The sequence below is a fragment of the Callospermophilus lateralis genome (genome assembly GCF_048772815.1).
Source record: "Callospermophilus lateralis isolate mCalLat2 chromosome 5 unlocalized genomic scaffold, mCalLat2.hap1 SUPER_5_unloc_2, whole genome shotgun sequence".
In the NCBI taxonomy this organism is placed as follows: domain Eukaryota; kingdom Metazoa; phylum Chordata; class Mammalia; order Rodentia; family Sciuridae; genus Callospermophilus; species Callospermophilus lateralis.
In genome coordinates, this window is record NW_027510148.1 from 572,965 (window position 1) to 696,258 (window position 123,294).

General features: G+C 41.4%; 2 protein-coding genes and 1 pseudogene across 2 annotated transcripts; all 3 read left to right on the forward strand.

Annotated features, from left to right (window-relative positions):
- The first annotated feature begins 4,848 nt into the window (after window positions 1-4,848).
- On the forward strand, window positions 4,849-22,619 carry LOC143399558 (uncharacterized). Its single transcript, XM_076856290.2, is given in 6 exon segments — window positions 4,849-5,000; window positions 10,630-10,682; window positions 18,363-18,489; window positions 18,765-18,825; window positions 19,381-22,508; window positions 22,511-22,619. Coding segments are annotated over 5 exon segments (3,396 nt in total). The 5' UTR covers window positions 4,849-5,000; window positions 10,630-10,634; the 3' UTR covers window positions 22,543-22,619.
- Window positions 22,620-55,323: 32,704 nt separating this feature from the next.
- Window positions 55,324-56,459, forward strand: LOC143400285 (poly(rC)-binding protein 2 pseudogene; annotated as a pseudogene).
- Window positions 56,460-71,792: 15,333 nt separating this feature from the next.
- On the forward strand, window positions 71,793-104,712 carry LOC143399557 (uncharacterized). Its single transcript, XM_076856289.2, has 6 exons — window positions 71,793-71,868; window positions 92,235-92,351; window positions 98,088-98,140; window positions 102,681-102,807; window positions 103,082-103,142; window positions 103,719-104,712. Exons 1-6 carry the CDS (start codon window positions 71,793-71,795, stop codon window positions 104,710-104,712), a joined length of 1,428 nt encoding a protein of 475 aa, XP_076712404.2.
- The last annotated feature ends 18,582 nt before the right edge of the window (window positions 104,713-123,294 follow it).

A 123,294-nucleotide genomic window follows, 5' to 3' on the forward strand; every position in this document is an offset into this window, starting at 1 on the left:
CTAGAGCCACATCCCCAGCCCCCAAGTATAGATTCTTAGTAGCTGCCAACCTCACAGCCCTCAATGACACATTTGTGGGATATATTTAACTCAGTTGCTTTTGGGGATGTGGCTATGAACTTCACCCAGGAGAAGTGGGTTTTGCTGGATCCATTGAACAAGAATCTCCAAAGAAATGTGGTGTAAGAAGTCTCCATGATATTTCTTTACTCAGTCCAATAGAGAACATGTGGGCCTTTGCTTTTAATTATTTTGATGTCTTCAATTTGAAATATGTAAAGCTAATAGTATAGTAAGCAAAGGAGTCATGATTCTGTGGGAGACCACTCAGAAAACACACAAAGTCTGAATTTGAAGCTAATTAAAGAATTTTTATTTTACCTATCTGATCCTGGCCAGGCACACTTTTTTTTAAAATATTTTATTTGTAGGTGGACACCATACCTTTATTTGTTTATTTATGTGGTGCTGAGAATCAAACCCAGGGTCTCACCTGTGCTAGGCAAGTGCTCTACCACTAAGCCACAACCCCAGTGCCCTAGGCACACTTCTGACAGAGCCCTAGTAGCTCTCTGAAAGAAGCATGCCAGGCTCTCTGTGGTTGCAATGTTTGAGAAAGAAAATCACATCCTATGGAATTTTGCAAATTGCAAGCAAGTAGAGTACAGGGGCTGAAAATGCAGTTAGCAGAACAAGTCCAGATAACCACATCCTGGGGACTTTACAGTTGCAGGCACAAAAAGTGCAGAGGGGTGCACAAAGTGCAGAAATACACATTTTTATCATCTTAAAAATATCTCATATAATAGTTTCACACAGGAACCATAAAGTTGGAGTACTTCTATCTTACTGTTACTTCTTCTATCTTATAACTAGGGCAAACCAAGGTAACTTAACATCCCTAATTTTATAACATTTCTCGTATAATCCTATTATCCATGCTATTTCATTAATCTATATTTCATAATCTATAATCTATAACCTATTACTTGTATTGATTTAACTCAGAGCATAACACAATACAGCAGAAGTACACTAAAATTTTTGTAGCTCATTGCAATTCAAATGATTTTACTGGATCTGCCTTTTAGGCTGCAAATGCAAATACCAGAACATTGATGAGGAGAACAAAAATTCTGGGAGAAATCAAAGGTAATTTGTAGTCATTCAGCATGGAGTGACCCTTCAGGGAATCATAGCATGATATGGAATTTCTTGGGGGTGTGAGCCATTTCAATTGAACCATGGTGGACCTTGAGCACAGTAGTCAAGCATTCTATCATTAACCTAGATACCCTTTTCATATAAATTATAAGAAACATAGAACAAATAATCAGAACTTTAAATAAATTTATTCTTTTTATTTTTTCACTATTGTTATATACATCAATACAACACAGATGTTCCAGAGTTTACATTATAATTGAATTGCAAACATTGCTATGTAACTACATTCACGAATATCACTGCTTTTAAAATATATTTTTATTTGTAGGTAGACACAATATATTTATTCATTTATATTTTTAATATTTTGTTTATATGCTGGTGGACCTTTATTTAAAAAATATTTATTTTTAGCTATTGGTGGGTACAATATTTTATTTTTACATGATGCTGAGGATCAAACCCATTGCTTCACACATGGTAGGGAGCATTCTACCTCTGAGCCACAACCTCAGCCTGGAGGACCTTTATTTTATTCATTTATTTATATGCATTGCTGAGAATCAAACCCAGTACCTCACACATGCTAGGCCTGTGTTCTACAACTGAGACACAACCCCAGCCTGCTTATTCATTTATTTTTATGTAGTGCTCAGTATTGAATCTAATGTCTTACATGTGAGGCAAGTGCTCTACCACAGAGCTACAGCCCCAGCCCAAATATCATTGTTTTGATAATAGCTATTGGGAAGCAATGTTACAAAGTAATAAATTCATTCACTCTTTATTAATGTATACATGATACAAAACCTAGGCTGGGCAGCCTGGCACATGTCTATAATCCCAGTGGCTCAGGGGCCTGAGGCAGGAGGATCTTAACCTCAGCAAAAGTGAGGTGCTAAGCAACCCAGTGAAACCCTGTCTCTAAATAGCATATAAAATAGGACTGGGGATATGGCTCAGTGGTCCAGTGCCCCTGAGTTTAATACCTGGTACCCCCTCCCCCAAAGAAGTGTGTCTGAGTTTGCTATTTGTATTTCACATTTGACTGTTTGAATATTGAACAACAAAGAGAAACTAATGAGAAGCTATATTGGAAGCATATGTGAAAATTTCTAAGGCATTCACATAAACTTGAGCACACACAACACAAACTCAGTTAGCTCAGCAATGTTGCAGATGACAAGAGGAATACACACAGAAACAGAAGATTTTTACACTGGAAATGAACAATCTCAAAATGAAAACAAGAAGCAGTTCTATTCAAAATTGTATGAAACAAAAAATACTTGGAAATTAAATCTTACAACAGAAGAAGGTTAAGACCCATTGACCAGAAAGGTAAGACAGAAAGTTGAAAGTAATCAAGAAAGAGCTAAATAAATGGGAAGTAGCTAATATTCCCGCACAACAAAACTCAACAGTGTTAAGATCATGTTATTCCTTATTTACTGCATCCAACAGAATAAAACAAATATGACAGTATATCATTGTGCATCTTGGATCCAAAGGTCTTGAGTGCTTCTTGTCTTCCTAGTAGAACCCTCTTTCTCCATGAGCGCTAAGACTATGTTGCTGATGGAGGAGGAGATACAATGGGGAGGAGAACCAAGGTGCCCCAGCCAACAGCCAGTTCTCCCCAGAAGCAGAGCTTCCTGGTCAACACGTAGAACACAGGCCGGGTGGGCCCCACTGTGCCCAGATTGCTGACCAGTCACCCTTGAGTTGGTACCTTATGGAGTGATTTGTTCTGCAGTCAGAGCTACATGACACATAGACTCAGTGCAGATGGGAGGCCAGGATTCAACAACACATTCACTGGGAGTTACTGGCCAACAACAGGAAGCCAACAGGAACTGAGTTATCTTCCCCTTGTTTAAGGTTGGGTTTCCTATTAGATGGTGTTGAGTTACACAGGTATGCATATGAACATCTGTACACTCTTCCTGTGAAGAGGAAACACACAACCACAGCCTGCAGATTAGAGCCAAGCTACTGACAGGGAAGGGATGTTCCCTCATTATCGCATAAAAGTAGGTGGATGTTATAGGTCCTTTTCTGCTGACAGATATTGGGGTCACAAACCTCACAGATTCACCTATGTGGCAGCCACAAAGATTAGGTTGGACTCCTGAGCACATGGAATGTGGCTGGTTTGCATTTGAGCTACTGAAAGAATACAGTATATTTTAAAGAAATAGTACCATAAAGACAATTAGTTAATTAATAGTAATTGAAGGGTTATGGAAATTAACATTCCTATGAGAGCTCACCAAGAAAAATGAAAAGAATGTGGTTTGGGAGGAGGGAGAGGAAATTATTAAACATTTACAATGGACACTGAGGGAAAAAACCAAAAATTCATCCCTTCTTGGGTTCTTCCCCAGCATTTCCACCAAAAGCAAACATTACCCCTGCTCAACCATAATTGGCCCTGAAGGAAGGAGGCAAATACTAAAATACTGGGGTCTGGACTTTTTATCCTTTCCCATTGCAGATGAGTCCTGGAAGGAGAAAAGCAAATAGTGAGGCTCTAGGTAACAATGGGTCCCAGAGATAAGCAGGGAACACCTAGTTGTGAGCTTTTCCCAGTGACAATAAGTTTTATACTTTTTACAACTGCATTCCTGAGTTAAAATTTTAGCTTGCACTACTAGGTCCCTGAGCAGCCAAACTGCATGTCTACAATCTCCAATGATTAATTCATCCTCATTGTAAACTATGAAACCCAAACTCCTGTAACCCTGGGGAGGCATTTCCATACCCAGAAAATGAGCCCTCCTATGCCTGATGGATTGACTTCCCTGCAGAATAAAGGAAAGTTGCTGACATTAAAGAGTTGCTGTCTCCTGCCTCAGTCATTTGTGGGCCATGCACTTACAGTAATACCTCATTGCATTGGTTGCATAGAAAAATAATTATATTTTACATATATTGCATTAAAGAAATCAACCATTTCACCTGTGACTCTCTCGAGTTTTGAATCTTTTTTTTTTTTTTTTTTGCTGGGGATGGAACACAGGGCTTTGCCTTTGCTACAAAAGCACTCTACCACTCAGTTATGCCTGAACTACTTTACATGTTTCTTTTTTGTTTTTATGTGGCTTTCAGAAAGTTTAAAAATACATAACACAGGGCTGGGGATGTGGCTCAAGCGGTAGCGCGCTTGCCTGGTGTGCGGGCGGCCCGGGTTCGATCCTCAGCACCACATACAAAGATGTTGTGTCCGCCGAGAACTAAAAAATAAATATTAAAAAAAAAAAATACATGACAATTAAACAGGGCCTGCCTTCCTTTCTATAGCTGGGGCTGAGCCGTCTAAAAGAACACAGGTGAGGAAGGTCATGCAATTTTAAATCGTAATATAAGTCTCAAGTTACTCTCAATCGTGAACAGCACAGTTATTTGTACATATCGCTGACATTCCTTAGTCCTCTTCCCCGGATGCCTTCTACACCAGGATGAATATAAACGTTTCCCGCCAGGCTCAGGTCCCAGCTCGCCAAGGAAGCCCTGCCTGAAAAGGGCTGGGCCAAGAGCCTGTCATCTGGACTGTATCAGCCAACGAGGGTTAGAATAGCTGTCACTCAAGGCTGCTACAGTACCTGGAGGCGGAGCAGGAGAGGAACTGTCCAATCAGGTGAGCAGAGGAAGGTGAAGGGCGGGCTCTCGCAATCTCACGGCTTTTCCTTTCGCTTGCTGAGCTCCTTCCTGCATTGCTCCTTTGTCCTCTTCTCCGGATCCCAGGGACTCTGTGTAACCTGGGGCCCCGAGGAGTTCGGAAACCAGACGTCCCTAGAAAGGACGGCCGGTCACCCTGGAGCTTCCAAACGGTGAGTGTGGCCAGGACTGGCGGGATCCGGTGAGCACTTGCTTTGGCGACCAGAGTGCCACTGGAGGATGACCCTGGGCCCTATCCCTAGTCCCGCGGGGTGGGAAGTGCTTGGTGGCAGGTCCCCGAGGTCACCCTGCTGGCGGGTGGCCCTGGACCTTGTCCCCGTGGTCCCGCGGAGTGGGTTGGGTGGCTGGTCCCCGAGTTCAGCTGCAGAGGGTGACCCAGTCCTCTCTGGCTAATCGTCCTGGGTCTCTCTCTCAGCGCTGGTCCCTGCCCTCTTCCGTTCCCTGTTGGTGACCTCCCTGGGTCATATCTAGGCAGCACGCAGCCTGAGGCTCCCAGAGTGTGAGGTGAGCAGGGGAGGGTAACAGGGAATCTGGACTCAGGTGTGTTCTGTCAGTGAGAAGTTGGCCTTTGGGTCTGTCCCACAGAATTAACCTGTGCACCCTTCAACACATACTCCTAAATGTGCAAGAAGCTGGGTATGAAATCCATTTTCCATTGGGACCTTTGCTCCTACTAGAGTTGGCAGCAGAACCCTACAATTCCAGTTCCCTGCCTGCATTCCCAGATGGCAGCTGCACTTTCCAGGGCGCACTTTATATCGATTTGCTCCACAGCCTACTGTTCAAGTAGACAGTGCTATCTTTTACCTTTTCTTTTTTCTTTTGGTTCCTGGGATTGAACTCTTGGGCACTTGGCCACTGAGCCCCATCCCCAGCTCTATTTTGTATTTTATTTAGATATAGGGTCGCATTGAGTTGCTTAGTGTCTTGTGGTTGCTGAGGCTGGCTTTGAATTCGGGATCCTGCCTCCATCTCCCCAGGCACTGGGATTGCAGGCTTGTGCCAGTAAACCTGACCAGATAGTGTTTTAATTGTGGTAGTTTCACCTTTTAATGAATAGCACTTTTAAAGATTTTCTTTTCTTTTCTTTTTTTTTTTTTTAATGTGGGCCAAGATTTCCCATGAGTGGAAAGCAAAGAGGAATTACCTGGAACTTGAGTTTTTGTGTTTATAAAGCACTTATGCATCTCTTCATCTTGCCCAGGTACAAACACCTGTGCAGAGTCTTTGAGCAGAGGTGTCCTTTGGATACCACACAGGGTCCTGTGTCTTCAGTCATTGTTCTGTCTTTTCCTGGGGCTGCTGCAATCCTATGTTTCAGTGTGCCTGCAGCACACAGGTGTCCTGTGTTCTGAAAGGTGCAGGCAATTTTAAGCTCTGCATCAGCTCCTCCTAGAGGACAGCCTGAGGTGTGGAGTGCAGCCTCTCAGGGGAGCAGCTGGAGACACCCAGGTCAGGCAGTGAGATGCTGGTGTTGAGGGAACATGACATATATGGTTCCTACCCTTTGGATGGGCTCAGAGCTGTGAAGGAAGAACAGTTATCCTAAAGAGCAGGGAAAACTGACCCCAGCAAGGTGGAGCAAAGCCCTACAAAGCTCTTCAGCAGCAGGAGGGAGGTGGGAGGATGTGCCTGGTGACAGAAGCCTGACCTGAAGCTGGTCAGTATCCAGTGGTGCTGCAGCTCCCCAGGTTTTTGCCTTGGAAAGACTGGCTCAGGTATTTTAGTGTCAGTTTTTCTATTAATTGTAAAATGTAATTTATTAGTAGGGTTGATTAGGAAATATTCCTAAAGGGTAAGAGAGAGAGAGATAATTCAAGGGGAAGGAAGAAGGCTAGAAACAGAAAACATTTTAGCAAACACTTGGTCCTATATTATTTTAGTTAAAAATTCTTAGGACTGTTTCTCTTCACTAGAGTGAGTTTACTTAGTTTCTCAGATGTCTTCTTTTATGTATTTATTTATTTATTTATGTGGGGGGGCGTGTTCTACCAATTTAAAATAGAATTCCAGGACTTTGCTTTTGGAATGTTATGTGGGAATAGAAAAAAGGGAAATCCTATGTTGCAGTGTGCCTGCAGTAGATATGAATGCATTCCCAGATGAAAGTGTGGTAGAGAACTTGGTTTCTTTCTTTCCTTTTTTTTTTTTTTTTTTTTTGTGGTGCTGGGGATTGAACCCATGTCTTTGTGCATTCGAGGCAGGCACTCTACCAAATGAGTTATATCCCTAGCCCAGAAGTTGGTTTCTTTTTTACAAAATTCAACCTCACAAGGGCTTGCTAACTTGCTGAGGTTGGATTTTAACTGGTGTTCCTTCTCTGTCATCCTCCAGAGTCACTGGGATTACAGGCCTGCACCACTGCACCTCTGTAGTTAAAATTTCTTATATATCTTTTTCTCTTTCCAGATGTGTTTTTTACTGGGGTTTTGGAGGTGGAAGAGTGGTTTAAAATAGAATTCCAGGACTTGGCTTTGGAAATGCTACCTGGAAAAAAAATAGGAAAGATCTTGTTTCAGTATGGTTGCAGAAAGTGAGTACATTTTCCCAGTACCTATGGTAGAAAAGTTGATTCATTCATTACAAAGATTCACCAAAACATCTGCTCTTGTATTTTGGAGGGGAGGGCAGCAAGGACAGGGCAAGATCAGATCCCAGGGCAGAGAATGTTTCACCACAAGTCAGCCTGATCTCAGGGGGGGTCAGGAAGAAGTGTATATACTGGCTCTAGCTGCCAGTGGGTCAGAGTTCAGGGTCCTGGATTAAGGAGAGAAACTTGAGTCAGTTTTGCTTAAAAAGTATTTTTCTGATCCCTGAAAACGAAATTCCTAATCACTTATGAGAAAAAAAGAAGAGGGGAGGGGTTTTCAGGATCAGTGTGTTTCTGCCATGGGCTAAAAAGGGAGCATCATTTGAGTCATAATGGGAAGGGAGTGTCTGTGCAGGAACTGCTCTAGCAGAATGCAGAGGAGGGGGATTTATTCAATCATAGATTTTTCACAGGAGTCCCTTTGGCACTTTCTTTTTCTTAAATATCTTTTCCATTTTGGCCAATCCTAAGTTCAGTCTTTTAAATTGAACATAAATGATGTGCTTTGTTAAAATCAAATCATTGAAGTTGAATAGGGGATGATAGGAGTCCCCAGTTTGTAGTTCTTTGCTCTCAGCAGGACTGTCCCTCCTGCCCTGCAGCTGACATCTACAATGGGGCAGTGTTGTGGAGCTGACCCTGAACTAGGGTTTGTGCTGACTGGTGGTGTCAGAATTGAACTTTTGAGTGACCAGTAGTTTTGGAGAATGGATTGGTGTTCATCAAACTCACATTGTAGGTGTCAGAAGTGGTTTCTTGGAAAAGGTCTCACAGGCCAGAACCTCCATGTACCTGCTGGTGGGTGCTTGGGTATCAGTGAGAACTGAGGTCCTGCAGGAGGGAACATTCCACTCTAGGGAAAAGAGAACACAGTGACCTTCCAGAACCGAATGTCCCAGCTGTTCATGTTTTCCTCATTTCCTAGGAACATCCACCTGAGCTGCATTTACTGTGAGAATGGTCCCCAAGCTTGGGGAAGAGTTAGTCACAAAGTGGAGATTCCTGGTGTACTGTGGGTGAGAGGGTGCTTCCCTGAGCTGGTTTCTGTTGTTTTCTTTATCAAATCTTGGTGCCATAAAATTCCACTTTGTTCCAAGAATGTAGGAAGTTCTTTTTTTTTTTTCCCCTCTTAGGTACTGGGGATTGAACTCAGGGACACTCAACCACTGAGATATCCATGGCCCTTTTTTTGTGTTATTGTTGTTGTTGTTATTATTTAAATGTATAGACAGGGTCTCACCGAGTTGCTTATGCCTCCCTGTTGCTGAGCCTGGCTTTGAACTCATGGTCCTTCAGTCTCAGCATCCTAAGCCAGTGGGATAAAAGTCATAGCCATGTCACCTGGTCAAGAATTTTATTCCTTCACTGAATGGAAGATTTTTATATTATGGATTAATATTTATTTGGGTGCAGAAATTTGATGTTGAAATATTATTTTAATGCTCAGTTTAGTAAGAATCTATACACCCATATATTCCTGTCCAAATAGGGATGGGTTGGCCCTGGGCAGGCTGCCCTCTCTCCCTGCTCTCTCCACCCTCTGCCTGGAGGTGAGTGCAGTGCCAATTCTGTCATTCCTTCCATTTTAACCAGCTGTGAGGAAGCAGAATTTTTCTTAGTTCTGTCTTATTGAGTTTTCAGTACCTTAATGTTACCATTAGTGCTCTATCACTGAAGTTCTATAATGTGCAATGTGTGGTTTCTCTGCCTCATTTGATTAGACTCCTGTGCTGTCTGAGTCTTTGGGTCTCCCAGTTTCCTTCCCTGTTCCTGCTTCAGGAACTTCACTTGTTTCCAGTTTCATTTTTACATTTTTGATAATTTCATTCTATTTTTAAATTTGGTCCCCAAGTATGTACCCTTTATAATTTTGTACACATAGGGAAATTCTCAGGTTATTGATTATGGATAAACTGCTGCAGTGTGAGGAGCAGCTGTCTCACCATTCATCCATTTACCCTCCTCCCTGTCTATCCTTTTTTACTTCCATGTGGCTATATATTGCTTTTCACTGACTACCATTAATATGAACATTTTTCTGTGTATTTCCATGGTCTTTGAAATGGTTTTCAGTCATTTTCTCATGGAATTTATTTTTAGGTTATATTTTTATCTTTTAATTTTCCCTTCAAATGAATTTATTTCTCTTTGTAAAGACTGCAGACATCTGCCCTGAGGTAGGGTAGCCTTCTTGCCCCCTATTGCAGTTTGGTGGAAGAGCCCCCTTTTTATACATGTATCATTCTTTTTTTCCTTTGAATTTATCTTATTAAGTATATCTATAGAACAGGAAGCATGGTGGATTTTGAGAGATAAATTCTTAGGTGTCCCCTCCTGGACCCAGGGAATGAGCCTTTCTGGGGCCACATTTCAGCAGTCAGAGTCTGGCTCCCAATATGGGAATGTGATTACCCCTTTGCAAGAGGGTATTTATTCTGAACTGTGAGTGAGGCAGGCTCTAACCTGACCTGGTTCAAATGTTTGCTTGTTCTTTCACTGAGTTATTTTGTAATTGTCATCTAATTCGTTTTTTATGCACTTAATACTTGTACTTCCTGATTTTCTTTTTATTATTATTATTATTATTATTATTGTCTGAAAATGAGTTGACAGAGTAAAAGTGTGAGGAGGCTTTGCCCAGGAAGCCCTGGCCTTTTCCCAAGTGATTTATGCCTGGCTCCCTTCTTCCCAGTTAGGCCTGACCAGGCACACACCTTTTCTGAGGTCATGGTAGGCTGCCTTGGAACCAAGGCTGTAATTCCTCACATATGCCTGGTACTCTGTGCCCAGAAGAGCTTCCTAGCCAACAGGACCTGCTGTGGAAAGCCAGGCTCAGCTCTGCATAAGTGGAAATGTTCCCCTCGTGGGGCAGGTCCCCTTGCAGGGAGGAAGTACTGCCTGAAAAGGGCTTTTGCCAATACCTTGTCTTCCTGGCCTATGTATCAGGAGTGTGATGCATCTCCTGTCAGTCAGGGCCCCAGAGTGTGCACATTTGTGTCGGGGAGAGACAGGGGTCTTGTGGAGCCTTGGCTAGTTAGCAGGCAGCTGGTGGGAGGGGGTGGCCTTCCACAGTCTCAGAAGCCTATATCTTTCACCCTGTGGAGCTCAGAATCCATCTCCAGTACTGTGTCTTCTCTGCTGTGTGAGGCCCAAGTGACTCTGGCTCACATTTGTCTCCCTGTGACCTGCAGGTGCTATGAGGTCCATAAGAAGGATGTCAGGTCTCCCCAGAAGGCGGAAAATGGTGAGTGTGGGGGGCAGGTCTGGTCAGGTGGGAGGTAGGCTTGTTACAAGTGGTGAACCAGCTGTGGCTGGCCTCTGGCCTCCCATTGTCATCTCTATAGTCAGCTAAGAGTACCTGACTCAGATGCTGCTTTAGCTCAGCCCTTGATGGCCATGGTGTGGGCTGGTGCAGGTGGGTTCCCAGTGTGCTGCCGGGTCTGTAGCTACTTTGGCAGAACCCTCTCTGCCCAGCTGGACCCCAGCCCTAGGTTCTCAGTGTGAAGTGAAGGGAGCGGGTCTCAGGGGATCCTGCCTTAGGTGTGGGGCTCCTGGGTAGAAGATGCTGGTCTGAGGGATCTGTGTTTCTTCTCTCAAGGAGTCACCCTCCTTTCCCCCTCCTATGCCCTACCAGGGCTTTTGGTACATTCTTAATATTCCTGTCCTTTTCTCATATTTACAGATCTGACTCTCCCTCCAAGTTCACAGCATTTTCATCTCTTTTTGTGAATTTCCCATATGATGAAAAAGAGAGAACAGTCACCTGGAACTTTACTGTTAAGAGAACTTGTGCCTCTCTCTCTCTCACTCTCTCTCTCTCTCTCTCTCTCTCTCTCTCTCTCTCTATCTCTCTATCTCTCTCTCTCTATCTCTCTCTATCTCTCTCTCTCTTTTCCTTCCCCAGGACTTGATACCTTATCAAATTGTGGAGAGGTTTCCTTTGGACCCCTCACAGGGTTCCATGTTTTCAGCCATTATATTGCCCCGCTTGGGGCTGTGTCAAGTCCTGTAGGCTGCACTGTGTCCTACAGGAAGCAGGCAATTTTAGGCCCTGGGTCAGCTCCTTCTAGAAGACATTGTGAAGTGTGTCATTCAGCTTGTGAGGGGAGCAGCTGGGGGCCCTTATGCTGAGGAATCTCTTAGAATAGGTCTCAACTAGACAGCTGCCTCCTAGGGACACTGTCTCCCCCAACCCCTGTTCCCATTCCTTGGAGACAGGTGGACAGTGAGCCTGTGGATGCTGGTGCTGAGGGGCCAGGTCAGCAGTGATTCCTGCCCTTGCATTCTCTCACAGTTGTGAAGGAGGAAAACTCTCCCAGAGCAAAAGGACCACCCACCCAGTGCAGTGCTGTGCAAACCTGAAAGCCTCGTAGACTAGAGTCATGGTCAGGTCTCCTGGGAGGGTGATCATGGAGTGTTTCAGTGAGCAGGACCAGGTGTGAGATGTCCAGCTGGCAAGGACCTTACCTGCCCCTTGAGCCTGACACATCTGTGTTCCCTCAGCACCAGCCTTTTCTGTCACTTCAAATTCATCTGCTTACTTATCAGAGACCTAGGTATTCGTTAAATGTCAAATGTATTTATTCAGGGGTGAGGTAAAAAAAAAAAAGAAAAAAGAAAAAAGAAAAAAAAGAAAGAAAGAAAAAGAAAAAAATACCTTCTATTTGATCATTGTTTTCATTGGACTTGTTTTAGGACTTTAAGAATAAAAGCTCCTAATAGGTTATGTTGTTATTCTCATTTCCTTTGTTGTGCTGAGTGTCTAACCCAGGGCAGTAGTTCTCATATATTCTCAAATTGTGCCCCCCCCCCCAATTTGTATTAGTATATTAGTTATACGTGATATTAGGGTTTGTTTTATTTATTTATCTTTTTGCTGTCAGGGATTGTACTCAGAGGAACTTTACCACTGAGCCACATCCTGGGCCCTTTTTATATTTTATTTTTAGACCATCTCCCTGACTTGTTTAGGGCCTCACTACATTGCTGAGGCTGGCCCTCAAACTTGCATCCTCTGCCTCAGACTCCTCGGTTGCTACTGTTACAGGTGTGTACTTCCTTGCCTGGCTAATGTTGGGTTTTATTTTTTACATAATGTGCAAGCATTAGGTTGGTGTAAGTTACTCCACTTCAGTCCCCAGTAATTTTCCTTTCTCTCCTACTTTCTTTCTGTTTCCTTACCTCTACTCACTAGACTTCCTACTATTATTTATCTATCTATCTATCTATCTATCTATCTATCTATCTCTATATATATATTTTAAATCTATGCTCTATTGATCAACATAATGGTGGAATTCATCATGATATGTCATCTATGTGCGTAGGATGATCTGTTCAACTCCACTCCAGTGTTCTCTCATTTCCTGTTTCCTCCCTTATCTCAGTCTCTGTCCTCTTTTTCACCTCCCTCTCTTCTATTTTCACAAGATCCTGCCTACCCCACTTTTGTCCTGATTTTGCTCTAGCTTCCACATATGGGAAAGAAAACATTCAGCATCTGAGTTTCTGGCTCTCACTTATTTTACTTAGTATGTTGTCTTCCAGTTCTACTCATTTTCATGCTAATGACATACTTTCATTTTTTATATCTGAGCAAAATCCCATTGTGTATGTGTACCTCAATTTCTTTATTCTTTTTTCTCTTGATGGCATCCTGGGCTGGCCTTGGATATGGGGAACTGTGGTGTGACTTTATCACTGTAGCATGTTGATGTTGCACAGTGTGCTCAGGGTGCTCCCTGCAGGATGGTACTGAGTCCCAGGGTTTGCAGTAAGGACTGAGGTGCATCATGAAGTTATGTGAAATTTGAGGCTGTTCCAGGGTCACATTTGTTCTGCTTCATTTTCCCTGTTTCCATGTGGAGCAGCTCCACTGCTGTTTGGCTTTCCTTCTGCTCCCTGAGGCTGCTGTCATTTCTCTTCTACATGGTGTTCCAGGTACCATTACTGCACCCTTGATTACTGCTGACTTGAAGTGAGCTTTGTACTCATGAAGTGCTAGTCAGACTGCTGTTCTCATTTTCAAAGTCCTGTGGTATTCTGGGTCCCTCGTAATGTTGAATGACATTTTCAATTTCTAAAAAGGAATCATCACCCGGGATTCTGATGGGTTTAAATATAATTGGTAGATTCTTTGGAGTATCACCACCTTAATAACATTAAACCTTTAGTCCATGAGCATAGAATGGTATTTATTTGGATGTTGAGCTACTTCCACCAAGCATTACAGTTTAGAAAATAAGTTTTATAATTTTCTATTTGCTATTTATTGTGTATGTATTATATATTATTATTATATTGTTTTTTCCTCTATATTTACTTTTTGAGTGTCATTGTAAATGAACTTTTTAAGTTCCATTTCAGAATTTTATGAGTAAAAAGTTGATTTTTTTGATTATTAAATTTATGAGTTTTGTTTACTAATTTTTTCACTCCTGACCTTGGGAACACATCTTCCTCTTGGGTGCTTCCAGGTTTTGAAAATCACGAGTGCTGGTGCGCTGAACTTTGTAGGGTAGGATGTCATGTGGACCTACCTTGTGAACTCATTTGGGTTTCCCCAACTTTGCGAAATGGCTTAGGGTCCAGGAGCCACCACTCTGACAAATGAGATAGGGTTGATCACTTCAGCCTGTGACAGTTGAGTGGCTGTGGGCCTGTGAGGAGGTTTGTGTGAAGCCTCTGTGTGTTAGAGCCCTAGGACTTCTCAGGTATCGATCTCCCCCATGTCGAAGGCTTTCTGGGAGGTAAAGCAGTGAAGAAACCCTATCAGATGTCCTTATCCACTTGTAGTAGAGACTGTAGGGAGCAGGAAGCCAGAAACACAAGGCAAATGGGCACTGTGTCAGGCAGTCACTGTTGATGGGGTGAGAGGTGGTGAAGGGTGCAGAGGTGTCCCTCTCTCCTCCTGTCTTGGTGTCTGTGGCAGCTGTCTCAGCCTGTGAGTGGGTCTGAGTTTTTACCTTTCCCACCTTTATATGGTGGAGTCCTTGGTTTTGCCTCAGTATCTGCTGCTGTGTGAGTCAGCCCTGAGGTCTGGAATGCTGTGATTTTGTTCCTGGCTTCCCTGGGAGCCCCCCTCTTGCTGTGTTGTCTAGAAGTAGTGAGAGCAGGAATCCTTGACTTTTTTTTCTGTCATGGAGACAGGGTTTTGTTCTTCAGTGTAGCCTTAGGTTTTATAGATCCCTGTGGCTTTTTAGGGTTTTTCATTCTTTTCCTGGTATGTGCATGTTGATGTCATGAAGATGGGTTTGATTTTTGTCAGCTGCTTTTTCTAGGTATCAAACCTTCTCCAGAATCATGATGCGCCGGTGTTTTCTACATTTCTTTGGGGGTGCCATTTCACTCTGTTGGTGGTATCTGATAAAGGATAAAATTTTCAGTTTAGTGTTGATTCGCTTTTAAATTGCACATGTGGATGAGGTGCAGTGAGCTAGTTGTACACCTGTTCCAGTGTGTCATGATAAGATTAGGGCTTTAGCCCTTCTGACCATTACATTTATCATTTCTGGGTGTCTGTGGACTACTCCCTCTGGTTTGTTATGAAATGCTTAGTAACATGTTGTGCACTACATGCTCTGGACCCTCTACTGTTCTGGAGAGCAGTCCTGCTGGCCCCTCCTGAGAGTATTTTAGTACCTGATACACAGTCTGCTCTTCCAGTCCTGCCCTGTCCCTTCTCCTCGCTCTTCCTTTCTTCTGGTGACTATTCTTGTACTTTCTGTGACTTCAACTTGCAACTTCTCTGAGTGAGTTTGTACACAACAGATGTCTCTCTCTGTGCCTGGCTTGTTCCACTCAGTGTGGTGTCCAAAGTTTCACTCTCATTGCTGCAAATGACACAACTAAAAGCCATTTGGTGAAATCAAGTTCATCTATTCTTTCATGAATGACATGGATGGAAAAATATCCCAGAAACCATTCCCAAATCCACTGTTGTGAGATTGTGCTCTGCATTGTCTTCTACGAATGGATGAGGTTCACATCTTCAGGGCTTTGGTCCATGTGGATTTCATGTAGGTACGTGCCGTGAGGCGAGGGTCTGACTTCACACGTTGACATGAACACACAGTTTCCCGGCCATTCATTTTCTTGAAGGTCCTGTTTGCTGTGCAACATTTTTTTCTTCTTTTTCTGCATGGGTCAGCAGTGCCCTGGTCCCCCATTTTATTGTTGTATATGTCTGCCTTTTAACCAGTGCTACTCTGTCTTTGTTAGTATAGTTGGAGGAGGTTTTGAAAGCTGGAAATGTGGTGCTCTGCAGTTTATTTATTATTTTTTTTCTGTTGTCAATTTTCTTGTATTTCCATGTGAACATTAGAACAATACTTCTTACTTTTATGTAAAAAATGTCATTGCTATTTAGAAAGTGATTGAACTGATTTCATGGTTAATTTTGTGTAGATTACAATTCCATTGGCTTGCAAATACCAAATATCTTTACATGTATCATTTCTCTGAAGTAGTTTGTAGTTTTAGTTGTGTCAGATTTTGTGGATAATTTCTAAACCTTTTTGTTTGTTTGTTTGTTTGTTAACGTGGTTTTCTGCTCCTGCTGCATGTCCTGTCTCTTTTCCATTTCAGTTGTGCATTTATTCATCTCACTATGCACCCACACCCTCTAATGTCCCATCTATTTGAGGCTACTTTTTAATTCATTTTCGTCTTTTAAATGCATTTGAATTTCTCATTCTTTGTTCTTGCTTACTCTTCTTATATAAAAATCTTTTTTTTCTATTTCTCTAGAAAAAAACTTTGAAACTGTTTTAGTTTTGTATATCACACCAGAATGTCTAATAAATTAACATGTGTCCAAGGAATAATGAAAATAATGCATTTTTTCTGTTTAATACCATTTTGTGTTGATTCATTTTTAAAATTGCATGTGAATGTTTCTGCTTCTCAACAATGCATTCTGTCATTAGTTAATTTTTTATATGAATTTCAAACCACTGAAAGCTTTCTTTTCTCTTCGTCCCTCTTATGGTTCATCTCTCTGCTAACTATAAAGAAAGGAACAAAGAAGGCTTGTGGGGAGCCATTCCAAACACACACACACACACACACCTTTGAATCCTGATGCACCACGAGGATCTGAAAGATCACTGTAGTCTGGTGTAATAGTGGCATGACTGGTGACTCGGTCTTTTCCCTCATTCAGATAATAACGTGTGGCACTGGGAGTGGCCCTAGGAATAGGGTGCACTGTTCCCTTGTAATCCTACTTCTTGCCTCATTTGAATCGCTTCTTCCCATTAAAAGGGTTTAGCACCTGCTTCTCTCTCTTTCCATGGACTTCTAAGGTCAGAGGAGCCATGACAGGACCCAAAGGAAAAGGTATTTCTGTCTCTGATTATTTTGTGGAGCCCAGTTCACTAGACTGGATGTTTTAGTCGTGGAATACAACAGAGACTTACCCATATAATGCAGAGGCAAGAAAGAAGTGGCTGCTCCTCCTAGCACCATGTTTATTTATCTCCCAAGTTACATAGCTTATTGTTACCATGACTACATTATGATTTAGTCTTCCTTTAATCCCAAATGCTAACTAACTGACATAAGGTCCAGGTTAATATAAACACAGAACCCCTCTATGCTATCTGTGTCCAATAATATTATTTAAAGTTCTTTATTTATACTCAGGTGTCACTTAAACATTCTGGTAGTTTTTATTTAGGCTGCCTCACCATTGCACATTCACCACAGTGTATTCACACGGTCCTAGAAGGAATGGCTGTTACATACTAGGCTGTCTCATGTAAGTGCTTCCTAGGGTTCAGCCCCACACAGCATTTCACTTAACAAGCTACCAAAATTGATCATGCATTAGGTTTGGTTGCACCACCGTCATTACAAACACTGCAATAATCCCTTTTCTATTGATAACTATTTATATGTAGCCCATTATTATCCATAAATATCATTGACCAAAACGTCATGTGGCACATGACTGTATATGATGTAAGACAACAATCTGCTCTCTAGAACATATTGACAGGTGTTACACCTTTCTTATTCTTATTGGGCTTGGACAAGTACCTTCCATTGATGACTAGGAGTTTGGCTTGTGAAATATCAGAAAAGTATTTGGCACTTTTCCCATTATATTTTGATATTAATTTGAAGATATTACAAGTTGTTTATTGATGATTGTTTTTGTAATTAGTAGGTTACATTTGATCTGGAATAAAGCACCAATATATTCTAATTGGTTGTCTTGGTTGTAATCGCACAGGTTGAGCTCAATCCCCAGTTGCCATGTTGTGACCACCTCAATGAAATGTTGCCTATCATGAAAGCTCTTAGACTTTGTTTTCAGAGGGTTCTTTTTCTTTTTTTTAATCGATTGGCGATCATTGATCGTGGAGGTTCTACATTGTATGAGTGGGACAAAATAATACAATTTCGAGAGTAAAGCAATCATTCAGCACCTACTATGTTGCTTACCTACACTGTCAAGCACTGTGACTCTGTATAAATGCTTAGTTTGGTGAGATCGTGTCCAAATCTTTACCTCCTTCTACCAGCTAAAGTACAACTTTGTCAGTAGGCCTTTCTCAGGATAGGTACTGACAGGAGAACTAAACTTAGGTCTCTTCTGCACATGATATAGTAAGGCTTCATTATTCTATGACATTCACCCTAAAAAGATCTTAAGAGTGACTCAGTAGCATGCCTGAACTAAAATTGAGAAGGAATTTTTTTTTTTTTTCTCCTCTGCTGATGCTTTCCTGATAGTTCAGTTCTTATATTGGAATGCCTGATTGGGGAATTGAGTGTAGACAGAGTACAAGTTTAACAACCAAATCATAGTCTGAGTATTTGGAGATCACAATTGTGAGAGTATCTCACATATTAAGAATAGAGGCCTCATGCTGACTTTCTTTCCTGGCCTGCACTACATTTTTGTGGGGTATTTTAGAATTCAGTGGTCTTCGAGGATGTGGCTGTGAAGTTCACCCAGGAGGAGTGGGCTTTGCTAGAACCTTCCCAGAAGAGTCTCCACAGAGATGTGATGCAGGAAGTCCTTAGAAACCTGGCTTCTATAGGTAAGAATGATGTTTCATTACATTATCAAGGATAGAGCACCTGGGAGGGTTTTTTTTTTTTTTCTTCATGAATTTGGAATGTGGGAAAGGGAGTACTTAGGGGAATAAATTGGGCCTAATGTCATTGCCCTCTACAGCATAAATACCATAATCCTTTTTTTCCCTCTTTTTAAATCTTTTTTAAATGGGTGCAGTATAGATGTCCAAATTGTAAATCCCGTAATGCATTCTGAAATCATGATGATTCTAATGACTTTTCTGGGACTACATTTCAGGAGACACATGGGAGGACCAGAACATGGAATATCAGAATACAAATACTGAGAGAGACGTAAGGTAATTTGTTCTCATATGAGGAAACCAAGTGCTTTGAGGGAATTCTAGCACATCCTACAATTCTACAAATAAGCAAGAAAAACAGGCATTAGATGAATTATTCTTTTTACACCAAAATGAACTTTAATGTAAGGTAATTGTTTACTGTTTTAAAAAATTATTGACTTGTTGACAATGTCAAAAAACTTCATTTATAATAGCACTGCTTTAGTAGCAGTTGTGGTGAAGCAGTCTTATAAAGTAATTGTTACATTGACTTTCAAAGAGCATACAGTATAGACATAACAGAAAACCCATACTTTCCCTGATATTGGTAATATAACTCCAAAGCCTATTAATAAATGTGAAAGTATTAATGACCCAACCATAAATTGTGCTTATATTTTTTTTTACAGAAGTCATATGGTAGGCTCTGGAAAACTTTGAAAAGGTACTCTGTGTAAAAACCTTCAGTGAGATTCCAAATCTTAGTCTTAAAGGAACATTTCTGCTAGTCAGTTCATGTGAAAGCAATATGTGTGGACAGGTCTTCACATGTCACGTTTTCCTTAATAGGCCCATCTTATCTCACTCTGCAAACAAACCATATGAGAATGAGGAGTGTGGAAGAAAGCTATATAAATGTAAAGAGAAGAGAAAGTCCTCCATTTCTCTCACAAGTGTTCCATGCCACGTGTCAGAGCACACTGTAAATGGACCTAATGGAGGTCTGGCATTTGGAAGAGAGTTCAGTTGTTCCAGGTGTTTTCAAAAATATCAACCATCTCATACTGGAGAGCAGCCACCTGGATGTAAGCAATGTGGAGGCACCATTACTATTTCAAGTAACCTTCAAATGCATGTACAAACTCCTACTGGAGAGATGACTTACAGATGTAAACAATGTGGGAAAGCCTTCACTCATTCATATTCTCTTCAAATACATAAACAAACTCATACAAGAGAGAAGCTCTATGAATGTAAAGAATGTGGTAAAGCCTTCAGTAAATTCTCCTACTTTCGAATACATAAACGAACTCACACTGGAGAGAAGCCCTATGAATGTAAACATTGTGGTAAAGTCTGCACATGTTCCTCTGAACTTCAAGTACATGAACGAATTCATACAGGAGACAAGCCGTATGAATGTAAGCAGTGTGGTAAAGCCTTCACTCGGGCTTTTCGCTTTCACTCACATAAAAGAACTCATACTGGAGAGAAGCCCTATGAATGTGAACACTGTGCAAAAGCCTTCTGTACGTCCTCTTCTCTTCATATACATATACGGATTCATACAAGAGAGAAGCCCTATGAATGTAAGCAGTGTGGGAAAGCCTTTCTTTCTTACAGTACACTTTGGAAGCATGAACAGATTCACACTGGGAAGAAGCCCCATGAATGTAAAGAATGTGATAAAGTTTTCGCTTCTTCTTATGAACTTCAAGTACATATAAGAACTCATACAGGAGAGAAGCCATATAAATGTAAGCAGTGTGGCAAAGCCTTCATTCGGTCATCTTGCCTTCATTCACATGAAAAAACTCATACTGGAGAGAAGCCCTATAAATGTAAACAATGTGCAAAAGCCTTCACTACATCCTCTAAACTTCAATTACATGAAAGAATTCATACTGGAGAGAGGCCCTATGAATGTGAACAATGTACAAAAGCCTTCATTTGTTCTTCTTCCCTTCGGATACATAAACGAACTCATACCGGAGAGAAGCCCTATGAATGTAAGCAGTGCGGCAAAGCCTTTAGCTCACCTGGTACCCTTCGCGTACATAAAAGAACACATACTGGAGAGAAGCCCTATGAATGTAAACAATGTGGGAAAGCCTTCACTCGGTTATCTTACTGTCACTCTCATGAACAAATTCATACTGGAGAGAAGCCCCATGAATGTAAAGAATGTGGTAAACTCTTCACTTTTTCCTATGAACTTCAAGTACATAAAAGAACTCATACAGGAGAGAAGCCATATAAATGTAAGCAGTGTGGCAAAGCCTTCATTCGGTCATCTTGCCTTCATTCACATGAAAAAACTCATACTGGAGAGAAGCCCTATGAATGTAAACAATGTGCAAAATCCTTCACTACACCCTCTAAACTTCAAATGCATGAAAGAACTCATACTGGAGAGAGGCCCTATGAATGTGAACAATGTACAAAAGCCTTCACTTGTTCTTCTTCCCTTCGAACACATAAACGAACTCATACCGGAGAGAAGCCCTATGAATGTAAGCAGTGCAGCAAAGCCTTTAGCTCATCTGGTACCCTTCGAATACATGAAAGAACTCATACTGGAGAGAAGCCCTATGAATGTAAACAATGTGGGAAAGCCTTCGCTCGGTTATTTAACTGTCACTCACATGAACGAACTCATACTGGAGAGAGGCCCTATGGATGTAAACAGTGTGGTAAAGCCTTTTCTTCATCTAGTAAACTTCACAAGCATGAGCAAATTCACACTGGGGAGAAATTCTATGAATGTAAACAATGTAGTAAAGTCTTCAATTGTTCCTCTGAACATCAAGTACATAAACAAACTCATATGGCAGAATGTAAACAGTGTGGAAAAGCCTTCACTACGTCCTCCAAACTTCAAATACATGAAAGAACTCATACTGGAGAGAAGCCCTATGAGTGTAAACAATGTACAAAAGCCTTCACTTCTTCCTCTTCTCTTCAGCAACATAAACGAATTTATACTGGAGAGAGGCCCTATGAATGTAAGCAGTGTGGTAAAGCCTTTACCCAGTCCTCCATCCTTCACTCACATAAGAGAACTCATACCGGAGAGAAGCCCTATGGATGTAAACAATGTGGGAAAGCCTTCTCTCAGTCCTCTACTCTTCACGCCCATGTACAAACTCATACTGGAGAGAAGCCGTATGAATGCAAAGAATGTGGTAAATCCTTCACTGCCTTCTCTTCCCTTCGAAAACATAAACAAATTCATACAGGAAGGAAGCCTTATGAATGTAAGCAATGTGGGAAAGCCTTTAGTTCAACTGGTACACTTCAAGCTCATGAAAGAAATCATAGTGGGGACAAGCCCTATGAATGCAAAGAATGTGGAAAAGCCTTCACTGCCTTATGTTACCTTCAAAAACATAAACAAATTCACACTGCAAATAAGCCCTATAAATGTAAGCAATGTGGCAAAGCCTTTATTTCATCTACTAAACTTCACAGACATGAAAGAACTCATACTAGGGAGAAGCCCTTTGAATGCAAAGAATGTGGAAAAGCCTTCTCTGCATTTTCTTACCTTCAAAAACACAAACAAACTCATACTGGAGAGAAACCCTATGAATGTAAGGAATGTGGCAAAGCCTTTAGTTTATCTAGTACCCTTCACAGACATGAAAGAACTCATACTGGGGAGAAGCCCTATGAATGTAAGCAGTGTGGCAAAGCCTTTAGTGCATCTGGTACCCTTCGCATACATGAAAGAACTCATACTGGGGAGAAGCCCTATGAGTGCCAAGAATGTGGAAAAGCCTTCACTGCCTTCTCTTACCTTCAAACACATAAACGCTCTCATACTGGAGAGAAGCCCTATGGATGTACAAAATGTGATAAAGTCTTCACTAGTTTGTTTAACCTTCAAATACATAAACGCTCTCATACTGGAGAGAAGCCCTATGAATGTAAGCAATGTGGCAAAGCCTTTAGCTCATCTGGTACCCTTCGCACACATGAAAGAACTCATACTGGGGAGAAGCCTTATGAGTGCAAAGAATGTGGAAAAGCCTTCACTGCCTTCTCTTACCTTCATAAACATAAGCAAACTCATACTGGAGAGAAACCCTATGGATGTACAAAATGTGGTAAAGCCTTCACTAGGTTGTTTAACCTTCAAATACATAAACGATCTCATACTGGAGAGAAGCCATATGAGTGTACGCAATGTGGTAAAGCCTTTACTACTTTGTCTAGCCTTCAAATACATAAACGATCTCATACTGGAGAGAAGCCCTATAAATGTAAGAAGTGTGGCAAAGCCTTCACTTGGTTATCTAACCTTCATTCACATGAAAGAACTCATGCTAGAGAGAAGCCCTATGAATGTAAGCAGTGTGGGAAAGCCTTCACTCAGTCCTCTATTCTTCAGGCACATGAACAAATTCATATGGGAGGGAAGCCCTATGTCTCTAAGCAGTGAAACAAAGCCTTCACTAAGTACATTGAGTTTTGTACACATGAAGGAATTCATGATAGAGAGAATCCGTATAAATGTAAACCCTCTTGAAAAGCCTTCACTACTTTAACTACCATTCAAATACTTAATCAAAATCATACTGGAGAAAATCATGATCCGTGTGAACACTGTGGGAAAGCCTTTTGTTCATCCAGTTAACTTTGCTCACATGAACCAACTCATAGGAAAGAACTCTTATGAATGTAAACACTGTGTGAAAGACTTTGCTTCACCCGTTGAACTTCACTTCCATGAAAAAACTCATACTGGAAAGAATGTTTACATGGGTATGTAAACATTGTGGTAAAAGCTTTAGATGTTCTGTTTATCTTCATGTGCCTGAGCAGACTCACACTGGAGAGTATCTATGAATGTAAATAATGTGTTAAAACCATCATGGTGGGGTTGTGGCTCGGTGGTAGAGCATTTGCCTGGCGTGTGTGAGGCACTGGGTTTGAGTCTCCTCACCACCTATAAATAAATGAATAAAATGAAGGTTCATCAACATCTAAAAAATTTTTAAAAATAAAAGAAAAATCTTCGTGTTTTTTTCCCCTTTTCCTTCAACTACATGAACAATCTCAATGGAGAAAGGCCCCATGAGAATAAATGGTGTTGTAAAGCCTTCAGTGGTTTGAATTATCTTCGAAAACATGACAAAACTCATGCTGGGGAAAAACCTTGTGAATGTAAACAATGTGGGAAAGCCTCCACTTATTACAGTGGGCTTTAGACACATAAAAATAAATTGGAGAAGAGCTCTGTGAATGTAATGATGTGGTAAAGCATTTACTAGTTGTGTATATCTTCATGTATATGAATGAACTTATTTGAGAGAGACCTCCAATAAGTACTTTTACCTCATGTAAACAATGTGGTACAACTTTTGCTCATTCTAATTCAGTTTGAAAACTCATAACAGAGAGAGACTGTATGAAAACAGTCTGGAAAAACTATCTGGATTGTCACTCTTTTTCAAGGGTATAAACACTCATACTGCAGAGAAAACATGTAAATGGAAGCAATGTAAAAAATGTTTCCTTATTCTTTTTTTTCTCTCTATATGTTTGTTTTAGTTGTAGGTGGACACAATGTTTTTATGTTATTTATTTATTTTTATGTGGTGCTAAGGTAGAACCCAGGGCTTCACATGTTCTAGGTGAGTGCTCTACTGTTGAGCCATAACTCCTGCCCTCCTTTATTATCAGCTTCAAATTATAAACAGATTCATACTGGATAGAAGCCTAATGAGAGTCAACAATGTGAAAAAGCCTTCAATTAATCTTGCTATTTTCAAATATAAGAATGAACATTGTATATAAAAAGCAAATTCTTTATTTGTTGCAGTGACATTCAAAAAACATGAAATAACTTGTATTGGAACAAAGCTATATTAATGTAAACAATCAGAACAAACATATATTAATGTAAACACCTTTGGTGCATTTCCTCTAATAATCGTTAAAGAAATGGTAATGTAGCAATGCTATTTGAATGCAAAAATTCTGGCAAATGATCCAATTTTCCTCGTCATCTTCAAGTGGAGGATTCACACTACAAAAACTCTGAACATTAACGACGTGGTAAATCATTTTTTCCTGTTGCTTTTAAAGCCATTTTACTCATAGTGGAAGAGAAACTCTCTAAATGTGTCATATTTACTTCTTATACATAGAAGGTAGTGGAACAAAGGAATGTGTGAAAATGTCCAATTTTATGGTTCCTTTGAAGAACATAAAACTGTTGCACAGGTTGAGAAACTCTGAACCAGAAATCTGATAGAGCCTTCACACATTCTAGTTTGATTTATGTTTCAGATTTCCATTTTACTCACAAAAATACCAGAGAAAATTCAACCTAATAGAGGGAAGATTTATTTTGGCTCATGGTCATATAATATTCAGTCTATCATCGACTGAACACCTTGCTTTAGGCCTGAGGTGAAACAGAACATAAAATGTGATGGTGTAGTAGAGAAGGACTTCTTACCTCACGGCAGCTGGGAAGGAGACAGAGAGAGAGAGAGAGAGAGAGAGAGAGAGAGAGAGAGAGAGAGAGAGAGAGAATATGAATGATGTACATCACTAGTTGCCTAACAAGTTTTTATTGTGCAGACTGTAGTTGTGGCCTTTTTATTTTCAGTGCTTCTGCTTCACTTGATAGTGTAGTGTGCACTTGTGATAGGGTTCACATTATTTGTGCCTAATGTTCCAGGTACTGATTTTGAAAGGAAGATGAAGCAATGGTGCTAGCTTCTTATAAAGCATGGGAGAGGCTCTTCTGAGGGCAATATCCCTAGTCAGTGTGTGGGCTTTTTTTTTTTTAGCAAACTGTTTAACAGCATTCCAAAGGTCTTATGAGAAGGATTGATGGCCTTAGACAAAAATCACTTTGCATTTTGTACAAAGCTTAATACCAATGAATCACATTTCCTGAAGATTGAGATGGTGACTTCCATTGTATGTTATTGGGCAGCAAAACTCTTTCACCTAGACACACAAAACATAAGCACTACTGGGGATAAGGGGAATATATTACCTGTTCAATCTGAAAGTTTGCATGAATACCCTAAAATTTTCAGAAGCAATTTTTGTAGAGAGAAGAGTAGTTATGTGTAGTGTGCAGTTTTAAAAACTTAATAATAACAAATGACTCGGCTTAACAAGACCCTTGAATGCTACTTGCTATGCCAGTATCTCAACAATTATGCTGATCCCTTGGTATCAAGGTACAGGATGGTTCTTCCCCACCCCTCTTTGTTGTTTGTAAGTATCAAGAAAAAATGTGAAGTGTGGACATAGAAGAATAAAGAGCAATCCTGTGCACCACTGGCCAAACTTTCTGTGTCAAGGAGAAGGTGAAGAGATGGAAGGCAAAAGGTAAGAGGGGACAGCCATGGAAAGTGGAAGGAGATGGGGAGAGAGCTAACAGACTATACCCTTCCCTGGTTCAGGGGTCAGAACAATGGACTGGAGTCTTTAAAGGTTTGGTCTTATGTGTCAGCATCAGATGTCTCTGTTCTTATTTTCAATGAATCCAGTTTCCTAGGGATAAGTGAGAACAATATTGGGATGGGTATTGGAGCAAAGTTATTGACATTCTCAAATCTGGATGGTAGGTGGAGTGATGATATGAATATTATTAATACATTTGATCTGGTGTTTCAGTTTCCTTTTGTGGCCACTGAGCCCAGGGTAATGGGGAACAGTGTCCCAGAAGGAAGGACCCACATCCAAATCCTGAATGCCACCTCCTTGTTCCATGGAATCTGCATCATATACTAACTTCATTCTGGTATATTCAGAGGCAAATTTTTAATCAGAAATTACATTAGTGGGTGAATAATTACAAATTAATTTTGACTAAATATGCTTTATGATCAGATGATTCATTGAATCCACATTTCAGTAATTTATTAATAGTAAAATGAATCATTAATTTGAAAGTGCTAACAAGTTAAGAAAAATTTGTAAAATTTTACAAATTTGTTAAACTAATTTAAATACTTAAATTAGTTTAACAAATTTGTAAAATAAGACTCAGAAATTTCAGGATAAAATGTTCTTAAAATCGAAATATGCTCAACCAGAGAAATGAGACAAATCAATGGAGCAGACTAGAATTCAAAGAGAAAAACCCACACAGATTTAGTCCTCGACAAGTATGACAAAACATTGGAGAAGAGATAACCTGCTTTCCAGCAGCATTTTTTACAAAGGCTATCTTGTAAAAGATTGAGACTAGATCTCTCTCACCTTGCATAACAGTCAATTCAATATGGATCAATGGGCTATGAATTAGAAGATAAGCTGCAATGCCTAGGAGAAAATAGTTAACACGCCAATGTAGCTGCAAGCAACAATTTTTTTCAGTAGAATCCATGAAGATCAAGAAATAATTTGAAGAAATAATATGAAGAGTTAATAAATGTGATTTTATCAAATTCTATGTCTTCTGCAAGGCAAATAAAATATAGAAAACCCATAGGAGGGGAGAAAGTCTTAGGTAAGTTCCTCTTTGAGAGAGGAGTAATAGAATGCATAAAGATCTCTAAAATTTTATAATTAAAAAAACCCCAGTTAATAAATGAACTAATTAATGACTTTTATAAGAAGGAAGAATTGTATATTTTATATACATTATATGTATATATTTATGAAAAATGTTTACCATCTTTAGGAATTAGGGAAATTAAAATTGACTTTTTATCTCACTCTGGTTAGAATGGCAGTCATCTGAATACAAAACATATTGGAGAAATTGTGGAAGAAAACTGATACTTTTAACTATTGGTGGGATTGTACATTAGTACACTCACTGTGATGTCATTAGGAAATTCCTCAAAACACTATGAATGGAAAACCCTATGACCCAGCTATACTGCTCTTTGATATTTATTGTAAAATAAGTTGTTAGGATATTATAGTGATACATTCATACCCAGGCTTATAGCAATGGGATTACAAATATGCAAGTGGCCTCAATGTGTACCAGTGGGTAAATGCACAGTAGAATCTTATTCAGTCACAAAGAAGAATGAAATTGTCATTTGCTGGACAGTGTATGGAAGATGGAAATATATGTTAAGTCGAAAAAGGTCAAACTCAGAAAGTCAAGGCTCATGTTTTCTCTCATGTGGGAGTTGGGAAAGAGAAGAGATATATACTGGCAGATATCACAACAATCATGGGGAGATTAGTAGAGAAAAAGAATCAGGCACAGGGAGGAGGGAAGGATAAGGAAAAAGAATAAATGCTGGGAAATAATCATGACAAAGTTATATTGTTGTATTTTGTGCATGTATGATAACCTAATAACATACCCCACCTGTATATATTAATTCTGATGCACTAATGAACATACGGGAAAAACGAAAAGGTCCATATCTAACCTGCAGTCTCAGTGTCTGAAGTTCTCTTCATCCCCATTCTTTTCTCCTGTTGTAGACACCCCTAAGGAGGAGTTTTTCCTCTCATGCCCAGTGCTATCTGGGATTCAAGGAGTGAATGGGAAGGCAGGTAGAGAATGAAGGTTGCACATTACCTCTGGGGTACCTTCATCCCCATATTTGCAAACACTAGCCAGTTCCAGGAGAATTACTCCCTACCTGCCTCTCCTGACCTATGCTGGGTTATGTTATCTATCTACTTCCTCTACTTGGCTCTGGCAACTCATGAATGTGCTATTAGCATCTAAGCAGGTACTCCAAGCCAGTCCTTCATATGTAGGGCACATGATATGATATTGATATGTATATGTAATTTCCGCCCCCCCTCAGGAAGTGGTGATGTAAAGTGAGAACTTACTTTATTCTGCTGAGGCATATGGGAATTACCATGGCCTTGGCACAGTTTCATGTTAACCTTCATGAGGTTTTTTTGTTTGTTTGTTTGTTTTGTTTTCTTTTTTTATTTTGTTGTGTTTTTTCCACCGTGGAAGAGTTTTGGGGAGCTTTTATACCTATGGAACAAAAAGTATGCATCAGTAGGTTTGTTAAATTCTTCCTTGGGGTCTTTATGTAGGCAAGCAAGGAGAAGTTCTTTATAGATTCAGAAATTATCTTGTAGAGTTTTTAGCTTTAAGATTGCTGTAGAGAAGAGGTTGGCTAAGTTTAATGATACATTTTTAATAGCACAAGGATGTCAGATCAGATATAAAATGTGAAAACATTTTAAAGGCACTCATATAGTACAAAATAATTGTGGTTCTTGACATGCAATATTCTTCCCTTCTCAGTCATGAGGGTCTGCTCAATGAAGGCCTTACACTGTGCAGGATCTCCAATACATATGCAGCTTTAGAGAAGTACAACTTCACAGTGGACCCTTTGGGCTAAGTACCACAGTCCGCATGCAGAGTTGAAAGTCTCCATCATAGCATTTGATAGAGAGTCTGAGAGAGAGGAACGTAGTCTTCAGGAAAAGGAAATAGTTTTAAAGCCATAAAGGAAGCAATCCCTGCATGATGTTAGTGGTACTAGCCATTGTGAGCTCGTTCTCAGCTTTAGTCATTTCCATCCTCTGCATCTGACAGCATTTTCCTGCAACATGAAATAGATCTAATGTATCTAAAGTGCCAATGATCAAGAGTATGTTGTGAAGAAAATGTAGAGAATGAGTGGTTAGGCATCCAAACCAACCCCCAAGTCCTTCATATATTATACTCTAAGACTGACAATGGTTTTTATGTAAGTACACTCACCTATACTTGATGAATTATTTTATTTGATGTTTGGAGTATTTAAAATAATTATCTTTTCATTCTAATTTTGTCTCCTGTCCAATTTGGGTCTATGGCCATGAAGTCATGTTCAGGGGCTGGGTCTAAGAAAGGTTCATCTTTAACGTCCAAATTATTGTAACTCTTATTCTCTCTATGTATTATTTTCATAAGATTCAAAATATTGGGAAATCCCATATGACAGTCAGCAGAGTAGTAGTAACTGTGAGGTGGCTAGAAGTCAATATGTCATAGTGCTCCCAAGAATTTTCTGCATTTAATGATAGTATTTACATTATCTGGAATTTTGAGTCCATCATATTGTTCCTATAAATGTAGTTTATAAATAATATTGTACCACAATGACAAGGAGTGGATGTCCACACAGATTTGTTGCACTAGGAAACAGGTTCAGCTGCAATAAGTTGACCATTATACTTGTCATATGAAATTTGTCACAACTTACTGTCTCCAGGAATAATGATAAAACTGTTATGCGGTTGACTAGATTCAAATTAGCATGCTTTCTTTTTTGTTTGCATAGGAAGAAGGTTAATTTTGGCTGGAAAGCTTTGGTATATGAAATAAAGAGATTCCCAAAGGGGAATTATTATGGTTTGGATCTGTGGCATGCCCCCCAATTTTCTTTTAATGCAGGAATATCCAGATGTGGAATGATTAGATTATGAGTGATGATCTCATCGGTCTATTCTAGTTTGGATGGACTGACTGGGTTGTAAAAGGAGATAAGTAGGTGAGGAATGAGTCACTGGGAGCATGTCCCCAGGACATGAGAACAGCTCCCCTGCTTTTTGACCCACCATGACCCAAGCAGATTCCATCAGGTTGGCTCTTTCACCAAATCCTATGTCTCACCTTGAGCCCAGAGAGACACAATCAACCATGTGTAGACTGAGACCTCTAAAATCAAGAGCCCCAAATCAACTTTTCCTTCTCTACATTGTTTTGTTGTGTATTTTCATTGAAGTTATGCAAAAACTGACCAAAATATACTTCCTCTTTAATAGATGTTGTTTAGACTTGTGTTGTTCCACAAAAGTTCATGTGTGAGACATTGGAAGAAAGTTTAGAGTTGAAATGGTGGAAGTTTTTAACCTCATCAGCTCATTAATCCACTTTAATAGTTTAACTTGGTGGCAACTAAGAATGTAGGGTATGGCTGGAGGAGATAAATAGTTGGAAATGTGATTCTGTTTAATGTTTTGTCCTTGGTGAGTCTCTTTCTCTTTCCTGATTGCTATATCCAGAGCTGCTTTCCTCCTCTAGGCCCTTCTGCCATGGTGTTCAGTCTCACCTTGGGCCCAGAGCAGTGGAGTTAGCTGTCTATGGTCTGACACCTTTGAAACCATGAGCACCAATTAAATTACCTGCTGTAAAATTGCTGTCTGGTCTTTCAGTCATGGCAGCAAAAAAAGCTTATTAAAATGGTAGATTTAAAATGTGGTTTTACCCAAATAAAACCTGGAATTTTTTGTTAAATGTAGTGAAATAATAAGAGAATTATTAATGTAAAATTTGAATCTTTCAAAGTTTAAATTTTGGTTTCAGTAAGTTAGAAGATGTGAGTTAAAAAATTGTATTTGTAACAAACCATGATTAATGTGAGGACAATGTCATAATTTGTAGTTAAATGAAACTCTTGAGTTAATAGCATTATTCTTAACATTTAACAAAATATGCCAAGGAAAATCTTTTCACTGGGTCATGCATAGGGCAGATTGTCAGACCCGCTGACAATCTGCAATTCCTGGTACAGCAGAGATGCTTAAGAAAGACACGCACACACACGTCTTTACTTTTTATTTCTCTCCTTCTTTTATAAAGCATTGTTAATTAAAACAAGAGGAAAGAAAAAACATCCTTTCATCAGCTTAATCCTTATAAGCATGGATAAACATTCTCAGGAAAACTTTGTTTAAGGTTACAGTGCTCCATCTTTCTTGTCAATTAACTTGTGGTTAGTTGTTCCCAGGCATAATATTTAAACTTGGCAGAACATTCTTTTCTCCTATCTTCTTAAGACAGCAACAAGGACACAGTTCAAAGAGTTCATACTTTCTCACAGAACTCCTTGTTTTGCTAAGCACAGCAAAACTTAACTGTTTCTGTGCGTGATCTCACAGTTCCTCCTTAAATAACAATTACAGCGATTGCGCCTGTCTTAGGTTGTGAACAATACTGCAACATTCTTACCCGTCATGGAGGACTTCCATTGATGGAAAATGAAAGCCTCTGACTTAGGTTGATATGTGCATTGATTCATCTTACCCGTCATTGGCAACAATCATCCAAACCGTTGGGGGGGGGCGTATGAAGTCACCACAGGAGGACGAGATAAGAGACAAGTGATCATACAGTGACCAATGGCATACACAAGTATAAACATGCCAAGTATCAAAATCACACATATTATTAATTCTTTTAACCAGGAAATATTAGGAAACCAAGATGTTAAGCATGAAAATAAGTCTTCATTTCCTTCATATTGTCTGATATTATCAATCATTTCTTTCAAATGATGAATTTCTGTATCAATAGGAACACTGTTATCTGTCAGATTAAAGCAGCACATATTTTTTACTTGAATACATTTTTTATGGTGTAACAATAGTAAATAATCTATAGCAGCTCTATTATCCAAAACTCCTTGTTGTAAAACCTGCTGTTCTTCATTCAACAAGGCTAGAGCATTAGATGTACAATTAATGTTTTTTGCCATTACACATACCAATTTCATAGCTTTCTTATAAGCTCCTACTGCAAATCCAGGGATCCCTACAAGGGAAAAAGTCAATGCATCAAACTCTGCTTTAGATAATAAGTTTATATCGTCCTTACAGCCCGATGTTAGCGTAGCCATTCTTTGTAAGCGATGAGAAGAATGTTCAGGAAGCAAATCACCAATGGATGGAAGGAAAACTGTGAGATGACAAAGACAGCAACGTGTTCCATGAGTCATATTTGCCGGTATGTAGTTGAATGTATAAGTTCCACAGGAAAAAAACCAGCCTCTTGGAAGTGGCAGATGTCCACAACTTGAAGGAACCGCAAAGGAATTATTACATGCAAAGGAAGGTCCCATAGATCTACATTTAGTTGCACAATTGTGAAACTCAGCGCAGGTATCATTATCTGTTACAATAACAGTAGTGGTTACAACTTAAACTGCATTTTGGGGCAGGCAATAAGAAGGGGTGCCCCAATTAGAATAATCAGCATAAGTAAGAGTTTTATCAAAATTGGAGAAAAAGGTCATATTTTTTATTTCTTCTTCTGGATGACAGGTAGTAAACAGGAACCCAATACTGCCCCCAGATGGACATCTTGTTTTAGGCAGATATTATCAGTCCCTGCCAATTGAGCCAATCTCAGCCATACATTGGTATGATTGAAAGAGGCAAATTCCATAGCTCCGAAAAGGAGAAAAAAGGTTAGGGACAGCATCTATAAGATATAAAACAAACCAAAGAGGTAAAAGCATTCATGATGTAGTATCAAACGAGAAGGAATCCATCAAGGTCTGGGATCATTTTGCGGAAAAACACAGGCAGCTCCTTTTCCCCACATTAATACAGGATCAGGACCCATCCATTGTCCTGTTAAAACATCTTTCCACTTTACAAGTGGATGGGCTGTTTGTCCCTGAGCATGCCATAAGCGATCTGCAGCTGTCAGTTTTGTAGCTGGGTCTACAGTTACAAAATTTAAAACAAATAATACATGTACTAAACGAGAGCGGGGACTGCCGCTATTCCCCCCTTTTGTTTTTGACAGATATGCTTTAAGAGTTTGATGAGCGTGTTCTACTATACCTTGTCCTTGAGGGTTATAAGGAATACCTGTCGTGTGTTTTACATCATAAGTGTGAAGAAATCTTGCAAATGATGTACTAGTATATGTTGGTTCATTATCTGTTTTAATATGTTTAGGGAGACCCATAATAGAAAAAGTTTCCATACTGTGAGCAATTACATCTTTGACCCTTTTTCCTGAATGAGGAGAAGCATAAATGAAATGAGAGTAAGTATCTATAGACACATGAACATATGCTAATTTGCCAAAAATGTTTTAATGAGTAACATCCATTTGCCATAAATGACCCTATAAAAGGCGTCTGGAATTAATGTCAAAATTAGGAGAGTGTATCTGTGCAGAGCAGAGGGAACAATTGTGAATAATTTGAGAAGCCGCTTCATGAGAACGTTTACAATGATAAGCTAAATAAGAAGCATTAAGGTGAAATTGAGAATGTAAAGTTTGGGGATCCATAGATAGAAAGGCAAACATTTTGGAGGCTAAATCAGCAGCAGCATTTTTCTCACTAAGTGGTCCTGGTAAAGTTGAATGATCTTTGTGTTTAAGAAACCTTTAATTCTGTTACTCAGTGCTGGATAATCATACTAGTAAACACCAAGCCTACCTGTGTAGGTTAGGAACATCTGTAGGCCTTAAAATAAAAACTTCTCTCTCTGGCATCTCCTCTTGATAGTCTCTTTTTATAGTTATCAGACATTTCTGTCTGAGAATGCTTCTTTGTTATAGTCTCCAGTCTTACTTGTTTTACTTATCTCAGGCTATCATAAGGTGTATATCTTAAATAATAACAGTTAACAACAACAATAATTATTATTATTATCATCATCATTATTATCATTACTATTCAAAATGCCCAGGTTTTAACCATCTTTACTGAGTGTTTAAGATGAAGCAGTCAAACTGACTTTTGTTTTTATCTATTATTAATAGTCAGCTGAGTTTTTATGGGAGTCATTCCTGGGGAAACTACAGCAGTTTCTCAGTTCTGCTAATGTCATTTGCACTAGGATGGGCCCAGGTCTTGCTTGACCATGTGGCTTCCCTTGGAAGCATCAGGGATGTCTTTCTTCTCTGATGACCCTCCTCTTCATAGCAAATGCACTGTTTGGCTTTCTGTTCTCCAGTTGTCTCATTAATCTCCCTGATGAAGAGGTCATGTGGTCCAGAGTTGCAAAGCTCTTTAGAGAGTCCCCTGTTCCCTAGATTCAGACTGACTCAGAGGGAAGCAGCCAAATACTGGTTTTCTTGTCCCTTTTGATTTAACTTTAATTTTAAATTTTAATCTTAAACATCTAGCAAATAAATTTTAACAGCCTTATATTAAGAGTACTGGGCTTTAATATCTATAATTTTATAATTATTAATCTTTTTTATTAATTGGGGTCTGTATTATCCTGTCTTTTAGGTGATGGCTTATTATCTTAAATTAACCCAGGGTGTGTGTTTTTAAAGCAGTACCTCTGTAAAACATTAAAAGGCAATCTTTAGACCATTTACAAGAAAACTACAAAATAAAATTAACAAGAGTTAAAACATATTTAGTTCGTGTAATAGCTCCCTTGAATTTTGGCTGAGTTATACACTATATCCCCTGTTTGAGATCCTAGTAATCTTGATAGAAAACAACAACAACAACAACTTTTGAACAGAACTTTAAATGAACTAAAATCTGGCCTACTGCTTTTGTAGTCATTCTCACATGTAATAAGATGGGACACAGAGCCTTATCTCAGGTAAGGCAAGGCTCTTCATAAATCTTAAGAACTGTAGTTCTGAAGCTGATCTTTGTCTTTTAAATATCATTTTACAAAGTTTACATAAATTGAGGTCACATGAACATTAGCTAACACCATATGATATCACATTTAAAACATGAGTTAAAGAAAGGCTGAAAATTTTTAACCATTTGTGGAAAGGTAGCAAAATATTTTGTGCTTATCAATATTAACCTTTACATAGATTAGGCTCTCATTAACTTAAAAATACATTTAAATTGTTCCCCAATGTAAAAAGTAATATAAAACTTTACATATCTTATTGATAACAGGTAAATAAATCCACAATATATTTTTTAAGCTTAAAATTACCATACAACTTTAGAACACCAGCTTGATATAATGCTTTTTAAAGCTTCTACCTTATAGACTTGGATACCTGAAAGATATGAGCACATTAATAGCATCACAATTACATTGATGTTTTTATATAAACCAAATTTAGCTTTTATAAAAACGACAGTACAATGCTCTAAAATAACAGTTCTTATTTAATCAGTTCTTTAAATTTTATGGTTCCTTGCTCTAGAAAAAAATAAAACTCAATAAACACAATGTTATGGGTAAACATATTTTAAGAAATTTTTGTCTTTTTAACACATGACTGATTGTAAAAACAAACTTATACAGACCTTAGTAAATCAATCAGATATCTAACAAAAGTACTCATGAATGAGTAATCCCATATTAAATTTACTTATTTTATCAAAATATTAGACAAGTATATTGAACAGTGTTATTTTTTTATTTTTATTTTTTTGAAGGAAAAGTCTTAGAACCAAGGCATATTAGACATTTTATAGACATTAATATTTTATTAGTTTTTTTGAACACCTAGAAAAACTTGTAAACTTAAATTTAAAGACATTTATTTTTATCTATTTATTAAATTTAAATTGAACCATTTTAATCACAAAAATTAAAGATTTTTGGATCCATTCTTTAAAATTTTTATGAGCGCTCTTATATGTTTGTATATCATATATATGATATACGTACATATGTACATACAGGCATACAACACATAACACAAGTGTGCACACATAGCACAATAGTAAAGGCCTTGTAGATTTTTGTAGGTGAAATCTCCATTGCGGTGTTTTTTTTTTTTTTTTTTTTTTTTTTTTAAAAAAACTCCATAGTTGATTACAAATAGAACTGTTCAGAAAAATATTAACCTAATTCTGTAGGATCAAAATCATGAGCTCAAAAAAATACAGAATCTAAGAAAAAGCAAGAGTCCTAGAAAAAAATGACTGGCCAGTAATTTGTAAATACCATACAATTTAAATATTTTTTCCCCTTAGGCCTCAGATCAGTCTTCTACTGAGCTTGCAGGCTTCTTTCATTTGCATTTTAACGTAAGTTTTGACTGAGGTCTGGAAGGAGCAGGGAAAACTGTTATTCTGGGCAGATACCTCATGTATAAGGCATTTTAACCATAAGTCATAATTTTTAGGTTTGAATGTTGAAAATTATGATACAAGTTTAAGACACAATTCACAAAATTTTATATCTTTACATCTTGTTTTGTCAACAGATACCATACTATGATTTACTTTCCTTGTCCAAATTAATGCACTGGTAAACACAGTGACATTTTTTTAGGCTAACCAATTTAAAAATTGGTGAAAAAACTGAATGACTGGGAGTTACTTGCCAATTGGAAGTAGAGTTCTTTAGTTTTCAATCCTAAGTATTTAAGTTCTCAGGCATGAATTATCTGAAATCATAAACCAAACAATTACCTAAACCCAACTTTTAACTCCAAGATTGTGCAATGCTTCAAAAACCCATTCAGATAAGTAGACAGAGGTAGCATAATTCTTACAGTGCAGGGAAGGAAGGCGGGAGTTCCCCGGAACAAAATAGGGCTTCGGTAGCTGCTGGGAGTCCCTCAGTCCCTCCTTTTACTTACAGGATTAGCTCCTCTTTTGTAGGTGGTGGATCCTCTGTTTTTAATTTAGAAGCATCATAAATGGGGGCCTCATCATCTGAGGAATCACTTTCACTCACTGAAACTATTGATTCCCTGTCCTGAACCTCCAAGTTCCCTGTGTCTGCTGTAAAAATTCACGCACTCCTAAATCTGGAGATAAAAGTGCATCTTTTATCAACTTCCACAAAGAAAAAGTAGCTACAGATAAACTGTCCAGACCCTTTTCCCTTAAATATTTTTGAAAATCTTTTTTTACATGTTCTCAATCAGGAACCATTAAATTCCCTGAGTACAAAAACCAAGGAGATGCAGTTTTAATAGCAAGCATAAAAACAGAAGCTGTTTTTCTATTAATTACAATTCCTTGCTCCTTAAGCAAAGTCATAATTGCCTATTGCATTTGACTTCTTGAGATTTTTGATCCCATGGTACCTCTCCCCTTCATTTACCTTTGCCAGTAAGGGGACTCTCTGCTGCCCACCCAGGGATGCCACCTGTCAGACCTGCTGACAATCTGTAATTGCTGATACAGCAGAGATGCTTAAGAAAGACACATGCACACACATGCATTCAGTAGAAAATGAGCACCATCTTTATTCTTTTCTCTCCTTATTTTATACAGCATTGTTAATTAAAACAAGGGAAAATAAAAAACATCCTTTCATCAGCTTAATCCTTACAAGCATGGATATACATTCTCAGGAAAACTTTAAGGTCACAGTGTGCCATATTTCTTTTTTCTTTTTTCTTTTCTTTTTTTTTAGAGAGAGAGAGAGAGAGAGAGAGAGAATTTTTTAAATTTTTTTTTTAGTTCTCGGCGGACACAACATCTTTGTTGGTATGTGGTGCTGAGGATCGAACCTCGGCCGCCCGCATGCCAGGCAAGCATGCTACCGCTTGAGCCACATCCCCAGCCCCTGTGCCATATTTCTTATCAACTAACTTGTGGTTACTTATTTCCAGACAAACACACACACACAAACACACACACACACACACACACACACACACACACACACACACATATATATATATATATATATATATATATATATATATATATATATATATATATATATATATATAAATAAATTTTACACTTGGCAGAACATTCTTTTCTCCTGTCTTCTTAAGACAGCAACAAGGTCACAGTTCAAAGAGTTCATACTTTCTCACAGAACTCCTTGTTTTGCTAAGCACAGCAAAACTTAACTGTTTGTGTGCGTGAGCTCACAGCAGATGTTATGTATGGTAAGACAACAATAAACAAGAGAGTAACATTTTCTGTGAACAATTTGAACAAAAGCAATTTAATGTTATCCACTCTTCTTTCTCCTCCTCCTCCTCTTCTTCCTCTTCCTCCTTCTACTCTTCTTCCTCTTTCTCCTATTTCCCTTCTGAGTCAACTCCCCCAGGTTTACACTGCAGGAATGACAGCTATCAGATTCTAGAAAGGCTGGGTAGGAAATTGATTTCTAAAAGCTCAGAGCTTGTGCTTCAGGTTAGGCATTGTGTCAATACCATTGTTTCTCCAAGCAAATAAAGATGAATATAGGTACAGACTTACTAAGTCAAAATGAGGGAGATGAGGTTGTGGCTCCATGGTAGAACTTGCCTAGCATATGAAGCCCTGAATTCCATTCTCAGCACCACATAGAAAAGAATAACTAAGATAAACATTCTGTGTCTATCTACAACTAAATATATATAATATATAGAAAAACAAGGACAAGATATCAAGGAAAATTTCCTTAAGCAGACATAATTTTTAAAATATATTTTTATGTACATTCAAATAGATGACTTTTCCATTTTTTTTAGTGATTCAGTCCACTTTCCCACCCATAGATACATACTGTATAAATGGAAATTTCCCTTATAGACATCATTTTTAAACCAACTTATGTTAAAATATGCTGAAACTAGTACTTTTTGAAATCACATTTGTATAGGTCATTAGTTTTCCAAGCTTCCCCCACTCCCGCCTTTGGGAATTAAACTCAGGGGAACTTAGCCACTGAGCCAAATCTCCTATTTTGTTTTTTTATTTTATTTAGAGACAGTTTCTCACTGAGTTGCTTAGCACCTTGCTTATGCTGAGGCTGGTTTTGAACCCATGATCCTCCTGCCTCAGCCTCATGAACCTCCAGGATTTCAACCATGGGGCTCCACGCCCAGCTATATTTTCTTTCGTTGAACTATGTTAAGCAATGAGACCCATTTTGCCTGCCACACAGTAGACCAATCCCTGGAAGGTGACTAATGTAAATGAGAGAGAACTCATTCAAGCAGAGTTCAGATGTGAGGAGATAGGAGTAGCCTTAACTCTGCCTCTGAAGGATGGGGAAGTTGTGATTATTTGTGTTTTGTTATTCTGTCCTTTTATAGGAGTGTGTTTAACAAATGGCATCATTAGCATGAGGTGGGGGGAGCTTTTGAATCTCTGATGTCAAAAGTTCACCACTAGACACATATACAGTCTCAAGTGAAGAACTCATTGATTTTTACTTTAAGTTTGAGATGGACAAGCTAACAGGGAGTGCTTTTCTAAAGCCATGACCCTTTACTTCTGCCTGAAGATTTTCTGTGGTAACCAGGCAGAATAAAGCTTGGCATATCTGCCTTCATTTTGCTTCTTTGTCCTTTGTTACTATAAGTTTTGGGTCAGATACTTGCTCACTACTTTCTCTGTTCCTTTTTTCTCTGTTCCTTTCTCTGTTCCATGCTAATCATTTAAAGCGTATTCACCTAAAAACTATCTATACAAGTTTTTATCAGCCTCAGATTTACCCAATCTCTCTTTCCTCTCAAGATGGGCAAAATTGGGGTATTCCACTTCAGACCCCTGGAGAGGCATCTAGAGATTTGTCAGACAGCTTCCAAGAATGATGTGAGGCAGGCAGATCACCCACAGTGGAACTGCTTTCCTAAGCAGGAGCTGTCCTCTAATGGGGACTGAATTGCCTCTTCAAGGATCACAGATTTGGTACACAAGCATCCTGAGCACCAAGGGGAAATTGCCCCTAAGCATTTTTAAAAAATCTAGAGGCAGTCTCCTTACAGAAGCAGGACTGAGAGTGATCTGTGACTCCTTAACCATGGAGACCTCTCAGCCATGCCCCTGTCCTTCCTCCACACCTGAAGCTCATGTCAGCAACTGGAGGACAGAGCTGAGATGCTGGTTTCCTTTTGATTTCCCATTGTGACCATGTTTATTAGTTGTCTTTTCTGCTCAGCACAATTACATTTTCTGTTTGGTTTTGGTGGTGAGTGGCCAGATATGATTAGTTGGTATCCCCAGAATGAGGCATTTGACCTACGACTCCCATGACATAAGTTCATGAAAACAACTTAGTCAACTACTGCCATTGTGACCTGTAGGTCAGAGGTATTATGTATAGCAAAGTCAATGAGATTATACACTCAGCCTGATGACTTCTGGAACAGGCAATAATAACATTGGTAAGAATAAAGATTTATTCTGTTTTCCCTCAGTTTCAACTCCATTTATAAAATCATGGTGAGTACCATGGTATTCACTGAGTACTTGGTATGCTTGGACTCAACATGGGTACTTATAAGATTGCCTTCTAGAAATATACTGATTCCTTTTATACTGTGTTGTTCCTAAAAAGAAGTTTGTAGTGTAGCAGACATAGAATAAGAAAGAGGTCACCAGGGGTTTGAGAAGGGGAGCTCTGGTGGAATAGGAAAAGTAGCAAATTATTAGCTATTTTATTAATTTGGAAAGGGGAATTTGGAGCTTTTTAGAAACTCCAACCAGAGACATACTCTTAACTCAGAGTTTTGTGTATTGTCCTAGGGTTCAGGACCTCTTTTTTATTAGGGGAGCAGTCCAGTTGAGAAGTGGATCCTTCAGAAGACTACCATTACAATGGAGGGTTTATCTTCCAATGCTCTGGTGATTTACAATAAAGGCAGTTTCTCAAAACAGAATTCTTTAATTTGTAGCCTCCAAAAATGTATGAAGGGGCCCTCTAAATCCCCAAGACGGGGTGTGTGTGTGTGTGTGTGTGTGTGTGTGTGTGTGTGTGTAGAAGTAGTCTTCGCAACTTGGCCAGAATTTTTTAAAAGAGATGATATTTTATTTGTTTAGTGTTTTATTAGCCCCCCAAAAATGCACCTCATTGATTTGGAGGCATTATTTTCTCCATTGTATTCTTCAGATTTAGAACCTTTTTTAGGTTAAAACATCTCCAATCTTGTCACTATAATTATATTTGATTTTAAGTAGGACAATTTTTTTCTCTTGAAATGCACAGGTTCACAGTGGAGAAGTCTTAGAATTCTTGCATTCATGCATTCATATAGATGTGTGTGCATGTATACATATATATGAATATATATTTATTTGTGTGCATATGTGTGTATAAGTTTCCTGTATTCCTAGATGTTACATACCTGAGACCTGCTGCTGTGTGAAGTCCAGTTCCAGTTTCTCTCAGGTCCATTCTGACATTGAGCTCAAACCAACTTCTGAGCATAATCTGAATTTTGAAATATTCATGTAAATTCAGAATTTACAAAACGATTTGTAACTGAGATCTGAGAGACACCCTTGGGGCACATCAATATGTAATGAGAAATCAGTGAATTTAGGGACTTCCCAGGTTTCCCATGCCTGGTTATTTGAGCTAATAGCAATTCACAAATCAGACAGAACCAACCTGCTAGTGATTCAGTGCTCAAGCAAGAAGTTTTACACAAAGAACAATACTTAACTGAATAGGAACACTATTTAACTGTATAGGTACACTGTTTAAGTTTATAGGGAGTCCTTGGTGGTTAATTAGGGTTTGGAATTAAGGTAGTCTGGTTTGAATTTTGGCTTTCTAATGTAGAAATGAGAACACAGCCTAGTAGACACAAAAGCTGGTAATCTCCACAGGATATTGTATTATCTGCCCCCATGGCCTCCCCTGGGTAGGGAAGCCTCTTTTTCCATCATACCAAGATGGAAGATTCCAGGGTTCACTTAAACATAAGCTGACTTTGGAACTGAAAGAAGGCCTTGTGTCTACATGGAAGCATAGGTTGCCACCTGGATGGTGGGTGGGGAAGCAATGACAGTCATGCCACACCTTCTTCCTATAAGGCTGAGTTCAGGAAGCTGCTCCTGTGAAAAAAAGGGAGAGACCTTGTGGAGACCATCTCAGGACACTGATTCTGGGCAACAGAAGCACCTGTTTTCCATGTTTTCATCCTCCATAGTGGCTCAAATGACTTGCTTGTCTTACATGATTGTGTGAGATTGTGTTTCAGTTTGACAGAACTTTCCTTGAGAAGATGCAGCCTTGAGACAGGCCCTGCCTTGGAAGAAGAATGCAGGTGGCATTTCCTCCTAGGCCTCATCTGGTGAGACAGGAGCATTGATGGAGGGTGAAAATGACCACTCCCTTCCCTGGACCACTGAGGATTAGGATGTGCACATGCCTTCCTGAGATACCTTCTGAAAGAATCAACAAGGCTTGTCAGAAAAAATGCCCGTTTATTGAGGAATAGCTCTGCATATTTATAGAGCTAGGGGTGGTTTGACAGTTATGACAGTTTAACAGATTGACAGTTGGCACGGGGTGCTTCCTGATTGGTGGGTAAGGATCATATGAGTCAGCAGGGCTCACCATTGAACAGCTCTTCTGGGGGGGGGGGTTAGTCTTTGGAGTCTGGGCGACTTCCAACATTTCCCCCTCTTTGTTATTAAATGAGAGTGGGTGTTGACTCATTCTGGCTGTTTCCTGCTGATTTTGGGTGGTGTGGGAGAATCAGAGAGGAGGGAAGTAAGGAATCCCCACAGGAGGGCAGGGAAGACCGGTATGACTTCAGGAATTATGTCAAGGAAGGTTCCTTGCCACCACAGATCCATGATGATGTCAGTTCATTCAGCATAGGTCTTGACTGGAGGTATCATCAGTAGCCAGGAGTCGGTAATTCCTCAGGAGAAGCTGGTTAAATGCTTGATTAGAAATTTTACCCACCTGAGTCTGAATGAACTTTATGATAAAGGGAAGGAACAGGAACAGGGAGTTTTTATAGCCCAAATCTAAAAGGGTATCTGGGTCTGCAAGCTGCCTTGTTGGCATAAGGGGGGTTAAATGTTCAGCCTTGAGTGGAGGCTTGGGCGTAAACAGGTGATAAAGAACCAGACAGAGGGTTTGAGAAGCCAGGTCATTCTGCAGCTAACTTTGCTTGGCTTGCCCTGCAGACCAGCCTGTCCTGCACCTAACACCCTCAATTCCACTCTTCATTCCTAGTCCAATCTAGCTCCCTCCCTTCTTTTTTTTTAAAATTTATTTATTTATTTATTTATTTATTTTTTCATCTTTCATACATTTGATTCATGTGAGTTATGCTTTTCCATTTTTACCCCAAATACAAATTGCAGAATCACATCAGTTATACATTCACAATGTTTACATAATGCCATATTAGTGACTGTTGTATTCTGCTGTCTTTCCTATCCCCTACTATCCCCCCTCCTCTCCCCTCCCATCTTCCCTCTCTGCCTCATCTGTTGTTGTTCCATTCTCTCCCTCCCCGCCCCTTTGATGAATGGATAAAAAAAAATATGGCATCTATACACAATGGAGTATTATGCAGCACTAAAAAATGACAAAATCATGGAATTTGCAGGGAAATGGATGGCATTAGAGCAGATTATGCTAAGTGAAGCTAGCCAATCCCTCCCTTCTTTATTAAGGCTGCTCTTCAAACTCTCTCCTACCTGGGTCTCTGAAACCAGCTTGCTTCTTTCATTACCGTTCCGAAATATCCCAGCTTTCCAAACCAGCTTGCTTCTCTCACTTATCACTGTTCCCAGCTTTCCCTAGTCACACCAAGAAAGCACAGGCTTTGTAATAAAGAAGGCAGCTTCTCCCACGCTCTGAACGACGGCGGCCAAAGGAGGATGGTGACGCATTGTTACCAGATTTCCCTTTGAGAGCAGTCAGATCTCTCCAGGTTTTATGTGAAACACCTCAACTTTAAATACTGATGGGGGTGTCTGGCTGGAGGAGGCCCTTACAGTCACTTGCCTTGAATCTCCAGACATTGGGTGAAGAGAGAACCCAAGAGGGGCCAGAAATGAGGGGGAGCATTGACAAGAGTACTTAATGGCAGGTGATAATTGTTGGCTCTTCTGATGAAGGTGTAGGAGCGCCGGGCTTAAGCCTGGAAATATGAATCCATGGGATAAGTTGGTTATTAGGTAATTTGAATTTAGCTGCCAAGGGAGTGCACATAATCACCTGAGCAGGACCCTCCCATTTTGGTTTTAGAGGGGGCTTTTCCTCCGGTGAGCAACAGTAAACAAGTTGATCAGGTGTTAAGGAGGTAGGGTTTTGAGAGAGACTGGGGCCAGGAAGGAGCCAGGCTTGATAGCGCCAGAGTTCAGAGCATAGATGGAAGAGGAGGGGCAGGGCATAGGTTTCAGAGATGGATAGGGGTTCTGTAGGCAATCCAGGAGGAACTAGGGGATGGCCATACATGACTTTGAAAGGTGAGAGATTAGAAGGCTTCTTTGGCAAGGTCCTAATGTGCAATAAAGCCAATGGGAGCACCTTTACCCAGTCTAGGCTTAATTCCATGGTGAGCTTGGTGAGGGTCCTTTTAACCTTTCTGGAAGCCTGGGGGCAGTAAGGGCAATGGAAATTCGAAGGGAGTGATAGCGTGTGAGCCAGTCCCTGAATTATCTTCGAGGTGAATTCTGGGCCATTGTCTGATAGGATAGAAGTGGGCATCCCAAAGGGGGATTATGTGAGTAAGCAAAAGATCAACTATCATAGAGGCCCGCTTGTTAGAAGTGGGAAAGGCTTCAACCCATCCCCCCAAAAAGTATCTACCAATATGTTTTTTACTTGGGGCATGTTGGTGAAATCAATCTGCCAGTCTTCAGCCTGGGTATTACTGTGGGCCTGATGAGAAGGGAAATGTTTAGGTTTTAATGGAGTATTGGTAGTGGTTCTCTGGCAGATATGACAAGCAGAAGTGATCTATTGTAGGAGGGTCTTATCGCATGGGGAAAGGGTGAAAAAGGAATGAAGGAAAGTAATGAGACTCTGTGGACTAGAATGGAATAGAGTGAAGAAACTGGAAGAGTTGTTGGGGATCTTTGGGCCGATATCCGGTGGTAACTGTAATGAAGAGTAGGGGAGAGGAGGTAAAGCTCTGTAGGGCAGCTGATGGAGCCATTTGATCTGCCTTGGAATTCCCCATAGTATTAAGGGAGGAGTCAGTTTGGTGGGCCTTGCAATGGATTATTCCCAGTTTGGAAGGCAGCCTGGAGGCTCGTAGTAGGCCAGAAATAAGTGTGGAATTAATGACTGCTGTCCCTCTGGTGGTCAACAGGCCCCTTTCTTTCCAAATGGCTGTGTGGGAGATCAGGATATGGAAGATGTATTAGGAATCTGTATATAGGGAGAAGGTTTTTCCCTCTGATAGCTCACATGCCCTTGTGGCAGCTATGAGTTTAGCTTGTTGGTTGTGGTATTGGAAGGGAGAAGTTTTGCCTCTATGATGGATGAGAGGGAAATGACAGCATACCCCACCACTTTAACCCCCCCGTGTATAAAGGAGCTACCTTCCTATAACCAGACGAGGTCCAAAGAGATCAGGGGTCGCTCAGAAATGGTGGTAGGGCAGGGTAAAACCATCTCTAATACCTCCAAGCAATTGTGGATGGGATCTTGTGAGGGAGAAGATGGGAGGAGGGAGGCAAGGTTTAATGAAGAGCAGGACTGAAATTAGATGGAGGGATTTTCAAGAAATGAGACAAGGAGGGATAGGATCCTGGAAGGGGGAAGTGACTGTAGCTCCTTGTAAGTGAGGAAATCCTTTAGATGGTGAGGAGATGAGACGGTTAGTGGGGAGCCAAAGGTAAGCTTGTGTGCTTCTTTCTGGAGGTCATGGGCCGCTGCTAGGGCTCTGAGGCATGGGGGCCAGCCCCTGATGGTGGGGTCAAGCTGTTTGGATAGGTAGGTCACTGTTGCAAATATTCCTGATCCAGAACATCCAAACTTTGTCCCTGTTTTTCATGTACATAGAGGATGAAGGATTGGGAGATGTCAGGGAGATGCAGGGTGGGTGCCTGGAGGAAGGCCTTTTTAAGGATTATAAAGGGCTTCCCTGCTGCTGAGGGTAGGGGTTTATCTTGGGGGCCCTTGGCCAGATAGCAGCCTGGCGAGGAGGGAGAAATTAGGAATCCAGGCCCTGAAGTAACCAGCCAAACCCAAGAAGGAAAGTATGTAAGTTGACCAGGCCTAGGTGCTATATTTGATCCAAGAGTATTGTAGGGGAGAGTTGATCAGCAGAGAGGACATATTATCCATGTAAGGAGGAGGGGAGAGAATACAAACATGGTAAGAGAGAAGGAGAAAACTGATTTATTGGCAAAAGGGGCATCCCCACTGGAGCCAAAAATCAGGAGTGCCTAAGTGGCAGATTCGAACTGCAGAAATTGGTTGTCACCGAATCCTGACAGTTGAAGCTCTCATCCTGGACAGAGCCGGAGCCATGGCCAAGGCTTTTCGGGACCCCTCCTGGGGAGGCCAGATATTTCCAGGGCCAGAAAGAGGGGAGTGAGAGAGGCAGGGCAAGAGAGAGGAATGGGAGCTAACGGGGAGGGTAAGCGTCTCTCTATCTGCAGAGTCTTAAAGGTGAGAGGACTAGGACTTTTGTCCCTGAGGGCCACCATAGCCTTAAAGGCTGTGGTGGGGTGCTTTTCTCCCCGCAGGTGGGCAAAGAGATTTGCTGGACGGTAATCAATATATTGCAAGAGGGTGGATTCGCGGCACTGGGGGTGAAAAGATTGGAGGTCGGAGGCCAAGATTTGTCCAAAGAGGTGTGGACTATCTCGAAATCCTTGAGGAAGGACAGTTCAGGTTAGTTGTCAAGAATGTCTGGTGGTGAGATCTGTTCAGGTAAAGGCAACAGATCTTGTGATTCGGGGGCAAGGGGAATGAAGAAGAAAGCATCCTTTAAATCTATGACTGAGAAGTGGGTGGCAGTGTGGGGGATCTGAGACAGCAGGGTGTATGGGTTGGGAACCAAAGGATGTATGGGCCTTATGGAGGTGTTGATGAATCGTAGGTCCTGAACTAAGCGATAGGACCCATTGAACTTTTTTACTGCTAGTATGGGAATATTGTAAAGGGAATGGACAAGACGGAGGTAACCCTTGGTAAGAAGGTCCTGAATAATAGGTTGTAGGCCCAGAAGAGCCTTTTTGGACAGGGTGTATTGACCCTGATTGGGGAAGGTGTTGGGATCTTTGAGATGAATGTTAACTGGTGGGCAGAAAATGGTGGAGGGGGTGTGGGTATCCCACACAATTGGGTGGACCAGGTTCATAGGTAAGGGGTCCTTTTTAGTATGGTGTTTCATGTCAGCCTCACAAGTGGAGCAGAATAGCCAGTCTTCTGCCAAACGGGCCAGAAAAGATGAACAGGCCGATTCTGGGGTCTGACCAATGCCAGAAGCCTGGATGTTGATTGTTGTATTGAATTTAGAGAGAATATCTCAGCCGAGCAAAGGAACTGGGCATTGGGACATAACTAGGAACATCTGAAAGAATGAGAAGTTGTCTATGGAACAGAGTAATAGGGGAGTCTTTTTTGGATAGATGGTCTTTCCGGTACCGACAATAGGAGAGGTGGACGGCACTGTTTGCCTCCAGAATTCTGTCAGGACTGAGAAGGTAGCCCCGATGTCAAGGAGAAAGTTGTCGGAGACCAGCTCCAACAGGGGGTCTCAGGAGACGAACGGATGGTGAGGAGTTGGCGAAAGAGGGGTGGAGAAACAACACAGAAACCAAAGTGCAGGTGTTGATCCCAATCTTTACTTGTGAAGTTGATCATATATACTTTTCATTTTGGCAGGCTCACAATACTTTGTGGTTACAAAACAGGAATCATAATTCAAAGAAACAAAATATTACCTAGCTACAATCAGAATAGAAGAATGTATCTTGGCTTATGCATGAGCAAACATTTGTACTTTCAGTTCGTGTTTTGCTTTGAGCTGTTTCTGCTTAGTTAACTTTTAATAATAATTACAAATGTCCCAAACTATTGACCTATATCTTGACTATTCTTTCTTGACTTACTGACTGGAACCGGTGCCATGGTTATCGCAAGTGGTTGACTTGTTATTAATTTTAATCAAAAAAGAGTAAGAGCACAAACTATTGTGCACAGGAACAAGAACAAGTTGCCCAGTACTAAGCACTAATCTGTCTTCTTAACATTAATTTTTCTTCTCTAGATTTTAATTTAATTTCTCAAAAACTTCCCTGACAGGAATACAGGGAGTTTTTCATTAGACATTAACAATTTACTCTCCACAGCTGAATCATTGCATTTAGAGCAAACAGATCTATTCTTTAGAAGTAGTTGCATTAATTGGGAATGTCATGTTTTTTATCCTTCATACTTAATGGTCATATGAGAAGTTGCAACTATACCTATTAAAGAAATATAAAAACAAATCAGCCCATTCCCAGAAACATACTGTGCTCCTCCAGAGGATGGACGCCTTGCGCCATCCACCTCAGTAGGGCCTTGCCATTGCCTGAGTCAGGGGAGGGGTGCAGCAGAAAGTCAACCTTGCGCCCACTCACCTGAATCCACACCCTGGGTTCCTGTCTTGTTATGGCTTGGGACAAGGACCCAAGGCTCCATCAATCGATTGCCATGCCCAGAAGGTTGGAGGTTCCTTGGCCATAGGCCTCCTATGGGATCCAGGACAGTCAGAGCCCCAAAGACCTTCTTGTTGATATTTAGAGCATAGAGTATGCGGAGTGCATGGTGCACAATGTCCCTCCTTGCCACACTTGAAGCAGGGGGTTTTGACCTGCAGTGATGGGTGGCGACCCTAGGAAGCACCCTGCAGGGCCTGGGCAAGCATCTGAAATTTTTTGAAATTTATTGTGTTCGGCCTTGTGCTTGCGGCGCTCAATTTCCTCATACCAGTTGTAAAAAACCTTAAATGCTACCGCTAAGATCTCAGTCTGGGGGATGGCAGGGCCTTGTTCAAGCTTTTTTAGTTTGGCCCGGATGTTGGAGTAGCTCTGTGAGAGTAAATATGTCATAAGGACATGACGGCCATCAGGGGTTTTGGGATCTAGGTTAGTATACTGCTGAAGGGCTTTCGTAAGCTGATCCAGAAATTCTGATGGGGTCTCCTCTCACTTTTGAATTATCTCCTGTAATTTTTGGAAATTGGCAACCTTACGTGCTGCTTTTTTGAGCCCAGCAATAATTCATGCGGAGATTCAGTCCCTACTCTGTATGCCAGCTTGTGTATAATCCCAGTCGGGAGTTTGATCTGGGGCAGCAAGTGGCCCTGGAGGGTGATTGGGATTAATTCGGTGAGTTTCATCTGCATGGGCTCTGGCAAGTTCCCAGACTCTGGTACATTCCTCAAGAAGGAGAGTATTAGCCAATATATTATGATATACAAACCTTAGGAAAAAAAAAATAGAAGATAGAAGTAAGATAAAAAATGATTGAATATGTCAAGTAAAGTATTTCAGATAGAAAATGCAAAAAGCTAAGACAACTATTAGATACAAACGTACTTATTAAAGCAAAAAGAGCGAATTGGAAAGGGGTATATATCCCCCAAAGATAAACTTAAAATAACGCTTTTTACTCTAAACTTTTTAAATTTGGATTCATCAGGACTTAGTGCTGCGGAAAGGCATATGTAACCAAAAAATGCACATAAGCCTAAAGTACTTTGGAAAGATATTCTTACAGGACAATGGAAAGGTCCTAACCCAGTGATTGTCTGGAATCAGGGCTCTGTTTGTGTGTTTCCACAGGGAGAACAGCAGCCGATTTGGATTCCAGAAAGACTAACTAAAACGATTTCTACAGATCGAAAAGAAGATGATTTGACTCAAATCCATAACAGCTGATATCCAGAACTCCAGCTTGGCCATTCTTACATCTGCAACAGTGATTTACCAGGATGCTTTTTTCAATATCTATTTTATTATTGCATTTTTCCACATCATAAGGTTCTATTTTTATTTTTTGAGCTCATACAAACCTAGGTTAATGTTTTTTTGATCAGTTTTATTTTTTGACTGTGGAGTTTTTAAACATTGCAATGGAGATTTCACCTAGGTAAAGCTACAAGGCCTTTATTATTATCTTATGTGTTGTACGTTTGTTTGCACATTTGTGTTTTGTGTTGTATGTCTGTGTGTGCATATGTCCATATTTCATATATGAGGAGCGCTCATGAGAAAATGGATCCAAATTATTTTTTTTATTCACGTGATTTAAATGGCTTAATTTAAATTAGGTAAACAGCTGTTAAGGATTGTTTTTAAAGGTGGTTAACAGATCTGCTTGTTTACTAATTTAAATCAGGTAAACAGCTGTTAAGGATTGTTTTTTAAGGAGGTTAACAGATCTGTTTGTTTACTTTCACCTTTCCTTTTCATTATATTTAATAATTCTTTTCAGGATAATGTCTCCTTAGCATCATTGCCAGAATTTCTATCTTAATCCCAGTGCCAGTGAAGACAAACTACAGCTTCTATAATAGATATCACCGAAAACTGTATAAACTGATGCATCAATGAATATAACTCAACAAGTAATGCTCAATCAAGGAGTCAACTTACTTTGGGAGGAAAACGAACTTTAGGAGAGACAGACATATTGATAGATTCCTCCACTTTGAACTGCTTACAGAACTTGCCTGGACTATGTAACTATCGTTTGGTACAGCAAATTGTGGTAATGCTGGCATATCTTTGCTGATGGTGTCACCAGTGATGCAATTTTTCCAAAGGAACTGTCAATTGGCTTGGTGTCGTGGCATTTCTGTATCCTCCTCCCTTCTGCTAGTGATGATCTAAAATTTGGGGGCCAATGGCTACATGCTGGACCGGTAGTCAGTGATGGGTATGATCCAATTGCAATGGTATCAACCTAAGACAGGAGGCTGACGCCTAAAGGTCAGTTTTCCAATGACGGGTAAGAACCATATGTTGAATTGGACAACCTACCAGGCACGGTCCTTAAGCCACATTAACCTCACTCCCCCACTGGCACCAAGGCCAAATTTGGGGGCCAACAGAGGTGAGGCAAAGAACCTCACCCCCCCACTGGTGCATAGACCTATCCACAAGTATGGCTGTATGCTGGACCGGTAGTCAGTGACGGGTATGATCCAGTTGCAGTGGTATCAATCTAAGACAAGAGGCTGACGCCTAAAGGTCAGTTTTCCAATGACAGGTAAGAACCATATGTTGAACTGGACAACCTACCAGGCACGGTCCTTAAGCCACATTACTTGTTGTTTAATTAATCAGAAGGCGGGAGATGCTGGGAGCCATCAGCCAAGTAGGTATGACAATTTCCTTGCCAGCTACTCCCATGCTGTCTAGTGGAAGGACTCCTGAAAGGTGACCTTGCTCAAGGACCAGGGTGGATCCGTGTTTAGGGTGTCCCCGGTTTAGCATAATAGGAGATTAGGGTGTTCCCCCTTTAGAATAGGGCGATTTAGCATAATAGGAGATTAGGGTGTTCCCCCTTTAGAATAGGGCGATTTAGCATAATAGGAGATTAGGGTGTTCCCCCTTTAGAATAGGGCGGTTTAGCATAATAGGAGATTAGGGTGTTCCCCGTTTAGAATAGGGCGTATCCTGCTGCTGAGTTCTTCTTGAGTTCTTAGGGTCAGACAGTATATTTGGGAGACAGAAGCCCAGGAGTGGGGGATTTGGGCAGAGAACGTGTATTTCCCCAGAACATGTTTGTAGAAGGCCGGTGTGAGATCGGGAATAAAGAATTGCTGTTTGAATCTACAAGCTGTGTGGTGGCTCGTGATTTGTGCCCAGCCAGAGACTGCGGCATATATATATATATATATATATATATATATATATATATATATATATATATATATATATATATATATATATATGGTGAGTGAGGCTATAAGCCTGGAGGACCCATTGAAACTCTCTTATGTAAGTGTAAGTGGTTGGATCTGTTGTGAATGAGCCCAACCTTCACTCGAGTTGTGTGAGGTCATTCATAGAGAATGGGACATGTACCCGGATAATGACCTCAGGTCCAGCAACCTCTCTTAAGGGGGCCATGGTTTGTGGAACTAGAGAGCAGGACCTAGATTTGGGGGGACTAAAGGTGTCAGCCGAGTCAGGAGGAGCACCTGAGGGGCAGGACGGAGTTGACAGGGGAGGTCGTTAGGGAGGGGGTTCATCTATGGATAGGTCGGGGTGAGAACGAAGAAGAGGAAAAGCCTCAACATAGGGGATCTCCTTCCACTTTTTCGAGCTCTCTCAGATCTCTGAGAATTGCAGGATCTAGGGATCCTCCTGGGGGCCATTGACTTTGATTGTGTAATTGATAATAAGGCCAATCTTGTGTGCAGAATTTAATAAGGGTGAGTCTGCAGGGAGGGAAGAAGAGGCCCCCATAGGTCAGGAGAGGGACAAGGGTGGTAAAGAGAGAAAGAAAGAGAGAGAGGGGAGTGCCTGTTCTTCCACCCCTCAGGAACTCCCGCTCATGAACTGGGCTTTATAGAGTCCACCATGACCCCGAAGGTCATAGTGGGGTGTGTTCTCTCCTCCAATTGGGCGTCAGAGGTTTTCCAGATAGATGATCATGGTCAAAGCCCCTGCACAGCCCATCTGAAGTTGGATACACGATAGGGGAACTCACCTACTGAAGAGCCAGTGTTGTGTGAGTAGTAGCAGCACTCAAAAGAGTGGACAAGGATGGCAAGCCTTGAGAGAGGGTGCCCTCGAGCATCGAGGCATTTCCCCCTCCCGGTTTTGGCACCAATGAAAGTCAAACAAGGCTCAGGCTCGTTATTGGAGAAAATACCCATTTATAGAGGAACAGCTCTGCATATTTATAGAGCCAGGGGTGGTTTGACAGTTATGACAGTTTAACGGTTTAACGATTTGACAGTTGGCACAGGGTGCTTTCTGATTGGGGGTAAGGATCATGTGAGTCAGCAGGGCTCACCATTGGGCGGCTCTTCTCGGGGGATGGGAAAGTTAGTCTTTGGAGCCGGGGCAACTCCCAATACCTTCTTTAATTGTGGAAGTCTTGGTTTTCCTCCTTCAGTCTCCTGTGCTGTTACTAACAGGGCTGTTCCACTTCACACTGGTGGGGTCAATTGATGAGGAAGGGAAGGCTGAGAAGCAGTAGTGACACAGCCAGCCTTGGTGCAGGTCTGAGTCAATCTGTTTATTGTCAGAAATGGTGCATGCTTCAACTTAGGATGGACAATAGCCAATACACAGTCTTGAGAATATGTGCCTCAAAATTATCATTTCTCCTAATAAATTTGTGCTGATGAAGTTAACTGAAAAAAGAAAAACTATTTTCACAATTTGATTGAGAAAACTCAGTTAACTGTTTTCCTGGTGACATATTTATATATATATATATATCTGAGCCATCAGTCTGCTTTTGAAAACAAGAGTTGGCTCACCACGACTTGCCCTATGACACTTCAAACCTCACCTCAATATATTCATCCCTCTATGTTCTCAGATTTGAAACTATTTGTTGTGACCTTTGTCCAGTGCCACTCACTTTCACTTTCCTACACTTAAAGTGATATCTAAAATCCTATAAGCATGCATCCACAATTCGCTTTGTGTCTGTCAAAGTGACATCCTCTGTGCTAAACTGCTTCCTGAGTGATGAGTGGGCTATGAACTAGAACACTACTTTTAAAACTCCACTTACAGTGACACTATGATCCTAATCAGCATGTTTATTTGAAGAATTTCAACAAGATTCTTTAATGCAATTGGATAGAAAAATGACTGTAATTTTGTTCCCTGGTGAAAATTGGTGGCACATGTGTGTGGCAGTATCCTCTGTTTATAAGGTCTTTTATAAGAATGTAAAGAAAGTATTGATTTATTATCCACAGTGTAAAAACAAAACAAAACAAAACAACTACAACAAAAGAAAAAAAAAGCAGTCCATCAAATATTTTCCATGATTTGGGCCTATCAAATGGGAGCATAAATAATGATGCTTGGCATTGATTAGTCCTAGCTAGTGTGTGTGTATTGTGTGTGTGTGTATTACATATATATATATATTTTTGTTTGTTTGTTTGTTTGTTTGTTTCTTCTTTTGGTACCGGGGATTGAAATTAGAGACACTTGACCATGGAGCCACATCCCCATCACTATTTTTGTATTTTATTTTGAGACAGGGTCTTGCTGAATTGCTTAGTGCCTCACTTTTTGCTTAGGCTGGCTTCGACTTCTGCCTTAGCTTTCTGAGCTACTGGGATTACAGGCGTGTGCTACTGTGCCCAGATTACTTAGGATATTTCTTTGCATGTAAATTATCTCTATCCGGGTGCAGTTTAAAATATATATATTTATCCCAGACCAGCAAAGGTAGCAGTCATGAGCACCTCTGCTGCCCCAGTTTTTTTCCCCTTGTCCTACCCCTCCTTCTCTATCTCCTCCTCTGCCTCTACCCCTCCTCCTCCTTCTCCTCCTCCTTTGTCTTTACCCCCTCTTCCTATAATTCCTCCTCCTCCAACCCCTCCCCCTCTTCTTTCACCCCTCTAACTCCCCCATACTAATTCCTCCACCTGCATCCCTGCTCCTCCCCTCCTCCAATCCCTTCCTCCTTCCAGTTTTTTCTACTCCACCTTCCCTCTTCTTCCTCTGTCCTCTCTCCTTCCTGCTATACTCCTCATCCCTTGTTCACAGTATTCCTACTTCTCCACCCTTTCTCTACCTCTGTTTCCTTCCTCCTCCTTCCCACTTCCTTCTCCCCCTCTCCACCTCCACCTTCACACTCTTCCTCCTCTACTTCTCATTCTTACTCCTCCCCCACCACCTCCCCTCCCCTCCTCTACTTCTTACAAGACCTTTCTTCTCCTCTTTCTCCTCCTTCACCCTTTTTCTTTTCCTCCTCCACTTTCATTCTCCCACCTTCCTCCTACATTTTCCTCCTCTGTCTCCACGCCAGCCTCCTCTAACCCCTCTTCCTCATTTATGCCTCTAATTCCACCATACTCACTCTTACACCTGCATCATTTTTTACTCTTCCACCCCTCTCTGCTCCCCTCCTTCAGTCCTGTCTTCCTTCTCCTCGCTTCCCCTCCACCCCTTCTCCTCCAATGCTCTTTCCCTCCTTTTCCTTCTCCTCCACCTCCTCTTCCTCTCCCCCTTCCTCCTGCCCCCTTCTCTTTCCTCTACCTGCTTTCTCGGCTGCTTTCTTCTGATCCATCCCCTCTTCCTCCACTCTCTTTCTTCTACCTGCCTTCCTATTCATCCTTTTCTTAATCCAGTTTCTTCCTTCCTCACCCCCTCTTCCTCTTCCACCCCCTTTCTCCTCTGTGCTCCTTTATTCTTTATTCCAAGCTTCCCCCTTCCTCTTTCTGCCCAATCTCTTTTTTTCCCCGTCAGTGGCACCACACCTGCAGGTTTTGGCTTTCACCCCCCACTAATATCACAGTCTTGAGCACTCAAAGTTCAATTCTCTAGGACTCTGCTCAACATGGACACCAGTGGGATTAAAGGAGGATTCAGTGTCACAGCATTCAGCTACTTATGTGTGGAAAGGAAGATGGCAGTATCTTTCTGAAAGGAGAGTCAGTTAAGAAGATGTGGGAGGAGAGTGCTGCACATATGAATGTTGCAGAGGGAATTGTCCTGAGAGAATGGTCACATTGGCTGGGCCCACTAATGCCACCTTTAAAATTTGTTATTGACAAGCTGGAAGAGGACATCAGCAACTCTCTGAACAACAGCACAGCTGCTAAAAGACCTCAGTCACTCTGAGCCTGGTGGTCCCTACTAGTCAGTGTGTGTCTCCCTCATTGGAAAAGGTGGTTATGGGATGGAGATTCAAGAGAGCACAAGGACTCAGGCCCAGGTGGCAAGGACATGCTACCCAATGCAGCTGAGTAGGCCTTTGTTATCACAGGCATTCTACAATCCATCACTGAATGTGTCAAACAGATGTGCATAGTCATTTTGAAGTCCCCAAACATGTTTTTTCATCACATACTGCCCAAGATGCGACCTTCTGCAGTCCTCTTTGCAGGGTACAGCACAGGCAGTGAGAGTGCAAGTTTTTCCCACAGCACCTCAACCATGTGTCTCAACCTTGACATAAAGGGACCCCTCTAGAGACCTGTGCCACTCAAGGACAGTCTGTCATTCCCTAACTATCCTTGACCAAGCTGCACAAGTTGGCAATGCAACAGTTTCATTGTCTTATGACCCATGTTCCACCTGATTCAGCAGCATTGAATCCAGCTCTTCAGATGTGAAAGGCCATCCAGCAGGTTTGCATGCACCTGGTCAGGCTACTCATAAACTCAGTGTCCCAAACAACTTGAATGGCTGCAAAATCAGGTGTCAAGGTGCCAAAACAAATGAGATCCTTCAGATGTCTGGAGCACAGGTGAATATTGTGAGCCCAGTAAATCAGAAGTAAATCAGAAGATTTACTGATAGCAGCTCACCATCACTGAATCTGCTGCCAGCACTAACCTGGCTCAGAATCTCATCAAGCTCAGCCTTTCCTCAGAGACAGGTGGAATGGGGAGCTACTGGAACAATGCAGATTTATCTCTTTTCTCTTTTGTTTGCTCACCACCACCCATGATCCATCTGTGTAGTTTCTGAACAGTCAACGATTCCAGGTTTTACATAGTTTGTAAATGTTAAGATTCTACACACTTTATCATCCACTCATGGTTGTTTAATTTTATTTGTTCTAATTAGTTATACATGACAGCAGAATGCATTTCAATTTATTGTACACAAATGGAGCACACATTTTCATTTCCCTGGTTGTACATGAAGTAGAGTCAAACCATTTGTGCAATTATCTATCTAAGGTAATGCTACCCATCTTGTTCCACTTTCTTTCCAATCCCCACAGCCTCTCCCCTCCTCTCCCTCCCCTTTGACCAATCTGGAGTCTGAACCCAAGGGCTCTTAACCACTGAGATACATCCTCAGCCATTTTTTATATTTTATTTAGAGACAAGATCTCCTTGAGTTAATTAGGGAATCTCTAAGTTTCTGAGGCTGGCTTTGAAGCCTTGATACTCCTACCTCAACCTCCTGAGCCTCTGGGATTACAGGCATGAGCCATTGTGTCCCACTTAAATAATTTTTTTAAATTCTCAGTTTAGTATGAATTTAAAAAAATAATTTTTTAAATGCTCAGTTTAGTATGAATTTAAACACCTATATGTCCCCATCTAAATAGAAGTGAATGGCCCTGGGCCGGCTGCCTTCTCTCACTGCCCTTCCCTACCTCTGCCTGGAGATAAGTTCAGTGCCAATTCTTTCTGTCATTCCTTATAGTTTACCATCAACGAGGAAGCAGAATTTTACTTGGTTTTGTCTTAGTTGAGTTTTCAATACTGAATGTATTACCATTAGTGCTCTACCACTGTGGTGCTGTAACTTGTATTGTAGGGATTCTCTGCCTCAGTTGGCTAGACTCCTAATGCTGTCTGAGGCTGTGGGTTTCCCAGATCCCTTCCGTGTTCCTGTTTCAGAAACCTCACTTGTTTCCAGTTTAACTTTTTGTTCTTGGTAATTTCATTATTATTTTTTTTTTAATTTGGCACTCAAGTGAGCACACTTCATAAATGTTGTACACATTGGAAAAACATTGTCAGGTTATAGACTATGAATAAATTTAAATTACTAGAAAATTCCAGTGCAATGTCTGGATCAGCTCTGGCTGTCCATATATGTGTGTTTATGTCTTACACCTGTCTATCCTGGTTTATTTCCATGTCACCATATATTTCTTTTTACTAAATATCATTTGCATGAATTATTTTCTGTGTATTTCAATGTTCTTGGGAAAGTTTTCAGTAATTTTCTCATGTTTAATTCATTTGTGAGGTCATTTGTTTTTCCTTATAATATTCCCTGTATGTGAATTCATTTTCCTTTGAAAAGACTGCAGACATTTATCCTGAGGTAGAGCAGTCTTATTGAACCCTATTGCAGTTTCAGGAAGGAGTTTCATTTTTAATATATTTGAGTGTATCCCTTTCTTCTTTTAGAATTTTTTTTTTTAATTTTAATCTTCTTATTAAGAAAACCCATAGGTCATGGAATGGTGGATTCTGAGAGATAAATCGTTAGGTGTCCCCCCCTGGACCCAGGGAATGAGCCCTCCTGGGGTCACATTTCAGCAGTAAGAGTCTTACTGCCAACTTGGGAATGTGTTTACCTCTACACAAGTAGGTTTTCATTCTGAATTCCTGGTGAAGCAGGCTCCTTACCTGAGCTGGTTCAAGTGTTTGCTTTTTATTTCTTTGAGTTTTTTTATTGCCATATAATTAGTTTTTGATGCACTAAATATTCATATCTTCTGATGTATTTTTTATTTTTATTTACTTTTTTGTTTGTTTGAAAATGAGTTGGCAGAGTAAAAGTGTGAGGAGGCCTTTCCCATGAAGCCTTGGCCTCTTCCCAAGTGATTTATGCCTGGCTCCCTCCTTCCCAGTCAGGCCTGACCAGGCACACACCTTCTCTGAGGTCAGGGTAGGCTGCCTTGGAACAAAGGCTGTAATTTCTCACATATGCATGGGACTCTGTGCCCAGAAGAGCTTCCTAGCCAACAGGGCCTGCTTTGGAAAGTCAGGCTCAGCTCTGCATAAGTGGAAATGTCCCTCTGGTGGGGCAGGTCCCCTTGCAGGGAGGAAGTCCTGCCTAAAAAGGGCTTTTGCCAATACCTTGTCTTCCTGGCCTATGTATCCAGGAGCATGATACCTCTCCTGTCAGTCAGGGCCCCAGAGTGTGCATATTTGTGTTGAGGAGAGAGAGGGGTCTTGTGGAGCCCTGGCCAATCAGCAGGCAGCTGGTGGGAGGGGGTGGCCTTCCACAGTCTCAGAGGCCTGTATCTCTCACCCTGTGGAGCTCAGAATCTGTCTCCAGTACTGTGTCTTCTCTGCTGTGTGAGGCCCAAGTGGCTCTGGCTCAGATCTTCCTCCCTGTGTCCTACAGGTGCTATGAGGTCCACAAGAAGGATGTCAGGTCTCCCCAGAAGTGGAACATGATGAGTGTGTGGGGCAGGTCTGGTCAGGTGGGAGGTAGGCTTGTTACAAGTGGTGAACCAGCTGTGGCTGGCCTCTGGCCTCCCACTGTCAGCTCCAAAGTCAGCCAAGCCAGATCTGAGTCAGATGCTGCTACAGCTCAGCCCTTGATGCCTTCAGGCCATGGTGTGGGCTGTTCCAGGTTGGGTTTCCCAGTGTTCTAGCTGGTTGGCAGCTATTTTAGTCAGCAGCCATTTTGGCAAAACCCTCTCTGCATAGCTGGACCCTAGCCCTAGGCTCTCAGTGTGAAGTGAAGGCAGCGGGTCTCAAGGGATCCTGTCCCTGGTGTGGGGCTCCTGTGTGATAGACGCTAGTCTGAGGGGTCTGTGTCCCTTTTTCTACCCAGGAGTCACCTTGCTTTTCCCAAACTAGCCCATGTCTGGGCAATCAGTGGATCCTTAAAATTTTTGTCTGTCCTCACATTTCCAGACTTCACCTCCCCATCCAGTGCACAGTATTATCATTTTTTTTGCTCCTCACAATGCATTCAAGTGGGCACAGCATCAAAGATTTGTTTTCTGTTTGTGAATTTACTATGTGATAAAACCAGAGAACAGCCACCTGGAATGCCACTGATAAAATACTTTTGTGCCTTTCTTTGTTTGTCTTCCCCAGGCACAGATAATGTAGTAATTTTGGTTTTAAATTCTGTTTCTCTCTTCCCAGGGTCCTGTGTCCTCTGCCATTTTCCTGTCCTTTCCTGGGCTGCCAAAGTGTGTCTAGAGCTGCCCTGTTTCCTGCAGAGTGCAAACAATTTTAGGCCCTCGGGCAGCTCTTCTTAGAGGACAGCCTGATGTGTGGGGCATAAAATCTCAAGAGAGCCGCTGGAGGGCCTGGGCCTGAGGAATATTTTAAAATAGGCCTCATCTAGACAACTCCCTTCTTGAAACATTATCTCCCCAAGCCCTTTCCCCATTTCTTGGAGCCAGGTGGATAGGCAGCCTCTAGATGCTGGTGTTGAGGTGTCAGGTTAGATCTGATACCTTCCCCTGGCATTCCGTCACAGTTGTGCAAGAGAAAAAAAAAAAATCTCCCAGAGCATAAGAAGCACCCAGTTCAGTGTAAAGACTGAAAATCCTGAAAAGACTGGAGTCATGGTCCAGGTCTCCTGGGAGGGTGATCATGGAATATTTTCTTGAGCAAGACCAATTGGAAAGATGTCCAGCTGGCTGGGATGTTCTCTGCCCTTTCAGCAGAAAAATCTGTGGTGCCTCAGCACTAATCATTTCTGTGTTTCTCACTTTGAAATTATGTTCTCACTTATTAGAGACCCAGGTTTTCCTAAAATGTGAAGTGTATGTATTCAGAACTGAGACAAGCAAATTATTCTGACGAGGTTAAAAAATTTCAAGATAATACCTAGTTTTTTTTCTATTTGATACAAATTTTTATTTACTTTTCTGCTTTCTCTGAGCCTATGTATAAAATTTCTGAGACCTCACTCTTTTTTACAATTGAATCTCAAATGGAATTATAGGTTCTAGTCTCAAGAATGGTTCTAGAGAAAAGAGGTTAAAAAAAAACTGCTGTTGTTGAAGAAAGTGATTACATATCCAAAAAAGTTATGGTAGGTAAATTTGAACTACAAGGATTCTTAAGAATATTAGTTCCTTTGTACAGTGAAGAACTCCTGACATTTTGTAAATCTGTTTTTATTCCTGCTTTATGAATTTGAAAGATTAACAATAAATTGTATTGGAAAAACATGGCAATTGCCTGAAGTATGAATTTTTTTTACAAATTGATTCAATATCATGTAAGTTGTTATTAAATAACATCTCTGTTGTCTGAACAGAACAGGTTTTTATGAAATTCATGAGCATCTTTCATGATCTCATCTAATTCCAGTTACCCCCCAGATACCCCCTCCTAATATCATCCCACTGGGAGTTCACCTTGTACCCTGTAAATTGTGGGGTTTACATGGCCCTTCAGTCTATAATTCTATTTGATGATGTTCTCTATAAGCTGCTGGATTCCTGGACATTTTGGCGACACTTAGATAACTGTCTACTCTTTCCACTTGTAGATGTAGTTTTCTGAATTTTCTCAGCAAAGCAATACTAATGTAATTTCACAGAATTTAAGAAAAAAAGCTAGAGAAACAATAGAGCTGCTTCTCCACAATTTGATTAAAGTGCATGCAATTCATTTCTCCTTTTATCATGGTTTCCTATTTCCTTTGTACCCAGGGTGCCAAATTTAGCCATCTGTGGTCCAGGCAGTTTCCCTGGCTATGGCTGCCAGAAACTGTTTCCATCACAGCATATCATATAGGCCACACCTCAAGGAATGAATTGGAAGTGTTACCTGCTGCCTTTTAGAGGGGATTAAGGATAGTTTTCATTTCCTCTTTAGTTTGGTGCAGAATTTACCTTGACACTACTGGGCCAGGCCTTTCCTCTGATGATGGTCATTATCACTTCCTTAGCCTGTCCATGTTGTGTGTTCCTCCTTGTGTGTGTGAGTTGTGGTAGATTGTTTGTCTCCAAGAGTTGGTCCAGTTCATCTGAGTTCACAAATTGTGGCCACACAGTTCTTAATAATATTCCTTTATGGTTCTTTTGCTGTCTGTAGGATTGATAACGGTGTGTTTCATTTCTACTGAGTAAATTTTTGTCTTTTTTCTTAACTTAGTTGTGTTGTGCCATTACAAGGTTATCCATGATGAACCTGCTTTTGAGTTGATTCTCTATTGATTTCTTCATCACAGTTTCATTGATGTTTTTAATTATATGCTAGCATCAGATGTAGGTTCTCATTGCTATTCGTTCTTTAGTTCCTGAAGTGGAAGGATGAAGGTTGATTTTAGTTCTTCTTTTGTAATGTAAGCCTGTAGCACCTCTAATTCCCCCTAAGCCCTGCCTGTGCTCTGTTCCACAAAGTTTCCTAAGATGCAGTTTCAGTTCTTTTTCTTTGAAATATTGACTGATCTGAGACACCGTGACCCATGTGCGGTTTAGAACTTTGGGATTTGACCTGCAGTTATCTGGAGGTCGCCCAGCTGTGTTTCTGTTAATGACATCTGTGGTAATTCAGGTATTCCTGGTGCCCACGCTGGAATTTGCTAGCCTTCTACACTAATGCCTGTTGTGGCTGAATGTGGCTGCTCTTGATGAATTTCCTATGATGTTAAAAAGGTTATGTGCTCTATTGCTGTTGGTTGAAATGCCCTAGACATATACATGACATACCTGTTGTGGGTGTGCTATTGAGCCAGACTGTCATCATGAGTGCTCCATCTGTCACTCACTGTTAGACAATTGCTGCTGTCTCCTCCATTACCAGATTTCACCATGTTTATATGTAGTTGCTTTCTAAAGTATATTTGGAATCAGTAGATAAGTTGCTCAATGTACTCAGAGGGTCTCTTAGATTGTATTCAGCCTGAGTTTTGATGGAGTTCCATGAGGAAATAGCTGGAAAAAAACAGAAGAAACACCAAGAGCTCAGCTCCTCCAGGGCCTGTGGATAGTGGAGCTGGGGCTGCTGCTTTAACACATGGTTGTGCTGTTTAACTCTTTCAGCCTCAGTTCCCTGCAGATCTAAGCCTTTAGGGCAGTGAGTGCTGAGCATGTGGGTCTTGGTCCTCTTTGAAGGATTTCTCTTGGCCTGTGTGGGTTTCCTCAGTTCCTTGGTACACCAGGGTGGTGGTGAAGTCCCCTTTTTTGTCCCCCCCCCACCACCATAGTAGAGATTGAAACCAGGGGCTCTCCACCGTTGAGCTACATCCCTAGGTCTTTTTATTTATTATTTGTTTGTTTGTTTGTTTTTATTTTGAGGCAGGTTCTCACTATATGTCCTAGGGTAGAAGTATGATCCTCCCACCTCAGCCTCCTAACTTCCTGGGACTTGAGCCATTCACTACTGTGCCCACCTGAATACTCCATTTCTCTTCTTTTTCTTTTTTGATACCAGGGATTGAACCTGGTTTTGCTTAACCACTAAGCAATATCCCCAGCTTTTTTTATTGTTTTAGAGACAGGTTTTTGCTAAGTTGCTTAGAGCCTAGCTAAGTTCTAAAACTGGCTTTGAAATTGTGATTCTCCTACATCAGTCTCCCAAATCACTGAGATTGGAGCCATGTGCCCCATGCATGGCCTGAATACTCTAATTTCTGAGGTTAGTTTTTATTATACCTTTTTCTCTCATACTTCACATTGTGATTTTTTGTATAAACCTGCAGCCAGATGTAGGATTTTTTTTCCTTATAACGTGTTTAAGCCATTCCCACAAATTTTCTACACCAGGTGTTTTATGATTAGGCAAAGCTGTGAGAGGCTGTTTTCAGACCTCAGATCACACAAGGTCCACCATGATGTGCAAATGCAGTAATTCACAGTTGAGTCCTTCCCTGTTTCTTCTGGAGTCTGTGACCAGGGCTCCACATCAGGCACTCAGTGTTTCAGCAAGCTTTTTTGCCACTGTGACTAAACGACGCAACCAGAAGAATTGTAGAGGAGGAAAAGTTTATTTGAGGACCATGGTTTCAGAGGTCTCGGTGCACAGGAGGCTGGCTCCATTTCTCGAAGCTCAAGGTGAGGCAGAATCTCATGGGGGGAGAGTGTGGCAGAGAAAAGCAGCTCACATGGTGATCAGGAAGCAGAGAGAGAGATTTCCACTCACCAGATACAATATATCCCCCCATAGCCACGTCTCCAATGAACCCCTTTCTCTAGCCACACCCCAGCTACCTCCAGCTACCACCCAGTTAATCCCATCAGGGACTAATTCACCAATTAGGTTAAGGTATAACACAATTTCTCCTCCAAACCTTCTTGCATTGTCTCACACTTGAGCTTTGAAGGACACTTCACATCCAAGCCATAACACTCAAGCTGCTGTCATGTGTGTGTATATATAGTATGTATTAAGCATATATATTATATATTTTTGTTCTTTTTTATTCTCTATTTGTTTCTGGTGTTCAATTATAAGTGAACTTTTTTCTTAATTGCATTTCAGTATTTCATTTTATATATATAGAAGTTGATTTTTTATTATTAATTGATCTTTTATTGAATTTTGTGTATTACTTTTTCACTGTTGCCCTTGGGAATACATCTTCCTATTGCTTGCTTCCAGGTTCTGAAAATCATTTGTCCCATTGCTATAAATTTAATAGTACAGCATTTCTTATGGTCCTACGTTGTGAACCAATTTTGGTTGTCTCAACTTTGAAAAATGGCTTAAGGTCCAGGAACCACCACTATGAAACATGAGATGTGGTTGATCACTTCAGCCTTTGAAAGTGTAGCAGTCATGGCCCTGTGAGGAGGTCTGTGTGAGGCCTCTGTGTATGTGTGGGTGTACTGGAGCCCCACAACTTCTCAGGTTCTGATCTCCCCCTATGAGCAGGCTTTCTGGTAGGAGCAGCAGTGAAGAAACACAATTAAATGTCCCTGTTCTTTTGCAGTAGAGACTCTAGGGAGCAGGAAGCCAGAAATAGGTCAAATGTACACTGTGTGAGGTGGTCACTGTGGATGCTGGGGAGAGGTGGTGATGGGTGCAGAGCCTTCGCTGTCTCCCCCGTCTTGGGGCCTGTGAATGCTGTCTCTGAGGGTGACTCTGAGTCTGAGTCACCTGCACCCACCTCTATCTGCTTGGTGAAGTCCTTGATTTTGTCCCACTGTCTGGGGCTATATGACTTGGCTGAAGTCTGGAACACAGGGATTTTCTTCCTGTTTTCCATGGTAGCACTCCTCTTGCTGTGTTGTCTGGAAGTGGTGACAGCAGGCATCCTTGACTTGGTTTTGTTGTCATAGGGACAGCCTTTTTCCTTCAGCCTCAATTATCATGTTAGGCTCATGTATTGTAGACCTATGGCCCATTAGGGGTTTTCATTCTTTCCAGGTATGTGCATGTTTGTGTCGTGCTGATGGCTTGAGCTTTGTCAACTGTTTTTTCTTCATTCTTTCCATGTGTTTTCACCTTTCCAGATGCTCAATGTGCAGGTGTTTTCTACAGTTCCTTGAGGGCCACTTCACTCTGATTGTGACCTACAAAGGACAACATTTTTATTTTTAGTGTTGATTCACATTTAAGTTGCACATGTTGATGAGGAGCAGTGAGCTAGTTGCACACCTGTTCAGTGTGTCATGATCAGATCAGGGCATTAGCTCTTCCATCTGTTAACATTTATCATTTCTTGGTGTCTGTAGACTGCTCTCAGCTTCATTATGAAATACACAGGGACATGCTGTGCACCCCTGTCACCTCCTGTGCTGGAGGGCAGTACTGCTAGCCACTCCTGAGTGTATTCTGGTACTTGATTCCCAGCCTCCTCCCTCAGGCCCACCCTGTCCTCCCTCCCCTCTCTTTCTCCCTTTGGTGACTACTCTTGTACTTTCTGTGAAATCAACTTTGAGTTCACCCTGTGAATAAGACCAGACAGTATGTCTTTCAGTGCCTGCCTTATTTCACTCAGCAGGGTGTCTATCAAAATAGTTTCTAGTTGTCTTCTGTATTTCAATACTGTCTGTCATGACACTTTTTTCATGATGAATTTTAGTAATTTGAGATTTCTCTCTCTTCTTCATTAGGGTGACTAATGATGTATAAATTTTATTTGTTTTTTTCATAAAACTAGTTTTGTCAATTATTTGAATTGGGTTTTTTTTTGTTTCAATTTTATTGATTTCCACCTTGATTTTAATTATTTCCTGCCTTCTACATTGGTATTTGTTCTTTTTCCTAGGGCTTTGGGTTGTAATATCAGGTGGTTTATTTGTTGACTTTTTATTCTTATAATGAATGAGCTTAATGCTATGAACTTTCCTCTTCATATCCCCTTCATAGCATCCCAGAAATTTATATATTTTGTATTGGAGTCCTCACTTACCTGTTAGATTTTTTTCATCTTCTCCCTGATGTCTTCCATTATCCATGTGTCATTCAATAATATATTATTTAATCTCCAGGTATTAGAGTAGCTTCTATTTTTCATTTTATCATTGATTTCTAATTTTACTTCATTTTGTTCAGATAGAATGCAGGATAGTATCTCTACTTTTTGCATTTGCTAAGACTTGCTTTGTGGCATAACATATAGTCTGTTTGAAGAAGGATCCATGTGCTGCTGAAAAGAAAGTGTATTTGCTCATTGATGGATGGAGTATTCTATATATGTCTGTTAAGTCCAAATGATTGATTATTTTTGTTGAGTTCTATAGTGTCTTTATTTGGTTTTAGTTTGGAAGATCTGTCCAGTGGTGAGAGAGGTTTGTTAAAGTCACCCAGTACTATTGTGTTGTGGTCTATTTAATTTTAGATGAGAAGGCTTTATTTGATATACATAGATATCCAATTGTTTGTGGCATATTTGTGAATGTAATGTCTTTTTGGTGTATAAATTCCTTAAGCAACATGAAATATCCTTCTTTATCCCTTTTTACTAGCTTTGGTGTGAGGTCCACTTTATCTGATATGAGAACCTACTGTTTACATGGTCCATGTGGGTGATATGTTTTTTCCTAACTTTTCACCTTCAGTTTGTGGATGTCTTTTCCTATGAGATGAGTTTCTTGAAGGCAGCATTGTGTTGGGCCTTTTTTAAAAAAATATAATCTGTCAGTCTATGTCTTTTAATTGATGAGTTTAGGCCATTCAAATTCAGGGTTATTATTTGAAATATAAATTGTATTCCTGGATATTTTGGCTTATTTTTGGTTTTTACCTTGACTTGGTTTCTCCTTTGATTGGCCTTTCCTTTAGTGTAGTTTCTCCTTTTGCTGATGTTCATTGTTGTTTTTGTTTTTTTTTAATCTCCTCCTCCTAAGATATTTTGCCAAGAATGCTCTGTAGTTTGGGATTTCCACTACAAATTCTTTTAACTTTGTTTATTATGAAAGGTTTTAATTTTATTCTCAAATCTGAAGCTTAAATTTTGCTGGCATTCATTTTCTTGCAGAGTTTGCTATATATAGTTCCAGGATCTCCTGGCTTTGAGGGTCTGGTTTGAAAAATCTGCCGAGATTCAAATTTCTCTCCCCTTATATATAATCTGATTCTTCTCTCTGTGGTCTTTAAGATTCTATCCTAAATCTTAATGCTAGATATTCTCATTATTATTTGCCTTGGTGTAAATCTGTTTAATTTTGTATATTTGGTGTTCGGTAAGCCTCTTGTATTTGATTTTCCAATTCTTTCTTCATATGTGGAAAATTTTCTGATATTACTTAATTGAAAGTGATTGTACATTTCTTTGGTTTTAATCTTTGAGCTTTCGCCTATCTCAAAAAAATCTTAGATTTGGTCTTTTGATGCTATCCCACAGTTCTTGGATTTTCTACCATCTTCTCTGTGTGGTTAACTTTATTTTCAAGATTTTGTGTTCATTATCTGATGTTCTGTCTTCCAAGTGATCTAGTCTGTTGGTGATACTTTCTATTGAGTTTCTTATTTGGTTTATTTTTTCCTTCATTTCAAGGATTTCTGATTTTATTTTGTTTTGTTTTGTTTTCAAAATCTCTGTCTCCTTCTTGAAGTAATCCTTTGCTACCTATATTTTCTCTCTTATCTCTTTGATTCAGTGATCACTTTTTTTGCCTATAGTTGCTCTCTTATATCATTCTTTAATTCACAGATCATTTTAATTATGTACATTCTGAACTCCTTCTCTGACATTTCATCAATTTTGCTGTTAATTGATTCTATTATTGTAGTATCTTGGTTTGTTTGGGGCACTTTCTTTCTTTGTTTTTCTGTTGTAAATCTGTCTTCCTTTCCTACAATGCAGATCTGATGTGTTTCACATTGCACCCTATAATCTTGTAGTGTCCCTGAAGATTATCTCTACCTCACCTTGGTGTTAGGCTTGTGTCCCAAGATGGATACTACCACAAGTAAATGTGGTGGTGGCAGTAGCGGAGGTAACTCAGTATAGCAGTAGGGGTGTCCCAAGATGGATTCAACCACTTACAGAAATGCAGCTAAAAGGGCTGGCCTTACAATAGCTTTGGGATGTCTGTTCTGAGATGCAGCACTTGGCCTGCAGTAGGCAGCTGGTACAGATCCTGTTTCTTGTCCAAAGGTGGAGGGTACTACATGGGGAAGGCTATAGCAATCGCTGCAGTGTTCCAAGATGGAGGCAAGCTGGGGGAGCAATGTGTTGGTAAATGGAGAGACCCAGTATGGTCCTCTGCTCTGTGCAGAGGTGGACCTGGGTCTGGGTTCTCACACATGTCAGCAGGGATGGTACTATAACTGGCCTGGTCCTGGGCTCCCCATTGGTGGCTGGGGCAGTCCTAGGCCTGGACCCAGGCTCTGGCATAGGTCAGCAGGTTGGGGGAAATATTTTGGGCCTGACCTGGACCTGGGTTTCTGGGTGGTAGGGTCAGTTCTATGTAAGGGTTATGGGGTCCCTTATAGCTTCATGACTTTGGCATGCTTAGTGGCTAGGAAGTTTCTGTACAAAGGCCCAGAATACCTGTCTGCTCGGAAAACTTCTGTGCAAAGACATGAAATGCCTGGCTACTGTAGGAATGCCCTGCATGAGGAGGCTCTGTTTCAGAGTTTTATCAGCCTTGACCTTGATCTCAGGCCCACAGCTCTTGGAAATAAAGAAACCCCCTTGTTAAAAAAAAAAAAAAAAAAAAAAAAAACAGGAAAGAAAAGAAAAGAAACTCCCTTTTTAGACAACCACAATGTTTTACCAAGCTCCGTTGTGCCTGAACCTCTCTACATAACAGTAATTTTAAACAGTCAACTTTCTTGAGAGCTTCACAGAGCTCCTAGCAACTAAGTGTGTAACTAAGGAAGAAGCTGCATAATGTTGCTAAATCTGTAAACTGCCTAATGACACAGTGCACAATAATGTACTACTGATGCCAGGGACCTAATGTAACAAGTTGATATAAATAAAGCTGGCAGCTTGGCCATTTGATCATTCTGCCTCTGTACTTTGCTTCTGTCTTCTTTTGATTTCTTACAGTTGTAGGCCTGGGGTTGGGCTCTGGCTTTCATTGCTGGTCTTCCAATCATTTCTTTCATATGTGGAAGTTAGAGTAAAGTAAAGAAATGAAGGTGGTAGAGGATCAAATATATAATGTAGGGAAAGTCATTGGAGTAGGAGGAGACCAGAGGGAGATTGGAAAGGGGAGGATACAGAATGCATTTAATGAAACCATGTTACATGCATATGTAAATGCACCATGTGGAATTTCATCTTTATGCATATGCAGAAAGTACCAGTAAAAAACAAGTAAGTAAAAGAGCCAAAGAAAATCAGTAGAGCAGAGGAGGGAGGAGAGGTGGGGAAGAAGGAAATGGTGACTGAAACCAAATTACTTGCATGTCTGATTTTGTCAAAATGAAACCAACCGATATGTATAATTATAGTTCTCTAAATAATAATAATAATAATAATAATAATAATAATAATAATAATCCCAAATTGCTGAGGGCCTGGCCAAGCTGCCCAGGATGACTTACTTTCATGTCTGGCTTTGGTACACACAGGGGGACTCACTCCATGCACTTCTCAAATCTAACCACACGGTGGCAGTAGAAAACCACCAGCGTCATCCAATTCAGAGCCATTCCTCTGGCAGGACCATCCACAGACCAGGTAAGTTCTGGTCTCTCTTTCCTCTTACCTTGGGTAGACGGGTGTGTTCCATATGTCATCTAACAACTCCTTTTTTGCACTGGTATACCTGCGTGTTATACTATGTACCTTTGCACTTACAGGACTGGAAATTGGTGTGGTTTCCCTGCTTAAATACACTCACCATTGGGCAGCTGGTCCTGTTGTTGGTGATTCAGAATTAGACTTTGTTAAAGAATCCAGCAACCATATAAAGGTAGCAGATGTGTGCTCACACTGCTGGCAATAGTCTTAGTGGTGTTCTTGCAAAGAAAATAATAATAATCTGCCTTTGTGTTGGCCTGTGGCAAAGTAGCACGTCATGGCAAGAGTGCATGGGAAGGAGACTGCCTACCTGGTGGCCAGCATGTGATGGAGGAGGGGATGGACCTGTCACACACTCCACATTGGGGCACACCCTGGGGGCCTGAGGACCTCTCTCGACCCACCTCTTAAGGTACTACCACCACGCACCACATAGTGCCAGGCTGGCAACAAAAGTTCTACACGTGGCCTTTAGGGACACTGGGATCAACCCCAGCACCTATCTCCTGGGTGGGCCCTTTTCCTATCTGTAATGAGTGGCTAGTATTTTACTGAAACGGCTTGGAAGATATTAGGCAGAAAAGCTTACTTGATAATTTCTCCAAACAGATTTTATAAGATATGCATGTATTTTTGCATATTATTTATCATTTTTTGTTTATGTTTTTATTTTATAGAATTGCTGAAAAATGAAGAGGTGAGTGGTGTTTGTTTTCATTTTGGTGACAAATGTCATAGAAAAATATATTTGATCTACTAAAAATTATGTTCTTGATTGATTTCCGTAGAATAAACTATTAATATTCTAAACTAGTCTATATATAATTACTAATCAGTTAAAATTCATATTTGTCCTTGGGGGCCTGAGCTGTGCGTACATTGTATATTTAGTATAATCAATTATACACTGTACAAACTTTTTCCTTTTTAAATTAGTTACAGTGAGACACATTTGTTCTGACTTTTATCAGGTTTGCAAATGTGTTTTTATTTTCAAAATTTTTATTAATTTTAATATGTTTTTTGTTTTATTTTCATGAATGAATGATAATTCTGTATACTTATGAGTTTTTGTTCTACCATTTCTTCTGTTTATAAACTAACTCTATAATTTGATTAATTTTCACATTTCTCTTCTAACTCTTCATTGCTATTTTATGATATTTAACCATCACTGGTGTTGGGTTATGTGACAAGTTGTCAACCCACATACCCAGGCAGCATTTGACTTCTCCAATGGTCTCTCATTTCTTGGCAGAACATGTTGAATTCTTGTACTAAGAATTAAGACATGCATAACTTTGACACTAAGACATGCATAACTTTGACAGTTTCTCTGTATTCAGGGACTTTTTTTTTTCTTTGCACTCACCTTTGTTTTGCTTGGGTTTTGATGCCTCTCAACCTTGTTCTTCCAGGGGGTGTTTGTCTAGTGAGCCAGTGCCCTCCAAGACTTTGCACTTGCTACTTGTCCTCTTTCCCAGGAGATGCCCTTTTGTGGTCATTTCCAAGTGCACTCTGCTCCCCCATGATGCTGGCCCTTTTTAGCTAAGGGAGGGGTCTGAGTGTCCTCCAGGCCCTGAGCTGTGTGGACACTGGACTTCCACTGCATGCAGCTCTGCAATTGTGGAAGGAGGGATGCCTCTCCTCTTCCTGTGAGTCCCAGTGAGCACCCTGCTCAGGGTGCCTGGTGCACAGCCCTCAGCTGTAGGAAGAGTGGCCTTCTCATTTGCTTTTATTTGCTCTTTATTTTTCAGAACACCAAGGAGAATATCAAGGAGACTTGAGCTCTTTTAAATTTCTTGGTCCAGGGCTAATCTGTCTTACAACATCTGAACTTAACAGAACTTCAGGATTCATGATCATTTTTTTATGTTCATTGATCTCCTATTGACCTGCACTTCATGCCACTGGCTGAGGTAGATTATCTGAGAATAGGAGCCAAGGACCCTTTCTAACATAGCATTGTTTTTGTGTGTTTTGTTGCTTTGTACAGAGAAAACAGAAGATGAGAATGGTAAGTGACAGCTCCATTTGACTCATAAACTGTGGAATATTTGAATATTCCACACTTGATGTTCTTTTATTATTGGAAGAAAGCCAAAATGTGCAGACACACTAAATGACCTAACATAGTACTTAAAGACAACCACAATATCTTTCTTCCATATTTCAACAAAATATATATAAGTATGTGTAGAACGGTGAAAGTTGTTAGGTGTAGACCAAGAAAGGGGGATAGCACATGAACTGAAGCACGGTATGGAAGAGCCCATGATTCTTCCAGTGCAGACCAGAAGTGGCCAAGGGATCCTGCTGCAGAGACCCATGGCAGGCTGTGAGGAGGACAGGTGAGCCAGGTGATCTCACTGCAGAGACCCAGGGCAGGCTGTGAGGAGGAGAGGTGAGCCAGGTTTTCTCATTGCAGAGACCCAAGGCAGACTGTGAGGAGAAAAGATGAGCCAGGTGAACTGAGTGCAGAGTACCAGGACAGGTTGTGAGGAGGACAGGTCAGCTAGGGATCTCACTTCAGAGACCCAGGGCAGGCTGTGAGGAGGACAGCTGAGCAAGGGGTACTCACTGCAGAGACCCCTGGTGGGCTGTGAGTATGATAACTGAGCCAGGTTATCTGACTGCAGAGACCCAGAGCAGGCTGTGAGGAGGATAGATGAGGCAGGTGATCTGACAGCAGAGCTTCAGGCAGGCTTTAGGGTTGACAGGTGAGCCAGGGGATCTCACTGCAGAGACCCAGGACAGGCTTTGAGGAGAATAGGTGAGGCAGGTGACCTGGCTGCAGTGACCAAAGGCAGACTGTGAGGAAGGTAGGTGATCCAGTGTGATCTGGCTGCAGAGACCCAGGGCAGACTCTGAGCAGGACAGGTGAGCCAGGTGATCTCACTTTTGCAGAGACCCAGGGCAGACAGTGAGGAGAACACATGAGCCATGTGATCTGACTGCCGAGTACCAGGGCAGGTTGTGAGGAGGAAAGGTCAGACAGGGGATCTCACTTCAGAGACCAATGAAGGCTGTGAGGATGCAGAGACCCAGGCCAGGCTGTGAGGACAGGTGAGCCAGGTGACCTCACTGAGGAGACCCAGTGCAGGCTGTGAGGAAGATAGGTGAGCAAGGGGTTCTGACTTCAGAGATCTAGGGCAGGCTATGAGGATGACAGGTGAGCCAGGTGATCTGGCTGCCAAGCCCCAGGCAGGCTTTGGGGAGGACAGGTGAGCCATTGGGTTTCACTCCAGAGAGCAAGGGCATGCTGTGAGGAAGGCAGGTGAGCCAGGTTATCTGGCTGGAGAGACCCAGGGCAGGCTGTGAGGAGGTCAGGTGAGCCAGGTGACATGCTGGCCAGGTGATCTCACTAAAGAGACCCAGGCCTGGCTATAAGGAGGGCAGTGGCTAGAAACAGCACCTACTGTCCATAAGGGGATATGCCCAAGAATTGGTATATTTCATTGTCTTTGAAAATGAGCAAATCATTTAAGTTCTCATGTGAATGGATTATCACAAGTAGATATTGAATTCTAAACATAATGTTTCTATGTGTCGAGAACAAATTAGATGGTGAATAGCTATAATCGTAAAGAAAAGAGAAGGAACCCAATTTGGGACGTGGTCTCATCTAAATAAACAACTGTAAAGAGTCAACAAATAATAATGTAGCATTTGGTGTTTCATCTTCAAAATCTCAATACATTTATTCTTATTATTTTTAGAAATCTAATAGTTTGGTATCTAGTAATGAAAAATGGTATCTAGTAATGAACCAGAAAATGAGAATAACACAAATAATTACATACAAGGAGAACTTATGTGGGACCTGAGTTTTCTTTTAATTTCAACTCTTTGTTCATTCACTCACTCTTTCATTTACTCTCACTCAGAGTGAGAGAAGTAAGTGATAGTTAGGCTCTTCTTTTCTTTTTACATGAATTATGGTGTCAGAGTATACAGGATTAAATTATGTCTCCATATCTTATCAGTTCCAAGACAGTGGAGATTCTTAACCCCCCCGGGGCACAGTTTCCACCTATCATGTGGCTGTGATAATGTCACCTATGATCTAGGGTCATTCTCAGTGTTGGACATGTGCCTCAAAACACCTCCAGAGAGTTCCAGACATTGTGGTTGCTATGGCCAGCGTCAGTGGTGTGGTGCTGAGCTGGGAGAAGAGGCTCTTGTCCTCGGCAGTATCTGGACCCTGGGAACCAAAATGAACCTACTGAGTCTTCTGTGAAAAGAGCAGAGCCTCCCCGTTCATACTGTCACAAGACCACAAGGCACCATCAGCCTGGTGGCCTCTTCCCACCTTCCTGCTCTAGGTACACTGACCCAACCAGAACCTGAAATAGCCAAAATATTTGGCTGCCAATAATGCCATATATTATATATGTCTATGTCTTTACTGTTCTATTTTGTTTTGCCATTCAGAATGCTGATTTTATATGGATTTACATAAATTAATAACTTTTTAAAAAATGAATAAATTATAATATTTAAATAATAAAATCTAATAACTGTCTTCTCATTAAGGAAATTCATAGTGTTTTTAAACTGAATTAAGTAACCTAGCATCATCTCTCTTGTCTGTGCTCACTTACACGTTTATAGAAATATACAAAGCTTATATTTATAAGAAGACAGCAAACTCTCATTAAAATATGTATTCTAAGTCACATGTAAAGAACCAGAAAATGAGAATAACACAAATAATCAGAGTATAATCATATCGATATCTAACCCCTCACTCATATTTCACCAAATATTGTAAATGTAAAGTATGTTTCTCTGGCATGTAGATGCTCCAGGGATTTGATACAGAGGACACACATTTGCACTGCTCCACTGGGTACCAAACACTTTGAAGAAATGGTAACTGAAACCTAAACTCCTCTAAAGGATGTGGCCAAAGTCCAGTTCCAAACAAGCATGATCATGAAACACAGACTAAAGTTTAAAAACTAGGTTTTTTTTTTAGATTCTTTCTTTCTTTATTTATTTTTAGTCATACATGACAGCCAAATGAATTTTGACATATAATACATACATGGAATGTTTTTTTATCATGGGAATGCCATAGATTTGTAAGGACAGGATCACCACTATTTGAGACCAGGATGCTTCCATTAGAGGGAAGGGACAGTGCTTCCCAGTTAAGTGGACCTTTGGAGACAAAGGAAGGGAAGAACAGCATGGTCCCCAGAACCTGTCCTGGGGTGAGGTCTCAGGCTAAGGCTGCTGAGAGGTTTCTCCAGGAGAAGGTTAGGTTGTGTCTCCTGCCACTGAGGGGTCTCAGGAGGGATGAGAGTGTGCAGGCACACACATGGTGAGGAAGAAGTGAACAGGGCACACTCAGAGCAGCCACAGCCCATGTCTGTCAACAGCAGGACTTGGTCCAGGCTGCACAGACATCTCTCAATCCAGGTTGAGTGACACAGTGAGGACCTCAGACCTACTTCAGTAGCCACAGAAACATCAGCCCAGTGACACTTATAGAGGAGTCACCAGGAACTGCTTGCCCAGCCTTGTCAGTTGAAGGGAAATGACTCTTGGCAGTGACAGTTGGTTTGGAATGTCCTGTGTTCTGATTCATTTGGAGCTTAGTGGACAAAGGTATCCCTAGTGCTACCCTCATCTCCAGGAAGGTCCATCATGATGCAGCTGGCACTGTGAACTTCCTGAACAGTGACTCCCATCTAAATTTCATCCTGTCTTCAGAGGAGCTTCCTTTGATAAAAAGTACATCCCATTTGGATCAGGGACTCAAAATAGATACAGAGGCTGGTCAAGGTCCTGAGCCCTAATGGCTTAGCCCTCTCTTCTAAGGTGTCAGCTGTTGTCCCTGCAAAAATCTTTGGTCACAATGTTTGAGTGAGTAGGGGGAGCTGATGGCAAGACAAAAGGAGTCTCAGGTTTGGGGGTCTCTCACGCCAGAGAAGCAAAAACTTAACTGTCTCAGATCTATTGCTTATTAATATTGTTACTCTACCATGTCACTTCTTTCCTCTAAATATCACTGTCCTTAACTATAAGGCAGGTGTCAGCATTTCTACTCAGACCATGTCACAGGTCGACTTGGGGATCACAAGCCATGATGTAAAAGCTCCCAGAAGCTGCAATCACCTCACCCAACAGTGGAGGAGAGGAGCTCTGCCCCCTCTCCTGCCTTTAACCACCAACTCCCTCCTGGGGGCAGCCACTAGCTAGTGTGTGACTTTTCCTCCCAGATATTTAAAATTGAAAGGCCATGCACATTTATGCTGAGCCAGCCATCTTATACTAAAGCTTTACCTGCATCTGGTTACATTCAGCCTCATGATACAAATAAGGAGGCACATTTCAGTGCTCAAATTGAAAGGTTAATAAAATAGGTACTTGTCACTCCGTTTTTCTGTATGCTTAACAAAACACTATTGAAATCTTAAGAACTGTCTGCTAATCTTGTTCCCAGAATTTGCTATCCCCAACTGCCAAACTGTTTGCTAATCTTGTTCCCAGAATGTGCTGTCCCCAACTGCCAAACTGCAAAATGTAACTTCCCTCCCTGCCCTCTCCAAGAAAAGTATATAAGCTCTGCTTAAGAGGTTCTCAGGGCTCTCTCTCTTTCTCTCTTTGCTCTATTCAAGTGAGCTCTGAGCCCCAGCATGCTGGTCCCCAATAAACCCTTTGCCGTTGCATGAGATAGTCTCTTGGTGGTCTTTTCCTCCGACGCTCACCTGACCTTTACAAAATGACAGTGCAGAGGACCCAGGACACAGGATTGCATGACTCACCCAGGTCCACAGCTCCAGGCTGGTCTGAGCCCAGGCCCTCTGCAACAGCACCTAGAAGCTTAGGCCCTCTGCTCTTCTTCTGGCTCTGCACTGGCTCATCTACAGGAACACAGTTCCTACCCACCCTATCTACAGGTGTGCTAAGGGCCCTCTCCACGACCTCCCTGAAACCCCACTCTGACTCAGGAGGCTCAATGGGGCACCAGTAAACACTGGCTTCTGAATTTGAACTCTCAATCTCAGCAGCAATTCCACCCTGGACTAGGAACTTTGTATGGGCCACCAGGAGGAATGGGAGCCATGAGCATCCAGGAAAGCACAGCTCACAGGCCAGCGCCATCTGTGGACTCAACATTTCAGGCTGACCCCAGTGTCCATCAGCTGCACAGCTAGGACCTGAGCCCTATTCCTGTCCTCTCCTTCCTCTCCAGGCTTCTCTGCCCAGGACAGTGGCCCAGCAGCAGCTCAGTCCAGGCTGGTGAAGCAAACTCCTCCATCCACTCTGGTCCTGTGTCCACAAGGAGCCAACTCCTTGAGGAATTCATGAGCAGCCCCACCAATGTGCTTGCTGACAGGTACTCTGTATCCTCCTGGCCTCCTGGGGTCCTGCTGCAGGAAGAGGCCCATCTAATGCCGAGGTAAGATGGGAAATTGCTGGTTTATCTTATTTTCAAATGAACTTGTATGGAAATCTGACATCACACGTGACAGATGACATGGAGGTTTCCTTGGTGGGGTGGACTGCCTCTCTCATCATGTGACACTGGGCCAAGGGGTCATGCCAATGGCAGCACCATTCTGTCAGCTGTGTGGGAGGGACGTGTCCTGAGCCCCCATCTACCTCCTGGATCAAGAGGCATGTAATTTTCCATCAAGACACATATGAGAAAGGGCGACATCCCTGACTTTCTTTGGGGGCACTGCACCTGCCTTGGGGCCTTTCACTGGACAGGAGAACTCAGGCCTGGGCCCACGGTGCCCAGCCTCCCCTGAGTCTCATTATTTCCTGTAACTGCCTTGGTCTCAGGATCAACTGTAAACAAGAAGGATCTGGAAACATCCTCACTGAGGGAAGCCCTAGATGAGGAGAAAAGTGGGCTTTCCTGCTGGCTCTGGCCTGGGAGCCTCCCTCCTGCTGGCTGTAGCTGGGGAGGGCTTGAGATCTGGGGACAAAACTCACCTTGTGGGTGAGGAATCTTGGGCCCCTGTGAACAGACCATTAGTCCTCAGGCATGTGGGTTTGCTTGCCGTTTCCACTGATGGATCTGTGTGGTGTCTCCTGAGCAGCACATGCTCTAAGCTCAGATTTCCTTTAACAGCAAAATTGGTAGACTCTACTCCTGAAGTAACACAAGCAAATCCCACATCCTGATTTTCTGGTTACAATGTGGGTGTGTAGTGAGTGTGTAAACTTCAAATTAACTTCATACTTTAGATTACTTTCATACTTCAATACACACAGTTCACACTCAAATCATGAGTTCACTGTATGACACCACATCAGACTTTACTTCAGAGGGTACAGCATAGGCCAGGAGAGCTGGAGGACCCTGCTTCCCATAGGAACTGGGTGAGGAACTGTTCTGCAGGCAGGTTCTCACCTCAAAGACCGACACACTCTGCCACAACCATCTTCCTGAGGGTACTTTAACCTCTGCTGTGGGCTCAGCACCCATTAGGATGTTTACCCCTGTGGCCTGGCCCCCCATGTGGGGCATGGACCAGGACTGAGTCTGCAGGATCCCATGTTCCTGCTCTTCCATATGTGGCATCCAGTGGTGGGGTCCCCTGGGGCTTCACACCTGTCCCTTCCCTTTTTCCCTGAATGTGGTTTTTGCAGGAGGGATCAGAATGCCCTACCCTGGTCTTGAACACCTGGAGAGCTGGGCAGGGCTCCTTCCTTCTGCAGCTAGACCCAGGGCAGCACCTGCCCCCAGCCCTGGTGGGGACCTGAGAGAGGAGGAGCCTGAGGAGGCCTGGGGAGTCTCACTCCAGGCCTCCCCACCTGAGCTGTGACTCTTCACTTCATGTTGCCCCAAATAGAAATGTCACCACATGTGGACAGTCTTCTTCCCATGTCTGGCACCCACCGTGGTGTCTGTGTGGTGCCAGAAACACTGTGGCCAGCAGAGGAGAGAGGCCTCCTTCAGGGGTTGAGGGTCATGGTGGGACATGGCCTCCTGCCTGGGAGGTGCAAAGGAAAGGCAGGCTCTGTGTAGGAGGGAGGGTGACTTCAGCCTGTGACAGGACACTCCCCAGTATCCCTTTCCAGCCTCCCTAGGGAAGCACATCCTGGGCTCTTCTGAAGGACTGAACAAAGGAATGTGAGTGTTTCAGGTAAATGTAAATATAAGTGGACTCAGGTTTGATTTTCCCTTTGCATTGCCAATTCCTGGGCAATACATTATAGTAATTAGCACCTGATGGTCTGCAGGGGTCAGCACAAGCTGAGACCAGTGGACTGGGAAATGCCTCCTGTTGGCCCAGATCTGTAGCTCCCTTCTCATGGCCACACTGCCCTGGAAATTCTTTTCCTCTGGATCCAAGGGGCATAGAAGGGGACCCCGCTGTGTGGGATTAACATGTAAATGAGGGCACCTGCAGGCAGCCCCTGGCCTTGGGCTGCAGAGGGAGGATTTCTAGGAGCAGCAGGAAGACAGCAGGACACCTGGCCTGGGAGGGCAGGAGGGTTCCCTGTGCTAAGAGGAGGAGATGAGCACAGCATGCCCTGCCCCAGCCCAGGTTGTTGGTGCCTGGACACTGTGTCCCTTCCTAGGCACAGGGATCAGGGGCAGCCCTGTGTCTGTTGTGAGCACTTGTGCAAGTCTCCCTTGAAGCCTGGAGGCTGGAGCTTGCTTCCTGCTCCTCCTCTTAGGGCCACTGGCAGAAGCAGGGGTTGCAGGTCAGATCAGCAGTTTGGGAGGAATTGGCCTCATCTCCCAGAGTGTGGGGATCTGGTCACAGAATTCACTTCCTTCAGGGTAACTTGGGCTCCTCTTATCAACATTATTTTGGGCCTGCATTTCTCCTGCAGTGAACAGGTAGTTTGCTAAGGAATGTGATATATCCTGTCCACTTAGGTCAGGCTGAAAGACCCTGTAACCCGAGGCCTAGTTACAGAATAACCAGGGCATGTCACAAACCTGCGCAGGCACCAGAAGTGTTTTTGAAATCAGTTAAGTGTAACTGATTAAAAGGGAAAAACAGGATGGTTGGGAAAGAGCAGAAAAACAGATTCCAGGGCATGCCTGAATAAACAGGGGCTAATAAGCAGGAACAGAAAAACCAGAATGCTCATATGTAACTGTCATGTGGTATTTTTCCAGGAACATAAAATGAAAAATAACTTTACCCTTCAGGTAACCTATATGCTGGGTTCAAAATAGCCAATAAGAAACCTGTTGCTTACCGCGCGCGTGAAACCTGCCCCTTTACCCTATAAAAGACCTGTACCCCAAAGCCCGGTGTGCCAGCTCACACGTCTGTGTCTGAATAAACCTCCTGCCTTTGCAGCCAGTGCCTCGTGCGTCTTTCTTGGACAGGGAATCGGAGGGTCTTTCAAGGCAGAGCTGCAGCTAAATTGCTTCTTGGAAAAAAAAAGCATTCTGCACATGCAGGCTATTGATAAATACCTGTAAGAAACCAGAGAAAGAGAGGCCCCTTCTTTCTTAAGTGTCATCTCCAGAGGAGCCCTCCCCAGAGTGATGGACATGAGCCAGATATGCTGCTGAATTTCCATTAATTACCATGAAGCAAAGTAACCATCCCAGTCCTTCCCCACACTAAACTCAGTCCAGGCTCCCAAAAAGTGAACAAAAAAAGTGCTGTTCCCATGCAGAGGAAACTCCCACCCTCTCAGAACTGTCTGGTGGGCAGAGGTCTGTGCCTAGCCTGGGTCCCTTCCTTGGAGTCATGAACACAGTGTGTCCATTGCAGCTGCAGCTCACAGCTCACAGGACTGGCTCTGAGGGCTGCAATGATCCTAGGCATGTGGGAGTGACACCTTGAGTTGTGAGGTTTTGCAGATGTGAGCCTTGACTGCTGAATCTCTGACCACACAGAGCCCAGGTGAGTTCTGAGAAGCCAGGGGAGGAGCAGGGGGAGGTGTGGACAGTGTGTCCTCCTTGCAGCTAACGACTTCCTACTGTGTCTCTAAAGGCTCCTCTGTCAATAGAAGATATGATTCCAGTAGTGACCATGAAAAAACTCCAGGTAGATTCCAACAATGAGACAGGACCCAAGGAAAAGGCATTCCTGGGAGTCACTGAAGTATAACTGCTCAGCTGGAGACAGAGCAAGGGGCTATGAAATCAGAAAGAAAAAAGAAATGTGACTTTTCACCTTCAGCAGCTAATGGTGCAATAAAAGAGCTGTGATGCCTTTGGGCTTTGAGTGCTTGACTCCCAGCCATCTTGCTCTGCTGTCAAGGTGTCTTTCCCACCAGATCAGCTGTCTCCTGAATCTGCCTCTGACACACCTGAGCCCTGGGGTTGCCTGGGTAATGCCTGTTGAGAATGGAGCACAAAGTCTCTGGGTGGGGTCTGGTGCTGAACCCCAGTGCAGGTGTCTCATAGACCTGGATCTCTCATGGCTTCCCAGACCCTGGATGTGGAGGGGATGCTGTTCCAGAGAGCTCAGGGTTGTGTCCTGGCTGTTTACTCCTGGTGCACTGATGCCCTCGTGGTCAGTTTACCTGAAGAATCCCTTAAGTGTGATTGAGGTTGTAGCAAACTCAGCCACGTGCAAGGTGAGCCCTGAAGCTGGTGTGGCCCCAGATCCTGGAGAGTGTGCCAGAGCTGGAGCTTCTTAGCTTCTTAGCTGTTCTCACCTCAGACACATATTTCATAATTTAGCCACTTTTTTTTAATGCTTATGTGCTCTGTTTTGTTTCAGAATTTTCTCAAAGGTCAATGGAAGAGATATGTAATTTCCCTTTTCTAACATTGTTTTATTTCTACCTGAAGAAACTCCAGGTAGATTCCAAAATTGAGACAGGACCCAAGGGAAGGGTGTTCCTGGGAGTCACTAAGTTGTAACTGCTCAGCTGGAGACAGAGCAAGGGGCTGTGAAATCAGAAAGAAAAAAGAAATGTGACTTTTCACCTTTAGTAGCTAGTGGTGTAATAAAAGAGCTATGATGTCTATGGGCTTTGAGTTTTCTTTAAATTTTGATGGTATGTTAATATTTTCATATAAAATCATAGTGGTTTTGTATCATTATTTTATCAAATATTTTGTGTGGCAATTGACCACTGGCTGACATGAATTCAGACACACTTGTGTGTGTGTGTGTGTGTGTGTGTGTGTGGTCACCTTGTCCTTTAATTTGTACAATTGGTGACATATTTTTGCACTGACTTTAACATCACATTTTTAGCATAAACCTAAAAAAAAGAAACTAAACTCAGGAGTAGGGTGTTGGCCTTTTCCCAGTGGTGGTGGTGATCAGCCTCCTGAGCCCCAGGGCTACACACAACCCCTGATAAGAAGGCAGGAGGGTCCTAGGAGGAAAGGGTGAGGCTGAGCCAGGGTGTGTGTGTCACTCAGCAGGCTGTGTCCCTGTGGAAGTGGCTGCTGCTCCCCAGAGCAAAGGAAGAACAGGCTCCATGCTCAGCTTGGGCCCTGCGCTGGTGCGGGCATCCTGTCTCCAACAAGGGAGGCTGAGAATCTAGCAGGGCTCCCCATCCCAGAGCCAGTGATCTGTTAGGCCTGGAGGTTTGGGGAAGTGGTGACGCTGGACCCAGCTGTCTGTGGCCCTGGGCTACAGGGGAGGGTGATGGTCTCCCAGAAGTAACTGGGCAGAGAAGTGGCCCCCATTAACAGATGAGGGGCAGAGCTTCAGCATTGCCCTCCCACCCAGCCCAGTGGCTCCCCACACACTCACCTGGGCAGGGAGCAGGAGAGGAGCCCCTGCCTGCTGCATTCAGCAGGGCTGCTCTACAGGATGGTGCTGGGCAGCCTCAGCTCTCCAGTCACTCCAACACCAGGGGTGCAGCTATCAATTCAACAAGATCCTGTCCCAAAATAAAAACTCAAAAAAACATAAAAAAGAGAAAAGAAAAGAAAAGAAAAAAAGGCCTGGGGATGTGGTTCAATATTTAGGCACCCGTGGGTTCAATCCTCAGTACCAAAAAAAACTGAACTTCTTGCATCTTGGAAAAGATGTAAAGGAAGGCAAAACACAAGAGGTTAAGACATGAGAAGCTTATGGGTGGCTATAGGGTGCATTGGCCTGGGGCCAGCATGGTTGATTGGGCCTTGTTTTAGTCAGTTTTTTGTCAGCTGTGACTAAATGACCTGTCAAAAACAATGTGGAGGGGGAACTGTTTGTCCCAGGCAGGTTTCAGAGGTCTCAGTTTATAGATGTCCTGTCCATTGCCCTGGGACCAAGGTGAAGTAGAACATCTAGCAGAATGGATGACGAAAGAAAGCAGCTCCAGACGTGGCAACCAGAAAGCAGAAATAGAGCTCTGCTAACCAAAAATAAATGTAAATCCTGCAGGAATGCCCCCCCCCTCCAGCTCCCGCAGCCACACCCCACATGCATGCAGTCACCAAGAGTTCATCCACTCAAGTGGGTCGATACTCTGCTTGGATTATGGCTCTCATAACTCAATCATTTCACCCAACTTTCTTACATTTTCTCACATATGAGCTTTTGGGAACACGTAGCTAAACATTAACAGTGTTTGATGAAAATTCTTAACCTAAAACATAAGAGAGGAAAACAGAAAAGGAAAGCAGGAGGGAAACCATAGTAGGCAAGAGGTGGAGAAGAATTAACTTTGAGTGTGCTTTTGTTGGGAAAATTGAAATTGTTAAATACAATTTTTTTAAATAAGACTGTTGTGTGGTACAATAAGAGTTTTTCCTGGATGTAGAATGTTGGATTGTTCCTCAATGGGCAGGAGGTAGTAAGAGTCAAAACTGCTGGCATATGCACATTGAAGGTGTACACAAGTCATGACACTTGATGTGTCTTTCAGAATTTATTAAAAATTTATAGCAAGGATGTCCTTTATGTAATGAGTCCACTTTATTTTTTGAGTGTGGGGATTAGGAAAAACTTAAAAGCCATCTAATGGGCATTTGGCAGAAAAAAAATATGATAGTCCAGCCTTATTGTGTTCTATCACCACATTCAGCAGATTCAGGGGATCCGAAATGATCTTAGTAATCCACATGGCTTGTTAAAGGAATACTTGATGACTTCAATGGTTTTAATCTTTGGAATATGTTAAAACATACAATATGGCATTCTTGGAATTGTGTGTTTGCTACTAATTTTCATTTGTGTTATAACAATAGGATCTTCTGTGGAGAAATCTGACAGCTCCAAATAATAACAAATCATTTGTGCTTAAAAATAAAAAACGGGGAGATGTGGAAAGAGGTGACATGTATCAGGTTCTCTGATGGCCTCATATATGTGATCCACTTGCCCTGGGAAATTTCTGTGTAAAAGTCAAGTTGCCCAGTTGCTCTGGTGACACCCTGCCTGAAGAGGCTCTGAGAAGAGACACAGAGTCACATCAGTCTTGACCTTGAGATCACACACCACCTCCCAGCAATAGAGAATTCTGAGTATGACAAAGTCACAATGTTTTACCCATGCTGTGACCTCTACACCTGCACACTTATCAGAAACTCTGGCAAAGGGCTTCCTGGGTGTAACAGGATACCCCTAGGTTTATAACAGTAGAATAGCTACAAGAATGTTTCTAGTCTTGTAAATTTTTAATGCACAAAGAACAATGCCTCTACAGTCTTTAACTTCCTGATTATGAGACACTATATAATACATGTGTTATGCCTGCTGCAGGTCACTTCTTCTCCATTAGAGATGAGTGCTTCACCTGATGCCAGATTTCTCTCTAAATGTGTGTCTTTCCTAATCCTTCATCATCCCTCACTGGTTTTTGAATTAAGGTCTATGCAGGTCATAGCACAGAGTTATTGGAGATTGCCTATATCAGTTTTAGATTGATACTTTTTTCCTTTATTTTGCATGAAAATATCATTGGGATTTTTGATAGGATTCCATTAACTTTGTAGGTAAGTTTTGGATAGTTTTGATTATATTATGTCATTGGAAATGTGAATACTAGCTGTCTTTCCATTTATTTGTATATACTTTCATTTCTTTCAGGATCATTTTATAGTTCTAGGTGTATAAGCCTTTAATCTTCTTGGCTAAGTTATTTCCCAACTTCTATTCATAGTATTTTTTTCTTTCATTTTCAGATTACTCATTATTAGTGTATATTAATGCACCTTAGTTTTGCAGATTGAGTTTTTTGCTCTGCATCATTGCTGAGTTCATTTATTAGTTTCCTTAATTTTAGTGTATTTGAATTTGTTGCTCTTTGTTACTCTTTTTTCTTCAGTAGATAATTTGCCATTGGGCATGGTGGCACTCACTTGTTATCTCAGTTCCTCAAAGGGCTGAGGCCACCTGGACAACGTAGTGAGATTTCAAAATATAAATATAAAAAGTGTGTAGCTCACTGAAAGGTATAGCTGCAGCTCAGTGTAATGTGCTTGCCTAGCCAAAGCCAGACTGCAGTCTGCTCAGAAGACTGGCAGTTGTTAACATTTGTTTTCCCATTAGCATTGGAAAAGTGGTTTCTGTAGACTAGATTAACAGAATGTGTTTTGGAGATTTATGAAACTTTCTAGGGGTGTCCCTTGGAAGGTGTCATCTTGTTGATATTAGTTGTTTCTAAATCCATGCTATGTTTTCTCTTATCCCACACTGCTTTAACTTTAGTTAAAAGACACCTTCATGTTGTTCTGTTTATTGATCATTACTCTTATTTACTACTTGGCAAAATGTTATCTGGAGTAAACCAATTGCTACCTTTGAAATGTTTTTGTTTATTACTAATCAAATAGTTTGAGATGATTTCTACAAATAGTGACAACTTCTCTGAAATATGATCTTCTGGGCAGCTGGTTAGAGACTCTGCCTGAAGCATGGGCTAGTGGGGAAACTGCTCATGTCCTCAGCACTGGTGTAAGAGTGCGACAAGATGGTAGAGTTTGGAAAGGAAAAAAGAAATCCAGGAAATACTATCTGGCTTATATAAATTCATTAGGAATAATGAGCCACGTTCACCATTAGGGAGGTATAATCTATCCAAATCCAGATTTCCCATGTATCAGCAAAGTTCCAACTTTGTGTGCAGACATTTCTAAAGATATATGAGTTCAGGAGTCCTAATGAGAAGAAGTCCCTTCTTAGCAAGCAGGTGGTTGGAATTTGTTTTTAGATGCGTGTTTGAGGTTCAGACTGCAAAGGGAAATTACGATGGCCCAAGATAATATCTTTCTCCCAAAACTCTTCTGTGACAAGGCTATTCTTGCTCTGCTACTGCTTTTCTGCATAACTTAATCCTAGTGTAGGAATGTCTGCATTTGAGGAAATGAGTCCAGATGGATTCTGATTTTTGGTGACCAAATCACAGAATAAGTATTTGGAGAGTACAGAATCATGTGAACACTGTCATGGTAAGTGCAGATTCCAAGTACTGCTAATCTCACCAGCCCTCAACTACACATTTGTAGGATATTTTATAACTCAGTTGCCTTTGAGAATGTGGCTGTGAACTTCACCCAGGAGAAGTGGGCTTTGTTGGATCCATTCAACAAGAATCTCCACAGAAATATGATGTAAGAAGTCTCCATGATTTCTTTACTTAATCCAATAGAGAACATGTGGGCCTTTGCTTTTAATTATTGTGAGGTCTTAGATTTGAGATATGTAAATGAAATAGTATAGTAAACAAAGGAGACATGATCCAGTGTATATACTAAGAAAACACACAAAGTCAGAATTTGAAACAAATTAAAGAATTTTTATTTGACCTGTCTTATCCTGGCCAGGGATGTTTCTGACATAGCCTAAGTAGCTCTCTGAGAGAAACATGCCAGGCTGTCTGTGGTTCCAATATTTACAGAAGAAAACTACATCATATGGAATTTTGCAAATTGCAAGCACGCAGAGTACAGGGGCTGAGAACACAGCAGAACCACATCTTGGGGACTTTATAGTTGCAGGCATACAAAGTGTAAGTGGGTGCACAAAGTGCAAAAATACACATTTTTATCATCTTTAAAATAGTTCATAAAATAGTTTCACAGAGAAACTATAAAGATGTAGTACTTCTTTTATCTTACTGTTACTTCTTCTATCTTATAACTAGGGCAAACTAAGGTAACTTAACATTACTAATTTTATAACTTATAATCCTGTTATAATCTTATAATTTTCTTATTCATATTCTTTCATTAATCTATATTTCCTAATCTATAACCTATAACCTATTACTTGTATTGATTTGAATCAGACCATAACACAGTACAATAGAAGTACAGTAGGATTTTTGTAACTCATTGTAATTCAAATGATTTTACTGGATCTGCCTTTTAGGCTGCAAATGCAAATACCAGAACATTGATGAGGAGAACAAAAATTCTGGGAGAAATCAAAGGTAATTTGTAGTCATTCAGCATGGAGTGACCCTTCAGGGAATCATAGCATGATATGGATTTTTTTTGGGGGGGGTGTGAGCCATTTCAATTGAACCCTGGACCTTGAGGAGAGTATACAAACATTTTTATCATTAACCTACATATCCTTTTCATGTAAATTGTAAGACATATAAAACAAATAATCAGAACTTTAAATATATTTATTCTTTGTATTTTTCATGAGTGTCATATACATCATACAACACAGATGTTCCAGAGCTTACAAAATAATTGAATTTTAAACATTGCTAAGTAACTACATTCACAAATATAACTGTGTTTTTAAAATATATTTTTACTTGTCAATGGACACAACATATTAATTCATTTATTTTTTAATATGTTGTTTAGATGTTGATAAACCTTTATTTTATTCATTTATTTATATGCGTTGCTGAGAATCAAACCCAGTGCCTCACACATGCTAGGCCAATGCTCTACCACTGAACCACAAACACAGCCTGCTTGTTCATTTATTTTTATGTCATACTCAGTATTGAATCTAGTGTGTTACATGTGAGACAAGTGCTCTACAACTGAGCTACAACCCCAGTCCAAATATCACTGTTTTAATAATAGCTATTGGGAAGCCATGTTACAAATTAATAAATATATTTGCTTTTTATTAATTTACACATATTACAAACCTAGGCTGGGCAGCATGGCACATGCAAATAATCTCATTGGCTCAGGAGACTGAGGCAGGAGAATAACAAATTCAAAGCCAACTTCAGCAAAAGTGAGGTGGAAAGCAACTCAGTGAAACCCTGTCTCTAAAGAAAATACAAGAAGGGCTGAGGATATGGTTCAGTGGTCGAGTGTCCCTGAGTTCAATCCCTGGTACCAAATAAAAAAAAAAAAAAGAGCCCTTAAATTTTTGCTCATATTGATAGTATGTAAACCCAAGACCTATTAGTTAAAGAAAAATTATTAATAAGAAAAACACGATAATGTCCTTGTTATTTTTAATAGCAGTCATGTAGTAGAGGAATTGTACAATTAAAAAGGAAGTCAGGGCTTGGGGCTTTGGGGCTGTAGCTCAATGGCAGAGCGCTTGACTCGCATGCGTGAGGCACTGGGTTCAATCCTCAGCACCACATAAAAATAAACAAATAAAATAAAGGCATGCTGTCCATCTACAACTATACAAAGTATTAAAAAAAAGGAAGTCAGTGAGAAATCTTCAGTAAAATTCCAAATTTTAAATCTGTAAAAAGAAAATACTTATTAGTATAAATTCATATAAATGACGTATATGTGACATTTCTTCACATGTTATTCATTCCTTAATGGGCACACCATATTTTACTCTGGAAAGAAAGCATATGAGACTGAAGAGAGTGGAAAGGAGCCATATAAATTCAAACAATACAAGAGTTCAAAGGCAGCCTCAGCTAAAGCAAGGCACTAAGCAACTCAGTGAAACCCTGTCTCTAAATAGCATTTAAAATAGGGCTGGGAATGTGGCTCAGTGGTCCAGTGCCCCAGAGTTTAATACCTGGTACCTCTCCCCCCAAAAAGTGTTCTGAGTTTGCTATTTGTATTTCACATTTAACTGTTTGGATATTGAATAACAAAGAGAAACTAATGAGAAGCTATATTGGAAGCATATGTGAAAATTTCTAAGGCATTCACATAAACATGAGCACACACAACACCAAACTCAATTAGCTCAGCAATGTTGCAGATGACAAGAGAAATACACACAGAAACAGAAGATTTTTACACTGGAAATGAACAATCTCAAAATGAAAACAAGAAGCAGTTCTATTCAAAATTGTATGAAAAAAAATACTTGGAAATAAATCTTACAACAGAAGAAGGTTAAGACCTATTGACCCGAAAGGTAAGAAAGAAAGTTGAAAGTAATTGAGAAAGAGCTAAATAAATGGGAAGTAGCTAATATTCAAGCACAACAAAACTCAACAGTGTTAAGATCATGTTATTCCTTATTTACTGCATCCAACAGAATACAACAAATATGATAGTGTATCATTGTGCATCTTGCATCCAAAGGTCTTGAGTGCTTCTTGTCTTCCTAGTTGAACCCTCTTTTTCCATGAGAGCAAAGACTGTGTTGCTGATGGAAAAGGAGATACCATGGGGAGGAGAACCAAGGTGCCCCAGCCAACAGCCAGTTCCCTCCAGAAGCAGAGCTGCCTGGTCAACATGTAGAACACATGTCTGCATGGGCCCCGATGTGCCCAGATTGCTGACCAGCTCACCCACGAGCTGGTAAGTTGTGGAGTGATTTGTTCTGCAGTCAGAGCCACCTGACACATAGACCCAGTGCAGATGGGAGGCCAGGGTTCAACAACACATTCACTGGGAGTTACTGGCCAACAACAGGAAGCCAACAGGCACTGAGTTATCCTCTTCTTGTTCAAGGTTGGGTTTCCTATTAGATGGTGTTGAATTACACAGGTATGCATATGAACATCTGTACATGTGATTGGTAGTCACAGAGCAGTCCACACATGTGAAGAGAAAACAGTCACAGCTTGAAGATTAGAGTCAAGGTCCAACTACAAAGTAAGTACAAGTGAAAATCGTGCATGAGTGAGAGTGGGAGCCAGGAAGCAAGGCTCAGATTACCAAGCTCTGCTTTATTACCTGTGGTTGGAGTCAATAGGTCAGACACCTGATATGACTCATTTTGGGGGGGTAGTAATGGCCTAAAGCAAGGGTGGATTTTATAGGCTGATTCATTAGGTTGGGACAGGAGTGTGAATAGGGGGCTTATTGTATTGTGGTTAGGGTTGGAGGTCAACCAGGCATTCCTTATGTACTCCTTCCCTCTAGCTGAGGCTTGGACTTTTCAATGACAGAAGCTTCAATTTTACCCCAGACAAGGTGGGTGAGAAAACAGCTGCACATGGGGGGAAATGGCCTTGGACTTATACTGCATATTCGTCAGAAGTTTATCTTTAATCTGCTACCTGCACATCTAAACAGTGGAGGTGACCTGTAGACACAGCTGAAGACTTAGGGTTCTCCTCACTTTTTTAAAAAAATTATTATTATTATTACTTTTATTGTTGTTGTTTTGTTATCTGATTTCTGGAAGGAGATGGTCCATCACCAAGCAACAGGTGGGGAGGTGTGGTCAACCTGTGGAGATTTTTTGCCTGCAGCTCCAGTTCTCTCCTGGGGCTCTGTTGTTTGGAAAGCAGGAGAGCTACTAGCAGGGAAGAGATGTATCCTCATTGTATCATAAAAGTGGGTGAATGTTGCTGACAGACATCAGGGGGGTCACAAACCTCAGAGATGCACCTGTTATGTGGCAACCACAAAGATTAGGTTGGACTCCTGACCACATGGAATGTGGCTGGTCTGCAGTGAGCTACTGAGAGAACACCATAAATTTTAAAGAAATAGTACCATAAAGACAAGTAGTTAATTAATAGTAATTGAAGGTTTATGGAAAATGACATTCCTATAAGACAGCTCACCAAGAAAAATGAAAAGACAGTGTGGTTTGAGAGGAGGGAGGGTAAATTAACCATACATTAACAATGGACACTGAGGGAAAAAGTAAAATTTCATCCCTTTTTGGGTTCTTCCCCAGCATATCTAACAAAAGCAAACATTTATCCCTGCCCAACTGAAATGCCAGATTCGTGGGACCACGATAGACCTCCAGAAGCCAAATTCGATGCAATCACACAAGAGTCTTTATTGCAAGCTCAAGCCTGGACTCACAACCATTTCCGATGCAGGGGTCCTGAGGAGTGAGTCCTGGCCCTTGGTTCAGTGAGGCTTTATAGGTTTTGGGGGGATACTCTATGTGTCACAACATCACACAGCAAATCATTTCATACTGTGGGAAAAACAAACAACAACTCTTAACATTGATTAACACATTCACTGGCGGGAACAAGTTGGGTAAGGGTGATTGGTTAGTTCAAGTGGTGGATACATTTGAACTGATTGGTGTAGGCCGTGAGGGGTTGCAAGGGTGTATATGCTAAACTGCAGGGTTGCCTAATCCTGTTATCAATCTGCAAAACTACTGGGAGGGTCACCTGACATTTCAGGTATTTTTCCTGTCTCATGCTGATTGGTGGTTGCTAGGGGGTTGCTATGGGTCGTTACCTAGCATAACTGAGTCAGGGACACGTAGTGCTACAGATCTCTCCTGTTATTTACGAACAATTCAGCAGTGTGGGTATGTGCCCAGGAGGCTCTATGGGTTATTCCAAGGAAAAAGGTCATGCCCCCTCCCTCTGGACAGGCCTTGAGGTAGAAGCTGGTTTCTCAAAAAATGGAGTCATATCAGTTTCTCACAACCACAGTGAGTCCTGAAGGAGGGAGGCAAACACTGAAAGGCTGGGTCCTGAATTTTTTACCCTTTCCCATAGCAGATGATTCCTGGAAGGAGAAAAGCAAATAGTGAGGCTCTAGGTAACAATGGGTCCCAGAGATAAGCAGGGAACACCTAGTTGTGAGCTTTTCCCAGTGACAATAAGTTTAAAACTTTTTACAGCTGCCTTCCTGAGTTAAAATTTTAACTTGCAGTACTAGGTTCCTGACCATCCAAACTGCATGTCTACAGTCTCCAAACTCCTGTATCATGGTGGGGTGGGGGGTAATATATTTCCATACCCAGAAAATGAACCCTCCTATGCCTGATGGATTGACTTCCCTGAAGAATAAAGGAAAGTTGGTGACCTGAGGTTTGCTTGATTGTGGGCCATGCACATACAGTAATACCTCACTGCATCGGTTGCATAGAAAAACAATGATATTTTATGTATATTACATTAAAGAACTCACAACCAATTTCACCTGTAACTGACTCTCTTGTTTTGAGGTTTTTTTTTTTTTTTTTTTTTTTTTGCTAGACAATCACTCTACCACTGAGGTATGCCTGAGCTATTTTACCTGTTTCTTTATCGTTTTTTAGGTGACTTTCCGAAAATTTAAAATTACATGACACATTTTATTTCAATTAAACAGGGTCTTCCTTTGCATAGCTGGGCCTGAGCCATCTAAACAAACACAGGTGAGGAAGGTCATGCAATTTGAAATCGTAATAAAATTCTCAAGTTACTCCCAATCTTGAACAGCACAGTTATTTGTACATACGGCTGACATTCGTTGGTCCTCTTTAGATGTTGCCTTCCTCAACAGTATGAATACAAACGTTTCCCGCCAGGCTCAGGTACCCTCTCGCCAAGGAAGCCCTGCCTGAAAAGGGCTGGGCCAAGAGCCTGTCACTCTGGCGTGTTTCAGCCATCGACTGGTTAGAATAGCTGTCACTCAAGACTGTGAGGAGGACAATTAGGCGCTGGGGAGGAACTGTCCAATCAGGTGCGCAGACGGAGGGGAAGGGCGGGCTCTCACAAACTCGCTCCTTCCTCTATTCCGCTTTTGCCACTTCGCTGGATCCCCAGGGACTCTGCATATCCTGGGGCCCCACCGAGCTCGGATACCCGACGTCCCTAGGAAGTACGGCGCGTCACTGGAGCCCCCCAAAACGATGAATGTGCGGCTAGTACTGGCCGGACCCGGTGAGCACCTGCCTTGGCCACGCGAGTCCCTGTGAGCTGCGGAGCGTGGGGCGGAGTCCCCAATGCGGGTGGCCTGGACCCTGCCCCTTATCCCGCGGGGTGGGGAATGCTTGGTGGCGGGTCCACGAAGTCGGCTGCATAGTGTTACGAGTCCCTGCTGGCGGGTGACCTTGGACCTTATCCCCCTGATCCCGCGGGGTGGGCTGGGTGGCAGGTCCCCGAGTTCAGCTGCAGAGGGTGACCGAGTCTTCTCTGGCTAGTCATCCTGGGTGTCTGTCTCTGGGCTGGGCTGGGCAGGGCAGCAGGTCCCTGTCCTCTTCCGCTCCCTATTAGCGACCTCTCGGTCATTATCTAGGCAGCTCATGCAGCCTGACGCTCCCAGAGTGTGCGGTGAGCAGGGGAGGGTGACATGGAATCCGGACTCGGGTTTGTTCTTGGAATCCAGACTCAGGTGTGTTCTGTCAGTGACAGTTGGCCCTTGGGGTCCCCGTCTGTCCTTGTTTTCTCCACAGAATTAACCTGTGCACCCGACAGCACATACTCCTAAATGTGCAGGAAGCTGGGTGTGAAATCCATTTCCCATTGGGACTTTGCTGCTCCTAGGGCTGGTAGCAGACCCCTACAGACCCCAGCTCTATTTTGTATTTTATTTAGATACAGGATCTCATTGAGTTACTTAGTGCCCTGCGGTTGCTGAGGCTGGCTTTGAACTTAGGATCCTCCTACCTCCACCTCCGGAGGCACTGGAGTTGCATGCATGGGCCACCACACCTAACCAGATGGTGTTTTAATTTTGATAGTTTCATCTATTCATTAATAGCACTTCTAAAAAACGTTTTATTTTATTTTATTATTATTTTTTTAATGTGGGCAAAGTTTTCTCAGGAGTGGAAAGCAGAGAGGAATTACCTAGAAAGTCCTCATATGGTCCTGATGCATCTCTTCATCATGCCCAGGAACAGACACCTATGCAGAGTCTTTGGGCAGACGTATTTTTTCAATACCACACAGGGTCCTGTGTCCTCAGCCGATCTGTCCTTTCCTGGGGCTGCAGCAGGGTGCCCACAGGTGTGCTGCGCCCTGAAGGGTGTAGGTAATTTCAAGCTCTGCATCAGCTCCTCCTAGAGGACAGCCTGAGGTATAGGAAGCAGCCTCTCAGCGGAGCAGCTGGAGATACTCAGGTCAGGCAGTGAGATGCTGGTGTTGAGGGAACATGACACACATGGTTCCTGCCCTCAGGATGCATTCAGAGCTTTGAAGGAAGAACAGTTATCCTAAAGAGCAGGGGAAACTAACCCTAGCAAGGTGGAGCAAAACCCTACAAAGCTCTTCAGCAGCAGGAGGCGGGTGGGAAGTTGTGCCTGGTGACAGATGGCCTGACCTGAAGCTGGAGTCTGACAGATCAGTGTCCAGTGGTTCTGCAGCTGCCTGGATTTGTTGTCTTGGAAAGACTGGCTCAGGTATTTTAGTGTCAGTTTTTTTATTAATTGTATAATGTAGTTTATTAGTAGAGCTGATCAGAAAATATTCCTAAAGAGTAAGATAGAGATATAATTCAGTAGAGAAAGAAGGCTAGAAACAGAAAAGAAATACTTGGTCTTATATTTCCATAGTTAAAAATTCTTATGTACTGGTTTTGTTCCCCAGAGTGAGTTTACTGAGTCTCTCAGATGCCTTTTTTGCAGGGTGGGGGGTGTTGCTAATTTAAAATATAATTCCAGGCCTTTGCTTTGGGAATGCTACCTGGAAATAGAAAAAGGGAAAACCTGTTTCAGTGTGGCTGCAGATATGAATGTATTCACAGAAGACAGTGTGGTAGAGAACTTGGTTTCTTCTTTTTTTTTTTTTCTTTTAATATTTGTTTTTCAGTTGTAGTTGGACACAATACCTTTATTGCATTAATTTATATGTGGTGCTGAGGATTGAACCCAGGGCCTTGAACATGCTAGTTGAATGCTCTATCACTGAGCCACAACCCCAGCCCTCCTCCTCCTCCTCCTCCTCTTCTTCTTTTTTTTTTTTTTTTTGTGTGTGTGTGTGTGTGTATGTATGTATGTGTGCGCTGGGGATTGAGTCCATGGGTTTGAGCATTCAAGGAAGGCACTCTATCAAATGAGATAGATCCCCAGTCCAGAAGTGTGTTTCTTCATTACAAAAATTCAACCTCACTAACTTAGTGAGGGCTTTGCTAACTTGCTGAGGCTGGTTTTGAACTGGTGTTTGTTCTGTGTCATCCTCTGTAGTCACTGGGATTGTAGGCCTGCACTACTGCACCTGTCTAGTTAAAAATTCTTATGTACCTTTTTCTCCTTTCAGATGTGTTCTTCTGGGGGGAGCAGGGGTGGGAGAGGGGTTTAAAATAGAATTCTACAACTTGGCTTTGGAAATGCTACCTGGGAAAAGAAATAGGAAAGGTTTTGTTCCATTGTGGTTGCAGAAAGTGAGTATGTTTCCCCAATACATGTGGCAGACTAATTGGTTCATTATAAAGATTCACTGAATCATGAGCTCTTGTATTTTGGAGGGGAGGGTGCAGGGACAGGGGAGAGTCAGATCCCAGGTCAGAGAATGTTTCACCAGAAGTCATCCTGTTCTCAGGGGTATGTTTCACCAGAATGTTTCACCAGAAGTCATCCTGTTCTCAGGAAGAAGGGTATATATTGGCTCTTGCTGTCAGTGGGTCGGAGTTCAGGGTCCTGGTTCAAGGAGAGAAATTTGAGTCAGTTTTGCTTAACAAGTATTTTTCTGATCCCTGAAAACAAAATTGGTTCTCTCATCACTTATGAGGGGAAAAAAAGAGGGGAGGGATTTTCAGGATCAGTGTGTATGTGCCGTGGGTTAAAAAGGGAACATCTTTTGAGTCATAATGGGAAGGGGTTTCTGTGCAGTAACTGCTCTAGCAGAATGCAGAGTTGGGGTTATTGAATCAAAGATATTTTGCAGAATTCTCTTCGACACTTTCTTTTTCTTACATATCTTTTTTATTTTGGCCAATCCTAAGTTGAGTCCTTTAAACTGAACCTAAGTGATATGCTTTGCTAAAATCAAATCAGTGAAGTTAAGGAGGGGTGATAGGAGTCCCCAGTTTGTAGTTCTTTGCTCTCAGCAGGACTGGCCCTCCTGCCCTGCAGCTGGCATCTACAGTGGGGCAGTGTTGAGCTGACCCTGAACTAGGGTTTGTGCTGACTGGTGGTGTCAGAATTGAACTTTTGAGTGACTTGTGATTTTGGAGAACAGATTGGTGTTCATCAAACTCACATTGTGGTGTCAGAAGTGGTTTCAGGAAAGAGGCCTCACAGGCCAGGACCTTCATGTGCCTCCTGGTGGGTGCTTGGGTGCCAGTGACAACTGAGGTCCTGCAGGAGGGAACATTCCACTCTGTGGAGAGGAGAGCACAGTGACCTTCCAGAACCAAATGTCCCAGCTGCTCATGTTTTCCTCATTCCCTAGGAGAAGCCACATGAGCTGCATCCTCTGTGAGAGTGGTCCCCAAGCGGAGATTCCTGGTGAACTGTGGATCAGAGGGTGCTTCCCTGAGCTGGTTTCTGTTGCTTCCTTTATCAAGTCTTGCTGCCGTACAATTCTAGTTTGTCCCAAGAATGTAGCAAGTTCATTTTTCTTTCTTTCTTTTTTTCCTTTGATAGTGGGGATTGAACTCAGGGGCACTCAACCAATGAGCCTCATCCTGGCCCTTTTTGTGTAATTTTTTTTTTCTTTTTTAAATAGCCATTGTCTCACAGCATTGCTTATGCCTCCCTGTTGTGAGCCTGGCTTTGATCTCATGATCCTTCTGCCTCCCGATCACAAGCCAGTGGGATAACAGGCATGTATCACCTCACCCGCCCAAGAATTTCATTCCTTCTTTAATGGAAGATTTTTATATTATGGATTAACATTTATTTGGATACAGTAATTTGATGTAACAAAGAACAGAGTTTTTGAAACAATTTTTTAATGCTCAATTTGATATGAATCAATTCACCCATATATTCCTGTCCAAATAGGGATGGGTTGGCCCTGGGCAGGCTGCCTCTCTCCCTGCTCTCTCCCACCTCTGCCTGGAGGTGAGTGCAGTGCTAATTCTGTCTTTCCTTCTAGTTTAACCAGCTGTGAGGAAGCAGAATTTTTCTTAGTTCTGTCTTATTGAGTTTTCAGTACTTTAATGTTACCATTAGTGCTCTATCACTGGAGTTCTATAATGTGCAATGTGTAGTTTCTCTGCCTCAGTTGGTTAGACTCCTGTGCTGTCTGAGTCTTTGGGTCTCCCAGTTTCCTTCCCTGTTCCTGCTTCAGGAACCTCACTTGTTTCCAGTTTCATTTTTATGTTTTTGACAATTTCATTGTATTTTTTAAATTTGGTCCCCAAGTGTGTACCCTTTATAATTTTGTACACATAGGGAAATTCTCAGATTATTGATTATGGATAAACTGCACTGTAGTATGTGGAGCAGCTCTCTCACTGTTCATCCTTGTGTGTTTACCCTCTTACCTGTCTATCCTTTTATACTTCCATGTGACTATATATTGCTTTTCACTGAATACCATTAGCATGAGCAAATTTCAGTTTATATCCATGTTCTTTGAAATGGTTTTCAGTCATTTTCTCATTTTGAATTTACTTTTGATGTTATATCTTTTACTTTTATTATTCTCTGCACTTGAATTCTTTTTTTCTTGTAAAGACTGCAGACATCTGCCCTGAGGTAGGGTAGCCTTCTTGCACCCTATTGCAGTTTGATGGAAGAAACCCCTTTATAATAAATGTGAGTGTATCACTCTCTTCTTTTGAATTTATCTTAAAAAGAAAACCTACAGGACAGGGGGCAGGGTGCATTTTAAGAGATAAATCCTTAGGTGTCCCCTCCTGGACACAGGGAATGAGTCCCCTTGGGCCAAATTTCAGCAGTCAGAGTGTGGCTGCCAACATGGGAATGTGTTTACCCCACTGTGTGTGGGTATTCATTCTGAACTGTGAGTGAGGCAGGCTCCTCACCTGAGCTGGCTCAAGTGTTTTCTTTTGCTTTCACTGAGTTTTTTCTTTCTTTTTCTTTTTCTTTTTTTTTTTTTTTTTATTATTGTCATGTAATTAGTTTTTCATGCACTTAATACTTGTACTTCCTGATTGTCTTTATGTTTTTCTGTCTGAAAATTAGTTGACAGAGTAAAAGTATGAGCAGGCCTTGCCCATGAAGCCCTGGCCTCTTCCCAAGTGATTTACACCTGGCTTCCTCCTTCCTAGTCAGGCTTGACCAGGTGGCACACACCTTCTCTGAGGTCAGGTCAGGCTGCCTTGGAACCAAGGCTGTAATTCCTCACATATGCCTGGGACTCTGTGCCCAGAAGAACTTCCTAGCCTACAGGGCCTGCTTTGGAAAGCCAGGCTCAGCTCTGCATAAATGGAAATGTCCCCCTGCTGGGGCAGGTCCCCTTGCAGGGAGGAAGTTCTGCCTGAAAAGGGCTTTTGCCAATACCTTGTCTTCCTGGCCTATGTATTCAGGAGCGTGATGCATCTCCTGTCAGTCAGGGCCCCAGAGTGTGCATATTTGGGGTGAGAGAGGGGTCTTGTGGAGCCCTGGCAGTCAGCAGGCAGCTGGTAGGAGGGGGTGGTCTTCCACAGCCTCAGAGGCCAGTATCTCTCACCCTGTGGAGCTCAGAATCCATCTCCAGGACTGTGTCTCCTCTGCTGTGTGAGGCCCAAGTGGCTCTGGCTCACATTTGTCTCCCTGTGACCTGCAGGTGCTATGAGGTCCACAGAAAGGATGTCAGGTCTCCCCAGAAGGCGGAAAATGGTGAGTATGTGGGGCAGGTCTGGTCAGGTGGGAGGTATGCTTGTTACAAGTGATGAACCAGCTGTGGCTGGCCTCTGGCCTCCCACTGTCAGCTCTATAGTCACCCAAGAGTACCTGAGTCATATGCTGCTTTAGCTCAGCCCTTGATGGTCATGGTGTGGGCTGGTGCAGGTGGGTTCCCAGTGTGCTGCCTGGTCTGTAGCCACTTTGGCAGAACCCTCTCTGCCCAGCTGGACCCCAGCCCTAGGTTCTCAGTGTGAAGTGATGGCAGTGGGTCTCAGGGGATCCTGCCTTAGGTGTGGGGCTCCTGGGTAGAAGATGCTGGTCTGAGGGGTCTGTATTTCTTCTTCTCAAGGAGTCACGCTCCTTTTCCCCTCCTATGCCCTACCAGGGCTTTTGGTACATTCTTAATATTCCTGTCCTTTTCTCATATTTACAGATCTGACTCCCCTTCCAAGTTCACAGCATTTTTTTTTTTTTTTTTTTTTTTGTGAATTTCCCATATGATGAAAGGAGAGAACAGTCACCTGGAACTTCACTGTATCTCTCTCTCTCTCTCTCTCTTTTTTTTTTTTTCCTTCCCTAGGAATTGATACTTTATCAAATTGTGGAGAGGTTTCTTTTGGACCCCTCACAGGTTCCCATGTTTTCAGCCACTGTATTGCCCTGCTTGGGGCTGCCTCAAGTCCTTTAGGCTGCCCTGTGTCCTACAGGAAGCAGGCAATTTTAGACCCTTGGTCACCTCCTTCTAGAGGACATTATGAGGTGTGTCATTCAGCTTGTGAGGGGAGCAGCTGGAGGCCCTGGGGCTCAGGAATGTCCTGGAACAGGCCTCATCTAGAGAGCTACCTCCTTGGGACATTGTCTCCCCCAAGCCCTGTTCCCATTCCTTGGAGACAGGTGGACAGTGAGCCTGTGGATGCTGGTGCTGAGGGGCCAGGTCAGCAGTGATTCTTGCCCTTGCATTCTCTCACAGTTGTGTAGGAGGAAAACTCTCCCAGAGCATAAGGACCACCCACCCCAGTGCAGTGCTGTGCAAACCTGAAAGCCTCCTAGACTGGAGTCATGGTCCAGGTCTCCTGGGAGGGTGATCATGGAGTGTTTCTTTGAACAGGACCAGGGGGGATGATGTCCGGCTGTCAGGGACCTTACCAGCCCCTTGATCCTTACACATCTGCTCCCTTAGCTTCAGCCCTTTCTGTGTTTATCACTTTAAAATGTTCTGCTCACTTATTGCAGGCCTGGGTTTCCTTAAATGTGAAATATATTTATTCAGAGGTGAGCAAGGTGAAAAAAAGTTGTTTTTTGTTTTTTTGGTTTTTTTTTTTAATCTTTTCTATTTGATCATTGTTATTTTGGAAATGTTTTAGGGCTTTAAGAAAAAAAAAATAGGCTATGTTTCTTGTTTGTTTATTTCATTTGTGGTGTTGAGTATAAAACCCAGGGCAGTGCTTCCCAGATTTTCTCAAATTGCACCCCCCTTTTTTTCTTTCCACTTGTATTACTATATTAGTTATACATAATATTAGAGTTTGTTTTATTTATGTATCTTTTTGCTGTCAGGAATTGAACTCAGTGGCACTTTACCGGTGAGCTACATCCCCAGCTCTTTTTATTTATTTATTTTTAGACTGTCTCACTAACTTGTTTAGGGCCTTGCTACATTGCTGAAGCTGGCCTCAAACTTGCATCCCCTGCCTCCGGCTCACGGGTTGCTAGTCTTACAGGTGTGTACCTCCTTGCCTGGCTAATGTTGGGTTTTTATTTTTTATATAGTATGCAAGCATAGGGTGTAAGTTACTCTACTTCAGTCCCCAGTAACTCCCTTTTCTCTCTCTTATTCTCTTTCTGTTTCCTTACTGCTATTCTACTAGACTTCCTTCTGTTTATCTACAGTTTTCTTTTTTAATTAATGCTTTATAGATAAACATAATGGTGAAATTCATTATGATATGTCATCTATGCACATAGCATAATTTGTCCAACTTCACTCCAGTGTTCTCTCTTTTCTTTTCCTTCCTCCCTAATTCTCAATCTCCGTCCTCTTCTGTACTGATCTCTGTTCTGTTTTCACGGGATCCTGCCTACCCCACTTTTTGTCCTGATTTTCCTCTAGCTTCCACATATGGGAAAGAAAACATTCAGCATCTGAGGTCTGGCTCTCACTTATTTCACTTAGCATGTTGTCTTCCAGTTCTACCCATTTTCATCCTGATGACATACTTTCATTCTTTATGACTGAGCAAAATCCCATTGTGTATGTGTACCTCATTTTCTTTATTCTTTTTTCTCTTGGTGACGCCCTGGGCTGGCCTTGGATACGGGGAACTGTCCTGTGACTTTATCACTGAAGCGTGTTGATGTTGCACAGGGCGCTCAGGCTGCTCCCTGCAGGATGGTGCTGAGTCCCAGGGTTTGCAGTAAGGACTGAGGTGCATCATGAAGTTATGTGAAATTTGAGGCTATTCCAGGGTCACATTTGTTCTGCTTCTTTTTCTGTGTTTATGTGTGGAGCAGCTCCACTGCTATTTGGCTGACCATCTGCTCCCTGGAGGTGTTGTCATTTCTCATCTACGTGGTGTTAAAGGTACCATTAGTGCCACCTTTGGTGACTGTTGACTTGAAGCAAGTTTTGTACTAATTTCATTGGTAGTCAAAATGCTCTTTTTCAAAGTTCTGTGGTATTTTGGGTCCCTTGTAATGTTGAATGATGTTTTGCATTTCTAAAAAGGAATCATCACCCGGGATTCTGATGGGTTTAAATATAATATATAATATATAATATATAATATATATATATATATATATATATATATATATATATATATATATATTATAAATATAATATATATAGATTCTTTGGGATTATTACCACCTTAATAATGTTAAACCTTTTTCCATGAGCATGAAATAGTTTCTCATTTATTTGGATCTTGAGCTTCTTCCAAGAAGTGTTACAGTTTAGAAAATAAGTTTTATAGTTTCTATTGTGTATGTATGTAGCATATATTATTATTATATTATTTATTCTTCTATATTTATTCTTGGAGTGTCATTATAAATGAATTTTTAAGAATTGCATTTCAGAATTTTATAAGAGCAAAGCTGATTTTTGATTATTAATTGATTTTTATTGAGTTTTGTTTACTAATATTTTCACCCCTGACCTTGGGAACACATCTTCCTCTTGGGTACTTCCAGGCTTTGAAAATTATGAGTGCTGGTGCTCTGAACTTTGCAGGGCAGGATTTTGTGTGGACCTACGTTGTGAACTCATTTGGGTTACCTCAACTTTGCGAAATGGCTTGAGGTCCAGGAGCCACCGCTCTGACACATGAGATAGGGTTGATCATTTCAGCCTGTGACAGTTGAGTGGCTGTGGGCCTGTGAGGAGGTTTGTGTGAGGCCTCTGTGTGTTAAAGCCCTAGGACTTCTCAGGTATTGATCTTCCCACATGTCACAGGCTTTCTGGTAGGTTCAGCAATGAAGAAACCCTGTCAGATGTCCTGTTCACTTGTAGTAGAGACTGTAGAGAGCAGGAAGCCAGTAATACAAGGCAAATGTGTTACCTGTTCCTACCTCTATCATTGTGGTGGAGTTCTTGATTTTGCCTCAGTGTCTGTTGCTGTGAGAGTCAGCCCTGAGGTCTGTAATGGTGTGATTTTGTTCCTGTCTTCCCTAGTAGCCCCCCTCTTGGTGTGTTTTCTAGAAATGGTGAGAGCATGGAGACCTGGTTTTGTTCTTCAGTATAGCCTCAGGTTTTGTAGATCCCCATGACTTTTTAGGGTGTTTTATTCATTTCCAGGTCTGTGCGTGTTAATGTCACAAAATTGGGTTTGCTTTTTGTCAGCTGCTGCTGCTTCATTCTTTCTAGGTATCAACACTTCTCCAGATGCATGATATGCAGATGTTTTCTAAAATTCTTGTTCTTTTTTTTTCTTTTGAGGTGTTGGGATTTTTTGATCCTGGAAGTTCTATTATATGAGTGGGACAAAATAACATGATTTCTGAAATAAACATTATCATTCAGCACATCCTGTGCTGCTTACCTACACAGTCAAGCACTGTGACTCAGTGTAAATGCTTAGTTTGGTGAGATCCTATCCAAATCTTTACTACGTTCTACCAGCTAAACTACAACTTTGTCAATAGGTATTTCTCAGGATAGGTGTTGACAAAAAGACTAATATTAGCTCTCCTCTGCACATGAAGTCGTAGGGCTTCATCATTCCATGTATTAGTCATTAACCCTGAGAAGATCTTAGGGGTGACCTGAGAGCATACCTTACTTTCTTGATTAAAATTGAGAAGGGTATTTTTTTTTTCTCTTCTGATGCTTTCCTGATAATTCTTTCTTATATTGGAATGTCCATTTGGGGAAGTGAGTGCAGACAGAGTACAAGTTTAACAACCAAATCAGACACTGAATATTTGGAGATCACAGAATCATGTAGAATCATCTATTCTCACATGTAGAGAATAGAACTCACATGTTGTCAATCTCTCCTGGTATACCCTATACTTTTGTGGGACATTTTAGACCTCAGTGGCCTTTGAGGATGTGGCTGTGAACTTCACCCAGGAAGAGTGGGCTTTGCTGGAACCTTCCCAGAAGAATCTCTACATAGATGTGATGCGGGAAGTCCTTAGAAACCTGGCTTCTATAGGTAAGGATGACGTTTCATTACATAATCATAGACAAAGCACCTGGGAGGTTTTTTTTTTCCCCCTCATGAATTTGGAGTGTGAGAAAGGGAGTACTTTAGGGAATAATTTGGGCCTAATGTCACTGCACTCTGCAACATAAATACCATAATCCTGTCTCCTCCCCGCCTTTACCATTTTTTAAATGGGTGCAGTATAGTTGTCCAAATTGTAAATCCCATAATGCATTCTGAAATCATGATGATGCATAATGACTTTTCTGGGACTACATTTCAGGAGACACATGGGAGGACCAGAACATGGAATATCAGAACACAAATACCAAGAGAGATGTAAGGTAATTTGTACTCATATGAGGAAACCGAGTGCCTTGAGGGAATTCTAGCACATCCTATAGTTCCACAAATAAGCAACAGAAACAAGCATGAGATGAATTATACTTATTCTTTTTTCACCAAATATGGACTTTAACGTAAGATAGTTGTTTACTGTTTTCAAAAACTATTGAATTTTTGAAAGTGTTAACAAGCTTCATTTATGATAGCACTGCTTTAGTAGCAGCTGTGGAGAAGCAGTTTACAAAGTAATTGTTATATTGATTTTCAAAGAGCATATAGTATAGATATGACAAAAAACCAGTGCTTTCCATGATATTGGTAATAGTATAAGTCCAAAGCCTATTAATAAATGTAAAAGTATTAATGATTCAACCATAAATTGTACTTGTAATTATTATTATTATGTTTTTACAGAAGTCATATGGTAGGCTCTGGAAAACTTTGAAAAGGTACCCAGTGTGGAAAAATCTCAGGGAGATTCCACATCTTAGTCTTAAAAAAACATTCCTGCTAGTCAGTTCATGTGAAAGCAATATGTGTGGACAGGTCTTCACATGTCATGTTTTCCTTAATAGGCCCATCATATCTCACTCTGCAAACCAACCATATGAGAAGGAGGAGTGTGGCGGAAAGCTATATGAATGTAAAGAGAAGAGAAAATCCTCCATTTCTCTCACAAGTGTTCAATGCCAGATGTCAGAGCACACTGTAAATGGACCTAATGGAGGTCTGACATGTGGAAGAGAGTTCAGTTGTTCCAGGTGTTTTCAAAAATATCAACCATCTCATACTGGAGAGCAGCCACCTGGATGTAAGCATTGTGGAGGCGCCATTACTATTTCAAATAACCTTCAAATGCATGAACAAACTCCTCCTGGAGAGACGACTTACAGATGTAAGCAGTGTGGGAAAGCCTTCACTCATTCATATTCTCTTCAAAAACATAAACGAAATCATACAAGTAAGAAGCTCCATGAATGTAAAGAATGTGGTAAAGCCTTCATTAAATTCTCCTACCTTCGAATACATAAACGAACTCATACTGGAGAGAAGCCCTATGAATGTAAACAGTGTGGTAAAGCCTTTCCTTCATCCAGTAAACTTCGTAAGCATGAAAGAATTCACACTGGGGAAAAGTGCTATGAATGTAAAGAATGTGGTAAAGTCTGCACATGTTACTCTGAACTTCAAATACATGAACGAACTCACACAGGAGAAAAGCCGTATGAATGTAAGCAGTGTGGCAAGGCTTATGCTCGGATTTCTCGCCTTCACTCACATGAAAAAACTCATACTGGAGAGAAGCCCTATGAATGTAAACAGTGTGGGAAAGCCTTCGCTACATCTGGTAACCTTCAAATACATGGAAGAACTCATACTGGAGAGAAGCCTTATGAGTGTAAACAATGTGGGAAAGCCTTTATTTCTTCCACTGCCCATCAAATACATAAACGAATTCGTACAGGAGAGAAGCCCTATGAATGTAAGCAGTGTGGCAAAGCCTTCATTCGATCCTCTGCCCTTCGCTCACATGAAAGAACTCATACTGGAGAGAAGCCCTATGAATGAAACAATGTGGTAAAGTCTTCACTTGTTCCTCTGAACTTCAGGTTCATGAACAAACTCATATTGCAGAGAAGCCATATGAATGTAAACAGTGTGGCAAAGCCTTCACTCAGGCCTCTAGCCTTCACTCACATGAACAAACTCATACTGGAGAGAAGCCCTATGAATGTCAACAATGTGGCAAAGCCTTCACTCATTCCTCTACTCTTTGCTCACATGAACAAACTCATAATGGAGAGAAGCCCTGTAAATGCAAAGAATGTGGAAAAGCCTTCACTGTATTAGCTTACCTTCAAAAATATAAAACAAATTCATACTAGGGAGAAGCCCTATGAATGTAAGCAGTGTGGCAAAGCCTTCAATCAGTCCTCTAGTCTTCACTCACATGAAAGAACTCATACTGGGGAGAAGCCCTATGAATGCAAAAAATGTGGAAAAGCCTTCACTGCCTTCTCTTATCTTCAAACACATAATCAAACTAATACTGAGTAGAAACCTTGTGGATGTACAAAATGTTTTAAAGCCTTCACTAGTTTGTTTAACCTTTGAATACACACATAAATTCATACTGGAGAGATGCCCTATGAATGCAAAAAATGTGGGAAAACCTTCACTGTATTCTCTTTCTTTCAAATACATAAAGGAATTCATACTGGAAAGAAGTCCTATAAATGTAAGCAGTGTGGCAAAACCTTCACACAGTCCTCTAGCCTTTACTCACATGAACAAACCCATATGGGAGTGAAACCCTATGACTAAGCAGTGAGTCAAAGCCATCACTCAGTCCATTCTATTTCACACACATGAAAGAATTCATGGTAGAGAGAAGCCCTATAAATGTAAACAATGTTGAAAAGTCTTCACTACTTTGTCTAGCCTTAAAAGGCTTAATCAAAATCATTCTGGAGAAAATTATTAGTGTGAACACTGTGGGAAAGCTTTTCCTTGATTACTTTTGCTCACATGAACAAAATCATATAGGAAAGAAGCCTTATGAATGTAAACAATGTGGAAAGCCTTTGCTTCAACTGGTGAACTTCACTCCCAAGAAAATACTCATACTGGAAAGAATGTTACCTGGGTATGTAAACATTGAGGTAAAACCTTTAGTCCTTCCACTTGTCTTCATGTGCATGAACAGACTCATGCTGGAGAGCAGCTCTATGAATGTAAACAATGTATTAAACCTTCATGGTGGGGTTGTAGCTCAGTGGTAGAGCCTTTGCTTAGCATGTGTGAGGCATTGGGTTTGATTCTCAGCACCACATATAGATAAATAAATAAAACAAAGGTTCATCAATATCCAAAAATTTGAAAAAAAAAACATCATTTTTTTTTGTCTTTTTCTCTTTTTCTACAAATGCATGAACAATCTCAATGGAGACAGGTCCTGTGAGATTAAATGGTCTGGTAAAGCCTTCAGTAGTTTGGCTTACCTTCAAATACTTTAAAAATGTAAATAGTCTGGTAAAGATTTGACTAGTTATGCTTATCTTCATATACATGAAGGAACTTATACTGGAGAGAGGCCTCTTGAAAGTAAATACTGTGGTACAACCTTTGCTTATTCCAATTCAATTTGAAAACTCATACCAAAAAAAGACTGTATGAAAACAATGTGAAAAGCTTTCAGGACTTCTATTCTCCTTCAATTGCATAGCACACTCATATCACAGAGAAAAAATTTGATTGTGTATTGTGTAATTTTTTTTTTTCTTTTTAGTTGTAGTTGGACAGAATATCTTTATTTTACTTATTTATTTTTATGTGGTGCTGAGGATCTAGTGTCTCACCCGTGGTAGGTAAACGCTCTACCCCTGAGCCACAATCCCTAACCTGTCTTATTATTAGCTTCAAATCACAAACAGATTCATACCAGATAGAAGCCTTATGAATGTCAACAATGCAATAATGTGCAAAAGCTTTCAATTGATCTTCCTACCTTCAAATACAAGAACAAACATACTGGTGAGAAGTTCTTTGTGTATAAACAATGTAGTAAGTCATTTGTTGCAGTGACATTTAAAAACATAAAATAACTTCTTCTACTGAAACAAAGCTGTATTAATATAAACAATCAGAAAAAAGCTATATTAATGTAAACACTTTCCTTTGGTGCAGTTCCCCTAATAAGCATTAAAAAAATGATAATTAGAAATGCTATTTCAGGGACTGGGGCTATAGCTCAGTGGTGAAGTGCTTGCCTTGCATGTGTGAGGCACTGGGTTCAATCCTCAGCACCACATAAAAAGATAAAAAGATACTATGTTTTCATCTACAACTCAATAAATATAAAAGAAAAAGAAATGCTATTTCAATGCAAAAGTTCTGAGAAATAATTCAGTTTTCCTGTTCATTTTCAAATATGAAAAGATTCACACTACAAAAACTCTGAACATTAAAGAAGTGATAAATCATTTTTCCCTGTTGCTTTCAAAGCCGTTTCACTCACAGTGGAAGAGAAACCCTCTAAATGTGTGATATTTACTTCTTATACATGAAAGGTAATGGAAAAAAGTAATGTGTGAAAGAGTTTAATTTTTACAGTTCCTTTGAAGAACAGAAAAAAAAAATTGTACAGGTTGAGAAACCCTGAACCAGAAATCTGATAGAGCCTTTACAAGTTTCAGTTTGATTTATGTGTCACATTTCCATTGTACTGACAGAACTATTGGAAAATTCGACCTATGGGAGGGAAGATTTATTTTGGCTCATGGTCATATACCTTTTTCAGTGTATCACAGACTGACCACCTTGCTTTAGGCCTGAGGTGAAGCAAAACATAATATGGAGTGATGTAGGAAGGAGAGACTATTTACCTCATGGTGGCTGGGAAGGAGGGAGAGAGAGGGAGACAGAGAATCAGTTAAGTACATCATTACTTGCCTAACAAGTTTTGTTTTGCAGACTGTAGATGTGGCCTTTCTATTTTAGAGTTTCCGCTTCCCTTGATACTCTAGTGTGCACTTGTGATGTGGGTCACATCTTGATGCCTCATGGTCCAGGTCCAGGTACAAAAAGAAGAGGAAACCATGATGCTAGGTTCTAATAAAGCATGGGAGAGGCTACCTCATGTATTCTGAGGGCAAAATCCCTAGTCAGTGTGTGGGCTGCTCTTAGCACACTAACAGCATTCCAAAAGTCATATAAGAAGGTTTGATGGTCTTAGACAAAATCACTATGCATTTTGTACTAACCCTAATAAGAATGAATCACCTTTCCTGGAGATTGAGGTGGTGACTTCCATTGTAGGTTATTGGGCAGCTAAAATCTTTCAGTACCACACAAAACATGAGCACTACTGGGTTCAGAGGAATATATTACCTGTGTAAAGTGCAAGTTTGCATGAGTACCCCAAATTTTTCAGAGGAAATTTATGTAGAGAGTAGTAGTTTTGTGTAGTGGGAAGTTCTAGAAACCTACTAACAAATGACATTGGTCACCAAGACCCTTCAATGCTTCTTGCTATGCCAATATCCCAACAATTATGCTGATCTCCTGGTATCAAGGTACAGGATGGTTCTTTAGTTGGCCTTGAACCAGCTCAATTCTTCCCCACCCCTGTTGCTTGTACGTGTCAAGAATAAAAGTGAAGTGTGGACATAGAAGAATAAAGAGCATTCCCGTGCACCACTGGCCAAACTTTCTGTGTCATGGAGAAGGTGAAGTGGCAGAAGGCAAAAGAGGCGACAGACATGGTGAACTCAGCAGTCTCTTTCTCCTTTTGTTAAAATATTTTTTGTTGTTGTTTTTGATGGACCATTTTTTTTTTAATTTGCTTATTTATATATGGCACTGGGAATCAAATGCAATGCCTCACATGTACAAGCCAAGTGCTCTAACTCTGAGTACTTCTATGCCTGGACTCCACATGGGTATTTAAAATATTGCCTTCAATAAGATACTGATTCATTTTTTTATACTGTCTTGTTCCCAAAAAGAAGTTTGTAGTGTAGCAGAAATAGAATAAGAAAGGGGTCAACAGTGTTAGTGTTAAACCATGATGCAAAGAAAAGACCACTGACTCCAATTTAAATCAAATTAAAGCAAACTTATAATTCTGACCAGCAGCGACTGTCCCTCTCCTGAAATATGTGGGAATAGAAGACAGTACTCCAACTATCTAGGAGCTCAGTTTTATAGCACAAAAAGTTGCAAAAAGGGGGGGTGTCTTGAGAACTTACAGATAACAGGATTTTGAAATGCATAATACTAAGGCAAGTAGTAGGTTAAAGGTCTAAGTGGTTCAGCACTTAGGGAGTAAATATAAATCCCAACATCTGAATTTATGAGGCACTATTAGAGTTTCAGAGAGGATTGTTATCTTGTCAGGGAAAGCCAGAATTTATGAGGTACCACTGAGGTTTCAGAGAGGGTTGTTCTGGTCAGGGAAAGCCAGGCATGGGTGAGTTCAAGGTACAGGCAGGAATTCCAAAGAAGCTGATAAATCTCAGGAATTTATAGTAAAACAGAAATTAACTTTTCATGACTTTGTGACAAGATGGCTCCCAATCTTAAGATGGAATTAGGCTGGGTTCATCAGTTAGCAGAGCACACAGTCACCAGGGGTTTGAGAAGGGGAACTCTGGTGGAATAGGGAAAGTAGCAAATGATAAGCTATTACTTTTATTAATTTGGAAAGGGGAATTTGGAACTTTTTAGAAACTCCAACCAGAGACATACTCTTAACTCAGAGTTTTGTTCTGTATTGTCCTAGGGTTCAGGATCTCTTTTTATTAGGGGAGCAGTCCAGTTGAGAAGTGGATCCTTCAGAAATCTAGCATTACAGTGGAGGGTTTATCTTACAATGCTCTGGTGATTTGTCAAAACAGATTTTTTTTAAGTTGGAACCTACAGTTTTTGTATAAATATGTATGAGGGTGCTCTCTTAGTCCCTATAGCCATCTCAGTCATAAATATATATTTATGTTAAAAACAAGAAGATTTGTGTGGGGGGAGTAGTCTTCTCACCTTTGTCACTAGTTTTTTAGAGACATGACATTTCATTTATTTAGTGTTTTATTAAAACAAAAAAATGCACCTCATTGATTTGGAGGCGTTTGTTTTCTCTTTTATGTTCTCCAATTTATTCTACAGATTTAGAAATTTTTTAGATTCAAACATCTCCAATCTTGTCACTATAATTATATTTGATCTTTAGAAGGAACAATTCCTTTATCTGGAAATGCACAGATTCCACAGTGGAGATGTTTTAGAATTCTTGCATTCATATAGATGTATGTGTATGTATACATATATGTATATGTATTTGTATATCTTGAGATTTGTGTGTATGTATATACATATACATATATACATATATCAACCTGCTTTTGTTCACAGTCCAGTTTTTCTCAGTCCCAATCTCACTGACATTGAGCTCAAATTTACACTGGGCATAATCTGAACTTTAAAATATTCATGTAAAAAAAGAACTCACAAAAAGATTTGTAGCTAAGATCTGAGAGACACCTTTGGGACTTACCAATATATAATGATAAATCAGTGAGTTTAGGGACTCCCCATGTTTCCCAAACACTGGTTATTTGAAATAATAACAATTCACAAATAGACAGGGAAATCTGTTAGGGTTAGGGTTAGGGGTCTAGCAAGGGCTTATACAAAGAACACTTAAAAAGAGTGTCCAGAAGAAAGGCAAATTAAGAGTATAATTGTATAGGGAGTCCTTGGTGGTTTGTTGGGGTTTAGAATTAAGTTAACCTGGTTTGAAATTTGGTTTTCTAATATAGAATCAAGATCACAGTCCAGTAGAGACAAAAGCTGGTAATCTCCACAGAATGTCATGTGATCTGCCCTCATTGCCTCCCCTGGATATGGAAGCATCCTTTCCCATTACCATGCTGAAAGAATCCAGGGTTAACTTAAAAACATGAGCTGACTTTGGAACCTAAAAGAGGGCCTCATGTCACTACAGAAGTGTAGGATTCCACGAGGATGGTGGGTGGGGAAGTAATGACAGAATGACAGACATGCCACATCTTTTCTTTAGAAGGTTGAGTTCTGGGGGCTGCTCCTGGGGAAAAGGGGGAGAGAGGCAGACCCTGTGAACATCTCAGGACACTGATTATGGGCAACTGAAATACTTGTTTTCCCATGTTTTTCTCCTCAATATTGGTAACTTGCATGTCTTATGTGGTTGTGAGAGACTGTGTTTCAGTTTGACAGAACTTTTCTAGAGAAGATGCAGACTTGAGACAGGCCATGCCTTGAAAGAAGAATGTAGGCAACATTTTCTCCTAGGCCCCACCTGGTGAGATAGGTACATTGATGGAAGGTGGAAATGACCACTCCCTTTCCTGGGCCACAGAGGGCTGGAGATACCTTTTTAAAATGAGGAAGTCCTGGTTTCCCTGGGAATGTATGCTTCTGCCTGTCCTTTAGTCTCCTGTGCTGGTTAGTAACAGGGCTGTTCCACTTCACACTGGTGAGGATAAATTAATGAGGAAATGAAGGATAAGAGGCAATAGTGATACAATGAGCCCTGGTACAGGTCTGAGTCAGTCTATTTTCAGAAATGGTCTATGCTTCAACTTAGGATGGACAATAGCCAGAGGAGTATACACAGTCCTGAGAATAACAGCCTCAAAATCATTTCTCCCAGTAAATTCATGTTGATAAAGTTAATACTGAAAAAAGAAAAACCATCTTTACAATTTCATTGAGAGAACCCAGTGGTTTTCCTGGTGACACACTTTTGTATCTGAACCATCAGCTTTTGAAAATAAGGGTTGACTTATCAAGACTTGCCCTATGACACTTCAAACCTCACTTCAATATATTCATCCCTTTATGTTCTCAGATTTGAAACTATTTCTTGTGACCTTTGTCTATTGCCACTCACTTTCCTGCACTAAAATTATGACTTCAATGATTTAATGTCAGATCTAAAATCCTATAAGCATGCATCTGCAATTTGCTTTGTGAGTGTCTGTCAAAGTGACATATCCCATGCTGAACTGCTTCCTGAGTGAAGGAGTGTGATTGATGAGTGGGCTGTGAACTAGAATACTACTTTTTAAACTCCACTTACAATGACATTGACAATGATTCCAATCAGTATGTTTATCTGAACAATTTCAACAAGATTCTTTAATGCACCTTGATATCAAACAACTGGATAGAAGAATGACTGTAATTTTATTCTGTGGTGAAAATTGGTGGCACATGTGTGTGGCAGTATCCCTGGTTACATAAGGTCTTTCTTTTTCATAAAGAAAGTATTGATTGATTGATTATCTGGAGTGTAAAAACAAACAAAACCAAAAAAAAAAAAAAAAAAAACCCACCAAATATTTTGACATGATTTGGGCTTATCAAAGAGGAGCATAAAGAATGATGCTTGGGACTATTCAGTGTCCAACCTAGTGTGTGTGTGTGTGTGTGTGTGTGTGTGTGTGTTATGTGTGTATATATATTTCACACACATTTTTTTTCCTTTTGATATTAGTATTAGCTGCAGGACAGGCTGAACAAATGTTAGCTGCAGGTGGGCTGAACACTCAACCCCCACCCTTCTGGTGCCTTATAGCTTATTTGCCTCAAGACTGAACACTGAAACCCACTCAAAACTGAACACTCAACCCTCACTTGTCTGGTGCAATGGAAACCCACATTGGGCCCCTGCCTAAGGGCAGAAGATGACACCCTTAGCAACTACAGTATGATCCAATCACTATGCCAACAAGGCATCTTGCAGACCCAGAGACCCCGTTAGATTTTGGCTATAAAAATTCTCTCCTGCCAGGCCCTCCCCTCTTCTCACTTTGCCTTCCCTCTTTGCTTTCTCTCTCTCTTTCTTTTCTGTTTTTCATCTCTCTCTCTCTCTCTCCCTCCTTTTTCTGTTGATCAGATACTGCTACAATAAAGATCTCTTGGTCATTCTGAGTGTCATGGTCATGTTCCTTTTATTTTGGTGCCAAAACCTGGGAAGAAGGTAAAACTCACATTTGACCACCACAGTGGTCCTCAGGGACTCCCTCCTACCTCAGGTTTGACCTCTGGGTCCCAAATTATTTCTCTTTCTCTACATAGACCTCACAGACCATCTTCACAGGACTGTGTAACCCCCGTGAACACACAATGGAGTACTGACTGTTGATCATCTTGTCAGCCTCAGTGGAGCAATGCATGTCCCAATTTAAGGCCATCTACCAGACTCTTTCTAAAATGTTTCATGATGGGCCACTGGGCTTCATACTGTCCCAGTACACACAGAGGTGCATGGCCTGACCTAGCCCCCATATTCTTGTAGGGCTAGCCATCGATGATTGATGGGGTCTCAAGACTCCTGAATCAACAAGTCCAATAACCATGCTGGAACCCAGAGTCCAAATGACTGTCCATGGTCACTTTCCTTTCACCAGGGGTTGAATTCAGGGGCATTCAAACATGGAGCCACATCCCCAGCCCCTATTTTGTATTTTATTTTGAAACAGGGTCTTGCTAAATTGCTTAGTGCCTCACTTTTTTGCTTAGGCTGGCTTGATCTCTTGATCCTTCTGCCTCAGCTGCTGGGAATACAGGGGTGTGCTGCTGTGCCCAGCACACCTAGGATATTTGCAGCAAAAGCAGCACACCTAGGATATTTGCAGCAAAAGTAGCATCCAGGAGAATCTCTGCTGCCCCAGGTCTTTTCTCCTTGTCCTACTCCTCCTTCTCTATCTCCTCCTCCTCTGCCTCCACTGCCTACTCCTCCATCTCCTCCTTCTGTGTCTTTACCCCCTCCTCCTATAACTCCTCCCGCTCCAACCCCTCCCCCTCTCCCTTCACCCCTCTAACTCCTCCAAACTACTTCCTCTACCTCAACCCCTCCTCCTCCCCTCCTTCAATACCTTTCTCCTCCACCTTCCCTCCTCTTCCTCCTCCCCCTCTTCTTCCTCCATCCTCTCTTCCTGCTGTACTCCTCATCTCTTGTCCACAGTCTTCCTCCTTCTCCACCCTTTCTCTACCTCTATTTCTTTCTCCACCTCCTCCTCCACACCCTTCCTCCTCTATTTCCTCTTCTTACTCCTCTTCCATCACTTCCTCTTCCCCTCTTCTGCTCCCTCCAACACCTACCTCCTCCCCCTTTCTCCTCCATCCCCTTTTCTTTCCCTCCTCCACTTTCATGTCCTCTTCTTCCTCCTATATTTTCTCCTCCTTTGCCTCCACTCCATCTTTCTCCATCCCCTCCTCCTTATTTATGCCTCTCAGCCATACTCCCTCCTTCATCTCCACTATATTCTAAGCCTCCACCACTTCCTGCGCCCCTACTTCATTCCCTTCTTTCTTCTCCTCCCACCTCCTCCTCCTACCTCCTCCCCTTCTCCATTCTTTATTCTCCATCTCCTATTCTTCCCCTCCTCTGCTCCCTTTTTCTTCCACCCCCTTTCTCCCTTCATCCTTCATCTTCCTCTTTCTTTATCCCTCCACCCCTTCCTTCTCTCCCTTCTTTTTTGTACACTGATTTCTTTTCTCCTTCATCCTCCTCCACCCCCTCTTCCTCTACTCCCTTTTTCTGCACTCCCTTTTTTCTTCCTGCCTTCCCATTTCTCCATCTTTTTCCTAATCCTGGCTCCTTCCTTCCCTATCCCTTCTTCCTTCTCGACCCCCCCCTTCTTCTTTGTGCTCCTTTATTCTTCATTCGCAGCTCCTCCTTCTTTTTGCCCAATCTTTTTTTTTTTCTTCAGTAGCCTTACAGCTGCAGATTTTGGCTTTTACCCCGACTAGTTACCAAAGTCTTGAACACTCAAAGTCCAATTCCTATAACTTTGTTCAACATGAACACCAGTGGGATTAAAGGAGGATTAAATGTCACAGCATTCAGCTACTTATGCATATAAAGGAAGATGGCAGTATCTTTCTGAAAGGAGAATCAGTTAAGATGTGGGAGGAGAGTGCTGCATATATGAATGTTGTAGAGGGAATTGTGCTGGGAGAATGGACACATTGGCTGGACCCACTAATGACAACTTCAAAGCTTTGTTATAATCATTGACAGACTGGAAGAGAACATCAGCAACTCTTTGAACCATAGCACACCTGCCAGTAGACACCAGTCACTATGAACCTGGTGGTCCCTGCTAGTCAGTGTGGCTCCCTCATTGAAAAACATGTTTATTAGATGAAGGAGATTTGACAGAGCACAGGGGCTCAATCCCAGGTGACAAGGACATTCTCCCTAATGCAGCTGGATGGGCCTTTGCTATTGCAGGCATTTCTCAATCCATCACTGAGTGTGTCAAACAGATGTGCATAGTCATGTTAGAGTCCCCCCACTGGGTTGCTCATCCCATACTGCCCAAGATGCCATCTTCTGCAGTCCTCTTTTCAGGGATCCAGGGCAGGTACAGCACAAGCAGCAACAGTGCACACTTTTCCCACAGCACCTCATCCATGTGCCTCAATCCTGATATAGAGAAACCCTTCTGGAGACCTGTGCCATTCAAGGACAGTCTGCCATTCCATAGCTAGCCTTGACCAAGTTGCACCAATTGGCAATGCAACACTCTCATTGTCCTGGGACACAATGATCACACGGGATTAAACAGCATTGATTTCAGCTCTTCAGATGTGAAAGGCTGTCCAGCAGGTTTCCATGCACCTGGTCAGGCTACTCACAAACTCAGTGTCCCAAACAACTTGACTGGCTGCATAATCAGGTGTCAAGGCACCAAAACAAATGAGATCCTTCAGATGTCTGGAGCACAGGTGAATATTGTGAGCCCAGTGGAAGATCTACTGATAGCAGCTCACCATCACTGAATCTGCTGCCAGCAGTAGCCTGGCTCAGAATCTCATCAAGCTCAGCCTTTCCTCAGAGAGAGGTGGCATGGGGAGCCATTGGAACAATGTAGATTGATCTCTTATCCCTTTCATCTGCTCACCGCCACTCATGATCCATCTGTTTAGTTTCTGAACAGTCATTCCAGGTTTTACATAGTTTGTAAATCTTAAGATTTTACACACTTTATTATCCACTCATGGTTGTTTAATATTATTTGTTCTAATTAGTTATATATGACAGCAGAATGTATTTCAATTTATTGTACACAAATGGAGCATACATTTTTATTTCCCTGGTTGTGCATGAAGTAGAGTCAAACCATTTGTGCAACCATATATGTATCTAGGGTAATGCTGCCCATCTTGTTCCACTACCTTTCCTATTTCCAGGTCCCCTCCATTCCTTTCACTCCCCTTTGACCAATCTGGGGTCTGAACCCAAGGGCACTAAACTGCTACAACACATCCCCAGTTGTTTTTAATATTTTATTTAGAGACAGGGTCTCCTTAAGTTAATTAGGGCATGTCTAAGTTTCTGAGGCTAGCTTTGAAGTCTCAGTCCTTCTGCCTTAGTCTCCTGAGACACTATGGATTACAGGCATGAGATATTCACTATGTCCCACTGAAATAATTCGTTTTTTAGATTCTCAGTTTAGTATGAATCTAAACATCCATATGTCCCCATCCAAATAAAGGTCAGTGGGCCCTGGGCTGGCTGCCCTCTCTCACTGCTCTTCTCTACCTCTGCCTGGAGATAAGCTTAGTGCCAATTCTTTCTGTCATTCCTTATAGTTTAACCATAAATGAAGAAGCAGAATTTTACTTGGTTTTGTCTTATTTGAATTTTGAATAACTCAATGTTATCATTAGTGCGCTATCTCTGTGGTGCTATAACTTGTATTGTGTGGATTCTCTGCCTCAGTTCGCTAGACTCCTAGTGCTGTCTCAGGCTGTGGGTCTTTCAGATCTTTTCTTTTTTAAGAGCCTCACTTTTTTCCAGTTTAACTTTTTAATCTTGATAATGTCATTCTTTTTAAAAATTTGGCCCCCAAGTGCACACACTTCATAAATATTGTAGACATTGGAAAAACATTGTCAGATTATAGATTATGGATGAATTCAAATTACTAGAAAATTCCAGTGCAATGTCTGGATGGGCTCTGACTATTCATATATGTGCATTTATGTCTTACACCTGTCTATCCTGGTTTATTTCATATCACCATATATTTCTTTTTTACTGAATATCATTTGCATGAGCAATTTTCTGTGTATTTCAATGTTCTTGGAAAGGTTTTCAGTAATTTTCTCATGTTTATTCATTTGTGAGGACATTTCTTTTTCCATTTAATATTTTCTTTGTGTGAATTTATTTTCCTTTGTAAATACTGCAGGCATTTGCCCTGAGGTAGAGCAGTCATCTTGCACCCTGTTGCAGTTTCATGAAGGAGCCTCATTTTTAATAGATTTGAGTGTATCACTCTCTTCTTTTGCATTTCCTTTATCTTCTCATTAAGAAAACCTATATGACAGGGGGCATGGTGGGTTTTGAGAGATAAATCCTTAGGTGTCCCCTCCTGGACACAGGAAATGAGCTCTCCTGGGGTCACATTTCAGCAGTCAGAGTGTGGCTGTCAACATGGGAATGTGTTGACCCCTCTGTGTGTGGGTATTCATTCTGAACTGTGAGTGAGGCAGGCTCCTCACCTGAGCTGGTTCAAGTGTTTTCTTTTGCTTTCACTGAGTTCTTTTTATTATTGTCATGCAACTAGTTTTTTATGCACTTAATACTCGTATTTCCTGATTGTCTTTATATTTTTCTGTTTGAAAATGAGTTGACAGAGTAAAAGTGTGAGCAGGCCTTGCCCATGAAGCCCTGGCCTCTTCCCAAGTGATTTATGCCTGGCTCCCTCCTTCCCAGTCAGGCCTGACCAGGCACACACCTTCTCTTAGGTCAGGGTAGGCTGCCTTGGAACCAAGGCTGTAATTCCCCACATATGCCTGGGACTCTGTGCCCAGAAGAGCTTCCTAGCCAACAGGGCCTGTTTTGGAAAGCCAGGCTCAGCTCTGCATAAATGGAAATGTCCCCCTGGTGGGGCAGGTCCCCTTGCAGGGAGGAAGTCCTGCCTGAAAAGGGCTTTTGCCAATACCTTGTCTTCCTGGCCTATGCACTCAGGAGCATGATGCATCTCCTGTCAGTCAGGGCCCCAGAGTGTGCATATTTGGGCTGGGGTGAGAGAGGGGTCTTGTGGAGCTCTGGCAGTCAGCAGGCAGATGGTGGGAGGGGGTTGCCTCCCACAGCCTCAGACGCTGGCATCTCTCACCCCGTGGAGCTCAGAATCCATCTCCAGGACTGTCTCTTCTCTGCTGTGTGAGGCCCAAGTAGCTCTGGCTCACATTTGTCTCCGTGTGACCTGCAGGTGCTATGAGGTCCACAGGAAGGAATTCTGGACTCCCCAGAAGGCAGAAAATGGTGAGTGTGTGGGGCAGGTATGGTCAGGTGGGATGTAGGCTTTTTAGAAGTGGTGAACCAAGTGTGGCTGCCCTCTGGCCTCCCACTGTCAGCTCTATAGTCACCCAAGAGTACCTGAGTCAGATGCTGCTTCATTTCAGCCCTTGCTTCCTTCAGGCCATGGTGTAGGTTGGTCCAGGTCTGGCAGCCACTTTGGTAGAACCCTCTCTTCCCAGCTTGACCCCAGCCCTAAGTTCTCAGTGTGAAGTAAAGGCAGCGGGTCTCATGGGATCCTGCCTCAGGTGTGGGGCTCATGTGTGGAAGATGCTGGCCTGGGGGTTGTGTTCCTCCTTCTGCCCAGGAGTCACCCTGCTTTCCCCAAAGTAGCCCATGCCTGGGTCATCAGTTGATCCTTAATATATCTGCCCTCTCCTCACATTTCCAGACTCTACCTTGCCATCCAGCGCACAGCATCATCAACTCTTTGATCCTCACACTACATTTATGTGGGCACAGCTTCAAAGATCTTTTCTGTTTGTGAATTTGCCATGTGATGAAAGCAGAGATCAGCCACCTGGAATTCCACTGGTAAAATACTTTGTGCCTCTCTTTATTTATCTTCTGTAGGCACAGATAATGTAATAAGTTTGTGTTGAAATTCCACTTGGCTCTTCAGAGGGTCCTCTGTCCTCTGCCATTTTCCTGTCCATTCCTGTGGCTGTGAAAGTGTGTCCTTCACTGCCTTGTTTCTTGCAGGGTGCAGACAATTTTGGGCCCTGGGGCAGCTCCTTTTAGAGAGTAGTCTGGTGTTTGGGATGTAGAATCTCAAGGGACCAGCTGGAGGGTCTGGGTATGAGGAATCCTTTGGGATTTGAGCCATGCACTATTACCACTTGTATACTTCATTTCTTTCTTCCTTCCTTTCTCCCTCCTTCCCTCCCTCCCTCCCTCCTCTTTCTCTCTCTCTCTCTCTCTCTCTCTCTCTCTCTCTCACTCTCTCTCTCTCTCTTTTTCTTTCTTTCCAGGGATTGAACATAGTCGTGCTTAAACACTAAGCCACATTCCCAGCTTTTTAAACAATTTTTAGAGACATGTTCATACTAAATTTCATAGGGTCTAACTAAGTTCTAAAACTAGCGTTGAATTTTTGATTCTCCTACATCAATCTCCCAAATCACTAGGATTGAATCCATGTGCCTTCACGAATGGCCTGAATACCCTAATTTCAGAGATTAGTTTTAATTGTTTTTTCTGTTACACTTCACATTGTTTTTTTGTTTTTTTTTTTTATATATAAACCTGCAGCCAGGTGCAGGTTTTTTTTTTTTTTTTAACATGTTTAAGCAATTCCCCCTAATTTTCTACACCCATTGCCTTCTGATTAGGCAAAGCTGTGAGAGGCTTTTTTAGACCTCAGATCGCACTATGTCCACTGTGATGTGCAAATGCAGTAATTCACAGGTGAGTCTTTCCTCTGTTGTTTCTGGAATCTGAGACCAGACACCCACACTGGGCACTCAGTGTTTCAGTCAGCTTTTTTGCCACTGTGAATAAAGGACCAAACAAGAACAATTGTAATAGAGAAAAAGTTTATTTGAAGGCTAATGGTTTTAGAGGTGTTAGTGCACAGGAGGCTGGTTCCATTTCTTGGGGCTCAAGATGAGGCAGAACATCATGGTGGAAAACTGTGGCACAGGGAAACAGATCACATGGTGATCAGAAAGTAGAGTGAGAGACTCCACGTGCCAGATACAGTATATCCCCCATAGCCACATCCCCAGTAAACTGCTTCTTCCAGCCACACCCCTGCTGTCTCCAGTTACCACCCAGTTAATCCATTCAGAGATTAAGTCACCAATTAGGTTAAAGCTATTTCACAATCATTTCTCCTTAAAATCTTCTTCCATTGTCTCTAGTTTGAGCTTTGAGGGACACCTCACATCCAAACCATAACACTCAGGCTGCTGTCTTATATATTTTTATGTATATATTAAGCATATATATTATGTATTATATATTGTTGTTCTTTATTATTCTTCACTTTTTTCCTTGTGCTCAATTGTAAATAAACTTTTCTCTTAATTGCATTTCAGTATTTCATTTCATATATAGAGAAGTTGATTTTTGATTATTAATTGATATTATTCAATTTCATCTATTACTTTTCACTCCTGACCTTGGGCACACATCTTCCTATTGCTAGCTTCCAGCTTTTGAAAATAATTTGTTCTGCTGCTGTAAACTTTAATGTAAAGCATTTCATTGAGACCTACATTGTGAACCCATTAACTTTGGGAAATGGCTTGGGGTCCAGGAGCCACTCCTGTGACACAGGAGATAGGGTTGATCATTTCAGCATGTGAAAGTTGAGCAGTCATGGCCCTGTGAGGAAGTTTGTGTGAGGCCTCTGTGTATGTGTGGGTGTACTGGAGCCCCATGACTTCTCAGGTTCTGATCTTCCTCTGTGAGCAGGCTTTCTGGTAGGAGCAGCAGTGAAGAAACACCATCAAATGCCCCTGTAATTTTGCAGTAGAGACTCTAGGGAGCGGGAAGCTAGAAATAAAAGTCAAATGCACATCGTGTCTGTGGTCATTGTGTTGCTGTCTCCTCCTACTTGGGGCCTGTGGATGCTGTCTCTGTGGATGAGTCTGAGTGTGAGTCGCCTGCACCCACCTGTATCTTAATGGTGAAATCAGTGATTTTGACCCACTGTCTTGGGCTATGTGAGTTAGCTGGAGTCTGGAACACAGGGATTTTCTTCCTGGAGTGGCTGGTAGCACTCCTCTTGCTGTGTTGCCTGGAAGTGGTGACAGCAGGCATCCTTGACTTAGTTTTATCATGATGGAAGGAGCCTTTTGTCCTGCATCCTTAACTATCGTGTTAGGCTCAGGTTTTTTAGAGCTGTGGCCTATTAGGGATTTTCATTATTTCCAGGTATGTTTGTGTCATGAAGATGGCTTGAGCTTTGTCAGCCACTTTTTCTTTATTTTTTCCAGGTGTCAACACCTCTCCAGATGCACAATGCATAAGTATTTTCTACAGTTCCTCAGGGTGCCATTCCACTCTGATTGTTTCCTACAAAGGAAACATTTTCCTCTTTAGTGTTGATTCATGTTTAAGTTGCACATGTTGATGAGGAGCAGTGAGCTAGTTGCACACCTGTTCAGTGTGTCATCATCAGATCAGGGCATTAGCTCTTCCATCTGTTAACATTTATCATTTCTTGGTGTCTGTGGACTGCTCCCAGCTTCATTATGAAATACACAGGGACATGCTGTGCACCCCTGTCACCTCCTGTGCTGGAGGGCAGCACTGCTGGCCCTCCTGAGGTATTCTAGTACCTAATACCCAGCCTTCTCCCTCAGGCCCACCCTGTCCTCCCTCCACTCTCTTCCTCCCTCTGGTGACTACCCGTGTACTTTCTGTAAAATCACCTTGTGCTGGCTCTCTGTGCTGCCTTATTTCACTTAGCAGGGTATCCATCAAAAAAATTTTTTTTTCTAATTGTCTTCTGTATTTCAATAGTGTCTGTCATGATGTTTCCTTTTTCATCACAAATTTTACTAATTTGAGTTTTCTCTCTCCTCTTTTTTAGGGTGACTAATGATGTATCAATTTTATTTGTTTTATTTTTTTTTTCACAAAACCAGTCTTGTCAATTCTTTGAATTGTTTCTATTGTTCTAATATTATTGATTTCCACCCTGATATTAATTATTTTCTGTCTTTTAGTTTTGGTGTTTGTTCTTCTTTTTCTAGGGCTTTAGTTTGTAATGTCAGGTGGTTTATTTGTTGATTTTTTTATTCTTATAATGAATGAACTTAATGTTATGAAATTTTCCTCTTTGTATTCACTTCATAGTGTCCCAGAGATTTTTATATGTTACATTGGAGTTCTCACCTATCTGTAAGAATTTTTTTTTACCTCCTCCCTGATGTCTTCTGTTATCCACGAGTCATTTGATAACATATTATTTAGTCTCCAGGTGTTGGAGTAGCTTATATTTTTAATTTTATCTTTCATTTCTAATTTTACTTCATTTTGGTCAGATAGAAAGCAGGATAGTATCTCTAGTTTTTGTATTTACTGAAATCTGGTTTGTGGCATAACATATGGTCTATTTGGAGAAGGATCCATGTGCTGCTGAGAAAAAAGTATATTTGCTTGTTGATGGATGACATATTCTATATATATCTGTTAAGTCCAAATGATTGATTATTTTATTGAGTTCTATAGTGTCTTTGTTTCGTTATTGTTTGGAAGATCTTTCTAGTGTGTGTTAAAGTCACCCAGTAGTATTGTGTTGTGGTCTATTTAATTGTAGTTGAGAAGAGTTTATTTGATATACATAGATGTCCAATTGTTTGTGGCATATTTGTGAATGTTATGTCTTCTTGGTGTATAAATTCCTTAAGCAACATGAAATATCCTTCTTTATCCCTTTTCACTAGCTTTTAGTTTGAAGTCTACTTTATCTGACATGAGGACCTGCTTGTTTACATGGTCCTTGTGAGTAATATGTTTTTTTCTAACCTTTCACCTTCAGTCTGTGGATGTTTTTTCTTGTGAGATGAGCCTCTTGAAGGCAGCATATTGTTGGGCCTTTTTAAATTTTTTTTTTATTCCAATCTGTCAGTCTATGTCTTTTAATTGATGAGTTTAGGCCATTCACATTCAGGTTATTATTGAAATATAAATTGTATTCCTGGACATTTTGGTTTATTTTTGGTTTTTACCTTGACTTGGTTTCTCCTTTGATTGGCCTTTCCTTTAGTGTAGTTCCTCCCTTTGCTCACTGTTCATTGTTGTTTTAATCTCCTCCTGGGATATTTTGCCAAGAATGTTCTCTAGTTCAGGCTTTCTCCCTACAAGTTCTTTTAACTTATTTATCATGAAAGGTTTTCATTTTGTCATCAAATCTGAAGCTTAATTTTGCTAGATGTAACACTCTTTGTTGGCATCCATTTTCATTAAGAGCTTGCTATATATTGCTCCAGAATCTCCTGGCTTTGAGAGTCTGGGTTGACAAATCTGTAGAGATTCAAATTTGGCTCCCCTTATATGTAATCAGATTCCTCTCTCTTGTGACCTTTATGATTCTATCCTTAATCTGTATGCTAGGCATTTTCATTATAATGTGTTTTGGTGTAAATATGTTTTTATTTTGTGCATTTGGTGTCCAGTAAGTTTCTGGTATTTGATTTTTCAATTTATTCTTCATATCTGGGAATTTTTTTGATATTATTTAACTAAAGAGATTGAATACTTCTTTGATTTAAATTTCTGTGCCTTCCTCTATCCCAATAAATCTTAGATTTGGTCTTTTGATGATATCCCATAATTCTTGG

Excerpts from the sequence above, each read along its gene's own strand:
- LOC143399557 (XM_076856289.2), top strand. The coding sequence starts at position 71,793 with ATGGAAGAGCCCATGATTCTTCCAGTGCAGACCAGAAGTGGCCAAGGG. Across the intron at positions 98,141-102,680 it reads TCCCCAGAAGGCGGAAAATG|ACCTCAGTGGCCTTTGAGGA; the intron begins GTGAGTATGTGG and ends GGGACATTTTAG. Across the intron at positions 103,143-103,718 it reads AATACCAAGAGAGATGTAAG|GCCCATCATATCTCACTCTG; the intron begins GTAATTTGTACT and ends TTTCCTTAATAG.